The following is a 102,005-nucleotide window of genomic DNA, read 5'->3' on the forward strand; positions in this document are numbered from 1 at the left end:
CTCTCTCTCCTTCTTCCCATGACTGCTGGCTGTGCTCTGAGCTACCCTGCTAGCATAGTTTGACCATAAACAGGCATCAGAGATGGTTGGACTCTTAAAAACACTCAAACATGTGGATGCGCACATGCACATACCCACAAAGACACACAACAGACAAACAAAGATTGTTAGTTTGGAGTAGTTTGAAATGCACACTCCACCCGCCCCTTGTAGCAAATAAACAGGTAGAAATGTGTGTTGTGTTATAGTGGACCGAAACTCCCCTAAAAGGGGCAAACACAAATGGATAGATTAAATTATGTTGGGATAAATATGGGGAGAAGTGGTGGTGAAGAAAATAAAGTATTCTAGAAGGACTTGAATGAATCGCAAAGAACGTGAGCAGGAGGAAGGCTGATCACATCGCTGGTCAGAGACGAAGCAAAAGCTGCATGGAAAAGGAGAAGTGGAGCTCTATGGTTTTGTGCGGAGCATCGGTATGTGCCCTATGATCGCAAAGAGGAAGAGGAAAGGAGGAGGTGGCAGGAGAACCGTACAAGGATAATCTCATCAGGAAATAACAAACATTTTGTAGAGTGTTTGACATGAGATGCCCTGCGGTAATGTGAGCATGTGTGCATGTGGGTGTGTTCGTATGCACTCGCGTGTTAAAAGGTTGGACATGCTGTTAAGGGCTTTAGGGACAAGGAGTGGTTTTTCCTGGCGCTCGCCTGCACCGGTTTCATCGCGGGAAACAGCTTTTAGTTCTTAGTCGTGTTGAAAATGACTCTAATGAGTAACACATCTCTATTTCAGCATCATGTATGAAGACTTTGAGTAGTGTATATTTTCTTTTTGCAGTGTGAATAATATGATACTAAACATCAGCCCACAGATGCTTCCACAGCTGACACATTCATCCACAGAGAGCTGCATACCGCTCGTTCACGCTTAATACAGGTTTTCATACCACATTTGATGCTACTGCACGAGAAAATCTGAGTTAAAGGAAAAATGTATGCTCCTGTCAAGCTTAATGAGTTGTGGCAAATTTGGCATGTGGCAAGGGGTTTTATTTAACCTTTGTTCTGCCTAATGAAGTCCATTCTAGCTTTTGCCTCACCAGACAAAAGATCATTGTAAAAAAAAAAAAAAAATAACAATAGTTTTTGCCATCATTAAGCAAATTTAGAATAAATGTTTGAGGAATCAACCAGGTGTGTGTATAGTCCATAGAATAGTACATGTATTTGTCTTATTTAGTTTTTATGTTTCATCTTAAATCTGTATTTCTGTCTGAATTTAACATGTTGTATATGTTTTGTTATTTTGTAGGCTTCTCTGTGTGTTTAATGTCCTGAGTCTGTGAATTGCTGCAAATCCCTCCTGCAGAACCTGATTTAAATGAATACAATATAATGGATGTTCGACCAATACCTTCAACATTAAGAGACAAAGCGGTCAAATCTGCCCAACATAAATTGATCTTGGGTATTCACTGTTTTCCTCTAGGTTTACAACTAGGGGGGGGGATGGTGGTAATAGTCGGCCAAAGCCAAACGGTTCAGCGAACCGGGGGTTAGTAGTCACTCTGGTGCTCTGGGCCCACTGCTGCAAGCTCACACAGACATATTAATGTCAGTGTATATAGCTATATATATAGCTATATATTTCACACTCCCCCCCCCCCTGTTATAATGGTGGGGGTAACACGGGTATTGTTTGCTGTGGTTGCTGGAGTGTATGAAAGTCACTAAATCCAAAAAAGAGCATGCAAGTCAGAGTTGGTTATTACCCTAAACTCCTCACACATGGGGAGTGTAAGAAGTTTTTTGTTTTCTTCTTTTCACATAACCTGTTTAATTCATTCTTTAAACATACCAGGTTTGCATTTGGCGGGCATACACACAGTGTCGTTCCCCATTAAAGAGTATACAGCTGACCATGCTGCTGGTCATCCCCCAAGGACACAGCCCGCCTGCTCAACCCAGTCTCCAAAAAAAGCGTGAAATGGCTACGTTGGTCCACCGTGATAAACGTAGTCATGTTACGTTCTTCCCCAAAATAACGTTACTATGTTACGTTTCTTTTGGCCCATTCATTTACATTGCTTTGCAAATAGGTCACGTGACTATCAAGTTTCCCGGTAGCGAAAAGAAAAACATGGCGGACGGTCAGCATAATCTCCGTGAAAAACACAATATTTTAAGAAAGCATCAGCATTTGTATGCATTTCGATGGCATTTCTAGCGAGAAGTATGCGTTATTCTTTCATAATCTTCTATCAGAGACTGTAGAAGACCTTCCGTTTATTCGTTTCTGCGAAGATTTGAGTGTCTCTTTGGGAAAGCGTGGCTGTGCAACGCCTTTAACGGCGCATTATTAAAAAAACACACTTCCGGTGGGGGCGTTACCGTAAAGAGGCGTTCAGCCTTAAAGCCACTAATCGCCAAACAAAACAAACTCAAAGCACACGAATCACATTATGACTTTTTAAACATAAATTCCCTTATTTTTATGAGTTTTCAATGGAAGAATGCATAATTTCCGAGGGTAGGCAAGCCCGGGACATCCCGAATTATGGGCAATTTTGATTTGTCCAGCTTTTTGACAGCTCCAGTCCCGACTTCCAATCACAGCCTCCTAAGTCAATGACGCGCCTTGAACTCTCGGTTGTTGTGTGAGTGCAACTCCCCCCCCCCCCCCCCCCCCCGAACATTACGTCTCGTTTACATGGGAAAGGGGGGCGGGGCTTCGCCTTCAGAGCGGAGCGTCATTTCTCGCTCCACACGTCTCCTCTTTTTACTGGCCAGGGAAACGGGCGATCTGTCCCACGTGGGTCTGGCTCCATTCCATTGGCTCTGACGAATCCATGGAGAGGCGGGACTTATCATTTTCCCGGCAAACGGAGAGATTTGAGCTGCATTGCTTGCCCTGTGCGTGAAGTGGCCGTGAGGCCTCCACTAAAGTCTCTCTCTATTTGTTCTGCTTTACTCAATAAAAGTAAAACCTTTACAGATATACTGTCCACACACTAGGCTAACATAACGGAGATTCCAGGCTTCGTCCTTTATGTTTTATGGGGATAAAGCCTCTGTAAGTAGTTTTTTCCCAAGCAAATCTGAGTTTCTTCTGTTTTTTGTGTGTCCCATACAAATATCAAAATATATATACTGATTTTCACATCCAAACACACTCACTTATGTTCCCTCTTATCATGACAACAAGAAATTTCAAGATAAACCTTTTGCTTTCATAAATATGACAGTTTTAGTGTGTAAAGGCCCAGCAGTGTACGGTCCGAGGGCCCCTATCGGGCCCTCGGACGTGACTACGTTTATCACGGTGGACCAACGTAGCCATTTCACGCTTTTTTTGGAGACTGGGTTGGCCTGCTCTCACGAAGCATTTGCTGGGGATTTTACAGGGGTCATTGTGGGATGGTGTGTGGGCAGAGTGGGAACATCTGGATCTGAATTGAAGCTCGAACACTAACTGTCAAAAAGCCAACCATAATCCGCCTGCCAGTAAAACTAGAAAGAATATCCATTAAATCCACTGGCGTAGGGAAACGCACACACACACACACACACACACACACACACACACACACACAGTAAGGAAATAAGCAGAGGAAAGAGAGATGGATACGGAGGGTGTTCCACAAAGTTTGCTTAATTCCACAGAATTCATCGTGAGGAAATAAGTTTACTCTTGGGCCAAATATATGAGGACACTTTTATGCTATTGCAGAGCAAATTTGCTCAGCCTCACGCAACCCTTCCATTGTCCATCAGTCATCATGTTCGTGACAAACATTGTTGTCGTTGGTCTCCTGCTGTCTATTTCCCAAACGTTCTCCACCCCTCTTAACTCCCCTCGATGCTCTCCAGTGGCTCGGCTCAGACAGCATCAGCCCAGTGAGCTTGATTATGAGATAAAAAGGTTTTTATTTTCTTTGCAATGATACGACAACATTTTGTTTGTTTATGCCTCAACCCACAAGCAGCAGCGAAAAAAAACAAAATATGCAAAATAATAATGTTAAAAGTTACCAAAGTTGTGAAACAGTGCCGTCTATATATTTTCAGCGACAGGTGATGGGGTGGGAGGTGATGGGGTGATGGAGGTTACAGCTTAAAGAGAACAAGTCCATAGATCATAGCAGCACGTATACAGGTTAACAAAATATCAGACCCACGCCTCTTTTTAGGGGTTAGAAATCCCACTGAACATGATGCAATGAGACATCTATCTATGGTGTGGACCATCCATATTACAGCAGATCGACAGCTACGACTCGGGGAAAAATGCGCCGGTGTTCATAGTCTTGTTGACGTCATTCTCGGGTCACAAGGCCGCATTCAATAAGAACACCAATGTGGTGGTTTAAACAAAATCTCACACTCAGGCCCCTGAGGGGAGTTGGTGTGGTTTAAATCAGTTTAGACTTTTATTTTTACATGGAGGCCTCTATTGTAATTTCAATATAACCATGTGACTTACAGGAAGGCTTTGGCAGTAATTTATTGTATAATAACTGTTCTGGATCATACATCTCATCAGAGATACACATGCATGTGAGGTACAGTATGTTTCTGAATCACAACACACACTCACAGGTATTTGTTCATACACCATCCGTCCGTCAGTTTGTAGATTAATCATCCCCAGTGCGGGGCATTGTGCATCTGTTTTGATACAAAGACCTTCCATATGCTTCCATGAGCTCAATAAGGGAGTTTTGGTTCACAGAAAACTGGGACGACAGACAGAATAATATTGTCATAATCCTGCAACACATTCATCATCTATAGAAACTCCCCAGTGCATGAAGCCATCTGCCCACACCAAAGCCAAAATCTTTTAACCTACGTTATACTGACTTCTAAGGAAACACACAATGATTAGTAATGTTCTGAGTGTGACCGGATGAGGGTTTTCCCCTCCCTCTTTCCTGTACACAGGGGTGTGGACCAGCACACCTGGGGCTAATTCTAATTGATTGGGAGAGGCGGGTATATTACTTAAGCCTCTGGTGTGTGTACTCGTCCTGTTGTCTTCTCCTGTTGGGTGTCTGTGGAGACGTGTCCGGGAGGCGCGCTTTACGTTTTGGCCGCTGCCCTAGGTCAACATTCTGCTGTGGTGCGGTAAGGGCAATTTTTCCATCTTTTGTGCCCTTTTATTCTCCTGTGTCGCCGTGTATGTGGCACTAATGTGCCTCCTTTCATATAGCGACCCTGTCTGGGTCATGGATGTCCCCGTGTGGGTGGATGTATGCCTGGACTGCTGGTGTTCGGTGTCTCGTTACGATGCATGCCTCCCTTTTTCGACACATTTGGGCGTTATTATAAAAATCTAAATTGTCTTAATTGTTATAGTGTGGGCCGCTGTCTGTGAGTGTGTGCGCAAGGTGGGTGCCACCGCCGGGGTCTGTGGGCAGCTTGACCTGCAATTCGGTAAGTCGCTGTGTCTGCCTGTTTGCTGTACATTGATTACGGTCTTGTTCTAATGCTGTGTTTCACAGCATAGCTGGACCGGGCTGCAGCCTTGGACATGCTGTTGTGGGGCTATCCTGGTGCCACGACCAACTAATGGGCCAACCTTCCCCGGCGCGCTCCCCCCTCCCCCCTCACTGAGACTGTTCTTGATACCGGCTAAAAACCTGAAGAACTGGTACAAATGTGTCTCTATATTGGGTGAACTGTTGGACATATTACATGTGGGGTTTTTTCCTTTTTTTGTTTGCATTTTGGTTATTATGCATGCTGGTTTATTGATTTGAATTGTTTTGTTTGAATTTGTTTACATCTTATGCATGCTGGTTTATTGATTTTATTTGAATTGTTTGTTTATAATTATCTTATGGTCTCTGACCCCTGATTTGGTGAACGGCTCTGCGTGCCTTAATAAGAATGGTCTTGGGCCTATCCCAAGTGGCGTTGCTGGAGATTATTATTCCTTCTGGAGTGTCATAGGAAGCGCGTATTGCCACATGTGGCGTTGCCGGCAGGATCAATCAAAACATTAAAGGGGCAGAGACCATAGATGTATGTATATATAAATTTGTTTTGTTGTTCAAACGGTTTAATTATTGTGTTGTGTTTGTGATCAAGAACAGTTTCAGTGGTGTTGGGACCTCACATTCCATAATTCTCATCTCTGTGGAGCTTTTGGTTCAGCTTCCTCAGCTGTCATGGAAGAGGAGGTACAGCAGCTAAAAGAACTTGTGTTGCAGCTTCAGGCAGACAACGGGCGACTCCGTCGGGAGTGCGCTGCTTCTTCAGACCCCGGTGGCAGTGCATCCAGTTCGACTGCTTCCGGCAGCGGGACCCCACCCCTTGCCCCCACTGTAACAGAGCGGTTAGTGGTCATTCCGAGGGACCGCAGGTGTCCAATGTTTAACGGTAGGACGGGTTTGAGAATAACTGAATGGGTCGAGGAGGTGGAGGCGTGCATGCGTGCTCGACACTTAGCTGCTGCTGAACAGGCTCTTTTCATCTTCAAACACTTGGAAGGAGAGGCAAAGGAAGAAATTAAGTTCTGCTCTAGTGCTGATCGAAGGGACCCTGCTAAAATCTTGGCCATCTTGAATAAGCTTTATGAGTGTGATCAGTCCTACATCGCCCTACAACAGGTTTTCTTCTCCCGGCGACAACTCGAGGGTGAAACGTTACAAGAGTTTTCTTTAGCACTCATGTCTTTAATGGGCCGTGTTAGACAGCAAGCCCCCGATGGTATGCCCAATGCTGATGTGCTGCTTCGGGACCAATTTATCGAACATGTCCTTGACTGCTCTCTTCGCCGTGAGCTTAAACAACTTGTTCGTCGTGATCCGACCATGGTTATGATGGAACTTCGCGCTGAAGCCATGCGCTGGGAACGTGAAGGTTTGCCAGGTGGTGTGCGAGGTCGTAGCTATTCACTGCCTTCAGCTCTTGGTCTTCAGTGTGGTGTGCAGGGTCGTATTCAATCTAGCCCTCGGGTCTCTCCAACAGAACCCACTTTAGGTGAACTGATGGATCTGATGAAGCGTCAGCAAGAGCAGTTGAACCAACTTACCCAGACTGTAGCTTCACTCCGGGCTCTGCCCCCACAGGGATTAAGGTCCCATGCTGGCCCTGTCATTTGTCGACGGTGTCAGCAGCCTGGCCACTTTGCGAGAGACTGCACTGGGGAAAGGGTTTACCGCCAGGGTCCAGATAGGTCCAGTGGTCAGAAGTCAGACAGTATTAGGCAGGTTCCGCCCAATTGGCAGCCGGAAAACTAGCACCCACTGAGCTATTGAGCCACAGCTCAGGTGGGGAGCCCTCAGGCTCACGGGAAGTTGCGACATGTGAATTGGTTGCCTCCTGCCCAAATATGGATGTTTCTATTGGGGGGGTGAGTGTTTCCTGCTTGGTGGACACTGGGTCCATGGTGTCCACCATCACAGTCTCTCTTCATGGCACAGTTCGCACCTTGGGGCCAGGATTGCCTTCGGTCTTGCAAATGGGCTTCAGCTTCGAGCGGCAAATGGCCTGACAATCCCCTACATCGGCTATTTAGAATTGGATGTAGAGTTGTGCGGAAAGGTCATGCCCCGATGTGGAATCCTTGTGGTGAGGGATCCCCCTGGCGCTGAGTCTTCTTCCCCGGGAATCTTGGGGATGAATGTTATTCGTAGTTGCTATAGAGAACTTTTCGGTGCGCTGGGACCTTCTCTTTTTGAGTCACCTGTAGTTTCACAGGCACCGCGTCCGGTTGTTGTGGCACTACAGCAGTGCCATAAATCAGTGGGTCAAGAATCCGTCTCCGCTACTGGCACAGTCAGAGTTCGAGGTAGGGGAGCTGTGCGGGTACCAGGAGGCCACATGAAGTTGGTTGCCAGTACTTGTTCGGAGCAGCTGGCAGGTGAGACGGTTCTGCTGGAGCCTCCTGAGACTGGGCTACCCGCTGGGCTGCTTGTTTTATCTTGCCTGGTGCGGGTCGTCCGGGGCACGGTGTACGTCCCTGTGGTCAATGTGGGGACAACGGCTGTTCTGCTCTACCCACGGACTGGTCTGGGCAATCTAAGTACAGCACAGGTTGTCAGTCTGCCAGCTGGCGTGACTGAGGATAGGACCACTTGGGTGACCGTTAACACTCAAACTGTTCCTTCCTCTGTGCCTGATAGGTTGGAGTCTGTGGTTCTGCCTGCGCTTGTTGATCAAGATAGGGAAAAAATACGGTCCTTGCTGAAAAAGTATGATTCGGTCTTTGCCACTCATGAAGGTGACTTGGGGTGTACCAATCTCCTTTCCCATGACATACCCTTGCTTGATGATATCCCAGTCAGGCAGAGATATCGCCGCTTACCGCCTTCTGAGTATGAGGCAGTGAAGACTCATATCAATCAGCTGCTTGAGTCCCAGGTCATACAGGAGAGCTGTAGTCCGTACGCTTCACCAATTGTGTTGGTGCGGAAAAAGGACAGAAGTCTGCGCTTGTGCGTGGACTATCGGTTGCTAAACAGCAAGACTCGGAAGGATGCATTTCCTTTGCCGCGAATAGAGGAAAGTCTCGATGCGCTGTCAGGGGCCCGCTGGTTTTCAACTCTCGATCTTGCCAGCGGTTACAATCAGGTCCCTGTTGCAGAACAAGACAAGCCTAAAACAGCCTTTTGTACCCCCTTCGGTCTCTTTGAGTTCAATCGTATGCCATTCGGCTTGTGCAACGCGCCGGGCACCTTCCAGCGATTGATGCAGAGGATGTTTGGCGATCAGCAGGGTCAGTCTCTCTTGCTCTATCTCGATGACATCATTGTGTTTTCATCCTCTGTAGATCAACATCTGCAGCGTCTTGAGATGGTGCTCAGGCGCCTTCAGACTGAGGGCTTGAAGGCTAGGCTTGAGAAATGTTCCTTTTTCCAACACGAAGTGGGGTACTTAGGTCATGTCATCTCATCCCAGGGAGTGTCTACTGACCCCAAGAAGTGTGAGGCTGTGGCTGAGTGGAGGTGACCACAGAACACATCTGAGCTGCGCTCATTTCTGGGGTTTGCCAGCTATTATCGTCGATTCGTCGAGGGGTTTGCCCAGCTGGCGGCACCATTGCATCGCTTGGTGGCTGAGACGTCAGGCAAGAGGTCCAAGAAGGGTGCCAGTAAGGCTCTGGATGCTGTATGGACTCCGCAATGTGAGCAGAGTTTTGAGGGACTGAAAGATCGGCGTGTCTCCGCTCCTGTGTTGGCATTTGCAGACTTTTCGCGTCCCTTCATTTTAGAGGTAGACGCTAGCTATAGTGGCCTGGGAGCTGTTCTCTCCCAGGAGACTGACAGTGGGGTGAGACCAGTGGCTTACGCCAGCAGAGGACTTCGGCAGACTGAGCGTAATACGGCGACTTACAGCTCCATGAAGTTGGAGTTCTTGGCTCTTAAGTGGGCTATGACAGAAAAGTTTCGAGACTACCTGTTGGGTCACAAGTGCACGGTGTACACCGATAATAATCCGTTAAGCCATCTCCAGTCTGCTAAACTGGGGGCTACGGAACATCGGTGGGCGGCTCAGCTTGCAGTTTTTGATTTTGAGAAAGTACAGATCCGGTCGTAGTAACCGGAATGCTGATGCCCTTTCAAGACAGTATTCTTCGGGTTTAGATTCTGCTGTCCCGTTGTTGCCGGGAGGCCAAGTCTTGCCTGACCTTCAGACTGGCCAACCGTTGGAGCAGCCTGTAGTAGCCACTTTAGCCCTGGTCTCTGCGCTCCCAGCCCATTCAGCTTCTGATCTCCAGTTATTACAACAGAATGATCCCTTGTTGAAGGAGATTATGGTGTTCTGGCGACAAAAATCTCCACCTACCGCAGTTGAACGGCGGCATCTTTCTAAACCAGCTTTGAAGATGTTAACACAGTGGGGGCGCCTGGTGGAGCGGGACGGGGTCTTGTTCCGCCAGGTCCTTCGCTCAGATGGGGGGGAGGGGTTCCTCCAACTGTTGCTGCCTGCAGTTCTCCAGCGGGAAACCCTGAATCTGCTTCATCAGCAACATGGCCATCAAGGTATTGAAAGGACCACAGAGTTGGTCCGGCAGCGTTGTTACTGGCCCGGGATGTCTACTGACATCCGCAATTGGGTGCGTGAGTGTGAGCGGTGTCAGGTCGCTAAGGACTCTGGACCGGTGCCACATAGTTTTATGGGCCATCTGCTTGCCTCCCGACCAAATGAAATACTGGCCATTGATTTTACACTGTTGGAGCCTTCTCGAAATGGGTTGGAAAATGTGTTGGTCATGACAGATGTTTTTAGTAAGTTCACGGTAGCTGTGCCTACACGTGACCAGACTGCCTCTACTGTGGCCCAGGTTCTTGTGGCAGAGTGGTTCTATAAGTTTGGTGTGCCAAGTCGCTTGCACTCTGATCAAGGGAGGAGTTTTGAAATCACTTTGATCCAACAACTTTGCTTGATGTATGGTATAACTAAATCTCGTACTACTCCTTACCATCCGGCGGGAAATGGGCAGTGTGAGCGCTTCAATCGAACACTGCACAACCTTCTCCGAACATTGCCCTTGACGCAGAAGCGGAATTGGGCATCTTGTCTACCTTATGTCCTCTTCTGTTATAATACAACACCTCATCAGAGTACTGGGGAGTCCCCTTATTACTTGATGTTTGGCCAACAACCAAGGCTGCCCATTGACTTCCTTTTGGGGCGTGTGGAAGAACCAAGGCCGGGTGAGGTGCAAGGATGGGTGGCAGAGCACCAGGAAAAGTTGAGGGTTGCCTTTGATTGTGCTCGTGAGCGGCTGCTTACAGCAGCAAGTCGTCGGAAGGAGCGGCATGATCAGCACGTGAGAGAGGTTCCACTGCTGGTGGGCCAGCTGGTGTATGTGAGGGATCATGGTGCCAGGGGCCGTCATAAGCTGCGAGACCTGTGGAACTCGGAGGTTCATCAGGTGGTGAGTGCTTCATCGGAAGGGGCAGTTTATGCGGTGGCACCGGTGAACGCACTGCACAAAGTAAGGAATGTGCATTGCGACATGTTGAAGGCTGTGGTACAGCCAGTTGAGGTTGATCTGTTACCCACTCAAGCACCATCACCGTTGGATGTGGCTCAGCTGGACGAGTCATCAAATAGTGACTTGTGGCTATTGGTGTCCAGTGCTACACCAGTTTCCCCAGCTCCTGGTTCCCTGGAACCTTCCACAGCAACTAGGCCGGACCAGGGCATGTTGCTTCCATCCTTTCAGTCACAGTCGCAAGTGCCATTGTCCTTGGCCTCGGAGCAGCCTGGTACGAGTGGGCAAGTTATGCGTCGCACCACCCGTCCCACTGCCGGTCACCATTCGAATGTTTATCGGCTTCCTCAGCCTGTTAGGGGTACGGCTGGTGGCCTGGCCGGGAGGCCTTCAGACCCATCGTTGAATCTGCAATCGGTCATCTTTCGGCCGTGGTCTTGACCTAGGGGGCCTTCTTTACCGTCGGGATGACGATACAAAAAAAACGAGGGGTAGGTGTGACCGGATGAGGGTTTTCCCCTCCCTCTTTCCTGTACACAGGGGTGTGGACCAGCACACCTGGGGCTAATTCTAATTGATTGGGAGAGGCGGGTATATTACTTAAGCCTCTGGTTTGTGGACTCGTCCTGTTGTCTTCTCCTGCTGGGTGTCTGTGGAGACGTGTCCGGGAGGCGCGCTTTACGTTTTGGCCGCTGCCCTAGGTCAACATTCTGCTGTAGTGCGGTAAGGGCAATTTTTCCATCTTTTGTGCCCTTTTATTCTCCTGTGTCGCCGTGTATGCGGCACTAATGTGCCTCCTTTCATATAGCGACCCTGTCTGGGTCATGGATGTCCCCGTGTGGGTGGATGTATGCCTGGACTGCTGGTGTTCGGTGTCTCGGTACGATGCATGCCTCCCTTTTTTGACACATTTGGGCGTTATTATAAAAATCTAAATTGTCTTAATTGTTATAGTGTGGGCCGCTGTCTGTGAGTGTGTGAGCAAGGTGGGTGCCACCGCCGGGGTCTGTGGGCAGCTTGACCTGCAATTCGGTAAGTCGCTGTGTCTGCCTGTTTGCTGTACATTGATTACGGTCTTGTTCTAATGGTGTGTTTCACAGCATAGCTGGACCGGGCTGCAGCCTTGGACATGCTGTTGTGGGGCTATCCTGGTGCCACGACCAATTAATGGGCCAACCTTCCCCGGCGCGCTCCCCCCTCCCCCCTCACTGAGACTGTTCTTGATACCGGCTAAAAACCTGAAGAACTGGTACAAATGTGTCTCTATATTGGGTGAACTGTTGGACATATTACATGTGGGGTTTTTTCCTTTTTTTGTTTGTGCATTTTGGTTATTATGCATGCTGGTTTATTGATTTGAATTGTTTTGTTTGAATTTGTTTACATCTTATGCATGCTGGTTTATTGATTTGAATTGTTTTGTTTGAATTTGTTTACATCTTATGCATGCTGGTTTATTGATTTGATTTGAATTGTTTGTTTATAATTATCTTATGGTCTCTGACCCCTGATTTGGTGAACGGCTCTGCGTGCCTTAATAAGAATGGTCTTGGGCCTATCCCAAGTGGCGTTGCTGGAGATTATTATTCCTTCTGGAGTGTCATAGGAAGCGCGTATTGCCACATGAGTTTCCTTCTTTTTAACCCCTGCCGCCCTGTTGGGGGCCCTCTTGTTTTTCATCTCTCTGTAAAAGATGTACTTCTCTGTTGCCTGTAGTGTTTATAACTTGCCTCATCCGTTTGATTCACAATGTAAAGAAAATGCAGCATAGTGTCGGCCAAAGGTCAAGTCCATTCAGTTTCTGAGGTTCAATCACGACAGCTGACGGACTACTTTTTCAGTAGTGATTTTGTTTCAGTTTTAGTTTACTTCATACTGGTCATGTTTGGATTTCTTTTTTTTAATGTTTACTGTAAAAAGAAAAATGACATGCACATTTCTTTACTGATATCTGTAATATATCAGTAAACGTACTGGGCAGACTTTGAGATAAAGTCTTGACAATACATCAGCAACAATGATATAACCAGGTGTAAACTAAAAAAGGTACCTTACCACAGTATGTGACACTCATTTGTTTTAACTGAAGCACACTCAAACAATAGGAGTCTGCAAGGGGGGAGATACAATACTGTTCAAGTCCTCATAAACAGTATTCTCACATTCAACATCTCTTCAGCTGTGTGGAGCAGCTCTTAGATTTTGAAGAGAAAGAAAAAAATCATTACACAGCTGATAGATATATATGCTTCACATATGCTAAATGTATCATTTCAATCTTAAGTGACTGTCACATGTTACGGTTCAAAGATTGAGATCTCGTCTGCTACGCTCCTCATCACATCATGAACTGTGAGCCAGAGAGGTACCGAGAGTCCTTCCAGATGTTTGTCTCCCCACAGTTGGTGGTCCTCCTCTTACACTGGCAGCAACGCCTGTACTGTGCCAGTTTATCTACCAGTAGCTCACCAGCAGACCTGACCACAGGGAGACACAGTGAAGCATGAATGATGTGGGCGGTGCTGCACCGTTTAGGTGGGTCAGTAAGTCTGGGAACGGTTAACTCATGTTTGGAAGAAATAGATCTAAACGCATGCAGACGGAGGTGAGCCCACATCCGCGGACCTGAGGAAGCGCCTCTCCTCTTCCTCTCGCTGGTGTTTGAGCCCTGCGGTGCGACTCCACTCGGCCTCCAGCGACTTACTGATGTCCCGCTCCTTCTCAAAGCGATTGATGCGGTCCTTTGCAAACCTGGAATGGAAAAATACCAGAAAAAGACAAGCTAGCATAGTTTCCTCATCCTCAATGCTACCCATTTATTTGGTCTACTCCTTTACTCACTCCATCTTGTTGTGTTTTAGAACTTCTCTCTCTCTCTCCAGCTCGGCAAGGCGGCTTTGCAGTTCTTCTTTCTTCAGATGAGTGGCAGCACTGAAATTTACTACGAAGAGCTGCCAGTAGAATAACACGTTTACATGCATCTATATAATAACATTACCTCCATTTTTATATATATATAGATTGATTGAATATTAATTGAATCAATTTTGAATAGTGTAGGCCTGTACACCAAAAGGGCTGGAAGGCATTAAACATTTGATAAACAAGTAAAATCTTTCTACTGAATATTTAGTATTTTGCTACATCTCAACCAGAGGATGAAACTACTTATTGCATGTTAAAGCATCAATAATATTAATTCAACACTATCTGATGACAAAATCTATTTCTATTCATTGCTATTACTTGTTTGACTTGATTAATAGATCTGACTCTTCCACCCTTGCACAAATAAACACCTATGAAACCTAATATTAATTGAGTTTCATTATTTCCAAAAAGGCCTTGTGTAGAACATGAGCTTTAAGGCAGCGATAGCAAACAGCATTGACCTTCTGTGCCCTCTCATGGCCTTCTGCCCTGTTGGCTGCAGTCTGGCAGCGGTTGAACCCGCCGTCGTCAGCTTGACACTCTGGAGGATCTGTGCACTTCTTATCTCCAGCCTGAATGACAGAACACACTTTCTGGCCCACAAGGTGAAAACTAAAATGGAAAAATGTGTTTTTGGCGCCCTTTCTAGATTTTAATTTTGGCTTTTTGGTCCATAAAAAGAACAGCTGGTTAGAATGAAAGCCCTGTCCACAGAAATGGCATTGCACTCCTATAACACTTTTGCGGAACAAGAGATACGTTTTTTTATTACATGTATTCCTCGCCATTCACTCGCCATTCACTTGTTTTCTTCAGGTCCAACCAACAACTACTCAGGTGAGATGTCACACAGTTCCCTCTGGAGCCACAAAAAACTCTATGCCTTTAAAGAAATTATGTAATCTTAGACTTAAATACATTTATTAAGAATTTCTATTGTAGTTCCTAGTTTTTTTTTATCTCTGTTAAAAGTCTCACAAGTAAAGAATACTTGTTGTATGAACCCAGTAATTGAATAAAACATGGCTGTTCATTGAATGTAGGAAATATTTAAAGGCATAATGCACATCTTCTCGGGCTCTATCAGACCTGCAATATCTTAGAATGGCCATCTGGGGGCGACTCGTCTGGTTGCAAAGAGAAGTCGGATTGTATGGAAGTCTATGAGAACTACGACTCAGTTGATTTATACATTGTAATCACTGTCTACTACTTACTCCTAGTGTTGACTTGAAAGCTTGAATCTTTAATATTTTGACCACTTCACCTTCTCCTTTGCAGAAGTCTGAGAGTATTTCCTTGCCTGCGTGTCCAGAGCCCTCTTGTACTGTGCAGTTCTCTCGTGTTTCTGCTGGAGCTGCTGAGCCTTCTGCAAAGCATCCCTAGGAAACACACACGCCAGCTAACACACCTGCTGTCACAACAGATGAATATTTCACTTTCCCGAGCAGTATATAAGTTTTTCACTCACTCCCGGACCAGCTGGACCTGGTCCAGGTGCTCCACGAGCAGCCGGTTCTGCTGGTCTCGAGCCTCGCGTTGTCGCCGTGTCTCTATCTGGCTCTGAAGGTCGTTCTTGTAACGATGTTGCTGGATCCTTTTTGCAGGTGTGAAGGGCCGAGTCGGGAAGACGAATGAAGTCTAAACACATGTTAACAAGCCATTGTTACACCAAAAGGATGAAGCGCAAATTCATATTGCAAAAGTAATAATCCTTTAGATTTTAGTGAACTCAATGCGTATTTTTATTACAGTTTATGGTGAGATATTTTTCTGCAATAGTCAGGGTATTTACAATCCAAATATTTGTACACTCAACAAATGTAAATATAGACAGATGCAAAAGTTGCTTTTCTTGTCACATGGAGTTTTATCTTAAAGGACTGAAATCATACAACTCTAAAATCACAAGTTTTACTCACAGGGAAGAGAGGACAACAAATCTTCTCTTTCTTCTCCGACATTTGCAGATTGAATGTTGCAACATGCTTTGCATGTTTACGCTGCTCATTCAGCGTCTCCTTCCAGACAAACAGAAAACACAGAAAACAGTGTTTTCCGTGTTGACTGAAGCAAAGCAAATCCCCAATGCAATAGCTATAGTTGTAACATTATAACATTAAAACATAGCCTTTTCATTTGAAAAGGCTATGTTAGGCTTGGTCGCAAAGATGCCTGTGGCTTGCAAGTTGAAGAGGTGTCAGCTTGAGTTGTTATCCCGTAGCTTTATGAGGCTTCATAAACACACAGAGACGAGAGGAAAAGGTATGGAAGTAAATCTGTGCCATCGGGGGTTGAAATAAAAAGTTGATTGAATTTCTAGCACTGAATATTTATGCATTGAAATTATGTACCTGAATGTTTTTCAACATTAAAACACCGCAAAAAAATTCAACCTAAAAAAAAAAAATGTTGAAATATTTGAAATGGAGGCTACAATATTCAACCGCAAAAAAATCAACCTTGGCACACCAATATGCGGAGGCTACAATATTCAACCCAAATAAATTCAACCTTGGCACATCAACATCCGGGACACTAAGGAACAGCAATCGATTCTAGATTCAAGATCAGGAGCGTGCGTCAAGCTAAAGGAGCGAGCACCCAAAACACCTTCGGCTTCGGATTGTAAACATGTCCAATAATAACGGGACTTTAACTCTTCTTCATGTCATCAGTGTGGTTTGTGTCTGTAAGATTCCGTAATAGACAGCTGACATTTGTACATTAACAGACTGTGTTGGACATGAACTAAGCGGAAGTTAAACGAGAGCGTACAGCCGCTCACAATACGCCTCTTCTTCTAGTTTTGAATTAATTTAATAATGCTGAGATCCTTGGACAAGCTGTTAGGAGTGATTGGCGGAGTTTTGAAAACCAGGAACGCGCTTGAAGAGGCAGATGAGCCGCTGTATCGTAGTGGGGGGGGGGGGGGGGCAGCGGCTTTAGCGGAGCGTGCAGACGCATAAACCCGACAGGACATGCAGGAATAACCGCAGTAGCGTCGGTGGAAGGATCCTTTTTCACAGCGGCACAAGCCGATCTCAGTTGGGTATTAAGCGACATTCAAAGTCCACGTAACGTTAAATGAGTCTTCATGGCCATGGGTAAACTTTATTGAGGATCTGGCACAACACAGCGACCTGCAAGTAGCGCAGAGTCTTACATAAAGGGATGTACGTCTTAATGCGAGGCTTTAGAATTTATCTCAAAGGGATCCTGTATTTGCTCGTAAAGTCTGAAACGAGAACCCATTTTTCAGTGACGGTGTTACGTGCCTACTGGTTTTTGAACTACTGGTTTGGCTACGGGTGCGTGTTTGTTTTCCCCCGGTGTTACGTGCCTACTGGTTTTTGAACCTACTGGGGCCTGTTTCAATAAGGAGGTTCAACCAACTCTGAGTTAAAACTTGAACTCTGAGTTGACTTACCCTGAGATGGGAAACTCTGAGTTTTCGGTTACAGAACAGCTGAAATGAGTTAGTTCAATCAACTCTGAGTTGACCTACTCTGAGTTAAGCGCGTGGACCACAACTATAAAAAGCCATTATCAATGGAGCGCAGATATTACGAGTCACCATGGCAACAGCGCCAGACAAAAAGAGGTCTTCATATTTTTCACCAGCAGAACTGGATGTGCTTATGCAAGCATATGGAGAGTACGAACATATATTTTAAAAAAAAAGCAACACGGCTGCAGCGGCGAAGGACAGAGAGTTAGGAGAAAATAGCTGCTCGAGTCAATGCGTAAGTTTACATTTGATTTACTGTTATACAGTGTTGTGTTTAATTAATTTCTATGTAATCTAAAAACTGTAATTTAATTCCGTAATTTAAAGTAAAATCTGATGTAATTGCATTAAATGCTGCATAAACTATAAAGCAATTCTGTATAAAACAATAGTGGATTTAACATCAAATTTTAAAAGATATATTTTTTCAAGAATAATTCATGCAATTGTATAATGTTTATTTGAAAGCATTAAAAGTGCAGTTTCTTGTCTCTCCTTGTATTGTTCAAGTGGTTGAAGTTGATATGGGATTTAGAAAGTAATTAGTAATAAGTAGACCAATACTTTCTAGAGATAGTCATTATTACATTAATCTAATTACACTGTTGAAGAAGCCAGTTGTAGTTAGTAATATAAGTGACTTGCCCAACTGTTATAATATCAGAAGTGAAACTGGAAGAAGAGTGTGTTATTCAACCTAATTTTAATTTTCATGTAGGTGCAATCTTGCACATTAATACTGTGGATGGACCTCCTGTTGACATAGTCCGCTTCATTTTCGGAAGGTGCAATGATGGGAATATGTGTGCCATCAATGCATCCAACCACATTCGGAAATCCTAAAAGGAATTCTATTATTAGTTTACTTCCAGGGGTCGCAGCAATATGCTCTTAACTGAACGTCATTTATCAGGTTAGCCTCATTTAAACCGATTTATACATCACTGACCTGCAATCCTGTGAAACTCCTCTTTGATGGCTTTCACGGGTTTGTGCCCAGGAAACAGCACAAAAATTTGGAGAAAGCGCTTAAGAGCGAGGCACACTTTCCTTACAACTCTGCAAACAGTAGCCTTACTGATATGTTCTGCATCCCCAATGTTATACAGAAAACTACCATTTGCAAAGAAACGTAATGCAACGCAAAGCATCTGCTCGGATGTTAGAGCACGGCCGCGATGGCTGATGTTTCTGATGTAAGGATGGATGAGATTATGGATGTATCTTATTGACTGTAAAGAAAAACGGTACCGCTCAAATAAAAATGAATATGGATATGACAAAAAATCCACTCTGGGTCTCAAAATCCTCTCCCGACGTAAATGCAACTCCCTACGGATTAATGCAGCCTCTTCATCCACAGGATCGTCCATAAAAGGACATGCCATTTCATTCACTTGATTTGATGCGCTCTGCGTGACTGAAATGTGCGCAATGAATGAATACCGAAAGAATGAATGAGGTGATTAAATACCACTTCCTCTTTAAAAAAGGGGAGGAGACGAAATAAACTCGGGGTTTCCCGAAGAAAACCTGCTCCCGACCAGGTTAGGTTCACAGAGTAAGTTGCCATGGTAACTGACTCTGAGTATAAGTTACCTCTCTTTCTGAAACAGGCTTGACTTACTCTGCTTTCTCAGGTTTAACATACCTCCCATTCTGAAACAGAAAACTCAGAGTTTCCCTCATTTCAGGGTTAACATACTCAGAGTTTTCACTTAACCTCCTTTCTGAAACAGGCCCCTGGTTTGGCTACGGGTGCGTGTTTGTTTCCCCCCGGCAGGCAGGTGTTGTCTGCCTCCGTCACTTGAGTCGTCACACATTTGCAAACATATTGTTCTGAAAATGTTCAAAAATGCATCCCATATCCATTGCAGCGATTACGATTGTATAAGTGAGCACTACGTCACTGCCACGTATGAAGAAATACATAAAAGAACATTTATTAAAAGTCCGCCACAACCGGGATTCGAACCGTGTCGCGCAAAATAACGTAGTGCCACAGAGCGGCTGTGCTACCCACTCGGCCAACTGAGCTTAAGGGTTTACAGTTGATTTGTATATTTTAATAGAGTTGTATATCGTCAGTGGCAAGCAAACGTTTTGGTTTAGGGTGAACATTATATGTTCTTTTATGTATTTCTTCATACGTTGCCACACTGATGACATGAAGAAGAGTTAAAGCCCCGTTATTATTGGACATGTTTACAATCCAAAGCCGAAGGTGTTTTGGGTGCTCGCTCCTTTAGCTTGACGCACGCTCCTGATCTTGAATCTAGAATCGATTGCTGTTCCTTAGTGTCCCGGATGTTGGTGTGCCAAGGTTGAATTTATTTGGGTTGAATATTGTAGCCTCCGCATATTGGTGTGCCAAGGTTGAATTTTTTGCGGTTGAATATTGTAGCCTCCATTTCGTATATTTCAACATTTTTTTTTTTTAGGTTGAATTTTTTTGCGGTGTTTTAATGTTGAAAAACATTCAAGTACATAATTTCAATGCATAAATATTCAGTGCTAGAAATTCAATCAACTTTTTATTTCAACCCCCGATGGCACAGATTTACTTCCATAAAAAGGAGACTGAAGGGAAATAACAAAAATAATGAGGAGAAGAAATTGCAGCTGAGCTGAACAAAACACACAAGATCACCTCAAGCTAACTGTTTTGCAGTCAAATTGCTGTATTGGACACACACAAGTCTCGCATAAAAACACTCAAACACACTGAGGCTACAAAAGCATGCACACACTTGTTCCTGGTCCATGTGATGCTTGTCTCTCTGCTGTGCTTTCAGCAGTAAGAGTTTCTCCTGAGCCCTCTCCTCTGCCCGCTGCAGCTCCCTCAGGTAGACTGGAACATTTCTTTGGGCCCGCTGCATACACAGGTAGCACAGTTCCTGGGGAAAAGACAGCATGACAATTTCACATACTGGTTAACAATAATGTAAACCTTAGATATCTTAAGACGTTTTCTAATATAAACACTTTGTATGTGTTATTTGGGTTTTATTATATCCAGATTTATGAACTTAAACTTATATTATACTCTACCCCGAATATATCAATATAATCCAAGAAAATGACATATTGTTCCACCAAGAAACGAAATCCACATCTATAATAGAAGGATCTACACGTACACACGGTGTACACACCTGTCCAGCACGCGTGTGGCCAGAGCAGCTAAGGGTCAGGCGTTTGGGAGTGAGCCCTGGTGGTGTGACTGAGGTGCTGGGCCTGGGAGTTGAAACAGATCTTTTACCTCTGTGCACTGTTCATGGCAGAAGGGACTCCAGGCTGGGAGTGCAGCTTTGTGCTATCTTATTTCAGTGTCATTTCCTTGTGTGATAGGGATGTTGTGATGAGATTCTTGAATCGCCATTGAGTATAAATTGGCTAATCGGATCACGACTTGTGCGGTGAGCCCTAATTGTTTTGCCTGTAAGATTGTGGGATCCAATGGGGTTGTGTTACTTAGGAGTACTATAGAGAGAATTTATTTTAAAAAGTGATAAATAAACTGATACAGTGCTTGATTTAATGCCAAATTTAAAGGACCATCACTTTTGATTCAAAGCAGAAAACAGTGGTTCAATCCCTTTTAACAGTATCACATGGGGGCTTTGTTGCATCATGGACATGTGTCTGAGGTGTAATGGTGCTCTAGTTACTGAGGCTACCATGAGAGACTGAGAAGATCTAATGAGTCGTATACCTTCATCTGCAGTGACTGTAAATCAGCTTACGTTTACCAGTCAACTGATAGTGTGGATGGACTTGCTTCAAACCAGATAGAAAAATAACACCAAGATGTGATCCCAGTGTCCCATTCTCAATTTAAAAAGTGTGTGTGTGTGCGCTCTGACAGTAAAGGTGATGACAGAGGATGAATCTGTCTCACGGGTAGTTATGCATCATTGATGCATGGCTGCAAGCTACCACGGGGCAGTAACAATGTAAGACCACCACAGAGCTCTCAGCGCACACTGACTCATCAACCTGCAAACAAGAGCTCTGTGCTGTGCAATCTGAGCCTCCATCATGTGTGTGCTGCTCTGTCTTTGTGTGTGTTGTACTTGTACTTGGTCTGCGGGGGAGGTTTTGGTTTCAGTTCTTCTGACAGGCAGACAGCTTTCATCTGGGCAGGCTGCAGTGGCTGATGGGATTTAGGTTCTCTCTGTTGGGGAACTTCTGTAGGGACACACAACACTCTGAGTGGGTTCACTGTTACTTTAGCTGCACTTCATACAACAGCCACAGAAGTAGGAGTTCAAAGCATGTACTCTACCATCAATCTTTTATCTGTTTAAAAAAATAAACTTCAGTTTTTGGTATGTTCACTTTTAAAAGGCTGTTGCAACGTAATATGAAAGTAAAATAAATTACAATGAAAGAATTCTCCCTTAAAGTCCCACAGACTTTAGCAGTGTACGATGACACGAGGGATTTAAATCGAGTTCTTTGCTATGAAGCTTGAACCTGTCCAGCCACTTAGTATCCAGCTGTTTTTCAGAGCTGTGCATTCATATACATTGACAGAAATGGCTTGAGTCATTTCTGTACAATGTGAGAACCGATGCTCCACCTCTGCCTGCTGGTGCAACCAGTTCATCAAGTGCAAAAGCAGAGCTTAAAAGAATTGCTGTGCGCCGAATACGAAGATGAAGCCAGTTAGCTTAGCATACAGACATGAAGCAGGAGAAAACATCTGCATTTACAAAAACTTCCGTGAGTCATGACATTAAGTTTACCATGAAAACGGCCAAGAGTCAACAAAATAAATGCTCCAACCAAGAAAGACTATGGCATATTCTCACTTTTAAATACGGTAGGTGAAGTTTGTTGTGTTTGAAGAAAACAGCTGCCCTCCCCTCCTTTAAGCCTTGATGCTTTAAGCTAATCGGCTTATTCTGTAGCATGTTTAACAGTTATCTTATATTTCTGCAGGAAATCCGATAAGCCTAATTTCTCAAAATGACGTTGATACTCTTTCAAACACATTGTCCATATGACAAATGTTAATTAACCTCATTTCATCCATGTAGATTCATTAAAGTGCCATCAAACCCCGAATTGTCAGCCTTGTGCCAAAAGCTCTTTCACCTCCTGCATTCCTTTGGTCTGGAGCTGGTGACAAGCACCATACGTCTTTGTCCCCAGCTTTGTTGTCTGGCTGAGGAGAGCAGACAGTTGGCAGCCTGACGGGGTTGGCAGTCTGTGGCCCCTGAAGCCTGGACGGGCCACCAGACAGTAAAAAGCCACTGCTCCCGGGTCTCTGCAAAAGTACATTCATTACGCACTCAAACACGCACACACAAATGTACGTCTTAATACCCACACTGTTAGAGGCTAACAGCGGCCGACCGGTTCCATCCATAGCGCTAATAAAACCTCTGCTGAACTTCATCCGCACCTTTGAACAACAATCAAACCAGGTTACACGTGGCAGAAAACCAAGACTAAGAAATGCAAATGAGCAGCTGAGCCACCTGGTTATTCTTGAAGGACAAAACTCCAATTCCCTGCAAGGTGAGGAAGATGTCTTGTCCAGAAGCTAAAGCTTTGAAGAGGAGAAGAAACGTTTCTCTGACGCAGCCCTCCACTACGTCTCGACTGAAAGGAGTCTCTTGTGACACGGCAGCAAAGTTCAGTTGCACCACTGGCAGTTTAGTTGCTGCAAGGGACACACACACCTTTGTAACACCTAAAATACTCATACGTTCCTATCCATCACTCATAAGCAGATTCAAAAAAGTAACCTGTTCTGTAAATTCCCTGACGTCTTAAGAATATGTTATCATTTTTTCCATATTTTTGTGTTTTTTTTTTACCAGATAAGTTTGTGGTGCAATAAATCCTCAAGAGTAATTTCTCCAAACACCTGCTCACCTGCAGCCAGTGGTCTGACCTGCTTTAACCCAAAAGACTGGATAAGTCTTCCAGCCAAGAGGAAGATGGGTTGTTGAATCGTTGTGTACTTGTCCGACTTCTGCTGAGAAAAGGTGAAGGTCCCCAGTCCTGCTAGGTGGACCCCCTATGGCTCAGACAATTAGATGGATGGATTAATGGATAGATATGGATATAGATCCATCTCACTAACCATCTGTAACCACATCTAGAGATACATCTTAGATGCATATAGATGATGGATGAATGGATACATAAATGCATGGAAAAATCTCACCTTTTGTAGGGTCATCTGACGTTCAATGTAACCGGATACCTTAGCCCAAATACATTGTATATCTGGGGGAAAAAGAGACTTCTTTAGCAGCGTATACACTGAATATATAAACATTCAGCAGCAGCTGAATACACAGTTTACCACTCAGTCACAAACACGTTTGTCTCACCGTCAGCAGAGAGGTGGGGGAGAGTTTGCAAAGTTCCTGACAGCAGCCGTAGGAGGTCCATCATCACCATCAACCCCTTTGAGCAGGTTTCCAAAAAGGGTCCCTCCGACGTGCGTCCCGCACCGCTTTCCTTCTTCTTCCATGGAAGACGCGCACTCGAAACTGCAGTGGAGCGGCATTCCCCCCTCCCCGACTCCACCAGAAGGAGCTTGTTTGTGCTCGCGCTCCTCTTTCGTTTTCATTTCCTTTAATTTGATGGAGAAGCTATCCCACAGACAGAGAGGTTTTCACCATGTTCGGGAACATACTGATGCTTCTGATCGTCCTCACGTCATTGACAGGTAAGTCTAAGAAAATGAGCCTTCATAAGTAGCTGCAGGCTCCCAGTGAGCACAAGACGTAATTTCAACGTTGAAATATGGTTGAAATCAACGTCAACATCAACGTGCTAGAAAAATAATACATTTCTTCATTATGGGTCATGTTGTAACGTAAGGTTGAAAGAGAGACGATATTATCATTAAGATCATCATGATGATGAATGAACCAGTACTGTTGTTACACCGAAATCTGTGACCCATCAGAACCTGTGACCGCAGAGGGCGCTGTTTCACATCGTCTGCTCGTGCGTGCTAGAAAATGGAGGGCGAAGAAGAGCGACGACGCAAACGGCGTAAACATAAGAGCGCCTACGCAAACGGCGCAAAAGAAAGAACTACATATTTAGGGTAACCTTGCTCACAATTAGCATCATGGTCACACATTCTGACGGCTGCTACTTGTCAGATATGGTGACCTCTGAGGTACTGGCTCTGTGAAGACTCCAAATAAGAAAATATGTTTCCAGAGTAATGTGAAGAGATGAATTAACAACCCCAAACAATATTTAAGTTTAACTCCTTTATTAAGCAGTTACAGTGGGGTCACACATTCTGACAACTTAGCCAATGTGCTGGTCCATTAAATATTTTGTTCTTTCTTTTCTTAACACTACAATATGATGCTTTCATCCGTGGACGTAATGTATTAACATTTACGCCGTTTGTGTTGTCGCTCTTCTTCGCCCTCCATTGTCTAGCATGCACGAACAGACGATGTGAAACAGCGCCCTCTGCGGTCACAGTTTCTGATGGGTCACAGATTTCGGTGTAACACCGTATCTGCTACTACAACCATACACAGTAGCTATATAAGAAGGCTACAACTAACCTAGCCTATTTCTAGCCCTTTCATTGCCAGCCTTTTTTTGCACACGGCTGTTGTCTGTTCTGAATGTGAGAGATAGCCACGCCCCCTGATTTGCATATAAGAACGTGAAATGAAATAAAGTACCATTATCATGCGGGTCATTCCAAAAAGTACTTGAAAACGTGACTCTGCTCACATCTGTAACGCGCATGCGCAAGTTCGCGACGTGAACGTGCTGATACAACCACGGCTACCGGCTCCAACAAGTACGCGAGTGTTTGAATGAAGCACACATGGAACTATGACCAGTTATTTTACTTGTGCTGCCCACTCGATACGGGAAAGACTATTATTTTTGGTAAGCTAGTTAGCGTTGGCGCAGATAGTTTGCTAGTTAGCATGATAGCTTGGAGCATGATAGCTTGGAGCATGCTAGCGTTCAACATGAACTGGACCAAAAGTTAACATCAATATCGAGACAGGATTTTTCACGTGTTTTCCGAGTTGTATACAACGCAGCATCCCGTGCAAATAATCTCACCCGAATTCTGTAAAGACTCGTCATAAAATAAAAAAGTGTGCTGACCACAGTATAAAAGGGGAAGAACACCAAATTGATTACAGACCAATTTGTATTTTGGTACTTAAAAAAGTGGAAAGATGCAACCACATCCTATTTGTCAGTAAATATCCAAACCTACCCATGATACTGCGCAATTATTAGTGTCACTATAACAGTACAAGAGGCATCTTTTCATTAATTCCATTTTATAATGATGTCTTGTTTCCGACTTAGTAGTCCCTTGTCCCCACAATTTTGGTCGAAGCTCAAAACTTATTTAGAACCCCTGCTCTACCACATTCCCAAACTACTTGATTACCTGTTCATCAGTTGTCTCGAAGGATCCTCAGTGTTCCACTGTGTGATCTGTACAGATTAATAAGCTGCAATGAGCATCGGAAGATGACAGGAAGGTCTACATCAGGTCCACTCGTGTAGCTTAATTATGAAGAACTCTGCACAGATCTAAGAAAGGTGACAGGTTTCATGTAAATGCAACACAATTGATTAAAATCTTTTTGGTTCTTTCAGACGAAGGGAGAACATTAGGCAAAATGTCTATTTAACACATAATCAATGAAGGAATAATATAGGTTAAGGAGTCTCACTATTAATCACTATCTTAATAACGTAATAAATACATTTTATCACCGTTAATTGTACTAGAAATTGTAGTCACAACAGAAATGCACTGTAATATGGAAATCCTTCAATATTGTGATTTTTACATGAATTACAAAATATTTTGTTAGTTCTAAATATATGGACCATTGTGGTGCCAAAACACATCAAACACTTAACAGCCAGCACTGTATTGTTTATAGTCAAGCTCTGTAATAAAGAAAAAGTTTCTCATTGTAGAAAACTTTTTACTAAAAACCGCCGTACACAGTGATATGAACAGAAATACTGGTGGCATTGTGGAGTGATGCTCACCGCTGGTGCCTCTTGTCATGAAGATCCAGGGTTTGATTCCACTCAGTGGGCTTTCTGTGTGGAGTTTGCATTTTTTCTCTGCGTCGATATTTCTCCTGAGAACTTCTTCCCGCAGTCTAAAAACATTCTTTGACGAATAGGTAAATTTGTGACTCTTGTGTGAGTGCGACTCTTGAATGGTTTGGTCTCTGTGTCACTCCGTCTCTCGCTCGAGTCAGATCCACTCTGTGTGAAGAATATGCGTCTTTGAAGTTGACTGACTGACAGCTGTCAGTCGGTGACAAACTTTTGAACGTCAGCTGACAGCAATGCACATCTCTTCTGTGGCAAACCATTGGATTCAGCTGTGTAATCTAAGGACACAGCATTTCTTTTTGAGGTAAGCATGTCTTCATACATTAATATACATGGAAAGGGGAGTAAAAGAGTTCTTAAACAGTCCGCACTAACTTTATTTCAAGTATAATATGAAAATATTTTCATTTACTGCCCATATGTCATGAAAACACAAGGATTTTCCAGACAGCACTATTAGGGACATATAATAATTCAATTTAATACAGCAACCTTTTAGACATGGCATTCAAACTCAAGTGGTTGGGGACTTGGATGGGAAACTTTTTGGGTAACCAGGAAAATGGTACGATTTGGTTCCATTTAAATGGCAAGAGCAAGCGGTTTCTTTTAAATATGATTCTTTGTCACTCCTTTTTGTGTTTCATCTCCTTACTCTCTCGTTCAGGTATGATAATAACTATTAACAATTAAACTTCATGTGGACCTCAACACCCTCTTTGTTGTCGAGGGTCCGGTTGACGGGGGGAGTAACCTTCCGCGCCCCCGTCGACCGGGCCCGATGGTCCGACTGGTCCGCCCCGTGTGACACCAAAGTGGACAGTATGAGGCGCCCTACCTAAAATGAGTTTGACACGGTGGTGTGGTGGTTAGCACTGTTGCCTGCACTGTTGGATTTTATTTTTACATTTACATAACATTTAACATTTACATTTATATTTTACATGTATATTTAACAACGCCAAAAACTATCCTTGGAAAAGTTATTGCATAAATTTTCATGAATTTCTCTCATATTAGAAATAGTGACATAATGCTAAATTTGTTCTGTTCAACCATCTTTAATGTTTTGTGTCCGCATTTTGTTTTGATTATGTTTTGTGAACTATGAGGGAAACATCTGTGTAAGTGCAATTTACAGTTATATTATTGGTTGTTAATGTTATTATTGTTGATAGTATTTCATTGATAGTGTTTTCTACGCTATCTTTTTTCTGGCTGTAAAGTGGATCATGCCCGTTCCCAGCCAACACCAGATTGATTGAACACCTGCCCAGTTCCAGTTTCCTGAACACAACGCCCTGTTTGAGACTTTATCCCACCTGACGAGTCTGGACACAGTGACTCAAACTTTTGTCAAGGCTAATTAGAGGTAAGCCGAGGTATAGTTCAGTGTAGCAAACAATCCTCAGATGTGTATTCATATCTATGTGTATATGGGGCAGTGAATTCTCTATGTAGGCATCATGCTGAACTGCGGCGTCAATCTAGCTTTCCCTTTCTTTCTGTTTTTGGGCTGCAGAGGATCATTGCAGTCCACATTAAACACTGACTGGTCAACAACATATTATCAAGTAGAAACTAAACGCTTTTGATCCCGAACATTATCTACGCGTGAGACTCCGGGTTGTGTGACCTCTTCAGTCAAGTCTGGACTAAGTGATTCTTTGCTCCTGATCAACTCAGACCCAAGGACTAATCATGTTTACTCATGGATTATTCTTTATGGACACATGCTTTTTCTTCAGGATGACTGTATCTTAATTTGCAATTGACTTGTGATTGACTAAAAGCAGATTTTAAAATCCATTCCAAACAATTACTATACTGGGTTTTTTTTGCAATGAAGTTCTGTCAACCACAGCTGTACTTTGTAATAAAAACGTGTAAATCTTACATCTTACTGTGTTTATCTCTGACAAGACTGTAACTAGAGTGACAGTTTAACAGTTTTTCGAAATTGTATAATATTTTGTTGTATTTTATGCAGCTTAACAATACCCAAATTAATTCGGCTACATTTTCATTTGCACTATTGCAATTTTATATACATTTTATTCAAATTTGTATTACTCCATATTATTTATGGACTAAATTTCCCTTTTAATTTGCCCTAACCATAACTCCTATTTATTGATTAAATAACCCTTTTCTCCATTGAGGCTTTAATATAATTGTTCAGGGGATCATGATACCTCCCCCAGCATGCTGCAGTTTCCCCAATTCTCATCGTCCTGTTGGTTCAAATTGGTCATTAATGTAACAAAAACAAAATACTCCATGGTCTGGGTGGCACCATTGCTTACCAATTCCTGCGTTGCAGATCCACCACTGAGCCCCCTTGGAGGAGGACCTGTTTGTGAATGACCTGGTAAAAGCCGACGACGGCAACAACAGCTTGGGAACCAATTATTATTCTAAATAAACTGTTCAACTCTACCCAGGCGCCGGCTTCTGTTTTTGAACGGTGACGTGCAAACCCACACCCGTGGGTGTGCAAAGTCATTTATAGTCATATTTGACTATAAATGACTTCTGATTCTGTTTCTGCATGAGATCCAGGATGGTGACTCTGCTCGTTTACTGTTTGTGTGCTTGGTTCCTGTCTCTGTAGCCTTCATGGCCCGATAATGCAGCTTTTGTGTAGGAAAAACATTGAGCAGAAAATGTTATTTATTTTCTTTGTATTCTCTGCTTTGTTTCCTCCCATTTGTTTAACAAATGGTTTAAGTTTGGGAAGATAGGTAAGTTCCTTCATATAATAGTTCAAAAGTTAGATCCTTCTAATGCAACTTAGTTTGTGAAGAAATCAGACGCATCAAGTATCTTTATAAAACCTAATGATGCTTTAGTACTAATAGATTTAGTGGAGTTACGGTTTGAGGGTTTTCCTCAGGAAGATTGATTGATTTACCTCCTAACAATAACAGATTTCATTCCGCTGGAACATACACACATTCCGATCTGCAAAACCACCAGTAAGTGGAAATAACTCAAAGCCATAGCTCAAGAAATGATTCCGCTAATGGGTCGTGGAGTAGGACTTTTCAATTCAATTCAATTCATTTTATTTTGTATAGCCCAAAATCGCAAATTACAAATTTGCCTCAGAGGGCTTTACAGTCTGTACACATGCAACATCCTCTGTCCCGAAACCCTCACATCAGCACAGCAAAAACTCCCCAAAATATGAAAAAACCCTTCAATGGGGAAAAAAAGGGAAGAAACCTTAGGGAGAACGTCAAAGGAGAGATCCCTCTCCCGGGATGGACAGACTGCAATGGATGTCATGTGTACAGAATCAACAATGTAAAAGATGTACAATACATTAAATTTATCTAACAGAAATGATACGAGTAATTGCAAGTAGCAGAACAGGTGTACGGCAGGACCACTGCAGGGACAACCACCATCAGGTCGAACCACCATCCACATAGGCTTCTGTGGGGAGGGAGAGCAGAAAGATGTTGGTTTATGATGACAGTAATATGAATCATATTTAAAGTAATGATGATGGCAGCAACAGGTGTCAGCAGAGCCATGCCAGGAGTCAGAACCGGGGTCCGCACGAAACAGAGAAGTTAATACAGGAGTTATATGATCCCATTTCTTACTTCTTGTTAATACACGCGCTGCAGCATTCTGAATCAGCTGGAGAGGTTTAAGCGATTTACAAGAGCAGCCTGATAACAAAGAATTACAGTAATCCAGTCTAGAAGTAACAAATGCATGAACTAGTTTTTCTGCATCACTTTGAGACAGGAAGTTCCTGATTTTCGATATATTACGTAGATGAAAAAAGGCAGTCCTTGAAGTCTTCTTTATTTGAGAGTTGAAGGACATATCCTGGTCGAAGAGATTTCTCCAAGATTTCTAACGGTGCTGTTGGATACCAGAGCAATTCCATCCATAGAGACTGTATCACGTGACAGCTGACTTCGAAGGCGCTCTGGGCCTATCATGATAACTTCCGTTTTTTCCGAGTTTAACATCAGGATGTTGCAGGTCATCCAAGTTTTGATGTCTCCAAGACAATCCTTAAGTCTAACAAGCTGGTTGGTGTCTTCTGGCTTGATCGATAGATACAGTTGAGTATCGTCTGCTTAACAATGGAAGTTTATGCGGTGTTTTCTGATAACGTCGCCCAAAGGAAGCATGTACAGGGTAAATAGAATCGGTCCAAGCACAGAACCTTGTGGAACTCCGTGACCAACATTGGTGGTCCTTGATGATTCACCGTTCACAAACACAAACTGGGATCGATCCGATAAATAAGATTTAAACCAGCTGGGTGCAGTTCCTTTGTGTTCCAGTCTTTGCAGCAGGATACGGTGATCGATAGTGTCAAATGCAGCACTGAGGTCGAGCAATACAAGAAAAGAGACAAGTCCTTGGTCCGATGCAAGTAGAAGATCATTTGTAATTTTCCCCAGTGCCGTTTCTGTGCTATGATGCACTCGAAATCCTGACTGGAAATCCTCGAACAAAGCATTGTTTTGTAGAAAGTCACATAATTGATTCGTGACAGATTTCTCAAGGATCTTAGCGAGGAAGGGAAGATTAGAGATGGGTCTGTAGTTAGCCAACAACTCTGGAGCTAGAGTAGGTTTCTTAAGAAGAGGTTTAATTAAAGCTACCTTGAAGGACTGTGGTACATGTCCTGTCAACAAAGACAGATTCATAATATCCAGTAGGGATGTGCTAATTAACGGAAAAACTTCCTTAAGCAGCTTAGTTGGAATCGGATCCAGGAGACAAGTGGAAGAGTTGGATTTCAAAATTGTAGAAGTCAGTTGATCAAGGTTGATGGAAGAGAAACCATTCAAGTAGGTATCAGGGCCCACGGCTGCATCCAAGGATCCTACATCCGAGGACGGGTCGGCTCCGTTTGGGGGCAGGAGACCATCAATTTTCTCTTTGATAGTCAGTATCTTGTTATTGAAGAAGTTCATAAAGTCGTTACTACTGAGGTCCACAGGAATACACGGCTCGACAGCGCTGTGACTCACTGTCAGTCTGGCTACAGTGCTGAAGAGAAACCTGGAGTTGTTTTTATTTTTCTCGATTAATGATGAGTAATAAGATGCTCTTGCGTTACGGAGAGCCTTCTTATATGTTTTAACGCTGTCTTGCCAAGTTAGCCTAGATCCTTCTGATTTGGTGGAACGCCATAACCGCTCAAGTTTCCGCACAGTTTGCTTTAAGTTCCGGGTTTGAGAGTTATACCAAGGGGCGAACTTCCTTCTTGTTTCCATTCTTCTTTTGAGGGGAGCAATACTGTCCAGTGCCATTCTCAAAGAGCCTGTGGCAGTATCGACAAGATGGTTGATTTGTGACGGACTGAAGTTTTCAAAGGAGTCTTCTGATATCTTGAGACAGGACACTGAACTTAGAGCAGAGGGAATGGCTTCTTTAAATGAGGCTACAGCGGTATCCGATAAACATCGACTGTAGAAACCCTTGGTAGGAGGAGGAGATTCTGGCAGTAGAAATTCGAAGGTTATCAGACAATGGTCCGACAGGAGAGGGTTCTGTGGAAAGATTGTTAAGTGTTCTATCACAATACCATATACAAGAACCAAGTCGAGTGTGTGGTTAAAACAATGAGTTGGGGTTAGGGAAACCAATTGTTTCCATAGGCAGACAAGCCAGCAAGGTTAGGAAATACACACCAAGGGGGTATCACCTAAGAAACCTGAGAAGATAAGAGTAGTTTTTGACTGCTCTGCAAAGTATGAAGTCACTGCCTTGAATGACCATCTGCTAATCGGACCAGATGTCACATATGGAATGACCATCTCTGCCGGTTCCGTAAACATCCGATTGCAGTCATGTGTGATGTAGAAAAAATGTTCCACAAGTTCCACGTAAGCAATGAAGATTATCTGCGGTTACTTTTGGTGGGAAAATGGAGATTAAACTCTGAACCTAAAGAGTACCGTAAGAAAGTTCACCTCTTAGGAGCATCTCCTCATCATCCTCAACGCCAATTATGGGTTGAAGCATCTGGCCAGCCAAAACAAGCAAGAGTTCCCATCAGCAGCTGGCTTCTTTAGAAAACATTTTTATGTTGATGATGAACTCATTAGCTCGGAATCTGTTGACAATGCAGTCAAACTGGTGAAGGAATCCCAAGTGGTCTGTGCTAAAGAGAAGTTACACCTTCACAAGTTCATTTTCAATAGCCGAAATGTAATGGAGTCCATCTGTGTCACTGAACCTGCTGCTGTAGTGAAGAATGTGGATCTGAACAATGACAATCTTCCAGTGCAGAGGAAACGCCAGCCACAGCACCGGCAGTTGTTGTCACATGACGCAGGCAAAGACGTGTCGGGAGCACCACGTTGTCCTGTTTTGACGTGAGGAACGTAAGGGGCCTCCAGCAGCTCTTCTGCGGCTGCTGTTTACGCGTCATCCAGCTGATCAAGCTAGCGTTAACAGCTGTAAAGCAGTTAGCAAGACTAAAGACACGCTTTTATTTACTCGCCTTTTTTGGACCATTTATTTTTCATTTATCTTTATGTTTATCTGTGGTCTTTTTAATGCTGTCATATACGGTAGTCTAGTGCGCTTGCGTATATACTGTGGGTTATACGGTAGATGATGTTATGCCTGTGATGGGAGACACACAGTGATCCATTAAACCAGTGCGGCTCCTAAGGCAGGGCCATCATTCCCATACGAGCTCTATGGTGGTGCTGTGGTATTATCTCTTGTTTAGACACCTCTCTTTTGACAATGAGAACAGAAGGGTGACAGAGGTGGGAAAATAACGTACCCCTGACTGGTTCAGGCAAACTCCCATCTGCCTTAAAAAGATGTCTGCACTCCCAAAGAGGTCAATACATGCATTTGACAGCAATTTGTTAAGTGCAAACAGCCTGCTGAAACTTTCATCTCCTCCTCTGACTGGTGGGAGAGGACCACCGATACACACTTTAGAATTGACAGAACTGACAAGTAGTCACCAACAATCAGAGGAAAGGAAACAATATCTTGCAGTCTTTTCCCTAGGTTTATAACTTCAGGAGGGGGGGTAGTTTTCTGGTAGTTGCGCTCATTCTCATTGTTGAGTTAGATAAAAACAATTTTCATGTATGTAAAATAAATATGAAGCTACGATGACATGGCTAGCCTAGCTTAGCATACATCCTGTAAACAAGGGGAAATAGCTAGGTCTAAACGAAATAAAATACCCTTTCAAACATGTCTAAAGCTTACTAAATAGCACTGGTTATAGGTAGTTATGTGTACCGTATTTTTGCGACTATAAGGCGCACTTAAAACCATTTTTTTTCTCATAAAACGACAGTGCGCCTTATAATCCGGAGCGCCATATATATGGATCAATTGGTTGATCCATACTGGTTAACGAGGATCCATTGGAGGGAAAGTCTGGTGCCAGCAGCCGCGGTAATTCCGGCTCCAACATCGTATATTAAAGCTGCTTGAGTTAGAAAGCTCGTAGTTGGATCTCGGGATCGAGATGACGGTCCGCCACGAGGCGCCACCGTCTGTTACAGCGCTGTCTCTCGGTGTAAGATGCACGAAAGCATTTGCCAAGAATGTTTTAATTAATCAAGAACGAAAGTTGGAGGTTCAGAGATATTGTTAATATCCACATTAACGTTTGAATAACGTTACCATGGGAGTGAACGCTTAATAACATTTGATTTAGCACAGCCCGATCTAGTGGATGCAAAACGCAACCCCAGTCAAACGTTTTACTGCAGTATCTTCTATTCTATGCGCCTTATAATCCGGTGCGCCCTATATAGGAAAATAGTTCTAAAATCGGCGATTCATTGAAGGTGCGTCTTATAATCCAGTGCGCCTTATAGTCGCGAAAATACGGTAAGTCTTTTTCTTGAGTGGAGTGACCATGTATTCCAGTTGGTTGCCTGGCAACCCCAATCATCATAAAGTGATAAAACTATTTGTTCCACCCATTTGCAGGAGTGTGTCCCAGGAAGCTCACAGAGACATATGTCAAGGCAGGTGAGATGGTGGCGCTGTACTGCCCTCAGGACAGCGGCTCCAGTCCCGGTGATGCCAAAGTGATCTGGATCAGTTCCACCACCCACGAGACGACACTGACCGACACGTCCCCAGCTGAGCAGCGGAAGATGGGGTTGCTGATTCATGGCAGGAGCCTTGTGATTCTCAGTGCTTCTCTAAACCATCAGGGGAATTACTCATGCTTTCTGGGGTAAAGTACAAACAACTTGATAAACAGCATTCCTCTTTTACAAGAGTGCACACATCTCAAAAAATATATTTACACTGTGTTTCGGTCCAAAGAAAAATGTAGTTCAGCCATGTAGTAAAATATGTTTGACCCCTACAGGATTATACAGTAGATGTTTTATATATTCACTATATTAGAAAATATTATTAAGCTCATATTCTGAAAGCATAAAATGTTGATTGTTGACATAAATAACACATCCCGTCGGACCAGGATTATTTATTTGTGTCCATTAATGAACTTTTCTCCTCTTGTTACCCTGGTAACAGACGGTTTAGCGGATACGCTTCGTATTTTCGTTTTATGGGAAAAACCCCAAAAGGGATTAACACAGTGAAAAGTTGTCAGTCTGTCTCGTTTTTTGGTTCTAAACAAAGAACGAGAAAACGACCGCCCACTTCCGTTTTCTCGTTATTCATTAAAAACGAAAAAGTAGAAAACGGCCGCTCACTTCCGTTTTACCGCTTTGGATCTAAAACGAAAAACCAGAAACGAGTGTTTTCGTTTTATGATTTTACGGTAAAAAGAACGTTCAAAGGGTACACGGACCTCCCTGCCTCTCACCTGTCTTGAAAACTCCTGTTTTAAAATTCTACCTTTCGTTTAGCCATTTTTGGGGGAGAGCGATAGTTGAAAGTTGACACAAGTGGTATGTAACACAGACTGTAGGGCGTGCAAATGCGCGACGACACACGGAGAGTGCATTGCAGTGATGCAGTGATGCAGTGATGCGTGCAATATACCGGCGGGCCGTAAATAGATATGATCATGCGGGCCAAAGATAATTCATTCACGGGCCGGATGTGGCCCGCGGGCCTTGAGTTTGACACATGTGAACTAGAGGTTTTATCTTTGCGCTGAAGCCACGTTGCTTGTTTTTATTGTATGCCATATGCATTCAAACATGAACAATAATGTTAGCCGTTCTGTGATGATGCTGTTTTGGGATAAATGCTAACATCATTACCTTTTGAAGGATTTGGTCATGAACTAATGTGGACCATTGATGAAAAGTTTCCTGAGTAAACATAGTTGTCTGAACCAAATGTCCTGGCAATCCATCCATACGTTTCCAAACCTGAAGACGTTTAACTCAAAACCACAAAATATGATGTGAGAGGTAAATCATTCTGACTTGTAGAGGGTAGAGTGCGCATCCACAGCTTCATCCCTCCATGCATGGTGGAAATAGGAATGTCACAAACCATTTTTTCCATTTTGGAAACTGATCCTCTAAGCCGTCCCCACAAATAAAATTAAAAAATGTTTAAATTCCAAATAGGAAGTCTTCATATTAACCTTTTCTTTGATGACTTGACAGGAATGCCAGCAGGCAGTTCTGGTTCAGGCTGATAGTGTTAACAACACAGTCCAAAGAGTACCAGAAGAGGACCCAGTACCCTCAAATATGTTACACACAAGAGGGCTGCACATTGAATTGTCCTGAGGTAAACGTACCTTCTGCAAACATTACCAAAATTACGAGCAAAGGCATCACATGGCACAAGGTATGTAAACACAGCCGATGATTAATTCATTTGAATGTGGAAATAAATGACTGAGTGTTTTTCTACATTTGAAGCTAAAGCTGATTTCAAGGTTTAAAAAAGCTTTTTTCATTCCATTTTAGGAGGTAGAGTCCTTTTCAAGAGATGACCACTTCTCAAGTGTGGAAGTGAATGACCAAGGAGAATACAGCTGTACCAGGTCTTACCTGTATTATGGGCAAATATATAGAATGACCTTTACTTTGCTGCTTAGAGTCGAACCAAAGGGTGAGGAAAATACTTTTTGGATATATTTATTGTCATGCACTTTAACATGTTTTATTTCTGGTTAAATATTTTCCCTTTGTCTTGCACAGGGAAATCTGGTCAGTCAATGATACTTTCACCACAAATAAGTGGTGTACTTAATGTTGATTTAGGTGAGTGTTATTGTGTAGATATTTACACATTATGTTATAGCCTTCAAATGAACTTTTGTACGATGTGCTTTTTCTAGGCGCAACAGTGGTGGTGGATTGTGAAGCTGTTATGTATTCAGACTTTGACGAGGTATTCTGGTTAGAAGGTGGGAGAGAGGTGGAAACGAACAACAGCTTTCCTGTTTTCTACAATCACACACGGTAAACAGTGTGGACGTGCAAATATTACGTGGTCCACACACACTTATCATAGCAAACAGTCATTCCCCTGTGATTTCCAGGGAGAGTAATGCTACAGTAATAAAGATGACGGCATCTCTGGTCTTCAAAAACGTGGCAGAGAAGCATTTGTCAAAATATTACACCTGCAGATTGGAATCTGTATCTGGACCTCCAAGCTTCATCACCATCACCTTGGCCCGAAAAGGTAAAACAAAATGGAATTATAGCTTTGCCTCTGCCTTTTTTTTCTTACTGTTTTTTTTCAGCTGTGTATTGTAAAGCTCAAACCAGGTCAGCTAATAAAGTTGTGTGTGTCATCCATACATTCCAATTATACAGACGTTTTGTCTAACGTCTGCTACTTTGAATAAAGTAATTTTAGCCCTTACATCCCTACAGCCTCTCTGTCCTCTCTCTCACTGGCTCTCATCATTGCGGCTGTCATGGTGGCAATTGTTGTGACAAGTGTTGTTTTGGTTAAACTGAAAATGGACATCACTCTTTTCCCTACAATTTGTTGCCATCACAACCCCTCAGGTGGGATTCTTTTTGTTTTTAATACAACTTTTGTGTATAAGGTGTAAATTGTTCTCTGCACTTATATGTAAGCCCTGTTGTCCTTACCAAAGCTGTTTGTTGTTGTTTGCTTAGATGAAAAGAGCTATGATGCCTTTCGGATGTCTTTACGATCGTGACCTCCTCCCGGGGCAAGGTACATATTTTAGACCTATTCTGAATCTGCAGAGAAATCTCCATGCAATGCATGATCTGAACTCTGGTTGGTTGCAGCTGCAGCGGAGGCCGTGCTGGACTGCATAGACCAGAGTCGGACGGTGGTTTTGGATCCCACCCAGGGTTCGAAATGACTTAGGACTCTTGGGGGGTCCCCTAAAATGTAACTATAAAAATTACTGAAGACTACCTTGCTACACTAGATACTGCAGGCAAAATTATATTGACATATTTTGAAGGTGGGATAATGGTCTTGGGATGTTTTTCATGGTTTGGGCAAGTCCCAGTATTGTAGTGGTGTCTGGAGAAGTGTTCCACCATATAAATCCCTGACATGACAAAGTGGATATCAGGTCATTCTTTCCTTGAGCAAGGAAGTTAACTAAGTTACCTAAATCCACCAGGTGTACTCATTATGGCAGCACCATGCACCTCCATAGGGTTTGATCAAATACAACTGGCGTTTCTCATCCCTTATCATAAAGGAATTTGTAAAACAACTAGCCGCTGGATTGAATAATAATGATGTCTATAAACACTGTTGCCGGCATCTAAATAAGACACCGAAATCAGAGTTGCTATTCGGTCTGGTAGATAACGGCCGTTAATACACCTGTACCGCACAGTAAATCTGGGAATCTCCATAGCTCACTGCGTAGAGCAGTGGGCTCGTTGTCTTTAGGATGTTTTTAAAATATTTTCTTGAATACATGTTTTCATACATGGTTGTGATGTAGTGCTCACTTATACAATCATGAATGCTGCAATGGATTTGTGATGCGTTTTGTAGATTTTCAGCAATATGTTTGTGAATATGCTGCTGTTAGCTGGCAGGTTGTTTGGCTTCATACACGTACAGCTATAAGAAACGTTGACAAACGCACTCTTCTAATCATTACGTTACACTGGGTATCTAAGTTAGTTAATGCAACTTTTGATATAGGACCACCAACTCCAAATATTTTACTACAATAAGCAATTATTATGGAGATATAAGCATAATCGAAGAACTTACAGCATTTTCATTAGGGATTTCACTCTTTGTGAGGCTTCGTTTTTGCCGCGTTCAACAATAACCTACATGTCTGCGGCAGAGACCACAACAACAATCTGTGATGCTATTAGCTGCCCTGATTGCTGTCCAATCGCGCTAGGAAATACATTAATTATTGTTATAAATTTAAAACGTCACTAGAGACCTTTTCACAATCATTTTAATGTTAAAAATATTTGTCGGGGACCCCCGAAAAATCTAAAAATAAATTCTTATAGGGGGTCCCTAATGACTTATAGGGGGTCCGGGACCCCCCCAGACCCCCCTCATTTCGAACCCTGATCCCACCTCCTCAGACCCTGGTCCAGGATCTGGCCTGCTGAATGCCATCCACGCAGCCCCTTGTGGAGCCCGCAGAAGGCGCGTCTAAGAAGCAGTAGTGTCCTTAAAAAGACTCCACTCTGGAGAACACTGGTTTTGACTCGAGCCTTCGCGTTGTTGTCTGGCATGGTATTATCACCATTTAAGTAGACGAAATGACTGACATATATACAGTGCATATTACAGTATATCATTCTCAATTTTTTTATTTTTTATGGATATATATTATATTGGATTGAACATGAGGATGACAAAAATTAGATTGTGAAAGTGTTATTTACTGCTTGTTTAATGTTGGAATCAATATTAAATATTTACCTGCAAAGTATAATGTATTTTTGATACCTTAATTGTTTTTTGCGCTAAATCAACCTGGGATGTTTGCCGAATTGATTGCCGTACCTAGAACATTTTCCACCAGCCACCACTGCCGAATACCCCTTCCTTCCTCTAATATAGGAAATGTAATGTTGAAAGAATGGCTTTTTAGTCTTGTGTAGTGTACTTTTGATTCAACATTTTGCAGTCAGGTGTTCTCATCAACTCCCATACAGACACATTCCGATGAACCCACACACAGACAAGTTATTGAACAACAACTAAACCAACAGGCCGGTGAATGTTAGAGAAACGCATTGTTTCTCCACGTTTGCTGAATAAGGGAACTGTTGTTTGCATAATGAAGGCATTTTATATGTTAACTTGTTGGATGCTCTTCTGCCACCCAGTGGAAGTTTTCCTGTCATAGAAATTCAGTTCAGTTCTTAACATTGCTTGAAAATACAGGTAATTTCCAGGACTTCTTGACAACATAAACCACTGTGTTTTTCTCCAGTTGAACACTCAGAAAGTAGCTTTCACATTTGTCTTGGTATTTGTTGCATACAGAAAAAAAAAATTAAGAGGAGATCAAATGCTGGCAAAATACTGCAAAAGTAATTACCAGTAGAATAAAATATGCAAAATGATGCATGATTTAGGGATAATGTCGTAAGTCAAATATTATGTATCTTTTAGCTCTGAACTCGCCCAACTCGTGAGGGACATATATCACTTCTAACTCCTGTGTGTACAGCCCTTGCTAATGCTTTCACATTGTCCAACGCAGGGTTCGGAATGACTTAGGACTCTTGGGGGGTCCCCTAAAATGTAAGTATAAAAAATACTGAAGACTACCTTGCTACACTATATACTGCAGGCAAAATTATATTGACATATTTTGAAGGTGGGATAATGGTCTTGGGATGTTTTTCATGGTTTGGGCTAGTTCCAGTATTGTAGTGGTGTCTGGAGAAGTGGATTGGTTATAATCAAACAGGTAACCCTCTAATTCTGGAGCAATAAAGTTACAGCACCTTATATAAATCCCTGACATGACAAAGTGGATAACGTCTCTCGGTTACGTATGTAACCTTCATTCCCTGAAGGGAACGAGACGCTGCGTAAAGACGCTGTGGGAACGCCCCTGCGTGACCGCGTCATGAAGCACGTGTGAAATTCAACCAATGGCGAGCTGGTACGTCATAGCGGGGACGCCGGACCAGGGCGCTATAAAGGGACCCGAAGGGCAGGACCATTCATCTCTGAAAGGCCGAATCCAGTGCCACGGGCAGGCCGGGAGTATGGCAGAACGCTTTACGCAGCGTCTCGTTCCCTTCAGGGAACGAAGGTTACATACGTAACCAAGAGACGTTCCCTATCAGGGAACTCGAGCTGCGTAAAGACGCTGTGGGAACATTTATACCCACTCACCATACGAGCAGGTGACCGTGGTGTGACGTTTTTCAAAAACGCACACTCGACGAGAGCACTTGTGCTCGAGGCGAGGGTAAGGTCCCCGACAGGAGGGCTTCTGCAGCCGCCATACCACAAGCAGAATGGGCCCGGACAGCCAAGATGCGGGCTGACCAGCCGATTCATAAGCAAGTGTCATGGCCTTAATAACCATTCACTTGCTGCGGCTCTGTTATACGCCTGGTCCGACGTCAGGAACGGAGGACCGGGTGCCACAAAAGAAGAGAGATGCCCCAAAGGCAGACGGGAAGACCTGTGGAAACATAGCCGGACCTCCAGTACTGAACCCACCGGGCAGTTAACTGGGTCCGCAGTTGTTTCTACAGCAGGTGGCACCATCTACGGCATACGCCCTCCTAGTGGTGGGGCTCTGGAGTAGGAGTTTTGGTCTCTACGACCTCAGTCGAGAAACCGGACCCTAAAGGGCGGGCCCCCTTAAGGGCCACGCCCATAGCTTCCAAAGCTCCGGGCGGGGGTGAACTATGGACCCCGACGCCTGAGACAGCAGGTCCGACCTGATGGGGATCGCCTGCGAGAAGCGATATTAGGTCCGCAAACCATACTCGGGCCGGCCAGAACGGGGCTACTAATAGTAGGCTGACTCCGTCCTGACGGACCCTATCCAGAACCCCTGGGAGCAGAGCAACCGGGGGGAAAGCGTACAAGCACATGCTTTTTGGCCATGCCTGTCCCAAAGCATCCAAGCCGAGAGGGGCGGGGTGCGTGAGGGAGAACCACAGAGGCAAGTAGGTCCACATCGGCGCAGCCGAAGTGACCCCAAAGGAACTCCACCATCTCCGGGTGGAGTCTCCAGTCCCCGGGCCTCGGCCCCTGCCTCTACAGGGTGTCTGCCCCTTGGTTCAATACGTCCGGGATAAAAGCCGCTCTTAACGAGCGGAGTTTCCCCACGGTCCACAGGAGGATCTGGCGGGCTAGCTTGTTCAGCGGCCGAGAGCGCAGACCTCCCTGATGGTTCATATAAGAAACCACTGGTAGATAACGGCCGTTAAGACACCTGTACCGTATTAGCACCGGGTCTCGGACACCCCCCCCCCCCCCCCCCCCAAATAAAAAAACTCTTCGGATCTACAGGATTCACGTGGATGACATTTTCCCATTCAAAAATCAGACTTGAATTAAGTCCTCGCTAGCTTTCGTAATCACTGACTGGACAATTAGCTTGGTATTGTTGAGGATTAAATATAATCATGCATGCTGACGCTAGACGGCAATTACACTTGAACAATAATTGAATAATAATGAGGCTGTGTATGACCCGGATTGCGGATTAAAACACAACAAAATCAACCTAGTATTCCTCCGCGACCGCATTTGTGTAGCTTTGCGCGTCGTAAAACGGGGCCTTAGGAGGTTGATGTGTAAGTGATTACAAAATTGCGGATTATCGAACCGTGTTAACGTGATTGCTTTAACAAATATCTTGGTCGCTATGGGTGCTGGGTGCAGTCCGTTGACCGTGGTGTCAATATTGATATAGACAAATTTCCCTGCGGGGTCGAGATTGTGTATGATCGGGCGTCGTAAAATAGATCCTTAACAGGTTGAGCCACCACAGGTGAAAATAGGTGACTGGGTCAGGGTCTGAGTCCACAAGAGAAAGTGGGCGGACCCCAGGTGGACTGGACCGTACGAAGTGAGGAAGGTTACGTCTTCCAGGGCCAGGGCAGAGGTAAATCAGGCCCTTGCTGGCACCACCTGACACATTGTGCCCCAGCACCGGCCCCTGAACGCTGGGAGAAACCAGACAAAATTTGGAAGTGAAACACACACACACATCCAAGCAGCGACACGCTCACATGGACATCACAAAGCCATTTGAAGCACAAATAAAGCTTTCATTCAAACACACATATAAGAGTTCAGGAAAATCATTTGAAAATATGCCCACCACTATGGGGAGAGTTCAAGAGAAACTTTAATAATTTTTCATTTTTAATTGAAAAAGGGGCTACACATTCTGTAACACAACAAAAGTATTTTCCAGGTCAGAAATTGAGTGGCAGACGTGTCTTCTCTTTTTCTAACATAAGATCCTTCGAATCGGATCTCAAGAACTCTTTTTCCTCTTAAGGTTTGGACCTGAAACTGTGCACAGGGAGTCTATGACTCTTCTCAAAGTCCTCTGCCCTGGTCCGTTACAGGATTAGTTTGGTTTTGTGAGGCCAGGATCCACTTGAGTTGGAGGAGAGTGACGACATCCGTTTGACTAGCAAACCCGGACTGGTGTTGGTTATTATTATTTATTTTTTAAGTTCAAATCTCTAAAAGCCAACTTTTCTTTACTCTGAGCTACTGAAACAAATACGAATGAAAGTTCCTGTTAGCAATAAAAACAAAAGCAGGTTTCTATTCTATCTAAATCAGTCCGTGGATAATAGTTTAGATAAATGCGCTAATAGAAAATAGATGTGATAATATAATATAGAATGGGGTCGTTCCCCAGCAGCAAAAGATGGAAGTTATGAAAGCAAAAGATGATGATGAATGGGTTTTGAAAAGGGAAGTTGGAAAATTCCGAAAGTTGATGATGGAAATGGGAAGACCAATATGGTTGATGGAAGGTTGCTAAGGAAATGGGTTTTTATGTTGAAGAGGCGCAGGAGCGCAAGGAGGAAGTAAGAGGAGACGGTGAGAAGTGAATAACAAGAGATGTGATAATTTGTGATTAATTCTCCTGATTGAGTTTTTCCTTTTAAGAAGTGATATAAGGGAGACGAAGAGTCCTCTGCTTGTTAATCCTTCAGCCTCCATCCACCTGTCACGTCCTCCTCCACCTCCTCAGTCCCCATCACAAACCACAGCCCTGGTCCCACAGAGCCCAGACCCTGTGTCTGCATTGAACAAAGCTATGAGCCAGAACTTCAGCATCCAGCTGCAGGCCAGCCCCCACCAGATGGGACAGAGTGATTGGTAAGCAACAAATACCAGTACATTACTCCTGGGAGCCCAAAACTAATGAGTTTATGCCAGCAGCAACAGTGCTGCAGATCAGAAGAAAGAAAAAATGAAAGAAACTACTTAATACGATGATGTTGAAGTATCTGAAACCTGTTTGTTCTTATGTGTATTCCTGAGACAAATAGAGACACAGAGGCCTGTGGACAGGGGTCTGTGGGGGGACAACATGAGTGGAGCAGGAAGGAGGCCTTCAAAGGAGGGGATGGTGTTTGGATGGAGGAGAGGACAAGTCGAGGTGGTGGATCCCTCGTCAACGGACAACAGGTCATCCACAAACACACAGTCATAGACAGATGGCGAACAGGAGAGAAGTAAAGTTAATTAGTTAATTTGAATAACGAAGGATGTGAGGTAATACTGTTGCGTGATTCCAGAATTACGCAGATCTGTTATTTTAACCTCAGGAAGAATGAAAAAGAAAATTTGATAAAATGTCACTATTATTGTGAGACTACATACAAACACCAGCACACAGGATATGTGTCTGTAATTAGGGATCATAGATCTAAAAACAGGTGTACAAACGACAACAATTGGTATTATCAAAGAATTGTTTAGTTAATCTGTTTTGGCAAAATGAAAAAGTTTAACTCATTTATTACTATTTTGGTTTAACTTTAAGAGGTTATTAATTAGTTACACAAAGGCTAAAGGAAATTCATGAAGTAACTCCTCAATGTGTCGAAGAGAATAAGAACTGGTGACGTGCAGTGGAATGTTTCTACAGAGACTCGAGGTCAGAGATAAGAGATGCACGGGCATTCTCTAAAAAAAGATCAGAGAAGACTAAAACAAATCTTTGTTGAAACAACGAAGTGTTTTGAGAAACTGAGGTGTCACTGAAAGGTGGACAGATGTGAAGGGTTGCTGAATGTATGCGGGGGCAACAGTGGGGGCCAACGGGGCACCTTAAAGGATATTCCTCCTCTTATGGATCAAGCAGATTCAAGAACACACAGTGTTACATGAAATTAATCTTGAGTGCAAATATTTATCTGGGATATAATTGTATTATGCATTGTACTCAAATACAAGGGCATAAAGATTGTACATTCGGTTTGGTCTATTATTTAAAAGAATATGCTCACAATTACTGGAATATAAAGATTTTTACACAACAAAACAAGTCTAGAGGAAAATGTGTAACATCAAGAAACAGATCTACAAAAAACATAATTTGTATTACAGCTACTAAATGAAGTAAACTACCTCAGGAAAAATACACAGCACAAGAATTGGTGATGAACGTTTCAACAGGAAACCACAAACCACCTGATCAACTTTAGGGAAAAAACGTCTTGGGGTAAAATGCAACTTTGAGATAATGCGGCAGATGGTAGAGACTTTATATGGAGATTTGGTTATTTTGAGCTATGTGTTAAATGAACACATGCTCAACAGCAGGGATGGGAAGGCTGTGGAGCATTTAGCTGTTAAATTACTTATAACATTTTTTGCCATGCATTGATTGTGAAAGACACAAGTCCAAGGTTTAAATTACGAGAAAACATTAGTATGGACTTAATTGAACTAAATCAAGGTAAAGAAAAGGAATATTGTCCGACCATCATAAATGAGATATTTTCCAAATGAATTAGAATGTTTTAAACAAAAGCACAGAATGTTTTAACAAAGACAAAAAAAGAAAACCTCAACTGAAGAAAATAGACTGAGAGTTGAGAAACTGGAAGCCTGAAGGGATGGACAATGGGGCTCTCCGAAGGTCATAAACAAGGAGTCGCCTCCATCATAGTGAACCAATCAAAAATGCTCTTAAAGACTATATATTCCGAGCGCACTTTGTATTAAGCGCCCTTTCTTTGCTGTTGCTAGACAGATTGAAACAGGTCCGTGCACGTATGACTGCAGGACTGAATACTCCTGTCACAAATAAACATTGTCATATTGCTTTGATTAAAGTCTCAAGTCTGGTCCTTGCTTTGCGTTCACGACTAGCTTTGAATAACTAGTCTAGCTAACTGCTACATGTCTGCTGTTAGCTGGCAGGTTGTTTGGCTTCATACACGTACAGCAAGCAATGTTGACTAACGCACTCTGCTAGTTAGTTAGTTAGTTAATGGAACTTTTGATATAGGAACACCTACTCCAAATATTTTACTATAACAAGCAATTATTATGGAGATATAAACATAATTGAAGCACTTTTTTCATGAGGGGTCACTAGAGACCTTTTCACAATCATTTTTAATGTTAAAAATATTTGTCGGGGACCCCCCAAAATCTAAAAATAAATTCTTATAAAGGCTCCCTAATGACTGAATTTATTCTATTTTGGCAGATTTTTCATTTATCCATTCTTTAAAAGCCGTTCTTTCAGCCAGAGGCTTGGGCGCCTTTAAACCCAGAGATCATATCGCTCCACAGCACTAGGAAGATTGTCATTGTGAGCTTGTTTTTTTTGTGCAGCTTCTTCTGAAAGACGGCGCCGGTCCTGGTCCTCTATCACAGTCACTTGTTTCTTCTTTTTTACAACGGAAACTGCTCGTACACATCCACGCACAGGACACATCTCTGCAGGAGGCCCCTGCCCTTTTTCCAACTGTCAGTTTGGATGACCTAATACGACAAAACTGGAGAGGTTAAGAGTTAAAGTTTCCTTTCTCATAATGTATCACGGAAGCAAATGATCAATATCATTGCCAATCCCGCCCACAAATGTTATTGAGATTATGCGATTTTGACGTTTGAGGAGCCTACACTGTGACGCTCTTCCTTATGTTTCGCTTTTTATGAAATGTGCCTGGACCGCGACTTCAACGACACTCTATGCTTTGTTGTGCAACAACGCATGTCATCACAATGGTGCAAGTACTTCTGCTCCCACTGTTTTTACTCTTTGCGTCCTTCACAGGTAAGAAAATGCTCTTAGTTGTTGATTGAGATTAAACAGATAGAACTGAATCAACGTAACCTGTATTATGTAATTAGTTATAATTATTTATGCATGTGTAACGCTGGTTAATGTATAGGTATTTGGTGACTACATTCTATATTATCTATATACTGTATATATATATATATTTTTATTTTTTTATTTTTTTATTTTTTTTATTTCCAACCTGAACTTGTAAAATACCTTTTTCAAAAGTTATTAAATGTATGTATTGGAGTAAAACGTACCAGATTTGTCTCTGAAATGTAATGGAGTAGAAGTATGAAACAGCAGAATATGGGAATACAAGTGCTTGAGAAAATGCACTTTGTGCTGCATTGGCAAAAGATCATCATACATATCAAACGTTGTGAAAATGCTTAAAACATTGGCTCACTTCTCTCAGTTTTTTTGTTGTTGCACTAACTAGTGCTGAATTCCAATAACCTGACACTGAAGTCAAAAAAATTAGGATGTGGTGACAAACCTTCAGTGTGGTTTTGCAACGGTCGTGTCTGCCAAGTTCCTGTTGTTCCACAGATAATCCAGTACGTGGCACACAAAATATAACTTTATTTAAACAGCAAATATATATCGCCCGATTGGAGGTATTCTTTAGACTGCAGTAAAATGTTCATTAACAGATTTCTGTATTATGAGATTAAAACCCACAACCTACCAGGGTCAATGGTCAAGTATTATATTCAATAAATAACATAGACAACTATTTGTGTACTGTTTACGACCACATTACCAAACTTTAATGTAACCAAGCATCCAATCCATTTTCCTCATTAGGGCCGACACGATACACCTATTACCCAGTGGTACTGGATTTAAAAAAAGCCTCAAGCCAGGTCATGTTATAGCTTTACACAGTAAAATAACCTACATTTGGTTTCACCCATTTGCAGGAGTGTGTCCCAGGGAGCTCACAGAGGCATATGTCAAGGCAGGTGAGATGGTGGCGCTGTACTGCCCTCAGGACAGCGGCTCCAGTCCCGGTGATGCCAAAGTGATCTGGATCAGTTCCACCACCCACGAGACGACACTGACCGACACGTCCCCAGCTGAGCAGCGGAAGATGGGGTTGCTGATTCATGGCAGGAGCCTTGTGATTCTCAGTGCTTCTCTAAACCATCAGGGGAATTACTCATGCTCTCTGGGGTAAAGTTCAGCGGGTACCTTGAAAATAACAGTTTCATTTTAGAATATTGCGAAATGGTGTTCCCCATGCCATACAGAAGGCATTAACTCCAACTCTAAGGGTTAGGGTTAGGGTTAGTACAGCCGGATACAAATCTGATTCTGTCTCCCACAAAATGATATCCCATACTAAACCCAACTAAACTATATTCAAATATGTCTCAAGGATATGGACAGCAGTTTGAAAACGTGGATTGACTTGTAGATTAACCAGCACTTCACAGTAAGCGGACAATGATCACGTCAGGGGTTGAAGGCAGCAAAGCCGTTCTGTTCCCTTAATGTCTAGAATACAAAACTGTTCACAATGAATTATATTCAGCAACTTGTAGTCCAATGTTGATTTATAATACCAATACTTTTTGACCACACTTGACACGATAAGAAAGCCGGCAGGCAGTCCTGGTTCAGACGGATAGTTTACACAGCAGAGAGAGAGAATAGGACCACATAGATTCAAACACGTTACACACAAGAGGGCTGCCCAGTAAACTCTCCCGAAGTAACCCTACCTGCTTATATACGCCCTTATATGGCACAAGGTATGAAAACACAGCTGGTTTGGTCACATGATATTTCAGATGCTGGGATTTGAGCGTGGAGCCCTCTACAGTTCTGACTCCAATTTAAACCCATTTACTAGTTTATACTAGTTTTTAGGGAATGTGGTGTGTTTTTATTTCATCAGCTTCTTTTTCCATCTTGTTGGCCAAAAGACAGCTATTCTCAAGTGTGAAAGAGAATGTGATGCAGACATCATTCCCACCAAACATTAATAAAATGAACTATAAGGAAATGTTACTCAGGCTCAGATTTCAAATTTGCAGTTTGGAAACTGATCCTCTAAGTCGTCCCCACAAAGGATTTGGTCACGAACTAATGTGGACCATTGATGAAAAGTAATGCATTACAAGCTTCCTGAGTAAACATAGTTGTCTGAACCAAATGCCCTGGCAATCCATCCATACGTTTCCAAAGCTGAAGACGTTTAACTCAAAACCACAAAATATGATGCGAGAGGTAAATCATTCTGACTTGTAGAGGGTAGAGTGCGCATGCACAGCTTCATCCCTCCATGCATGGTGGAACCAGGAATGTCCACTTTGGAAACTGATCCTCTAAGCCGTCCCCACAAATAAAATAAAAAAAAATTTAAATTCCAAATGGGAAGTCTTCATGTTAACCTTTTCTTTGATGACTTGACAGGAATGCCAGCAGTCAGTTCTGGTTCAGGCTGATAGTGTTAACAACACAGTCCAAAGAGTACCAGAAGAGGACCCAGTACCCTAAAATATGTTACACACAAGAGAGCTGCACATTGAATTGTCCTGAGGTAAACGTACCTTCTGCAAACATTACCAAAATTACCAGCAAAGGCATCACATGGCACAAGGTATGTAAACACAGCCGATGATTAATTCATTTGAATGTGGAAATAAATGACTGAGTGTTTTTCTACATTTGAAGCTAAAGCTGATTTCAAGGTTTAAAAAAGCTTTTTTCATTCCATTTTAGGAGGTAGAGTCCTTTTCAAGAGATGACCACTTCTCAAGTGTGGAAGTGAATGACCAAGGAGAATACAACTGTACCAGGTCTTACCTGTATCATGGGCAAATATATAGAATGACCTTTACATTGCTGCTTAGAGTCGAACCAAAGGGTGAGGAAAATACTTTTTTTTGAAATGTAATCTTCCTGTGTTGGAGGCGGAGATGTGAAATGTTTTTTCCTTCTTTTTTTGCACAGAAAAACCAGTTAAATCCTCAGTGATCCTCTCACCACACAAAAGTCAAGTTTTCTATGTAGATTTGGGTGAGCTTCCATCGTTCATGCAGAACAAGCACACACTTGGAGATCCATATAAGCATTTACTATCTAACTGAATTACTACTTTCAAATGTTGAAATCGTTGAAATTCTGCTATTTCTAGGCACAACAGTGGTGATTGATTGCAAGGCGGAAATGCATTCAGACTCAGACGAGATCTCCTGGATAAGCGAGAATTCAGAGGTGGAAAAAAACAACAGCTTTCCCGTTTTCTACAATTCCCCAAGGTGAACATTTCACATGAGAATCGGAAAAGCAAATGTTTTAAATGGATACATAAACATTTCACAGACTCAAAATAGCTTTTCCTCCTTACTTACTTTTCTTTCCATTCCAGGGAGAGTAATGCTTCAGTAACACAGATCGCATCACTAGTCTTCAAAAAAGTGTCAGAGGAGGATTTGTCAAAAAATTTCACCTGTAAACTGGAATTATTTGGATCTCCAATCTTGGTCAATGTCACTTTGGCCCTAAAACGTATGTGAGATAAACCCATTGTGTGTTTAAAACCTCGCCTTATATATTCCACTTGTTCAATCTGTTTCTGTAGATCTGTAGATGTACTTTTTGAGGAGTACTGAGATAATGAATTAGTCGTTTAGTTGACTACCATTAATGGGTGTTCAAAGGAATATTTTCATGGATTTGTTCTTGCTGTTCTTTCCCTACAGCCCGTCCTTCTTACGTTTCCCTTGCTATCGGCACTGTTGGCGTTGTGCTGGTGATGGTTTGGACGGTAGTTATCTACGTGAGGTTCAGAATAACCGTCACTCTTTTCCTAAGAGACAGTCTTGGCTGCCATAGAAGCACCTCAGGTGGGATTCATGTTGTTGTGTCCTTGTAGAGAGAAAGAAAGAAAGAAACTCATATTTAAATACCACATATGTGTGACAAAGCTGTTTGTTTTCTCTCAGATGGAAAAAGCTACGATGCCTTTTTGATGTTTTTCGAGAGCTACACAGACAGAGGATTAAATGAAGATGACAGAAAATGTCTGGAGAGTGTTTTGGAAGAGAGGTTTGGTTACAGAGTCTGTCTTTACGATCGTGATGTCCTCCCGGGGCAAGGTACATATTTCAGACCTACTCTGAATCTGCACAGAAATCTCCATGAAGCAATGCATGACCTGAACTCTGGTTGGTTGCAGCTGCAGCGGAGGCCGTGCTGGACTGCATAGACCAGAGTCGGGCGGTGGTTTTGGTTCCCACTTCCTCAGACCCTGGTCCAGGATCTGGCCTGCTGAGTGCCATCCACGCAGCCCTTGTGGAGCGGCAGAGCCGCTTGATTTTCATCCAAACAGAAGAAACAAAAGCGCTGGCCTCTGGTTCGTTACCGGAGGCCTTGCAGCTCCTTGGCGAGGCTGGAGATTGTGTCACATGGAAGGGCACGAGCTCCACGCCGCATTCGTCCTCCTTCTGGAAGCAGCTGCGTTACTACCTACCGGCCCCGCAGGACGCATCATCAATAAAGCTTTTGCCTCAGACAGTCTAGGACAGTGTTTCTCAACTGATGGGTCGCGACCCGTTTGTAGTGGGTCGCGGGCCTTTACATGGGAAAATAAAAATAAAAAAATAAAAATGTCATCCTGTGATTTTATTTTGAAGGGACTTTTGGTAATGCAGCGGAGTTTCGTCAGACAAGTTGAGAAACACTGGTCTAGGATGTAATGTCTGACCACGATGAACAGTTTTTTTCCATCTGTTTTCAGGGTAACACGGTCGGTCATAATTCTTCTTTTTTATTTTTGAATTGGACTTTGGTAATATGTAACATTTTGCCTTGTTGAATTTACCTCCATGTGTTTGACTGCAAAGAGTCATTATGAATGTAATGTGAAAATGTTTCTTCTGGTTATAACAATAGTCTATTCATGATTATGTCAGTGTGCACTGTTACTACTCACATATCCGCAATTGTTTGACTAATGTTATTTAATGAAAGTTGAGGTATTTCCTTACACTGGCTCATTAGCTACAATCCCTGATACATATACAAAGGTAATAACTGGATTTTACCCGTATTATTCTGTGGCAAGGCTGATAAAAGGGCGGCTCCCTGTTAGGACCCAGGTGAAGGGGCAGAGCTAAAAAAAAGGGGGAGGAAGCTCACCTGGGCATTTCATCCTGGTGATTCACACACCTGAGGCCTGATTGTGTAAGCCTTGCTTCCTTCTACCTGCCTAAAAACAGGATTTTAAGACTGATTATATTTTAAACTAATACATTTTTTACCAGTCTTGCTTTTCGAGGGGCAATTATCTCAATCATCTGTAGAGCAAACAGACAGGTAGATGTACTCCCTGAATGCCTGCAACATGAAATGTTTTCTTTTAAATATAAATGTGTTTCTTTTGTTTTAAACAGACATAAACAACCACTGTTTCCCCCGTATTTAGTATATGGTGGCTTTTTAATAAGCCAATAGCATGTTTTTTTATGTTTCATTAAAGGGAGTGACACAGTGAAAGAGCTACCATCCTGCATGTGTTTGTTGTGTGGTTTGTTTTAGTCATCGTATTTGCTGTGATATGATTTGTTTGTTGAAGTGTGAGATAAAGTGTCTTTTATATTTTGTGACTATTTACTGTTTTCTATTTTCTTTGTTGGTTTTGTTTGATATAGGTATCAAGTGAACAGTATTAAAATGTCTTTTTATTGAGTTCATTTATTGGTGTAGTCAATTTAATAAACAGTTTTCCTACAGTAGTCTCTGCCTCCAGTTTATTTTTAGTTAATTCTCTTGTACGTAGAATACCACCGGGTCACAATTATTAAACATTTCTTACCATACCACTGTTTATGTAAGTAAAACATTAAATATATCTGTATTTATATTTCTTAAGCTTTCATAATGATGCTTTCTTGTCAGTGAAGCTATAAAGGCTATAGAGGCCGACAGGTCATTGTTGAATTTCTCATCCCAAAGCCAAATACATTTTTCAAAAAGCTTTCTGACCTCTTGAGACCAAAACCTAATTAGGATTGCTTTTATTTATTGTAGTAATGAACATTTAAATTATTGTATATTGATCACATCAAGATCATAATTTTGTGACCCCAGACGACAAAATCAATTAACATGTCAGCTGGGATCAGCTGCAGCAACGAAAGATAACGGATGGGTAGGACATAAGACAGGGCTAAATAGTAGTTATATATAAACATTTATTGTACTGAGTATCCAATACCGTTTTTCTCCACAAGACAGTGGACTTGTAATACCACTTAAGATTTGACAACTCTTATGTTGTTCAAATAGGAAGTGGTGAGCAATCACAGGAAAGACGAGAAGTTCCTGTAAAACTTTTTCAGTGGCTACTAAACAGGATGTTCTACTACCTTACGATCTACGTGTCCTGCAACAATGTTGCAGCTCGGGTGATAAGGGGCAAAAAATATCATGGCGGAGAAAATACCAAGAAATCCACATGTGGTTATGAAATAGAACGATCGTGAAATTTAAAGAGGCCTCACCTTATCAGCGTCGTGACTGCACTTCAACCGACGTCTACAGATTAGTGGCACAGGATGCGAACTATATGTGTTCTGTTTTCTTTTATCTTTCCCATCTTCTCGGAGGGATGCTGTGGAAGCTGGCGAGACAGAAAAGCAGGTACGGTGCTTTTAAATGTGGGTTTAAAAGGAAGCATGTATGTAATTATCAAAAGTGTCGTATTTGTCTGACTGTGCAGCAAAACGAGACGACAACCAGCACTACAGAGCTGTTGAGGGGGAGATGTTTTTGATGCCGTGCATCGAGTCTGTGAGCAGCTGCAACAACGCAAAGTGCTCCAGGACCGGAGAAGGAGCTGAAGGCACCTCTTTTGACTGTGGGACGAAGTTCTCGGTGGAGGCAAAACATGCTGGAAAATACACATGCAGGTAAATAATCGTGTTCAAATTTAGCTCCCAATAGAACACTTTTTTCCTTTTCATGTAAAGTATAGCGTTGTCAGGACAAAATAACAGTTGATAGTCGCAGCTTTAAAAACCTTGTTGGTATACTAAATAACAACATTATTTTTTTGTGTAAAATGTGATTTAACTTCTAGCGTATATTAAGGTTGTTGCTGTCCAGTGGCAGCACGTTTTTGTTTCATCTACAGGTGGTGAAGAGGTCAGAGAGCAGCCTGGGATGCTTCCTGTCCAAGGAGAGCAGTGTGGAGCTGGTCGATAGTAAAGGTGGAACGGTCCCCTGCCCCGGTCATACGTGTAGTAACAACACACATGTCATCTGGTACAAGGTGAAGAACACACATGAACAAGGTTACACTATGGAAACATTTAAATTGCTGCAAAAACTCATAACACTTGTGTTTTCTCTTGCAGGATAAGGCAGCCATGTCGAGGCAGAAGAGGCCGTTTTGTCTGAAGAGCGGAGGGTTATATTTATGCACAGTCACTGAACATGATACAGGGGTGTATTTCTGTGATCGACAAATACGTGAGCAAGGAGTCATCTGGACTTTCAGGAGGGCTGTTAACGTCACAGTAATACGTGAGTGTGTCTGTGTGTGAGTGGTAGTGAAGTTTGTTTTAAGACAATACAAACATATCATAATTATTTGTTTAATATAATACATTTTGTCCAGAAAAAAAAAGAATCTGAAGTATCTTAACAACTACAGGTTTTTTATATTGCTCATAACCAAATGTTAGCATGCGGCTGACGTTCAAGTAAGATGTGGCCTTTCTCAATCTGAGTGTCTGTACATGTGCACCTCTAACACCTTTAACACTAGCACGCTAAAGGGACCAGCAGATCTGTTGCATGCTATTAGCATTTAGCTCAGAGCACTGCTGCAGCACAACCTCACGGGTAAAAGAAGATGCAGTTATGCTAAAGTGGTCAAATTAAAGAAGGATCGGTTTTAAGGTCTCCTGTTAATAAACTTAATTACTACACTATATACGCCATACTTAAAAAGGACATTCACAACAATTTCACTTGTGTTTCACTTTATTTCTTAGTTTGGTGTTTTCATTTAGGCATTTTAAATATTCCATAGACAACTTGCCTTAACGGTTTTATTAGTTGATTCCACTAATCATACAAAGTGTTTCATCTTCCATGTGGATGTTGCTGTGAGTCGAAGCGGTGTACAGGATGTATGTTTCTAAGAGTAAACCAGAGCGATTATAATGCCGATCTTTCCGACTTTATTTCCCAAGGCCCAACAGCTGACAACGTAACTGACCCTCCCAAGATTCTGTATCCAAATGGAAACGTAACAGAGAAAGTTGAGCTTGGTAAGTGTGCACTAACGTTGTCACTCAGAGGTAAACACTGTTGCTACTAAAATCATCCTGAAACTATATCTACAACGTCAGTCCAATGTTGACTGGTGGTATGGGTGACTTTTGATTCTCGACATGTTGCTGTAGCTTGCATTTGGGGCACATATCTGCCCTGACAATCACGTGATGGTCTCATCATTGTTTAAATGACTAATTCTGGTCACAGTGCTAAAGTGTAATGGTGATTATGTTTTTCCACCTGTTCTAGGTTTACCTCACACGTTAGAGTGTGTGGTACATTTTCTTCTTGAGAGACATTTTCCGAGGAAGGTGCTGTGGTACATGAATTACGGTGGCAAGACAGACAATATGACCCTGGTACCAATGGAAGAGCAAAAGCAACAGTCAGTAACTGCATCACTTTCATTATGCGGCGCCAGTGATTGCTTGTACATTGTAATATTGTGAGCTTAAAGAAAAGTATTTTTAAGAATTCCAAGTAGCTGAAATTCTTCCCATAATTCAGAGAGAAGTGCGAGAAATTCGAGTGCAAGGTGATTGGAAGAGCCCTCATTAAGCAGGTGACTCCCCAGCACTTGAACCAGAGATTTACCTGCATCGCCAGCAATAATGTCAGCGAAAGAAGCGGCACCATTCAGCTTAAGGACATTAGAGGTACTGATGTTTCATTATTATTAATCATTTCTATTATCCTGAAATCTAGTTGTTGGTTTAATGGCCTGCAACTGGCAGTGCTTCAGCAGAACTGCTGTCATCGGCACTGTTTTCATTGTGTTTTTCAGTAAACTGTATATTACCTACCCATTACCAAATGATAGAATGGCTAGACAAGAAAGCGGTGATCAAAAACTAAAAGAGCTAAAAGGAGAGTGAATACTTGACCCAAACATGACTCTAAATGAATGTTCTAATGCTGTTCTCTGTCTGCTCTATGTGTAACTCGGTAACTTCCAACAAGTTCCCCGAATACACCTGGTTCTAAGCTGTGTTTACAGCTTAAATACTCAAGTCCATTATTGATGCTTTTAATAATTTTTGATTGTGTTTCAGTGAAATTGTCCTCGCTGGTTGGGTACCCCGTAGCTTCATTGCTGTTGGTGGTTGGTCTAGGAATTGTTTTACAGGTGAAATGGCTGGAAATACAACTTATCTACAGATCCTACTTCCAACATAGAAAACATGATGGAGGTTAGAATGCAAACCACACACACGCACACACACACACACACACAGGTTCTTGACTCATATGCATTTCCTGGTGACTTACCAACATTAACGCAAACCGCTAGCAGCCTGATCTGTACTTTTACCCTAACTGTAATCTGAACCTGATCATAAACTACATCATCTCTAAAGTGTATTAATTTACATTATGGGACGTGCAATCGTCCCTATTTTGACCCTTCACAGACACAGACAATATTGAGCAGAAACCTAAAGGCAGACTGCTTGCATGCACACTCTGCTCCCTGTCAAAGGATGTGGGTTAATGTAAACCCAGACCTCAACATCGTACTCCACCCTACAAAAAAACAAATGTAAATTAAAACTGCGAGCAGCGGTGAACGGGCCTTTGCCTCTCCTTGCATGTCGGGGGGCAGCGGTCAGCCGGACACACGAGTCAAAAAGAGAATAAAGAGACAAAATAAATCACTCTGGTCACTCGGGCTGGTATTCAAACTTGAGTCTGTGGTTTCATAAACAGAATCCACCAACACTAGGCTATTGCCGAGTTGCAAAAGACCTGTAAAAAGTAAATGAAATGTAGCAAAGACAGTTTATGGAGATCGCAGAGTAATTGTTACGGGTCTCGGGGACGATGACCAAAATAACAAAAAGATGTATTCCTGTAAAATAAAAGTAGAGTCTGAAGAGCAAAAACCACAGCAACTTTGTCTCGTTCTCCAGATTGCGTCTATATAATATAATTGATTCAACACATATACAATTTACATCCAGTGCATTTTTCTTGTCCTGTTTATGTTATAGATGCAGTCTAAATCAAGGTCAATTTACAGAAATATCCACCTGTAATTACCTTGGCTGTTATTACTGCCTAATATAGTTCCAAATGACCAACTACATAAGGAAAATTTTCACACACCATATTGACTATCATAATCGTATACAACTCTTATTCACATATGGACATTGCACTTTAGCATGTATATTAATTAACTCAGCATGTACCGAACCATATTCTCATGTAATAAACCAAAATATGTACAACATGACAAATTAAATCCCTGTCCCTGAATACTGAACAAATATTACATTCTGGATTCATTAAACACATTTTAAGTCACATCAGGAGTCTTATTAAATAAGTTGGGGCGATCTACAAAGTGCAAAACCTGAATAGTGGTTTAAAAAAAAGTATGGCTATGCTGCAAATCGACCCCGTGTCTCTGGCACCAGAAGCCAATAGCTTAGCAGAAGAGCTATCTGCTCAAATATAATTTCGTAATCAAAACGTCAGTAAAATAGGATTGGTTTGTTTTAGAGCATAATCCTCAGAGACTTTTTAAAGTCTCCCTGTAATACATTTGTTAAAAAATGACCATACTTGTAGGTCAAACAGGGTGTCGGCGCTGCTTCGTCGAAAACTTCCAGGGAGCGCTATGGAGGGAATTTTTCACTTTTGATCCAAAACTCCACATCAGGTCTGTAAAGGTCATCACTTAGGACACTCACAGAGGTTTTCAAGAGTTTTGGAGTTTGCCAAAGCTCAGAAGATGTGCTTGAACTTTCATGGGAAGATGGTGTCGTCACGGCAACAAAGTTTGTCAAAAACTCCCAATATTCACTGTAACCTATCATCACAGTCTTTAGGTTTATATTCCCAGATTTGAAGTGGATCAGATTAAAGTGCTAGGAGATGGACATCTAACTGTAGAAATTTGCATTGACCTAAGCCAATAGGTGGCGCTATACTTTTTCGAAAATCACTGCATGGCAATACTTATAGGCATCATGAATAAACATTTCCAAACAGGACGCAAGATCACGCCCAGGTAGTTTTATTAAAACTCTTGATTTTAATAACTTTTGACCCCACGGTTGTCAGGATCAACTTGCCCGATTTTGAAATGGATCGGATCTAAACTCTCGGAGGAGTTCGTTCGTTTGTAAATGCAAGAAACGTAGGAACGTGCAAAAAACAAGCAGAATCACTATAGCGCCCTCTAATGTTCAAATATTCTGGGAAAATTTGGTGATGTTCTAAGACTCAATGTGAACATGTCCTATAGATTTGGTGAGGACAGGCCTTATACTTTTGAAGTCATAGGTCTTTCCTTTTCAGGCCACACCCCTTACAAACTTCGTTGGTCCATAACTTTAATGAAAAATGAGATATCAACATTCTTGATCAACAATGATCATTTTGCCGAAGATTTGGTAGCGCCTGGGAGGAGTTCGCAAAAAGGTGTTTTTCACAAAATTCAAAATGGTGGAAAAAAATGCCAGGCGCATTTGCATACCATGATTGACTTTTTTGTAGAGCACATCCAAGAGCACCAGTGTGCAAAGTGGGAAAAAGTTTCCCCATAGGGATCGCTTATGGGGGCCCTAGAGAGAACTTTTTTTTTATCCCCTAATGGCGCGACCCGAAGAATATCTAAATTTTTCGCACTTCTGAAGCGCAAGCACAAATTCAAGAGTTTTTGAACATGTAAAGGCCCCAAAAATGCGATTGAAGAAGTGAAATAATAATAAGAATTCGTGCAAACACAATAGGGCTTCGCCCGACTTTCAGTCGGCTCCGGCCCTAATGATATTATACGCTGCTTTACTATTAAAATATAGCGGCCACCATGTGCCCAAAGTTTAATGTTTTTTTAGCTCTCTTAACACCGAAACCCGTTTCAAGTGAATGAAAATATTTTGTGCAGTTTTTTTTACAATATTCTGGGGAAATCAAAAGTCAAAGCACATGATTCACAATCAGGCTGCATATTTTCAAGTTCGCTCCATGTGCTGGCAACGCTGTGGGTTGGGTCAATGTGTCATGTACACTACTTTACAGGCCTGTTGAGCAACAGCAACAATTACCAACAATTATTAACATGTGTTACTACAATTACAAACCAAATTCATGTGAGAAAAAAGTTGCATTTTTTTTGTTTCAAAATTGTCTTTTACGCCCACCAATCAGATGAGAAAGAGTTTGACGTGTTTCTCTCGTGTGTGTGGAGCCCGCCCTCGACAGAGGTGGGGGGAGTTTGGACCCTTTCCTCCCAGAGAGGACCTAACAGGGATGAGGAAGGTAGGCACATGTTTAGTGCATGATATCTGGATTTTATTGTCATGTAACCAAACTGTGTTACGATAAAGCAATGATTTCATCTGCAGCATGTTTAGCTGGCGTGGACCCGCTGATCACGAGGGAGGGTGTGTCCACCCTGGGGCCGCTGGAAGTGATGCTGCCCCAGGTGTTAGAGGACCAGTGGGGGTATCGCCTCTGTCTACTGGAGAGGGATGTCGCCCCTGGAGGAGGTCAGAAGATCAACTTTGTGTTTGTGTGTGTGGACCGCAAATGTTCCTGATGGTTTCCATTTTGTATTACAGCATTTACAAATGATGTGGTCCTTGCAATACAGAGAAGCCGAATGCTTATCTGTCTCCTGTCGGCCGACTACCTCTCCAACAGCAATGCGGTGTTTGTGCTGGAATCGGGAATCCAGGTAGGAATTACATTTCCTCAAAGGAGAATGAATGAGTGGACTTGTAGCTTCTGGGGGATTCTGCAGGGTTCACACATAATTAAAAGGAATGTAACAAAAAAAGTAAGACCAAAAAATGTTATTTAATGCCGGTTCTGTGTCCATACTAACCAAAGTATGAAAGTGTAATGCAAGTAAAAATCTCATTTGTTGGTACTTTCCAGCAGTAAATTAAATTGCTTGATTGCAACCAAAACCCATACAAGGGGATACGATCAATGCATGGAGTCATGTACGAAATATAACCTTTCACGAGAAGATTTGGCTAAAATTGATACATTTATTCTCCATTATGAGAGAATGAACTTGTCTTCTGGGTTCAGTTCACATTTAGCTCAAATCCTGACTGGAAATTTAAAGTAGCAGCATTGCTTTCCTTTTATTGATTTTCTCAAACTGAAAAAAGCATTGAGTGGATCTATGTATATTGTGTTGAGTGGTTGAGTTTATCTTTGACATAATGTGTATAATTGTATACGTTATTTTTGCTGAAAACACAAATTATTATCACTGATATGGTCCATTCATAACTTCAGGCTTTGCTGCAGAACTCTAGCCTGAAACTCCTGCCGATATGGACCGGCAAAGCTTCAGCATCCCTCGCGCAGCCGGACACCCCACTGCCCACGCTGGTCCAGAGGGCCTTGAAGGTGCTACCGAGTCTGGATTGCACCTCGGGCCAACCTTCCACCAGCTGTTTCTGGAGGTCTTTGAGGAAGAATATGCCTGATCAGAGAGCAAAGCTGGATTCACTCATGCCAAACCAGAAGGTTTCACTCTAACATGATGGACGTGGCTGCGTTCTGCACACACTGAAGCAATTTGTCGCCGGGTGGAGAGATGAATGAAGACACATGTCACGGTGATTTACATGGTGATGCAACATTTTCAAATGTCGGGAGAAGAGAAATGAGTCACCCTTCATCCCATGCTCAGGGCCCTATGTGGTCTGGTCTTTATTTCCATCTCAACCAAAACAACTTTCAGTTAAACAGTGCAAATACATCAATGATCAACTCTACAAGCATTAAAAACAAAAATATTTGCTAAAGGATGTCTACAAATACCTTGATAAATCCCTCTCCAAAAGGGTGGATGCTATTAAGGGGGGGGGGGGGGGCTTAAAACGTGGGTGTATGTGTAAGGTTACATAGAGAAAGTGTATGCTATGGAACTTTGTTATTGAATTTCATGCAGACATGTCAACAATAAATATTTGACACAATCATTCAACACTGATGTATAAATGCGCAATGGAGGGTTGTTTGATGAAACAAGACCCAGGTTCCTTTGTGAAAGCACAACAGTCAGATAACCCACCAAGGAGATTATATTTTAGATTACGGGAATTTACAAGTCAGGCACAAGAGAAGAAACAACATGTATTGGAACTGGCATTATATTTCAAATGCTTTGGTTTTCTGATGTTAAAGTGGCAATGAAGACTTTTTATTGCCTAATTATTGCTGAGCTACATTGTAACCCAACAATACAGACACCTAACCCCAAAACCAAAACATAAGAGTTGTTTTACCCGTACTGCTTTTCAATCTATTTTGTTTAAGCGCAGGTTGCCAAGTGGAGAGGATATCAGCCGTAGAGAGGTCTGCCAGCTTAGAAATAACTATATGGTACCCATAAGTGGCAAAAATATATATGTGAGTTTAAAAAAAAAAACAACGCTTTGACCACCAAAAGGTTGTGCCGTAGAGTCATGTTACATTAGAAAGCAGACAGACAATTCTACAGGAACTTTCTCCAAAACTAGGTACGTCAAAACAACCTAGATTGATTATTAGCACTACATGTGAGAGGAAGAATATATACCAATTTGTATTTTGGAGTGAACCGTCCCTTAAATATGTTGCCAGCACCCTTGTAACAGCATGACTCCACACAGTTGCTGACTAAAAAACATTAGCAGTCTTTTCATGGTAAACATCAAACAAATTACACTCTGTAAAGCAAACTTAGAGTATTGAACAAGCCAATCCAGAGATACCGGCACAAAGCTCACACTAAACAAACTGCCCATGGGGGCACAGCTGGTGAAAATAAAAGGGCTGCACATTAATGTTGAGAAACTAACTGAAACACAAAACAATCAATCAACAATCGGTACGCTGAGTCTAAGACATTAGCGTGCGATAACACAATGCTTAAAATGTACATTTAAAAATGAAACAGTTCTATGTACGTTTTTATACAAATATTTGATGAGCGACACTTGCTGAGGACCACGCCCAACTGGCTGCAGAAGGGAACAAGCATGTCACAAAAGGGAATAAGGACTGCAGATTTATTTTTCCCTTTCCAGCTGAAAACCACCGTATAATTCTACACAGTTTAAACAATAGTTGGGATATTCTCTTTGTCCCATTTCTCTAGCCCCCCAGTATGCCCCTCTCATCTAAGAGGGTTGGCACACTAGTACTTCGCCCCTCAGCTAGCATCAGCCAGTAGTGGTTAGAAACGTAAACTTAAGTTCAGTCACTAATTATAGAAAGCTAAAAGTATTTCTCATTACATGTCCACATTGCTGAGAAGTTGTCAAAACAGGGTACAGTGAAGAATCAATTGAGCCTTCGTAAATGTCTGAGACATGGTTTAAACCATATTTAATCCTCCATTGGTCAATACTGTGGTACTCATTTACAGCTTGTCGGATTGGGACTTCATCTTCCTCTCCCAAAGTTTTTGATGATCAGAGAAACCCTGCTTGCCCTTGTTAAAGGAATTAGGTCCCGCAGATGTTGGTGTCTCTCTAAAAAAAAAACAATAAAATAACAATGTCACACATAGCTTAATATGGAATGTAGCATTCACTCAAAAACATTCAAAGGCTTAATGTTTTGATAAAAGCAGGAAACAATTGTGGAGTACACCATTTATCTTTGTGGTTATACCTGCCAATGTTCTTCATCCTCATCTTTGCTTCTGGGGGCATCTCCTCAGGTTCACTCTGCATGGAATGAGAGAGCTTTAGTAAGTCTTTACAGGATATCTACTTTGAAATGGTGTGTGTGTGTGTGTGTGTGTGCTCTTACATCGTCTTCGTCTTCATTAAAAACAGACGCCAGCCCAGATTTCTTTGGAGGAACTGACGGTGCAGGTTCTTTGGGTTTCTAGAACAGCAGGATAAGCAAACTTCTTCACAATATGCAAAATAAAAATATATTAAATGTGAGGTTTTGCATCCATTCTTCACTTAATGGATAAAATAAATCCATTTTATCAATGGACTGATGAATGGATAGTGGTTGCAACGACAGCGACCGTCCAACAGTGTTTCTGACAGTCCCCTCTGCAATGGTGCACACTCACTGTTGCTCCAAGTTTGATGGATATGGGGATGGACTTCTTCCCGATCTGACTGCTCATGCTAAAGCCTATCTTGGAGACTTTGCTGGGTGCCGGAGGGTCCTCTGAGGACTCGTCCTCATCTTCAGGTGTGAGATGCTCGGATGTGCGTTTGACGGCGGTCCCTTCTCCTCCCACAGTGCTACAAGAGACAGGCTTAGTTTTCACTCTGCCCCCCTCCTCCTGCGGCCCTGCTTGAGGCAAGACAACTCAACAAGGTGAACAACAGTTTCCTGTCAACTTGATAATAATAAAAACTATCACCTTTACCTCTGGGGCTAATTTTACATATGTCTCCACTAACTAACTGCTGGTAACTTTAGTTCATATTATCGGTTAACGGGTCTGTGTGTGGAGAAACTATGTGCAATGGTATGCTTAGTTGATTAGGCTCCTCCAACGTAGATTAGGGTCGGAGAGCAGATACCGTTGACACGCATTTGGTGTCATTAACATGTGCTAACTTGGATTGGCTGCTTGCACACTAGCTAACTTATGCTAATGCCATGTTTTCAAAGTAACATGGGATTCTTCTGCTAAAAGTCAGTGTTTGCTTTAGACACTGTTAAATGTAAGGTAACTATAACGCAGTAGTTACTGCTCATCGCTTTTACACAGCCAAATGGACAACGTAAATACAAACCACACTATTACTCCGCGTTAGCATTAGCTAGCCAATGGTACATAGCTAACATTAAGTTAGCTAAACGTCAGTGCAGTTGTACGAACGTTTTCTCTTAATAACATTAGCTAGAGACCTTTTCAAGGATAGGCAGCGATTTGAGCTGACGCTTAATACTCAATACATTGCTCAACCACATTTTGACGTTAAAACAGCACAAATATCACCTCCGTCTTCGGTGCCACCTCTTCTGTTGTGCTTGTAATCCGCCATCATTTCTTATGTGAAAATTCCAGCTTGTGCCACTAAACTCCACAAGCGCTGTCTGACTTCTTCTCCTTCTTCTTCTTCTGTTGTGTGGTTCTCAGCGGCACCTTGCATCCGTGTTGTTGCACATGTTGTTGCATTACTGCCATCTTCCGGTTTTATCATATTTGACCTACTTTCCCAATCAATCCCATTGCTCAGAAGAAGCATATTCCTTCCCGATTACTAACGTTAGATCAATTAGCTTTATTCAATTTGTAGTGAAACACGGAGAGTTAAAAATTTTTTTTTTTACGGTAATGATGAAGAACGTCCAGTACAACTCGATATTTACGGACATCCTTTTTGAGGATGCCCAGCTTGCACGTTTATGTCAAATTAAGTTATGCATTTTCTGTGGGGGGGCAATACTGAACACGTCGTATGGATCAAACTCTAGACTTGTTCGTTGATTTTCTTTTTGTATCTAAAAGTGTTGAATTATATCCGTGGTCTCCACTCCGAAACCACGGAGGCGGTAACGCGCCAAACGCACGTGTTTGCCAGCCTCCTTAACACGCCAAGAAGAAGAGCAGGAGGAGGAAGATGGAGAAAAATGACAGTAAGCTAATTTGGTAAACAGACAGCTAGCTGGTAAGAATAAAGACGCAACGCCACCATTTACAGCATAGCTTTCATATGTTGGGCTTTTTGTTTGTGAGATTACCAATGAAAAAGACGAAGCGTTTGGGGCTCACGTTAAAAATGGACGTTTATGTGGCATTTTGGCAGTTGTAGCAGCTAACGTTAAGCTTATGTTTGATGTCGCTCAGGTGCTAAGCTAGCTGTTCAAGCTAACGTTTGTTGACAGTTTGTAATCTTTCGTACCATATGTTTCTCGACAGTCGACCAATAATAATTAATATTTTAGCCAACGTTAAGTAGCTTAGCTGAGTAGCACTTTGTTATTTTCTTTATTTCTCTCTCTGTCTCCTCATATAACTTTTATTTATTTGTCCTCCACCATTTGTTCTGTATTTCTCTCAGGCCCTTAAAAGCTTGGCGTTAAACAATGTCAGGATGGGGCAGACCCTGTGCATATGCTCCCGGGGCTCAATGACCATTGAAAACAAAAAATATTACTTTGTCCAGAAACTAGACGAAGGGTAAGACAATATTTTAACGTTGAAGATTTGAGCAACACTTGACTCCACCTTAACATTTCATTGTGATTACTTTTTTTATTTTATCACATGTCAAACATGATCATTGGTACAGCTGGATGGCATTTTCAAAAGGTACATGTGTGTGTGTATATATATATATTTATATTTATGTATATATATATATACACACCATACATTTGTCAATACACTTTTTTTAAAACACATCAATAGGCCTCACAGTTGCGCACATCTTCATCTCAATGGCCAACAGGCACTTATTTTATTTTAAATAAATTCCACATCTACCTCGTTACAGCTAATGCTATTAATCCAAGTCCACAAATGCACTACTTATTCATCTTTGAGGCACATAAGTAATACATGTAGTCCATAAATATTATAAGAAATCATTTATCCTTTAAAATGATATAACTGTAATCTATTGAATCATATCTCTCTGTGTCCTCTCTTCAGAGGGTTCAGTTATGTTGATCTGGTGGAGGGGGCAAAGGATGGGCGCTTTTATGCCTTGAAGAGGATCCTGTGCCATGACCGTGAAGGACATCAGGAGGCTCAGACAGAAGTGGAGATGCATCAGATTTTTAATCACCCCAATGTTTTGAGTCTGGTTGCGCACACCTTTGCTGATCGTGGAGGCAAGACTGAAGCCTGGTTACTTCTGCCTTATATCAGGGTAAGTTGGTGCAGCAGTTAGTATGACCAAAATAACCTTGATGAAAAACGATCTGATTTTGATACAATGTGTTTGTGTAAACAGAAAGGCAGTCTATGGTCTGTTCTGGAGAAGCTCAGAGACAAGGGGAACTCGATGCCTGAAAAACAGATTTTGCAAATCCTGCGCGGCATCTGCTCTGGACTTAAGGCCATTCATGAAAAAGGCTACGCACACAGGTATACTATCTTCACATTTCCCAGCGTAAAGACTATTTGAAGACATCTTTCAGGCACATTTGTAAATAAATAGTGCATTTGTGGACTGGCTTGTCCTGGAGTCATTTCTGATCATGGTATACATGCTGCACTGTGTTTTAAAAACCAAAAAGAGATTCAAACGATGCATACACCCCAATTAATAGCCCAAGCATCTCTACGGGCTTTAAATTTATCCAACAAGATTTTTTTTGCCACAGAATCCTTTACATAGCGAGCCATAGTTGTGAAAAAAGCCTCCAATAAATATATATATATATATATATATATATATATATATATATATATATATGAACGACTTCGGTTTATTAGATTACCCCATCCTTTAACGTTCATGGTATTGATTACTCACAAAATTTCCACTGATTTGTTCCTTAAATTAACAAAGTTACAGCCATTTAAATGCTGTGCATCTGCTGTAATTTGACAGAGACCTGAAGCCCACAAATGTGCTTCTGGATGAGGATGACCGGCCGCTTCTGATGGACTTGGGCTCTATGAACCGTGCGAGGATTGAGGTAAGTCTATTAGGACTTAGTTCATAGATTTGACTGATCACTGGAGAAGCATTGATGCTATTTGTCGGAACCCATTAGTTTAATTTCAGTTTGAGGATCACTTTGTTCTTCATGCAGCAAAACCTCTGTGAGGTTGGATTGGTTAAAGAACAGGGGGCAACACTTTGACTATTTTGTTCTGTGATATTAAAAAGTAATCTTTAACGTTGATGTTAAATCAATGCTTTTACTGTGGTGAGACGTTTAAAATAAAACGTTCTTACATTCACAACCAAGGTATGAAAGCGAGCTAAGAAAAATAGGGTCAAGTGGGTAATTTCAAACTAATTCAATTTAGTGACGACTTATCCTGTTGCAGCTAATGTCGATGCTTTATTATCTTTGAAGGAGAGAACCAATTTTTACCTCATATAAAAAACATAATTTATTATAAATTTCTCAGAATACAGTTTTCCGCCTGGAGGACACTTTGTAATGCTTCCATATACATTGCTCTGGCTCACTTTCACGCATTTGAGCGCAGAGAGAAACTTGTACGTTTGTCATGATCTTTTTACAAGTTAAATTGATCGTATTTGTGCTGGCAATTGAGCTGCTTTTTGTTTTCAACTTCTGTGTGTGCGCCTCCACATGTTTCTTACCCTGTGAGTTAATTTCAGGTCAGAGGAACCAGAGAAGCCATGACCATTCAGGACTGGGCCGCCCAGCGGTGCACCATTTCTTACAGGGCTCCTGAACTCTTTAATGTAGAGAGCCACTGCATTATAGACGAGCGCACTGATATCTGGGTAAATACTGACCTTCATTACTGTCTCTGAAACCATGTGCGAATGCTACAATGGATCCTTTACTTACAACTACTTTCTCTCGTCTTGTTTTCTCACTTCTCCAGTCACTCGGCTGTGTGCTTTACTGCATGATGATGTTGGAGGGGCCGTATGACATGGTATTTCAGAGGGGGGACAGCGTTGCCCTGGCTGTCCAGAATCCAGTCACCATCCCACAGTCTTGCAGGTCAGTTATAACATCGCCTTGCAAAGTTACTCGAAGAAAGCATCCTTTACTGCCACGGAAAGTGGTTGGAAAAATCCATTTCATGCCTTCGGGCCAGGTTGTACGTTTAAATGTGATAACATAGGTCTACCTTGAGGCGAATCAGGTGAAATTAAGCACCAACGATAACTTAAAAAATGGTCGTAACTCACAAATTAATATGCCAATTATGGAAAATCATGAAATGTTGACATTTTGAACGAGCAGGAAGTGCAACTGCAACTTTACTGGTTGGTGGCAACATACAACTTCATTGCAATAATACTATTTTCCATTAAGAAGCAAAAATAAAGCCATTGTATTCTGGTGTAGCTGATTTTAAGGATGAGCTTGTATACGAGCGGTCACAAAGCTCAACCAATTATTATACAAGATCATCACTTTTACACGGGGTCAATACATCATTATTATTTTATTGGGTTTCAACTCTTCCTGGAAACTATTTTGTGCAAAATCAACAGAATTGATGATGATCCTGTGATTGGTGCAAATGATGCATAATTGTTTCAAGATTAAATCTTCAGTTGTATAACTAAATGAATATAAAACTTAAGTTCTAATTGGTTTTGTGTTTTTCCTTTTGCCCAGCTACTCACAGGGTCTGCAGATGCTGCTGAGCTCCATAATGGTGTCGAATCCCCAAGAGAGACCAAACATCAACTGGGTTCTCGACCAGGTACAAGACCTGCAGAGTCGCAGCCCCAACACCCAAACCAACATGGTCTGATCTTGCACTGGATGTGGGATTTCGGAAACCTTTGCACACACAAAAGAGCATCTATTATTTTGAGCTTTAGTGTAAAAGCCTAAGTGCTTAAGTTTAGGGAGCGAGGCAACGTTTAGTTTAAATAATCGAATCCAGCCTGCGAATCCCAGTGGATTCTTGTTGTCCTTGTTGATTCTGTCTGAAGAATCTGGAGCCCCTGCAGTATAACACATAATGATTCTAATAATTCCGTGGCTTCACCTTTTTATTTTTTTCAACGTCGAACTTAAGCTAGCAGCCTGTTATATTAGCTTAGCATAACTACTGAGGGTGTGGGGGAAACTGCTAGCCTTCTCACACTCTCTGGTTGTCATGTCTTGTTTAATCTGTACTAAACCAAAATGTAAAAAACAACAAAGGAGAATCTGTGAATATCATTTGTGAGTTATTGAGCTTTATGGCTGATTTAGTTACCTTTAGACAGCTAAAGAGCTGCCTGTTTCCAGAGGTTTAGTATACGTAGCTAGACTCACCATCTGCAAAAAAAAACATATTTCTAGCGATTCCTTTAAGAAAAAGGAAGAAAAGAAACCGTTTTCGTCTTAAAATTGTAATTTATCAGAACTAGAGGGATAACGTAAGTGGTTTGCCAAACTTTCCGGTGTGTGAAAGCTACTCGAGTACATATCAGATTTCATTCCCTACATAGGAGTATGCTCCGTTCCCTTTAATTTGAATCTTGATCCCTTCGTTTTGTGTGTGAGTAACATTGTGGTTACCATGGATATCCATTTACACCTCCAGCTTCCCTCACACCGTCACTAGTGTCTGTCTCTACGGTGTAGCGTTTACAGGCCGAGTGTTCTTCACCTGCAATGCTGCATTTAAACACACAGAGGTGCTCCACCGTCACGTCCCCTGCTCCACATGCTGATGTTTCTGTGCAGGGGATATTGTGTCAGTGGGCTGTTTTGCAAAAGACATCAAAGAGTGTATGTTTGCATAAAAAGAAAAGGGTCAGTCACTTATACCATCAAATAATAACTTGTGTTTTGTTTATGGAATGTTTTTATTTATTACGTCAATCTGAGTCTACGTCTTCACTGCATTGTCTTATCAAACCGTTCTTCCATTTAGCGCTCTGCTCGTGGTAAATTGTGGGTTTCCTATTGTGTGAATGTGGACTCATCATTTGGTTCTCAGGGTTCACCCACATCTCAAAGAGCCAGGTAGTCTGAAGCAGTAGACCTAAATGTTTCAATTTTAACGCATTATTAGATAAATGTAATACTTTTGGGCATTTAAGATAAATGCTTTTGTTTGTAATGCAGTGATATTGGGAACACAAATCCTGGGTTGTAAACTTATACAATTGTTGGAATGATTATTGCTATGCGGTTTGAATATATGATCCTTTTTAAGTTTGCTTATGTCGGATGACTATGATTTTTTGTGTTAATGGCGAGTTAATACGGATGTCATGCAGCTGATAAACTGACTAAGTGTATTGATGAAGTTCAAAGATAATACGTAATAGTGTGTTTCTTGATTATGGAAATGTTTGATCTCTGAGTTATTGCACAGTAAAGGTTAAATAAACATTGGATACGCAGCACTCTATACACTTTTTATTATAATTGTGAAAATAAAAACACATCCTACAGGAAAAAGTCTGGGTCAAGAATAGTGTTTGAGTCAATACTCAGTTATTTAAATACTATTTCTTATTGAGAATTATGTATACAACACCGCCAGAAGTATTTGAACAGCATTTTAAATTAGTTAGTGCGGCTGCTTAAAATCAAGCGTACCGCTCTGAAGTCTCCATCGACAAACATTTAAACAGCAGTTAAACAGGTTGAACTGAAGACTTTAGTTAATTTAATGCAGCAGTTGGATGTTTTCCAATAAGTCAGACCATGTGTCTTATAATGTTAATATTTACTTAACTCAGTAACTTACTTATGTATTTGGAACTGATTATAATTACACTATATCATTGCATGATATGGAAACCGAAAATGACAATGTACTTAAACATGTTCATTTAGAATACAGACTTTAATTCCATCACTCAAAACTAGAGATGCTGTCATCTGTGAGGGAAAAAGCCAGAAAAGCTTTCAGAATGTGACTGCAGGATGCTGATAACAATCAACTGTAGTCTCTCGATTAGTGTTACCACGTCACTGTTTCTTCGATATACCATTAGAAAGATTGGTATTCTATACCGTCTTCAGAATACCGTGTACAAACATTGAGAGCGTGAAACTAGATTTTTATGAAAGACATTGGGCGGATTGTGTGTCCACCTGCTGTCGGAGAGAAGAGGCTGGTACACTGCGGGAAATTATTAAATATTAAAACTTTCATGCAATCTTGATATTGATTAATACTTGCAAGTCCCATGAAATGGGTCTCCATGACTGAATGGAGTGGATGGATGGATGCTGAAGGCTGGATGGAGTGAGTGGATGGATGCTGATGGATGGATGGAGTAAGTGGATGGATGCTGATGGATGGATGGAGTGAGTGGATGGATGCTGATGGATGGATGGAGTAAGTGGATGGATGCTGATGGATAGATGGATGCTGATGGATGGATGAGTGAGTGGATAGATGCTAATGGATGGATGGAGTAAGTGGATGGATGCTGATGGATGGATGAGTGAGTGGATGGATGCTGATGGATAGATGGATGCTGATGGATGGATGAGTGAGTGGATGGATGGAGTGAGTGGATGGATGCTGATGGATGGATGAGTGAGTGGATGGATGCTGATGGATGGATGGAGTAAGTGGATGGATGCTGATGGATAGATGGATGCTGATGGATGGATGAGGGAGTGGATGGATGGAGTGAGTGGATGGATGCTGATGGATGGGTGGAAGGATTCAATGGAGTAGCATAAATTTGTCCCTGCAGCATTGTAATTAGTTGTGTGAAAGTGATGAATCACCGTTTATTTGGCATTCTGTTGGATAACGTAGTTTGACGGTTGCCGGGGGAACAATAAGTCTCCATATTCGGAATGCCAGCTAAATACAGGTCTTAAGGTTTAGCCTATCAGTATCCTCTACGAAATCTCCCTTAGTGTCCGAGGAGCAGGACCATACTTTACTCCCGCTGACATCCCAAAGTTTCAAACACAAACCATACAGAAGAATTGGCCTTAGTGGTCGTAACCCCAACTCTTGGTTTGTAGGCTGCTGTTTTTTAGCCTTGGCTTTTGGCGTCCTCATCTTGTCTCACTGCAACCAGTGGACGGAAGTTGGACTGCAGAAGAGTAGCGTAGGGGCGCTCTATACGGCTCTGTAGAGATAGCAACCAGTCAATCAGCCTTAGCCGTATTCTCACACAACCGCTTATGATTGTTTTTTTGAATAACTCAGGTGTAACTGTTAATAGAGAGCTCTTAACACATGGTTTTCGTCAGTGTTATGCAGTTTTGCACAGAATGAGAGATACCAGCTCACTGTCAGACTAATCTTCTCCCATGGCAGACGAGCACAACCTTCATCCAACAGCATGTTGAGCCTTGGAGCCCCTTCCCTGCACCTCTCTGTGTGCTTGTGCACACATCTCTGGATACAAATATGAAAATGCTCATGTAGCGAGATTTATAGCCCCCACGTCCCCCCAGATCAGTGAGATGTCACACCTCACTGTCCCAATCACTTTCGAAGGTAATTCCAACTAGACACACAAATTACATTAGTATACATGGTCATAAAGTTTACACAACCGACGACATATTTACATTGCATATGCCCTTTTATACACAAACACCATAAGGCTTCATTACACTTGAATTAATGTTATCCCAGCTGATTCCTTCCTCGCGCCCATCTACAAATCCCAGACTCCCATGGGACCGGGTCTAGGACGGAGCTGGGTTTATGGGGTCGACATGTGCCCACACACACCCACACACACACACGCATGCTTTTTCTATTCACTATCAGCTGCCTGTGAGGAGATGAAATGATGTCACGCAACACAAGAGCAAGGTCACCCCAATGTTCGCTTATATTATAGCAACAATTCCATGTGCTTTTGTTCACAGTGGAGTTGGGGGGGGGACACACACACCTGGATCAAATCTACGTTTCATTTGTAGCCCCCCCCCGCAAACACAAGCACACTTTAGCTCTCATGCCATAAACCATCTGCAGCCTTTTATTGATTTGGCAATGAATCAATTAGTGAATTATTTAATTAGCAAAGCATTATGGGTCAGTGCAGAGCTGCGACCACCGTGCAGTGTTCTCAGGTCTCTTTAAATCATTTTACACATATGTTTTGTATCCAATACATAGTGTGAGCATGCAGTCTAATCCACGCAAAAATAGTTTTCTTAACGCAGGGCCATCGGACGACCTCGCAGAGTCGCCCGGTGTAAAGTTGCTGTTGTTACTTCCCAGACAAAAGACCAAAAGCTTTTTGTGTGCAGACCCAGAACTTTCGCTGTCACTCAAGTCTAAATTAGCCTCGGCTGCGGCTGGAAGAGAGAGAAATATGGACGTTGCGTCTGCCCCGCTGAGTGGATGAGTTATGACTCCTCCGTGATTGACGCGTGCTCTTTCCGTCCACAGGCTTACTTTATGCTCATTAATTCCTGGGAGTGTTTGGGTTAAAATGCATAATGAGTTCATTAAGGTGGATTGGCGTAATCAAGAAAGGTATTGCCTTAATTACTGGCTCAGGGCCAGACCCATCCGTTCTCTGTGAGATCGGCAGCCCAGCCTGTCCACGGAGCTCACTAATTTAATTAAGTGTACAAAATGCTACACCCTAACGTCGCCCTTGGGGGCAATTACGGCACTAGAGATTGAAAGATCTCCACTGGGGGTGTTTTGCTTACTGGCAGGAGATTGCCTGTGTCAGTTAGCTGATTGCATTGATTATATTGATTTGTAACAGCTTTTCGGGTAATTTCATCTGCAAAGGTGAGAGCAACACATTGGTCCAGGGACTTTTTTATTTATTCTTTCTTTATTTAGACCCTGGACTCTTTTGCCAAGTGATTAAATGAAATGGAGCTCCACAATAAGTCTTTTAAAGTGGGTGTTGAAGAGGGGGGGGTGATCGATAGTTTTTATTTGTCGTATGAGGTCAGTTGGATATTGTGAATTCTTCCAAAGACACAACAACTCTTTCTCCTACAGGGGAATTGCTGCGAGGTGGTGCTGAGGCAGCAAAAGTCATCTCAATCAGGCAAGACAAAAAATGCAGCTTCAAAAGTCAGACATAGAGGACGTGGTGTAGTTTAAGTAATCCCACAAAGCAGCGCATTGAGATGTGTAGAATGCATTTCTTCAATAGATACATTCTTTACCATCTGATGTTGTGCCATAACAGAAAACTCAAAAGACTTGATGATGATAAAGAATAAGGGTTTGAATTTTAGCAGAGAAGGATAGGAATCAACCTATTACGTCATTCCATACCCAGTTGCGAATGCAATGCAAAAAAAAATATTGTCTGTCACATATGTAACCGATTTGTTAAATCTTGCGTTCACTTTGGTATCCCGTCATTTGTATATATCACAGCCGACAGAGCTCAGCCCACATTTAACGAAACACAAGCAAATCCCAACCTACTTACTTCACACCCAAAACGAGGCAAACTACAACTAGGCAAAACAGAAGCACACAAACATGCATGATTCTAAAACCACGTTTTTTTTTAAACCTTTTTATTATGATGATTATAATATTTTCATTTTGAAATGCATTATGTGGCTCTGAGGTTGTGGAGATGTTTCCTCGCAGTGGGTTTAGAGCTGAGGTCTCGGCCCCTGAAATGACCGCTCTGTCAGTGCAGGAGAGAAACGGGGCCCAAGCGATCGGTCATAATTACAGACTCGTGACCTGTGCGAAGCATCACACAGGCAAAAGGAGACTAATAGTCCCACGAGCAGGTCGTCAGCGCTGATTAAGAGGATGGGATGACAAGATAATCCAGAGGTGGCGGGCTCATTAATGGTGGCCAGAGAGCAAATTAGCTGATTAAACGCCTTCCCGGCCAACCAATGCCAAGACGGCAGAAGGGGAGGGGCTTCGCGAGTGATGGACGAGGAGGCGTGGAGGAAGTGTTTAAGTTGCTTGGCAGAAGAGTTGTCACTGAATGAGTGAAGTGTCTTCATCAATTTGGAGCCATTACCATGTCAAAGGGAGAGGATGGTGCTCGGAGGAGGGGTACAGATTGGGGGAGGAGAGAAGCAGGAAACCCATCTGCATACTACAAGCTTATTTGTTTTCACACACACACACACACACACACACTCTCCTCCGGCCCCTCCCTCCAGGCAGTCCGGTTTACCGTAAGGCCGTTTAATCTTCCTGAAATAGGGCAGTGACAGCTGTGTCATACTGATGAGAAGGTGCTGAGGAGAGTGGCAGCCTGTCACATCTCATCCATCTTAGCAGCTGGTCCTCTTCCTCCTCCTCCACCTCCATCTCCTCTTCTTCTCCTTCTTCTTCTTCTTCTTCTTCTTCTTCTTCTTCTTCTTCTTCTTCTTCTGCCTTCACCTCCTTGTGTCTATCCGTTTTTCCTCAAACGCAGCAGTCCGAGTCTGTTAAACGCATGTAAGGGAGGGGCATTGATTGACGTTGGAAAAGGACAAAAGTAATAATGGGGAGCTGTTTTTTATTTCACCTGCATTGATTGTTATGGGTCTCTTTATCATCTGACCCGGCTCAATTATGCCAATTGGATAGCGCAGTGACACTGTGAGGTTGTGGGGACAGTTAAATGAAAGCGAGAAGGAGATTGAACCGCGCGCGTGTGTGTGTGTGTGTGTGTGTGTGTGTGTGTGTGTGCGTGCGTGCGTGTGAGAAAGGTGGAGTCAAGATGGTGCAGATGAGTGAAGAAATGGCTTGTTTGCGGAATATGCGTCACTTAGGATGTATTACTCTGCAGAGAGAAGGACAACAATTGAAATGTTAGTGATGTCATTTCAACCTGTCAGTCATGTCCCGATGCAGTAAATGTGGAGCCATTACATAAATGAGATGTTGACATGACCCTTTATATGTATGCGTGTAAACACACACACACACACACACACACTGGTATCTCTTTGGTTTATGTAAATATAGGATTTACATATAGAATACAAATCTAGCTAATCTTCCTGAATTCATGTCCACCAGCAACTGAGCTGAAAATAATTTTACTGTTTGTTATTCTTTTGCAAGTTAATATAAAAAGTGGGCAAAACATATTATATATATGTTATATATATATTAATATTTTCCTGTGTTTTTGTATTTATTATTTTGTATTATACATTTGTGGTGAAAATATTTGTTTCAAATCGAGTTCGATGTAAGTAATTTAAACACTAGCATCTGGCATCAGGACAGGTGTTTCTATCATTGAAACCTGCTGGAACCATTGCAATGTGCTGGTAGTAAACACACCAATAATATTTGCCATTTTTATGATGGACTGTGACTGATGGAGTAAACATTTGACATTTATCACTTTGTACTCTGTGTTCAAAACAAATCTTAATACGCTGATATCTCGAATATCACCAAAAATCAAAATGGACCCAAAAAACTAACATCACCGTTAAGAAATAATTAAATGAAAAAGTTCAACTGTATTTATTCCTCTAACTTGCGCATATTTCTGCCCACAGACAAACACGGGCAGCTGTAGGTACATGCGAGCGTGCCGGTTCATGTGTAACCTTCACAAACAGCGGGCTGTGACTACGCCTCGGCCCCGCACCGTATTAATGATGCCAGCTGCTTTGATGCTGTCAGCCGGACAGATTACCCTGCTCTTAACCCGCCTCTGAACTCCGGGTGCCACACAAAAGCCAGCTGTGCGCCTTCACACCAGTGCAAATACTTATTCACAGTAATGCTACTTTATTCAGCGTCATTACTTCAACAAGAGAAAGAAGGACACATTCATTTTGAGTCAGCATTTAGATCCTTTGCCGCTCGCACTGAGAACAGGTCGGATTAGAAGGTCAACAGCTCAGCGAAGGCATACGTGGTTGAAAGGGGAAAAGCATCATCATCCTTTTTCGATTAGCTCAACAGACCTGGGTAAGCAAATACAGTTATAGTTACGGAAAGATGAAATAGATCAATAAGGGAAACGTTTTACACAGAACACAAAAGTGAATGCACATGGATCCATTTGCTGCTCATTTGCCACAATTTCTAATAGCAGAAGAATTTGATCAACTTTATTTGGTGATCTTTATCTTCAAAACCTAATTTCCTAACTGTCTTTCACCTTTTCATAGCAGTGTAGGAGGTGGGACCTCCCGTTAGTTTAGAGTACGGTTTCCATTTGTCACTTTGCAGTTCACAGAGCTGGAGGTGGGAGATGCAGGCAGTAGGTATGGGGGATGCTGGCTTGGAAGGTCAGAGTCTCTCTCGCCGTAGCAGGGGAGGCGGTTTGTGAAGGTGTGTCTGGGTTGGTGGAGGGAGCGATTTCATTAGTGAGTGCCTGCATCCCCCATGGTCTCCTGCTCCGTATTACTGCTTGCTGCCAAGGGTTAACCGGCCTGATAAATGGGATCATCACACTTGTACGCACACACACACACACATACACACACACACACCTACCTGTGTTGTAGTAGGAAAAACTATGGCCTATATGATACTAGATAATTGAATACAGATATTCAAATGTTGCCTACACACTGTTCTGAGAGGGTGTAATTATAAACACACATTGCCTGCTCAATGTCCCACTAGTCAGAAGCACCGGCCTGGTGCTGTTTAGGACCAAATGACTTGCAAAACTAGCCTTAGCTGTACTTTTGAGTTTAGCAAGTAATCTTTAATTATTTCAAAGACATAAACTCCAAAGTGCTTCACAGCTAATAAAAGTGAATAATGAAACACAGCATGAAAACAGGTCTAATTTATAGAATGGAAACAGTAGTCTATACCTGGTAAGAAAAATGAAGCAGACTGAATGACAGAGAAATCTTACCAAAAAAGGAAATCAAACAATTTGCTATTGATTTGCTTTAAAACTATAAAACCAATGTCTTAATGTGAAAATTCCCATTGTACTTCTACTTCTAGCAGATCGTTTTATATTCCCTAAATAAACATCTGGGGGCAGTTCCATGCAAAGCCAATGCGAGTCTGTGTAGCAAGATGGCAGTGACTTGTAATTCCTCTTTGAGACGTCAGTGGGATACAGTGTGAAGGTATCAGGAGGAATTATGCTTGACATGAGGTGGCAATTATGAAGGCTTTAATACCCTAAACCTTCTCACAAAATAGCCTTACACCTCACATTCTTCACAATCTTCTAAAGAGGAAGCTGGTTTTACAAGACTGTAAATTGTAAATTACCCCGTATGTGTGGAGATATTTAGACTTCACCTGACAGTTCTGACCTTTACATTTGATGGTATGTCTACTGTCTTTGCTGTCTTTGGCCCTGGTAATATCAGTGTGAACAAAACTAGGTGCGTGTATCTTCATAAATCTTCCCTCTTTCCATTATTAATATCAGTGTGGTTGGCTTGATGACAGAACACAATGCACCTAATGGAACAATTTATTTCCATAATGCTGAATTGTCAAAGCAAGTGGATCGCCTCGTGCAGAGCAGCAAAGGACAGTGAAGGAGCCAATGCAAGAAATGGACAATGAAAGACAATAAAGGAACCATCAGTATTCATAACATATGTATTGAGAGTTTAGACAGCTGGGGCAAACACTTAACACTTGTTACACTACAGGGGACTTTCTCTCTTCAAGGTAAAACACCTGTTGTCCATAGGTTTACTTCAGGTTGAAAAGTTCAAGCGCATCACCAATGGGTGCGGTCACAATGCGGCTTTGCTGAATCTATACGTAGTCACACCCACAGTGACTCATGACCCGATCCACATTGCATACATTTTTAGCTTGCGTTAATGTGGCCTTTAACTGAAAAGCTTCTCCACATTTCACAGCAAAATTGAATCAAGTTAACATTGAAGTGAAAACCTCTATCACCCTTCACAACCTCCTCCCCCTCCTCAGGCGGACTTTGTTACTCTATAAAACCTCACTTGACCTCCCCCTTGGCTTCTGATGGAGTCATTATCCCTTATCTTTGTCACCTGTGTCACCTGTTTCCGTGGGAAATGACGTCGGTCGCGCAGGTTCACCGGAAACTCCTCTCACTCAGGCTCCGCCAGACTTTGCTGTCAACCTACAGTTGTGGGAAACCCCACTGCTTTTGACAACAAGCACCACCTAAATCAATAGCGGTCGGAGCGTCACACCCATCGGCATCGTGCTTGGCTTGTGGGATCAGTACCACTGGAGCCGGGTCGCAGCTCAGTGCGCTGGACGTGGATCTCCTAGTTATTGACTGAGGTTTCATGTTGCTTGATGACCGCTTCATCATCTTGGCCTCTAGAACTAAAACAACAAAATGCAGTTACAATATATCAAAGACACAAGTTAGATATAATAAAGTGAACGGCATAACAGTGGTGAAAGAAGTTGAAGCATTTTCTCCTCTCTTGAGGAAAACGTGCCTGTATTTAGTCATGCTTTTCTTCTCTGTTTGAGATGTTTATTAAGAAGTGTGTAAAGGTCGGAAAGATTGTGGGTGATAGTGTATATGGTCGAAAATAAAATATATTTTTACAACCCCTTTCAATGAAATGGTAATAAATTATTGCACCCAAACATTAGACAAAATATTATCCTCAATATAACGTCAACACATTCGTCTTGAACGTTGTACATTTCTGTTTTACAGCCTTAAACTTATTTTACTACGACATGTTTTGGCCTCTTCTTACATTTTTGAAGGTGTCACCATTTAGAAAATCTTTTCTAAAAGGCGTTTGTTGAAGTGCTGCACTCATTTGGACACACAAAACCTGACAGAAATTGTAGTCATTTTAGTTACATAAAAATAAAACCGACCACAGGCGGTCAAGAGCAGATCTGGTGAACCGCACCTGGAAACAGAAAAGAGATGGTGCCTCAAACTTCTCTTATAAAAGAGAAGTGTGATTTTATAGGAGTAAGAAAATGACTCTTCTCACTTGATTTATTACCACTGCATTTTATGGTCTCAATTGTTTTTAAAAATCTTCTTCAGATTTGAAACTAGCATGTTCATTCAAATCAATTAGGAGTAAAGTGGTTAGGTTTTAGGTTTGGGCTACCTTGTGATTGACATGTCACTGCCAGAGCCGTGTGTCTTCACCACGACGTCCATTCATTGGCTGCAAGGAACCAATATTGTAACGACAAAAATCCAAAATGGCGATGGCCACAATACCAAAGTCAGTAGCTGACTTCACCAGAACTATGTCCACTTCTTGTATGAATATCTGCTTAATTTAGATGGTTAGCCAATTATAATTGTATTCATCTAATCAACTATTGCTCCACCCGGTAAGATCTGGGCTCTTTTTCTTATACATCTCTTAAAAATCTTGATGTTAATTTGAAATTAACACATTAATATCAAGTAATTGTAACAAATGTAACAAAACAGTCTTTGAGTCTTTGTTCCAATACAAAATAAAAATAGATAAGGCTGAACGACTATTTGACGACTTCAAAGCATATTTTCTTTCCGAGCCAGATGGAGAATTTGTCCTTTAGTTGTTTGTGACAGGATGTCTAAAAAGGATTTAGGCTGTCGTAAAGATTGAGCACATGTAGTTTATTGGGAGGAGGGGCAGCTTATTCAAACCAATTAGCACACTGACAGAGAGGGATGAGGTCCGTGACCTCGCTGCCCTTGTAGCCACGAACGGAACAAATACAATAAACAAGTAGTGAAGAAAAGACGAGGGAATGAGGCAGAGATGATTGCATTAAAACTTTCATTGTCACCTAAAAGTCAGCGGGGCAGTTAAAGCTGTTCTGTGAATCTTGGCTATAATGAGAATGTGTGTCATTCAGGACTGAACGCTATTGGTCAGTTAGAAAGTTATTGAGATTCTAAAAAGGATGAACAATTTACTCAGGTCTAACTTTGTCATCTCTCTGTTGGGGTATTTTTAATTTTCTGTTACTTCATCAAAGCTGTGTGGACAAAGAAGCTGGACTGACCGCACTTTGTCCCTCTCATAACATTGTTTAGATCAATTGAGAGCCATTAAAATACACCACAATTCTGTGATTTACTTCTGTCCGTTTCATAGATTGACAGATTTTAGGAGTGCTCCATTAGTCTATTGACAAAGTCAAGTGACTGATCAATTCATTTAATGTTTTCTTTTGATTATTGACTGCATTATAAATGGAAATGACCTGCTGGGAGGTGGCACTACCAGCATCACCACAAAGAGTCATTTTCTTAAATGCTTTCTAATCTGCATGGCCCTTTATACACTTCTTGAAGATACAAATCTTAAGAACAGTTTTTCCTAAATGATACTATTGATCCATCGTGTTATCTATCCGCTACCAAAGCTTCGCCCGCTTTCTCTTAGGCGGTTTCTTGTTCCTTTAGTGCATTTATGTTGGGCTATAGGCAGCAACCTTCCGGGTCTGAAAGTAATGACAATGTGAAAGATATTTGTGTCTTATTAGGAGTTCTGTTGTAAAGCACCAACTAGAGAAGGAAAAGCGGAACACAAACCAATGGGAGACTGTGTGCAGTTTTAGGACGTCTTGATGTATTCTCATAGATTTTTTTGCAACTCAAACCATTACTTTTTTCTTCTTCCTCCTCTCTCGATGTCTTCCTCCACAATCTTTTTCCTCTCAGTGACCTTTGGGTAGTGTCTACAGGTAAATTGGGCAACAAGAACATTACCTGAGTGCTAATGACTGCGGCAAATTTCCTCACAGCGCAAAGTAGCAATTAGATGCAGATTTCAGTGTCGTTTTAGGGAGCCCAGTAAGGCTGAAATACATTATATTCACTCTTCACAGTTAAAACTGAGTTGATCTGCAGAAGGGGAGAGCTGAGAGAGAGCAAACATTGAAATGACGGAGATCTTCAAAGCATTTGATTGCTCTGAATATCCTCATAAGTGTCCAGATAATGCGTGTGGAGAGGGATGGTGAGATAGCAAGGTGAAAGTAATGATACCTTGTTGTGGCAGATAAGGTGTATTTATCTCATATCTCCCATGTCTATGCACAATGGGGCCCTTGTAAGGGTGATGGTAAAACACAGGGCTGTTAGAAGAAAGGACCCATTAAATGGTCATAAAAGTCACACTGCATTGCTTTCTGTTGAAAGGAAGCTTTTGTTTCAAGCGTGGAAAAGAATAAACAGGTGAGCTGGGAAACAGATTGGAAAGTCACCAAGGTTGGAAGTCCCCAATTTAGATGTGAAGCAGACTCTGAACCCTGCGCTGTTTTATTTTTTCCTTCATGTGGGTCCACTTCATTAAACTGCCATTGATTAGCTAAGATCGTTTGGAAGCCAGCTCAAAGGCAAGGGAGAGATCACATTATTAGATTAACACACCAAAGAGACGGCTTTCATTCCAACACAACGTACTTATTCAGATATCTTACCACACACACACATCTGTATTTATATCAGAGGTATTTATCGATTTTGTAATACAGCTGTAAGTGTTGGTACATTTGGTTGTCTCCTGGCAGCGGAGGGTCAAATGTATGAAGATTGGCGATGCAGACTAATTGGGAATCTGTAGGCTACAGCCTTTAAAGAGAAGCATTTCCTGATGGCGTTATGGCTGCTGTGGACAGCTTTAGGCCAGCATCAGCCTTTCTGCCGCCAGACATTATAAGTCCTCACGTCATGATGCTGTTCAGTGTTAATATTGTATTAATGCCATCACATATAGCTCTCAGAAGTACAACCCAAAGGCTGAAGTGAAGGTTTTTTCCTGCTGATTTTCTTTTGTCCCGTGCATCGCCCCTGCTGCTTTTCATCGCCTTTTTTTAGCGGACATATTTGTCCCGTATTTTCCTCCAGAACTTTGTGCACCCCTGGGCCGGAAAACCGACGTTTGCAGAGATCTGCAACCATGAATTGGACGCCATCCGCGTCCTTATAGTCCGCCAATAACGGGTTGTATCAGGGGTCATATTTACGGATTTCTTCCGACAAAAGCTCTTCCAACGGATTCATTCTCTTGTAAAAATCTTCATTTTAATAATGTTGAAATTATGCTATGAAACCGGAAATATGAGACTCCGGAAAGGATGTAGTTAGCAGACTAATCCCAGCGGGCTGCGTGAAGCTTGCATGGCTTTTGACGCTGGAAAAATTGGTCGACGCACACAAGAAGGGGTGCAAATAGCACGCAAGGAGTGTGTGTGTCCTTGCGTTTCTCTGAAAACGCAGAAGCATAAACTAGGCTTTAGATGCAGGAGGCCAAAGCAACAAAGCCGGACAAAAGGAGATTCACATCCAGTGGGCTGAATGTCATACGGCGAAGCTCAATATTGGTTAATAAATGATGGGGACAGTGCACAGAGGTAGAGAAGAGAAGCAAAACTCTAATAAATTACCCCTATCTCCGGGATGAGACAACATTAATTTTGGTCTCACGGCCTGGCGGAAAGTGAGCTTATTTATTATACACCTTTGACCCTGTGGGAGGAGGCCTCTTCTGCAGGGGTACAGAATGCTGACTCACAATGCACAGAAAGCCTATTGTGCACCCCAACCATTTATCACAGCCGCGGTCCTGACGCTGCGCTCCACACTGTGGGAACACTGAGCGGGCAGCGTCCCTGAAGGCCACGTGTGTCACAACAAACCTGGAGAGCGAAGACAGGAATGTGCACATACGCAGCAAGTCGATTTGTGATGAATCAACACGTGTGACCATGCACCTACGTTTTCTTCGGGGTCCGACGCACTGCATTGACATGTTTCTAGATGGGCCACGTTTTTGTAGAAGCTCTGGAACTTTCTTGTGTTTCACTTATCAACAGCACGAAGGGTCTTATCAGTAGGTTAAATAAACCAGCGTGGATCAGTGACCCAGTGGGAGTCGATATTGTGCTGACAACAGAGCACGATGAGTTTAAGGTCTCAGGGTTGTGGTAATGATTGAAAATTATGCCTGTAATTGCTGATAAGCTCTTAAATGTGTCAGTAAACTCCTGTTTGCCGCTGAGTTTACTGACACATAACTCGTCGGTAAGCTGTGGCTTTGTAGATCGGCGTCAAAGGGCCGCCGGCCTCTTTGAATCGATTGTCTTCTCACGGTGTGAACGTCCCGGGAATGAAGGTAATGAGGGTAGTGATTGTTCAGAAGTCACTTTTGAGTTGATTAAAACTTTCTTCTATCCTTTGCTGTTTGTTTTTGACTCCAGACTGCTGAAGTGTCCGCAGCAACATTGTAAATGGTGCAGGACCCATCCTGCTGGACTAGGGCTGACCTCTGACCTCTAAGAGGTTTTCCCATCAATAGAGTTATAGGTGCGAAGCAAAACTCAATGTTCCTAAAACCTAGTTGGTAAATTAAGATTTTACCCGATGACACTCACACACTGCTGATTCAAAATGATCATCTTTGGAATGTCCAACTACGGCACAAATATCTTCATGTGCCTCAGTTGTGAATTTAACTGTTGAAGGGCTGTTAAACTAGATTATGTCCATACACGGAGGACAGGTTTTATACCAGAATATTCTGTACCACTAAGGAGGACTGTTAGTGGATTACCAACAGAGTCTCAGACAGGACCTCCCCCCCCTCAAATCCCTGGGTCAACTGCAATTTGATTAATTGTAAACGTATGTAGGAATTTTCAGCTTGTAGATTTACTTGTTGAGCCCCAACAAGACATTTTTGCCCTGGTCTGTAAATGTTTCAGTTTCCTCTCCTACATGACTGCAAACATTTAAGGCCACACAAGTAACTTTGGAAATGCACAATGCACGAGAGCCATGGGCGCAGTTTCAGGGCAACGGTTCAATTTAATTTCTGCGCCTCTGTCAACAGGCCCGGGTGACGGATTTACCCGAGGCCTGGCTATTTAAATCACTTTCAAATCATAAAAGCAAGGGAACGATTCTTTGGAGGTGGACGAGGTTGAGAGAAGAGAGAGAGAGACCTGCAACATCGCTCCAATCTTCTGGAGGTCAACTCCGCAGGCGCACGCATACCAACGCGTGTGCCAGCCAATTACCTGTGATGTGGTGGACGAGCGTTTTCTTTCTTTCTGCAGAATGGATTCAAATTCCCCCGAGATCACGCCATTTAGAGGCCTTTTTGGGTGCAGTGCGGTGGCAGAACGTGGCTGTAGCGTCATTGAAGGGATTTGAAGTGAGAAAGCGGTGAAGTCATTTAAACTGGTGAGGCTCTTTCAAATGTATATGTCCAAGATCCAACAGCTGCTCTGCTGTACAAAGAGGCATTTTAATTTAGCCGGCGACCAATGTGCTTGATGAATCACGTGGACCCTGTAAACTCAGTAGAGTGAAAAGTGCCCATCACCTTAAAATATGTGGCTTTGTTGGAGTCCAAAATGCACAGATATTGTGTTTGCTAGGGCACCAGGTTTGTGGGGGGGCGCCCTCTAGGTGTGCCCATAAGCATACATCTTTCTCTCAACAACATTGATTTACAACATATAAATGAAATAAAACCCTGGTGAAATAAAATCATCATTAAAACAAATAAACATGGCGCCCCCGCCAAATCCCCTCATCTTCATCTGCGGCCTCGTAATAGCCGTAGAAGGAAATGGATGAGATAAAAAGGGTACATTCCTTAGACGATGTGCTGTGCTACACAGGGAATAAAAGTTTTCACTTTGCATGATATTTAGGAATGAATGAGGAGGCGGGTCCATGCCTGGCCCTGGCTGGGGGGTGGGGTGGGGTCTTTAGCGCTGTCAACCCCGGGTGTTAGTGGGGTTGAAGCAATAGGTGGACGGGGATGGGGTGGGAGATGAAGGAAGGTGATCTTCTCAGACACGTTGATGTTGACGCACTGAATGGTCTCCTTTTTTCCCTTCTCTCTATTTCTTTGACTCTTGCATCTTGCGCCTCATTTTGTCCATCTCTGCCGGTCTTGCATCCGTCTCCCAAAAATGCCTCTCTTCTTTTTTTTTAAGTCGAGGCAGATGTTCTCAAGGACTGTTTTGTCATCCTCTAAATCTCTGATCCTGGTGATGAGGATCTGATCTTGTTTGGCGATGGTATCCTCCAACTGTTGGATCCTTGAGATCGGGCACAACTCAGTGAAATCACTGGTGGAGACCCAGGGCTCTTTTGTAATGCAGCCAGAGCCTCTGTTTCGATCTTCAGCAGTTTGTGTTCTGCTTCCAACTGGTGGTTTTTGGCTCGCTGCTCTTGCAGCGCCTCTTGAAGAGAACCGTTGGTGGAGAGTAACCCTGTTACTTTAGACTCCAGGGACTGTTGTTTGTTCTTCAGTTCGTTGGATGTCTTTTCCTCCAGATCGTTATACTTCTGGTGCCAAGTCTCGTTGTTACTTAACCCACAAAGTAAATTCAAGTCAATAAGTTGAAGAAAAAAGTTAAAACAAGTTAGCAATAATTGGATCTGGGAGCATATAATAACATCCTGACACAAGTAGTGTTGGTATCAATATTCCTTTTTAACTTTTAAAAGGTTATGGTTCAAAGTGGGCCATGGTCGTAGGTCAAAGGGGGGTCGAAATTTTAGTATCGCTTAGGGCAGCCAATGGGCTAGAGCCGGCCCTGACCACCTATTACCTATTTTTCAACAGTAACAACTGCAGACTAATAAAATATTTTTTTAAGTAAAGCTGACTTTCCTTGATTATGTAATGGTTCAATAACAATTATTAGGTATTAAGTGCTTACAATTTAGAGTTAATATTATATTATTAACTCTAAATTGTAAGCACTATAATATTAACTCTAAATTGTAGGCAAAAATGAATTCAGTGTTTGACTTGATGAAGTCAAACACTGAATTCATTTTTGCTGTAACAATCCCTAAATCATGTTTTGGGATGAACTAATCAGAAGGGCAACTCTTATAATGGCTCTTATCTATAACAATTTGTAAAACGGCTTATTTGAAGAAATTGCACTTTCTTGTTCTTCTTAGATTGTATCTCTAAGGGAGAAATGCACTTATTGTAAGTCGCTTTGGATGAAAGCGTCAGCTAAATGACATGTAATGTAACGGTCCTGTCTATTCTCATTCAGTGATATATCAGGAACGTCTTGGGCAAATTTGGCACAAATGTCCACTTGAACTCATGGTGGAACTGATTTGGTCAAAGGTCACTTTGACTTCACGGTTTTGGCTTAATAATCATAATCATTTCTAACAAATGTCTAATAGGATGAATGAAGGAAGTGGTGATCTCCAAATGACTGCAATCCACTGCTTAGCACTATTTACATCCATAAAATATACAGATGGAAAGTGTGGGCTTCTAGAACAATCAGATGTGATTTTGAACTTTTAGGTCAACAAATGTAAAATAATAAAGATTCAGTATTTCCTTAGCATAAGTTAGATGTAGATAGGTTAGAGAAAAATACAGACAATTAATAGAGCAATAATTTTGTGTTTTTTGGGAGGGTCAGCATTATAGATTATTTAAAAGTATCATTTAGTCCCTGAGATCTCTGACCAAAACCTTGCATTCTCATCAAAGTTCACTATCTTTAGAGCTGCAGACCTGCAACTATATAATGAAAATAGACAAGAGTTCACTGCTTTATTTGTTCACCTAAAGCAGAAGCCCAATTAATTTATAGCCTTTTCTGCCAAGTCATAAGCCTTTTATATGATTTGTCTGCAATTCCTGGTCGTGAACTTTAATTGCATTGGTATGGCCTGTGAGAATGCAGCAGGCCAATAATTAAAATGAATTACACAATTTTAATTTTAATTTTTGAACTCCCAGAAATCTCAAGGCTTCTGATAAACTTGTTCCTAAATTGTGGAGAGGGTGTCGCAGCACAAAACAATTAGTTTGCACAATCAAAGCAGTGGAGTATTTATTTACGGCAAGGTATCTGCGTACTACATGTGCCGCTGGCAGTAAGATAGATACTGGAAAACACAACCGCCTAATCTTCTAATGTACCTCGGCGCTTTGATGCAGTTGAAGGTGTTTGCAGGCGGGACAGGGGTTGGACATTACCTCACTCTGAATGCTTTCTGGGGAGAGAAACGAGCGAGTAATTAGCTGATTAGAGGCCCGTCAGAGCAGCTCCACCTCCAGCCAATCCCAGCTCACTGCCCCCTTTGCAAGAGAAGGTCGGCTGATGGAGTGAGACACATGCCTCTTTGGGAAGTTGGCGGTAAACACCAGGACGGACGTGCACTGTATGTCGCAGAGTGACACATGCAGGTACACTTCAAGGAAATACATGGAGGACTGCGCGTGCAAATGGAAGTCGTCTAGTCCGGCAAGAAGTGTTGTAAAGTCGTCGGCGTATACCATTTGAGCATGCATTAATGTTCACTTTGGAAGTGTATAGCTCGTGTTGTTGCGTCCAGCCTGAACGTTCATGAAAAGATAAGGAGAACGTATGAGTTTGTGAGCGGAAGAGGCTCCGCTGCCCGCGCGCTGACGCACGGCACAGGTGCGCACCCGCCAAACTTGACGCGTTTGATCGTTTTTTTTTTTTTTGACTGAAGCCGTCATGGAAAAATCCAAAAACTTCAGAATCGACGCCCTGCTCGCCAATGAGACCAACCGCGTGAGCCGAGACACCTCCCCCGGTCTGAGCAGCGACAGCCCCGCAGGCAGCCCGGTCTCTTGCCGCCGGGCGGACACCCCGTCTCCACGGGCCGCACAACTTCAAGGATTAATGCACAAACCGGGTCTTCTAAATCTCCCACATCCGGGACTTGCCTCCATTCCCGCCATGTATCACGCGCCCATGTACCCGTTCTCCGCGTTGGGGGGCCAGCACCCCGCGTACGCATACACCGGCTTCACACAACTCACACAGTCCTACCCGGAGCACCTGAAGGCGGCTGCCATGGCGGGATCTCTGCCCCTGGAGCACTGGTTCCGCGCCGGGATCATGATGCCGCGACTGCCGGATTACACCAGTAAGTTTTTACACCAACCATTAACACAGCGTTTTTAAACTTTAAAAAAGTGAGAAAAATGATCAAATTAGATTATTATAGGCCCGGAATATCCGAATTTTAAATCTCGTAATCCCAAAATGACTTTAGAAATGTCTTTCAATTCTGCAGAACGACATCTGTATTACTCCTTTATCGGGTTTTACAGCTGTTAATTATATGGTTTGACCTGCGAAGAACCGCTCAGGTGTTGTACATTTATTGAACACACTTTTGACTAAACTATTCATGTTCTCCATTTCGCTTTTGAGTGACTTCAATTTGGTATTCAAATGACTCATGTGTGCTAATGTTTTACTTCTGAGGACTAAAATATATAGTTTTCATGCTGTCTGGCATTATACACAGAAACAGGCAGTTTATGCTTTTGTTTTGAACGCTTTTTGAAAGAAAAAAAAACAACCACAACGTCCTGAACAGCATCTTTTCACTCTGTCATGTTTTAATTTCCCTTCATTTATTTCTCTATAAATGCCAACAGGATGAAAACTGTCTTTGTGCGACGAAGAAACTATAAACAAACTCCTAAAACGTCCCGCAGTTCATCAATAAAAACCCCAAAAGCCTTTATTGAATTTTCATTAAGTTAATGGCGTGCCTCTGTTTTTATGGCCCGTGGAGCCGCTTCTGCCGAGTCCCCCGTCAACAATAAAGTGGAGTAAAGCTGTTATAGTTAATGATGGCGGGAGAGCGCGTGCATATGTGCCTGCCTCTAAAGCCACAGAACTATCGAACTCCCTACGTCCTTGGTATTAAATAAGTAAGACTGACAGTAGTTATCGGCCAAATGTTTAATATAAGACTTTAATCTTCCTTTTATGGTAGATATTTCCGAGTGTATTTTAGTTGATTTATCAAAACAAAATTATTAAGAAATTGCGGGTTGAGCAGTCTTTGATATGGAACAAGCTGTAAGGAGATGTGTAACCTGTCCACGCACTGATCGCGCTGCTCTTCCTCCTCCAGTGGGCCCTCAGTCTGGTCTGCTGGGGAAGTGCCGGAGGCCTCGCACCGCCTTCACCAGTCAGCAGCTGCTGGAGCTGGAGAACCAGTTCAAGCTCAACAAATACCTTTCCAGACCCAAACGCTTCGAAGTGGCCACCTCACTAATGCTCACTGAAACACAGGTACAGGAAGAGAGATGTCCAGGGCAGAACTCATCCTGCAGGACAAAGTTCACTGAACTTAAGCCCAAATATTCGGCTTTTTGCTCTCATGCAGTGAATACAAGCAGTACACGTATTTAGGGCAACATGATTTTTTTCATTCATGTTATTTATAATTGCAGGAAAGCTGAGTGATTGAGGAATATTTTTTAATCAGTGCCCTGAAAGCAATGTGTAACAGAATGATAACACAAAATCAGAGTTTAACAGATTCCTAAAATTCATAAAAGGACAAATTACGTTTGAACTGTGAACTGTTGAATTAATACTGTACTAATCTTGAAAAGTGATGAATTTGTTCTAAATCACACATTGTGTAATAATTTAAAGATGAGTGTATTTACAATGATTTTTTTTTTTTTTGGGGGGGGGGGGGGATACTCTCATGTGTGAACTGAATGATTTATCCAACAAATAAACCAAGACCTTAATGCATTACACTTTAGATGTATGATATCAATTATATGTTATGTTTTCCATTAAATATTCCTTCATAACTGGTAGGATTGATGAATTATATTATTATAGTATTTAATCAACAACATTCATATATTTCAAGAATAATTAAAGGTGGGTGAAGAACGGCAAAGATAAAGAGTAATCTGCACGTCATCCTATATTTATAAATGACCAATGGTGTTTAAACGATATTCTAAGTTGTGCAGAAGACTGTGACGTAAATATTTAGGAGCATCTTGTGAACACATTTTCTTTGCTCTGTCATCCCTCTTCAGGTCAAGATCTGGTTCCAAAATCGCAGGATGAAGTGGAAACGCAGCCGAAAGGCGAAGGAGCAGGGCTCCGCCTCGGCCCAGTCTCAGGCGAAGCACCCACGCGGCGGGGGGAAAACTTCCACGGACACGTCAAGTGAGAGCCGACCAAACGAGAACCCAGACGACAGAGGGATAGAGCTCGACCCGGAGGACGGAGACGAGGAGGAAGAGGAGGACGAGGAGGACGAGGAGGAAGAGGAGGATGCCCGCGGTTTTCCTGTCGGCATGCCGCGAGCCACGGACTTCTTGCAGCGCAGCAGCGACGCGGGCTACAGTCCACGCAGCCCTTTCTCCGACGAGGAGCTGGAGGAGGTTCACGCAGGAGGAGGTGACAGGAAGATCGGGGCCGGACTCTGAACAGGAACCCCCCTCCTGAGAATTACAGACACACGGGGACATGTCTGTGTTTGTGGTCACGGGCTATTTCCACGCACCAGAAAATGCCACAAATATACTTTATAGACGATCTGTGAATAAGATCTCCTCTAAATCCTGTACATTTCGTAGCATGCCAAGGAAAAAAAGGTTCTCGTTTCCTTCCAAAATGTTGGTGTTTTCGTGTGGTCACCTGGTGTTAGCGCCCTCCACTGGCGGCAGCGGCCCTCCACGTGGCCGCAGGATGCGCGGTCGGAGAGAACCAGCTGTAAGAAGAAGAAACATCTGCCGCTCCAGATGTCTCATGTATTACATTTACTTTTGTGCACTAATGTGTAAATATTGGTGGGATTTTTTTTGTTTTGGATGTTTTAAATGTGTTCTCGTCACTTACATGTCCATTAACTTAATTTATTTGAATGACTGCAAAGATGAATCACACGTGTATTTGTCTGAAATGTGTTTGTGGTGTACCTGTGAAATACGAAAAATATAGAGAACAATTAAAAAAGAACTGTAAAATGTCTGCGTTCTTGATCCATGTTCAACATGTTCACCATCTTGTCATCTTTCAAACCAGCACAACGAAAAAAAGGCTGATGGGAATCTCAAGTTTTTGCAGGTATTTGGTGTTGAAGACATTTATGTTAGATGGATTTTAATGAAAAGTCAGAAGACCACAAAAGTCCTTGGGATTCATCCCGTGGGGACCGTGGATTACGAAGCAACAGTTCATGGCATCACATATATGTTGAGGCATTTTAATCTGGCTGGCAAACATCAAAGTCATTAAGGCAAACTTGTAACTTGATCAAATGAAATACCAAAAACCTTAAAAATACAACATATAAAAGAAACTTTTTGTGACCTTCAACTTCTTTCTTTTTCGTTCACTGGTCGGCACGCTGCCTCTGAAAGAGCAACGCAAAAGCAATAAGCAACTCATACTTAACATTTATTAGAAAAGCTCTCAGATATTAATTACTCTGTGGGGTTTACTGATAGCCAAATAATTAAGTTAACGAAGAGGAAGTAAAGCCATCAAAAGCCTGATGGCTATATCACGCAGGCCCATTTTAATTTCTGAGTGCAACAGCATGATGAGTGGCTGTAGACTGCAGCGGGGCGTTTTAATGGCCACCCATGTAGGGGTTGTGATTAAAGAGCAGATTGGAGGACAGGCAGAATGGTGTCATTTGGCCCCTTCTCAGACCACATGTTTATATAGTGATTAAATGCATTCTTAACTGGCTGGACACACTCTCACACCCCTCTATAATGATTGGGAGTCCATTTAAACATGCACTGATGGGACTTTTAGTGAAGACTAGAGCATGCATCTGCTCAAGAACAATAAGAAGATGTTAGGAGTCTTCATGTCATCATGTAGTAAAGACTTTATTAGGTGGCTTACACTTAAACAATTAGAATATCATGTCATCTTTTCATGGGTCTGCTGCGTCAGATTAAGGTTTCTTGATTTGGGCCTTATGTCCCACAGACATGATTTCTAATGAATGTTTACAAAAGGACAAATAAAAAACATATTTAAAAACCTGTATTAAATGCAATTGACACCAGTGGTTAGTCTGATGCCTCTGTAATCGGAAGGTTTGTGCAAAAATGATGATGTGCTATCATTTCAGCATGAGATGCTGTTAACTTTGAATAGAAAAGTGTCCGCTTGCATTAAAGAATATTTTTTTTGACTAATATTAATTTTCATCAATATTACATGAGCTCTAACATATTATGTTGATCAATATTTTGTTTTCACTATTGCCACTGCAAATGTTTTATATTTGCATCTTTTACCAGACACAGTGCCACCATGTGTGTATTATCAGGTTGTTGGTTTTGATGGCTGTGAATTTGACTAACATTTGTGACAAATAAAAACGGACCCATTTTGACCAGATATGTTTTTGCTCTCAATTTTTCACACGAATGCACATGTTATGTGTGATCACGATTTTATTATCTTTCACAATTTGGTACCACATGGACCACCATTTAGCTAACAAAATAGAGCATGGAATTCTTAATCAAAAATGTTTTTAATTTATAAAACGGAGGAAACCTCAGGTTGAGACAGAACGATGGGCAAAAAAGTCAGACATGAACTTACTGACAATAACGGATCATGTTCAATTCAACACATCACTGCTTCAAGTAAACTCGAAGGACTTTAAAGGAATTTCCTTTAAACTTTTTCCGACTTGATTTAATGGGGGCGAACAGAATATATAACCAGCTTGCAGGCGGAACCTCCATCAAACTGCAGCTTTTAATTTGGCTGATGAAAAGTCATGCGAATCAATGGGAGCTCATTTAGTTGTGTGACTTGTCTGCTGCATGACAAATAGCATTTGGCATGTATTGTGACAGAGGCCCCTCACAACAAAAAATCACAGCTAATTGATAAAGCGGTGCGGGAATATATGGAGGTCATTGATTCCTCTTCTCTCCTAATTTAATCCGTATACACCAGTCATGTTGATTAAAAATTCCCTGCGTAAATTACAGTTATTGCTGATAATTCTGTCATTCTTCTCAACAGCCAGCCAGACGAAAGTGCTATCGGCCCTACCGCCTCTTTCTTTTTTTAAAACCAATAACGCAGGTTGAAGCCCGTGTCTTTCTATAAAAGGTTTCACTGTCTATTGAATCACTCAGCTCGCCCCTGAGACGTCACCTCCATCTCAACATGGAGCGGTTACCAGAAATTCGCTTTTTCATAGTTAAACAAATCAATTTGGCCTCGTTTTTTGTGCTGCTCACTCAGATTATAAATCAGGGAGCCCTTCGGATATTTTCACCCCCTAGTTTCAACAACCCGCAAAATGTTGGACTCATTACGTAAATATGAACAGATTGTCCGATCTTTTAACGCAATCAGGCGTATTGGTGCAGGATTTTCCCCGGGCTCTGTCCTGTCACTTAACTAATGGCCGAGTAAAGGCCTGAGTGACGGGGCCTCATAAATTCACATCTGTCCGACTTAAAACGCTGTTCCAAAGCAGGAAAAGGGCACCGTTATTGCCAATAAAGTTTATTGAAAAGGCCTGGTGTGTATTCATGAGGGTCAGTTATTGCTGCAGGAAACGTCTGTTACAGGTGTTTTGCCAATTCTAGTGGACAAAGTGATGACGCTCGGAGCCTCTGTTAATGTTAATGTAACCTTCAAATCTGTCCTACAAGAAAACGTTTCTCCTAGATGAGCACAGAAATGATAGGCATATCCACACAATCTGTAAATAGAGGTAAAACATTCAACAAAGTCTCCATTTCAGGTGTGCACAATGTTTAACGAAGCAGTGTACAATGTGTATACAACGAAATGAGAATCTAAACATAAAATAGTGCAGTTTCAAATATGAGAGCAAGTATGACACCGTAAAAAATAAAGACCTGTGGTTTGGACACAGCTGCAAATGTCAGACTGTCTTCATCAACGTTTATGTGCGGATGTAAATAAGAAATTAAAATGAAATTGATGTCTTGTACTATGAATATGGGCCACGCCTGCCCTCTAGTGGCAAAAAGAGAAGACCCCTCGGCTGATTTAACTCAAATCTCTTTTAAGTGATCGAATTATATAGACTTGCTTCAACAATGAAGCGTGTTGAAGCAAGTCTATTCTTCGATGGACACAGCTAAATGTATATGAGTAATTATTAAGACTCATCAAAAGATAACTTAATTTTGGAACGGTTTGAGTAAGATCCAAAGCTATTCAATTTCAATATTTTATTTATAATTTAAACACATCCGTTTTATAATCTCAAGATCATGTTTAATTCGATTCTCAATTCTAATTTAACTTCAAATGCTTAATTATCAAAAGCCATAATGTAATTAAAGACGTTAGAAACCCACAGTGGCACCGCAGATACCGTTTTGTATTACTAGCACCACTACTGTTGTTTTTAGCTGGACTTCCTGAATATCCGTCTTTTTCTATGCGCATTTCTGGCGCCGAGTGGCTCTTTTGGGTGCGCTCGGTTGTCAGAGGGGGCGGGCCGACGGCAGCCGGGTCCTTCATGTTGAAGCGCGTGCGGAGGCATTGAAAAAGCTAGCGAGCTCCTCTCAGCCTCCTCAGTCTCACGCTGCGTGTCCGCAGGTCAAGGTACTAAAAGGCAGAAGAGGAACTCGCTCTCCATCCCCACGGACTCCACACCGGAAGCAGCAGCCATGGCCTCATCGGAGCTCGGTGAGCGTCTCCCGTCACAGTGTCTGCTGAACGCCCGTCTTCACCAGAAAGTTTAATTCCGCGACATCTGCGCGCTTGGCCTGCTGGCTAACATTAGCAAACGTGGTCGGCTTCGCGCTCGTTCAAACGCGTCTTAACTCCCTCTTTAGTGAATGTAAACACACGTTTAAAAAAAGCCTGAATGTGTTTTGTTGTTAAATTTCCTCATCCTTCCTTGCAGCACTTTTGAGTGTGTCAGACAAAACTGAACTGGTGGACTTCGCCAGGAGGCTGGTGGGCGTCGGGCTGTCTCTGGTCGCCTCGGGCGGCACAGCCAAAGCCCTGCGGGATGCTGGGCTCGCTGTCAGGTAAGCGCTGAAGTGGGCACCCCCACCACCCCAGCTCCCCACTGACCTGTCAGTGCCTCTGCCTTGTGTCCCTGCTGCAGGGACGTGTCTGATCTGACGGGACATCCAGAGATGCTGGGGGGCAGAGTGAAGACCCTGCACCCCGCTGTGCACGGAGGCATCCTGGCCAGGAAAAGCCCCACCGACACTGCCGATATGGAGAAGCTGGGCTACGGCCTCGTCAGGTGGGTGTTTATTTACAGTCGAGGAGGGCAGAGAGGCTGAAATAAGGAATCTTTCCCACAAAGCCAGAGTCAAAGCTTGATGTCCTGCTAATGTGGTCAGAGGACAGACGTGTGTTGTCCCATTAGGAAGCACGTGTAATTGATCAGCAGCTGCTGTGAGCTAGTCCTGTGACTCTCATTTGTTCAGCCCAGGGAGAAGAATGGGATGATTAGATACGAGATTTTGCAGATTCGTCAATGGAGAATTGACTGAACCCCCACTGAAAAAAGTGATTGACCCACGGAAATCTACATTTCTTTGTCTCCCAACTTTGATGAGCGTTTCAATATGTGCTATAAGATGGAGGTTGAGTGGGTTGTCTGATTAGGATGCAAGAAGAAGCGCACACTTGTAGAGCAACATATGTAGTGTCACTGATAGAAAAACACTACCATAATAAAGTTAATGACTTCTTCAATGAGAGGATGACACGCTTTTTGAGGCTGCATTTAAACGCATCCGCTTGGACTGTGGGAGATTTTGACAACCTCATTTTTTCTTTAGATATCAAAACTATTAATTAATAATCAAATGGATTAATGCAAATAAATGTTGCCTTACCAGCAGCTAGTTTGTGATATAATCATGTAGTTTTTTAATAAGTTTTAAAGAGGATGAACGCAAGTGGATATATTTGAGGCACTAATTGCAGTAAGGACGATTCATTACGCAAATCAACCTCGAGCTAGTCTCGTATATGCAGCATTCAGAAATAAACTGAGTGGATTGTAAACATTTGAGCATGTGGTGATCAATGACCATTCACTCTCAATCTTTGTAATGGGTCCAACTGATGACATAGCTCTTTTTTCGATTCCCTCAGAGGAAATTATTTTGAACACAGCGTGAAAGCTAGAATGAAAGAAGTCAAAGTCTCCCTCCATGCACCTTCCTGTTCCTCATGTTTGTGGATGGATCTTTATCATCTTTCCGGGTTGGTTCTTTGTTAGAGTGGTGGTGTGCAACCTCTACCCGTTTGTCAAGACCATCTCCAACGCGGCCGTTACTGTGGAAGATGCTGTGGAGCAAATCGATATCGGTGAGTTGTGCAGATGAGATGTTGTGCTTGTGGTACAATATCCAAATATGTTACACATTGCGTTGGAACCCTGATAATTAGCGTGTGCCTCTGTCATCCAGGTGGTGTAACTCTGTTGAGAGCAGCGGCCAAGAATCATGCTCGGGTCACTATAGTTTGTGATCCGGCCGACTATTCAGTGGTTGCCAAGGAGATGGAGAGTTCAGGAGACAAAGATACTACCCTGGAAACCCGAAGGACTCTTGCCCTCAAAGTAATCACTTTCTTTCTTTTCTCCCCATGACTTTGTCATTGATCTGCATCTGTATGACCTTTCTGACTGATCATTTTCTGTTTGCTTTCTGTGATAGTCATTTGAGTTTTGGACTGTAAACAAGATGTTTTATTTTATCCGTGGCTCTGGAAAATCCTGATAAGCTTTTTTATCATGATGCGATGTGAGAAAACCCAGATATCCTTTTATCATGATCCCGAGCGAAACATCTGTTATGTGTAGTGTTTCAATCGGCCGTTCTCAATATTCTGATCAAACATCAGTTAGCCCCGCCCCATCGCTGACGTCACTTGTTCCTCTCGTCTCATTTGTTCGAAAGACTTAAGGTGAATCTTGTCTTTTGCGTACAGGGTGTAGGAGCAGGTTTTAACCGGATCATTTTAGTTTTTATATTCTTTTTTTATATATATATATATATATATATATATATATGGTCTCATCAGAGCGTATTTGTTTCTGCGCTCTCCAGGCCTTCACGCACACGGCGCAGTATGACGAGGCCATATCGGACTACTTTCGTGGACAGTACAGCCGCGGTGTTTCCCAGCTGCCGCTGCGCTACGGCACCAACCCTCACCAGGCACCCGCCCAACTTTACACCCTGCGCTCAGCCCTGCCCCTCAAAGGTCGACCCAACAGCACCACTGTCTCAGCTCACCCAAACGTGTCATTGTCACCCTTGTTTAGTGGTTTTCCTTTTATAAAGGAGTAGGTTGGCATTTGGCTCATAGTGCTTACTGGCTGAGCATTAAATTGGAAGATTAATGCAGCTCTTGTGTGAAGCTGTTGCCTGGTTAGCTTAACTTTTCACAAAGAAATGCTGGTGTGTAGAGGCTTAAAGAAACAAAATTCAAAAACCAGCTGCTGTAACTTTCTTATTTTGTAGATTTTTCTGGAACTACAACGCAAGGATTTAGTCTGTAATGCCCTGTCAAAATCCCTGTCCCCCTGAAATGAAAATGTTCATCCATAAAAGGAGTAGAGGGAGAAAACAATAAATTCATCCTGAAGCCGCATTCTTCTTCTGCGTCCTGTCAGTGGTCAACGGTTCCCCGGGATTCATCAACCTGTGTGACGCTCTGAACGCCTGGCAGCTGGTCAGGGAGTTGAAGGGTGCCCTCGGCATGGCTGCTGCCACCTCCTTCAAGCACGTCAGTCCCGCTGGTAAGACGAAAGACACCGGGACACCCTTTGACTTAAACGTTGTGCCTCTTTGTTTTTAGGGTGAAAACCACTCTTCGTATTTCCTCCTGTAGGCGCTGCAGTTGGAGTTCCTTTGACTGAGGAGGAAGCCAAAGTGTGCATGGTGCATGACCTGCTGAAGGAACTCAGCCCTCTGGCCACGGCCTACGCCAGGGCCAGAGGCTCAGACCGAATGTCTTCTTTTGGAGACTTCATTGCTTTGTCGGATGTTTGTGACGTCCCCACTGCCAGGATTATATCCAGAGAGGTATAACTGTCCTTTCTTTGAAAATATATATTTGTTTGAGTAGTACTTTGCTTAACCACAATTCCATTTGCTTGCTCTCAGGTGTCTGATGGTATCATTGCACCTGGGTATGATGAGGAGGCACTCAAGATCCTCTCCAAAAAGAAAAACGGCAACTACTGCGTGCTTCAGGTGAGCTTAGATATCATCTATATTTTTGTATCCCTAAATGGAGAGCTAACATAAATCTTCTGTTTTCCATGTCCAAGATGGACCCAGACTACGAGCCCGATGAGACCGAGGTGAGAGTGTTGTTCGGCCTCTATCTCAAACAAAAGCGCAATGGAGCTCTCATCAATAAGGAGTTCTTCAGCAACGTGGTCTCCGACGGCTCGGTGAGTCACTGTAGTCTGTTCACTTTCTCACTCCGCTTTGTTCTTATGTTTTTAAAATCATTATTGACACAATCCTAAATGCCAAGTGCTCAGCGCTCTGATTGTTTCTTCCATGTCAAGCTCTCAGAGGAAGCCGTGCGCGACCTCGTTGTGGCCACCATTGCTGTCAAGTACACACAGTCCAACTCTGTCTGCTACGCTAAAGACGGCCAAGTAAGATCAGCCAGCTGTAAAGAGGACAGAGGAGTCTATTATGCGTCACACGTGTTCTTGCTAATGTATTTTAAATTTTTTTTTCAATTCTTCTTTTTGTTTTCCAGGTTGTTGGTATTGGTGCTGGTCAGCAGTCTCGTATCCATTGCACACGGCTGGCTGGGGACAAAGTGGATAACTGGTGGCTGAGGCACCACCCGCGTGTGCTCAGCATGAAGTTTTGCAGCGGTGTGAAGCGAGCGGAGATGGCCAACGCAATCGACCAATACGTCAGCGGCACCATTGGAGAGGTAAGGAGGGGTTCGCTAGTGTGCCAAACAAAGCTCTAGTAAGTTGGCCATTGCTACATTACATTTCACCATATTTCCTTGCTTGGATCTGTGTTAATAGTTCCCACAATATTCGCAGTCCACAAGTCTGATGTTCAATGTCACGGTAGGGACCTTGAGAGTAAATAAAATATGCTTTGTTTTGTTTGGACAGGGCCCAGATCTCGCAGTTTGGAAGTCCAAGTATGAAGAGGTGCCTGAGCCCCTGTCAGAGACTGAGAAGAAGAACTGGGTGAGCTCGCTGCAGGCCGTGGCCGTCAGCTCAGATGCCTTCTTCCCCTTCAGAGATAACATAGATCGTGCCAAGCAGGTAAATATAACGCCCCTTTTTTCCCAAAAGCATTGTCTTTCACTGTATGTACTTTAATTAAGAAAATGACAGGATATGGCTTGCAGACACCTGCTGAAATCTCCCGTTGCTTCCTACTCTTGTTTCTGCCTGCAGAGCGGTGTGAAGTACATCGCGGCCCCAGCAGGCTCTGCTGCCGACCAGGTTGTGATTAGTGCCTGTAACGAGCAAGGCATCACTCTGGTGCACACCAACCTGCGGCTCTTCCACCACTGAGAACCTCAACGCATCTCCAGCTGTTCTTTCAACTCAACTCAACAGTTTTTGGATCTTTGGAGACAAAGTCTCTCTAGTGTTGCTGATTCCTAGCCACCTCATGCTGAAGTGTAGATGTTCACCTGTTTTGTAACATGTAAACATCAAAGCGCTGCATTAGCTGTTAGTGTTCCAGCAAGGTCAGAAACTTTCTGTGTGAAATAAACTGAATCACAATGGGGTTTTTTTTGTTTTTTGTTTGTCTTCTCCCGAGCTGTACGTCCTGTCTTGTGACGTAATGAGCAGCAACTTTGGAAACGCTCCCAACCTAGACAATTTTCTTTTCCTCAAACCTCTTGGTCTCACAAAGAAAAACATAACCATGTGCTTAGGATTTGGTATCTCCTGCTTTATTCAAATAAGGGACTACTTTTTGTCAAACGGTAGAAACAACATTGGCATGGACAAAAGTATAAAAATAGAACAGTTCCAAATTCTCACATCCCAGTTCACACATTCACACATTGGGATTAAAGGGATACATTAGTAAAAAGACATGTGTCAATCACACAGGGTGAGTCCTCAGTAACAGAAGAACGAAAATTCTGGGACAATTTAAAACATTGTTAATTACTACATTGACATTTTTAACAGTGCTTTTCTTTCTGAAAGTTTCTGCCCTTTGAATATTTAAAAGTATGTCAGTTTGACATGTCCTACATTATACTGAAGTACACACACACACGCATGTATGAGGATAATGTTACCAATAATAGGGGTTTTCATTTTACAATTGAGTATGAAATTAGAGCCTTGAGTGTACAGTGAAAAGACTGGCTTTAGAGGAGGATCACTTTGATCAGGCAGCGGGCCAGTGTAACATCTATGGATAAACGTACAAAAGAAAGTGATAAGGCGGTTAGTTTAGTAGCAGACTGTATGGCAGTGCATAAATGGACAAAAAGGGAGCAAAGCAGATGTCCACAGTTTTACTCCAGATGACTTGGAGGAACGTGTGCGTCTGCCAGCAGGTCCGGTCGGAGGCACTCAAGGGGGCAATGAACATTCTGGAGGAAGAATTGAAAAGGGTAATGTGTTACTACTTTTAGTAACACTCGTCATCAGTTTCCAAAGTTATTGGACTTAACAAGTCAGAGTAAAGCGTGCTATAAACAAAAAACAGTTTGCACAAAAAGTCATAGGTTGTAAAAAGTTTCAGTATTAAATGCTGTCATAAACGCGTCACTATAGTATGTTGATAAAAGCCATAAAAAAGTAATATATAAATATATTGTATACTATGTAAAAATGTACGTCATGATATAAAGTCTTTCATTATGTGCTAAAAGTAATTTGAAACATTTTGCTTAATTGACAAAAATAATAATAATCACTGACTTTTGGTTTGTTTCCATATCTCACAGGCTGCACCAAACCGGCATCAACATCACCGCCTGGTCTGCGGCAGTTCTCACATCTCCAGCCCTGATGACACCAAACACACACATGCTTTATTTTACATGCAGAATGACCACACATTAATCACACGTCATATGTATCACTAAACATCAGACCCAAAGCCAGGACGCTTTATACTGTATGTCATACCTGCTGTCCTCCAAAGCACGTGCAGGTGCAGATGGCACCCTGGTACTCCTTCTGCCACTGGTTTCCCACCTGGTAAGATTTGCCATCATCATAGCACACCGAATCATCTGTTTGGGCAAACATCAACGTTTAAATTCAAGTGGAACTCCACCGCATCCTTCTTTAAGACAGCTGTGGAACATTCCTTGGGATCTAAAAAAAAGGCCTTACGGGGTTCACACTTGAACTCTCCTTTGCCATTTCCCAAGCAAGTACAGCTCATCAAGTGACCGTTTTCTGCGCGGCGGTCCCACCTCTCTCCAATGCGATAGTTGTTGCCATTGTCATGGCACCACTCTGACAATGGACAAAGTCATCATTAGCGAAACCAAATAAAGTATAGTCTAATTAGAATAATGCGAATGTATCCTCCAGAATATAAAACACCCCCAAAACTCACTGGATGAATCACATCTGAAGTGGCCACTTCCCAGACCCAGGCACCTGCACCAGAGCTTGAAGCCTGTCTCAGACATCCGCTCCCATTCACCACCAACATCATGGTAGGTTGAAGTAAAGGCATCGTAACACGAGTCCTGCGTGGAGGGCACTCCCTCTGGGACTGGTGGAAGATGGCGATTAGTAAAGATAACTTTTACTAAGGAGGAGGTTCTGGTGTCATGTTGACCGTGGGCGGGGGCGGGGGGAAAAATGCCAAACTGAAACAAAA

The 102,005-nt window shown here is 42.4% G+C and overlaps 8 protein-coding genes and 1 pseudogene across 14 annotated transcripts; 6 read left to right on the forward strand and 3 right to left on the reverse strand.

The window, feature by feature from the left end:
* Positions 1–4,006: 4,006 nt before the first annotated feature.
* Positions 4,007–23,883, reverse strand: LOC119225587 (coiled-coil domain-containing protein 81-like). Its single transcript, XM_062561709.1, has 17 exons — positions 23,749–23,883; positions 23,580–23,641; positions 23,285–23,429; positions 22,885–23,069; positions 22,734–22,808; positions 22,499–22,670; positions 21,472–21,586; positions 20,551–20,632; positions 20,146–20,292; positions 15,807–15,905; positions 15,356–15,525; positions 15,188–15,266; positions 14,346–14,456; positions 13,795–13,904; positions 13,579–13,704; positions 12,577–13,430; positions 4,007–4,897 (listed from the first exon to the last, which is right to left on the reverse strand). The coding sequence occupies exons 1-16, from the start codon at positions 23,816–23,818 to the stop codon at positions 13,292–13,294; spliced, it is 1,887 nt and encodes a 628-aa protein (XP_062417693.1). The 5' UTR covers positions 23,819–23,883; the 3' UTR covers positions 4,007–4,897; positions 12,577–13,291.
* Positions 23,884–23,956: 73 nt separating this feature from the next.
* On the forward strand, positions 23,957–39,585 carry LOC119225898 (interleukin-1 receptor type 1-like; annotated as a pseudogene).
* A 3,289-nt stretch (positions 39,586–42,874) lies between these two features.
* On the forward strand, positions 42,875–52,398 carry LOC119224519 (interleukin-1 receptor accessory protein-like). The gene is made up of 10 exons (XM_037481540.2): positions 42,875–46,658; positions 47,594–47,846; positions 49,092–49,278; positions 49,401–49,545; positions 49,632–49,697; positions 49,816–49,939; positions 50,050–50,189; positions 50,384–50,527; positions 50,627–50,779; positions 50,860–52,398. Exons 1-10 carry the CDS (start codon positions 46,574–46,576, stop codon positions 51,201–51,203), a joined length of 1,641 nt encoding a protein of 546 aa, XP_037337437.2. The 5' UTR covers positions 42,875–46,573; the 3' UTR covers positions 51,204–52,398.
* Positions 52,399–53,038: 640 nt separating this feature from the next.
* On the forward strand, positions 53,039–60,627 carry LOC119226896 (interleukin-18 receptor accessory protein-like). Of its 5 annotated transcripts, none has more exons than XM_037485265.2 (12): positions 53,039–53,324; positions 53,404–53,593; positions 53,790–53,955; positions 54,041–54,209; positions 54,884–54,961; positions 55,218–55,353; positions 55,476–55,624; positions 56,021–56,158; positions 59,127–59,237; positions 59,324–59,467; positions 59,540–59,655; positions 60,231–60,627. In XM_037485265.2, the coding sequence occupies exons 1-12, from the start codon at positions 53,240–53,242 to the stop codon at positions 60,474–60,476; spliced, it is 1,728 nt and encodes a 575-aa protein (XP_037341162.2). In that variant the 5' UTR covers positions 53,039–53,239; the 3' UTR covers positions 60,477–60,627. The 5 variants fall into 5 exon arrangements, with proteins under 5 accessions (XP_037341162.2, XP_037341171.2, XP_037341180.2 ...); XM_037485274.2 differs by having other exon boundaries at positions 60,243–60,627; XM_037485283.2 differs by having other exon boundaries at positions 59,181–59,237.
* On the reverse strand, positions 60,627–64,047 carry LOC119226928 (PEST proteolytic signal-containing nuclear protein). 2 transcript variants are annotated; one of them, XM_037485322.2, is made up of 5 exons: positions 63,904–64,047; positions 63,019–63,248; positions 62,742–62,819; positions 62,601–62,656; positions 60,627–62,458 (listed from the first exon to the last, which is right to left on the reverse strand). In XM_037485322.2, exons 1-5 carry the CDS (start codon positions 63,950–63,952, stop codon positions 62,347–62,349), a joined length of 525 nt encoding a protein of 174 aa, XP_037341219.1. In that variant the 5' UTR covers positions 63,953–64,047; the 3' UTR covers positions 60,627–62,346. The 2 variants fall into 2 exon arrangements, with proteins under 2 accessions (XP_037341219.1, XP_037341230.1); XM_037485333.2 differs by having other exon boundaries at positions 63,019–63,245; positions 63,904–64,046.
* A 363-nt stretch (positions 64,048–64,410) lies between these two features.
* On the forward strand, positions 64,411–69,931 carry stk16 (serine/threonine kinase 16). Of its 2 annotated transcripts, none has more exons than XM_037485303.2 (8): positions 64,411–64,544; positions 64,970–65,088; positions 65,563–65,782; positions 65,867–66,000; positions 66,470–66,557; positions 67,217–67,345; positions 67,450–67,571; positions 68,199–69,931. In XM_037485303.2, the coding sequence occupies exons 1-8, from the start codon at positions 64,539–64,541 to the stop codon at positions 68,335–68,337; spliced, it is 957 nt and encodes a 318-aa protein (XP_037341200.2). In that variant the 5' UTR covers positions 64,411–64,538; the 3' UTR covers positions 68,338–69,931. The 2 variants fall into 2 exon arrangements, with proteins under 2 accessions (XP_037341200.2, XP_037341208.2); XM_037485311.2 differs by having other exon boundaries at positions 64,480–64,576.
* A 17,616-nt stretch (positions 69,932–87,547) lies between these two features.
* On the forward strand, positions 87,548–91,150 carry mnx2b (motor neuron and pancreas homeobox 2b). The gene is made up of 3 exons (XM_037454401.2): positions 87,548–88,288; positions 89,294–89,454; positions 90,228–91,150. Exons 1-3 carry the CDS (start codon positions 87,874–87,876, stop codon positions 90,621–90,623), a joined length of 972 nt encoding a protein of 323 aa, XP_037310298.1. The 5' UTR covers positions 87,548–87,873; the 3' UTR covers positions 90,624–91,150.
* Positions 91,151–94,665: 3,515 nt separating this feature from the next.
* On the forward strand, positions 94,666–99,929 carry atic (5-aminoimidazole-4-carboxamide ribonucleotide formyltransferase/IMP cyclohydrolase). Its single transcript, XM_062561713.1, has 14 exons — positions 94,666–94,854; positions 95,075–95,201; positions 95,282–95,425; positions 96,416–96,504; positions 96,606–96,757; positions 97,248–97,404; positions 97,817–97,942; positions 98,035–98,228; positions 98,310–98,399; positions 98,477–98,602; positions 98,723–98,815; positions 98,923–99,105; positions 99,299–99,454; positions 99,590–99,929. Exons 1-14 carry the CDS (start codon positions 94,836–94,838, stop codon positions 99,707–99,709), a joined length of 1,776 nt encoding a protein of 591 aa, XP_062417697.1. The 5' UTR covers positions 94,666–94,835; the 3' UTR covers positions 99,710–99,929.
* Positions 99,930–100,076: 147 nt separating this feature from the next.
* On the reverse strand, positions 100,077–102,000 carry LOC134127336 (fibronectin-like; the record flags this gene model as incomplete). The annotated part of the gene is made up of 5 exons (XM_062562009.1): positions 100,077–100,755; positions 101,087–101,173; positions 101,297–101,403; positions 101,507–101,632; positions 101,736–102,000. Coding segments are annotated over 5 exons (663 nt in total), but the record flags the coding sequence as incomplete, so codon positions are not given.
* Positions 102,001–102,005: the final 5 nt, after the last annotated feature.

Source organism: Pungitius pungitius, chromosome 4 (assembly GCF_949316345.1).
Source record: "Pungitius pungitius chromosome 4, fPunPun2.1, whole genome shotgun sequence".
Lineage (NCBI taxonomy): Eukaryota > Metazoa > Chordata > Actinopteri > Perciformes > Gasterosteidae > Pungitius > Pungitius pungitius.

Bases quoted from the DNA above. Each gene is read 5' to 3' on its own strand.
- mnx2b (XM_037454401.2), top strand. From the start codon at position 87,874: ATGGAAAAATCCAAAAACTTCAGAATCGACGCCCTGCTCGCCAATGAG. The intron at 88,289-89,293 runs GTAAGTTTTTAC...TTCCTCCTCCAG, and splicing joins GCGACTGCCGGATTACACCA to TGGGCCCTCAGTCTGGTCTG. The intron at 89,455-90,227 runs GTACAGGAAGAG...ATCCCTCTTCAG, and splicing joins TAATGCTCACTGAAACACAG to GTCAAGATCTGGTTCCAAAA.
- LOC119226928 (XM_037485322.2), bottom strand. From the start codon at position 63,952: ATGATGGCGGATTACAAGCACAACAGAAGAGGTGGCACCGAAGACGGA. The intron at 62,820-63,018 runs GTGAGTGTGCAC...CTGCTGTTCTAG, and splicing joins CCATCAAACTTGGAGCAACA to AAACCCAAAGAACCTGCACC. The intron at 62,459-62,600 runs GTATAACCACAA...TTTTTTTTTTAG, and splicing joins AGGATGAAGAACATTGGCAG to AGAGACACCAACATCTGCGG.
- LOC119226896 (XM_037485265.2), top strand. From the start codon at position 53,240: ATGCGAACTATATGTGTTCTGTTTTCTTTTATCTTTCCCATCTTCTCG. The intron at 53,594-53,789 runs GTAAATAATCGT...GTTGCTGTCCAG, and splicing joins GCTGGAAAATACACATGCAG to TGGCAGCACGTTTTTGTTTC. The intron at 54,962-55,217 runs GTAAGTGTGCAC...CACCTGTTCTAG, and splicing joins AACAGAGAAAGTTGAGCTTG to GTTTACCTCACACGTTAGAG.
- atic (XM_062561713.1), top strand. The intron at 98,603-98,722 runs GTGAGTCACTGT...TTCCATGTCAAG, and splicing joins ACGTGGTCTCCGACGGCTCG to CTCTCAGAGGAAGCCGTGCG. The intron at 99,455-99,589 runs GTAAATATAACG...TTCTGCCTGCAG, and splicing joins ACATAGATCGTGCCAAGCAG to AGCGGTGTGAAGTACATCGC.
- LOC119225587 (XM_062561709.1), bottom strand. From the start codon at position 23,818: ATGGTGATGATGGACCTCCTACGGCTGCTGTCAGGAACTTTGCAAACT. The intron at 15,906-20,145 runs GTGTGTGCATGC...TTTGTCTGGAAG, and splicing joins ATCACATGGACCAGGAACAA to GAGACGCTGAATGAGCAGCG. The intron at 15,267-15,355 runs GTGAGTGAAAAA...TGTGTTTCCTAG, and splicing joins CAGGTCCAGCTGGTCCGGGA to GGATGCTTTGCAGAAGGCTC.
- stk16 (XM_037485303.2), top strand. The intron at 66,001-66,469 runs GTATACTATCTT...GTAATTTGACAG, and splicing joins GAAAAAGGCTACGCACACAG to AGACCTGAAGCCCACAAATG. The intron at 66,558-67,216 runs GTAAGTCTATTA...AGTTAATTTCAG, and splicing joins TGAACCGTGCGAGGATTGAG to GTCAGAGGAACCAGAGAAGC.
- LOC119224519 (XM_037481540.2), top strand. From the start codon at position 46,574: ATGCTTTGTTGTGCAACAACGCATGTCATCACAATGGTGCAAGTACTT. The intron at 49,279-49,400 runs GTATGTAAACAC...ATTCCATTTTAG, and splicing joins AAGGCATCACATGGCACAAG to GAGGTAGAGTCCTTTTCAAG. The intron at 49,546-49,631 runs GTGAGGAAAATA...TTTTTTGCACAG, and splicing joins GCTTAGAGTCGAACCAAAGG to AAAAACCAGTTAAATCCTCA.